Source organism: Rattus norvegicus, chromosome 4, assembly GCF_021556685.1.
Source record: "Rattus norvegicus strain SHRSP/BbbUtx chromosome 4, alternate assembly SHRSP_T2T, whole genome shotgun sequence".
Taxonomy (NCBI): Eukaryota; Metazoa; Chordata; class Mammalia; order Rodentia; family Muridae; genus Rattus; species Rattus norvegicus.
Genome location: NC_141537.1, coordinates 54998738 through 55142916, shown reverse-complemented (window position 1 = coordinate 55142916; position 144179 = coordinate 54998738). Strand labels below are relative to the sequence as shown.

Sequence of the window (144179 nt, the reverse complement as noted above, 5' to 3'; positions counted from 1 at the left end):
TCTATAATATAACAATCATACTGCTGCTTTCTGACTTCAGTTATCAGTCTTAGAATTAGGAAATTATTTCTGAATTCTCTCTAGGACTTATAATGTAAAAGAACATTTGACAGTACCGAGTTACATAAAATAGATGCTCCATGAAAAAAAATACTTTTAAATCTCTTTAAATCATCTATGCTCTCGTAATTAAGTAAAGAGGTCATTGCAAAAACCTGATGCTTAAGTTCAAGTTTGTTCCCTGAGTGTATCAAGAAACAGCAGGTGTTTGTCTCTTCTTAGTTCTATGATCTCTGCTCTGCCATGCTGCAACAGGAGAAAAATATTATCTCAACCTAAGGAGGTTCATCCTTAGAGACATGGTAAGGGCAGCTGCAAAGTGCTTGTCTATAATTGTAAATTGTACAGATGGACCACTAATAAATACCCACAACCTTGCAAAATTTTCTATCAAAAGAATCAGGAATAAACTCAGAGCCCCACTGAAAGCCCCAGAAAAGATGTGCTAGCCCTAGCTTTTGCTCTCTCTCTCTCTCTCTCTCTCTCTCTCTCTCTCTCTCTCTCTCTCTCTCTCTCTCCTCTCTCTCTCTCGCTTTCGCCTATATTCATCTACAGTCCTTTTTCTGGCACTTTTACCAGCCTTGTGCCTAAACACAGACTGCCTACTAGACTATGCTGTAGCCAGATCCTCCCCCTCCTTCTACTCTTCCTCACTTCCTGAAGGATTACATTTTAAAAGACCTTTCCTTAAAAGACTCTCAAAGCAACAGTTAAATAGCAGTTTGGTTTTTTTTTTTTTTTTTGTTTTTCTGTTTTTGTTTGTTTGTTTTTGAGTTACAGATATTTTCAACCAGTTTACAGTTTAATCTAGATTATTTACTTAATTTTATTCTAAATGCATTTGGATTCCCTTGATACTAAGAAAAATATAATACATATGTGATTTTTCTAGAAGATCTAAAATATTTTCTTGGTTTTTTTGTATAATAATTTTACAAGTTAAAGAAAATGTCTGCCACTAAATGAAGACATTCCAGACAGCTGGTTTTCGTAAATTCGAAGTTCCTAGAACATATTGAAGGCAGGTGCTGTTTATATAGTGCATCTTCATGACTGACATATTATTTCCCGAAAAGTGGCATATACAATGAAAAAAATCAACTACAGAAAGCATAATGAAAAATCCCCCAATTAATTGCACATGAATTTAAAAGAGCAGTATGAGAGCAAGCTTTACTGCTGTTACATATTTTATTTGGTACACAGTTATTAAACCACACCAGCTATAGTGGCTAAGATTACTAAGCCCCATCCAATGCCGTGCCAGGTCTGTCACTAAGCACTGCATTTGCAGAAGTTGACTAAAGCCTTACAAAACCATGTGGCACCTTAGCCTCATTTTAAAGACAATGGATTGAGAACTTAATTTGATCAACAACTAACCAAAACCAGAGAGTTAGTAGAGCTAAATCTGGAATTAGAATACATATGGTCACATTCTAAATTCTATGAAGTCCACCCATTATTACAGCCTATCAGTCATAGAAGACGTAGGATACAGAAAAGGCAGAAGTTATAAGGTCTATAAATTGCTTATGGTTTGGTAAAACCTACATGGTATTATATAGTAATGTATCCCTAAATTTAAGATTATCCTAAAGCCAAAAATTAATCATTATGTAGGCTAATATATTAAAGTGAAGGAAACATCATGGTCTATGACTCAAAGTCATTACTGTTAATACTATGCATGTGTGCTATATGCAAGTGTATGCTACATACATGCTAACACCACTAGAAATGTATGTGCATAGATGGAGTTCAGAAGTTGACATTTCATATTGATCTCTATCCCTTACCAACTTATTGTTCGAGATAGCGACTCTCACAGAACTGTGCACTCCCTATACTTTCTGTCCTACTCCCGCCACTGGGGTTACACACATAGAACACCACACCTCGCTGGAATTCCAAAGGCATGGTCTCATGCTTTTACAGCAAGCATTTCACTTACAAGCCAGAGCCTTAGTCCCTGGTAAGCATGATGACGTTAAAGTATACATTTCCTTCTCCTCATCCCCTCTTAGGGGAAGTATTGTTTGCTTCATTTCTACAGCCTATTCAAATGTATTAGTTACATGAAAGTTTCTCTGGTGCCTACAAAATAGAAATGAATAGCATTCATAACTTGCCAACCAATAGAACAAAAGTTACTAGTGAATTGATAACTCTAATTAACTGGGTTCTACTCAAACGAGTAAAGATAAATCAAGCCTTATCTCTCATACCACCGTGTGAATCTTCCTACAAGAAAAAGGACCTTTCACTAAACCCAATCTTTCTTGTTTTGAAACAACTAGTGTCATGGAAGTTGCTTTTTAAGCAATATTCCTAAATAGGATTTATTTTATTTTAAAGCGATTTATATCTCAACTGGTAGCATAACTAGCTAATTTAAATGTACTTTAAATTGTAAATTTCTGGTAAAAATGAATATTATAAAATTATTAGTGGAGAGCTGGTGAGATGGCCCAATAGGTAAGAGTACTGACAACTTCAGTTCTATCCCCAGGGCCCAAATCTTAGAAGAAAAAAGTCAACTCTTAGAAGTTGTCCTTTGACTTTCATGCAATGTTTGCTTCTGAACACACACACACACACACACACACACACACACGCACACACACACGCACGCACTCACACTCACAAAATGCACACAGCATTTATATAATGTCTTCTTTGCGTTTGCTTTTAGTTTCCTCTATGTAAATCCTATAGCAGATATAATACGATGCGTTTTTAGTTACTTCGCAACAGTGACATTGATTTCAGGAAAAAAATGTAAATAGCAGTTATGGACTTTTATTTTCCCATAAATATTTTATATAGTATTTATCTGCTAATATTACATAAGGTTGTTGGCTAACTATTAAATTATTTTGTAAAATATCCATATAGTACATGAACAAGTACTGGGTTCAGATATATGAATAGATCCAGATGAACGCTGAAGTAATAGTAATACATTTGTCTGGTATTAAATACTTCAGACCACATATGAACTCCTCCTGCTCATTGTTAAGACCACAGAGAAGTAGTAATGGGAGGTATATGTCCATGTAGCACGAGTATCATGAGATTAGAAATCTGTTCCGCCATTTTAGCAAAAGAGGACAGAATGAAGTTTCATCATGAATACTGCCCTGTCTGAAGAGGAAAGGGAGAGGACAGGACTGTGAGGATTCTCATGAAAGGAAGATTGTATGGGTTCTAGCAAAATCGAAATGTATATAAGAAATACTCAAGTTAATAAAAAAAACTCACAGCAGATACAACTTTCATTCAACTGTTCTGCTTAAAATGGTTTGTTTAAAGAAAAAAACCAAGGTATATCATTTTATTTCAAATCACTCCACAAAAGGCTATGTTTATATGTAATTAGATCACCAGGTGTGCCAGAAACCCCCAGAGAAAAGAATTTTCTAAGAAGCAGATCTACATGCAATCCATGTTGGGCAAAAAAAAAAGGCTTATTACAATTTCATTTTGTAGACTTGCTATGATGAAGCTGAACTGTACATAATTAATCAAATTATACAAGAAGCATCCAAGTGTCTTCTGTGTAGGGAGAGGAGACAGACCGTGGCAATCAAAGCCATGGAGTTTTAATGATGAGTCTTAATTAAGACACACATCATCTTCTGATTCCTTAATTTTTAAAAATTCTCTGCCAAACTTAGCTCAGCTGTGCTAATTAGCAACAACTTGGAATTCAGAAAAACGGGCTGTTAGAAAAGACTGTGTTACAATCTTTACAAGAGGACCTCACCAGGAAATGCATCATTGTCTCTTATGCCAGGATAGAGATGGTGACTGATACAAGGATCTAAATGGTAAAGGCTTGCTCCTACTTCTGTAAGCACAAAGTTCTGAAAAGACCTGGGTCCCTGCGAAGTCCAAGAACTCTGGGAGCCAGCAAAGGCCTTATGTTCTACCGATCTGGGGAGAAATCATTTTAATTGGAAATTCTCTCTTAAATTAGACTAAGATTTTCTTTTATTATGTTGATCTTGCACTGTAAACTGATTCAAATTAAGTCTAATGCACTTTGCCATACTTATTTATATTCTTTAAAACCTGTTAAGAAAAGGTTATGGTTGCCTGTACTGGTCCTAGGTTATCTGTTTTATTCCATATCCGACTTAATACGCAGGTCAGTCTCCTGATATAAATCCAGTTGATATGTTTTTTGGATTATGATGCCTCCAGGTGTGACCCACTCAGCTTACTAAGGAAATGTGTTTCTCTTTGGCCTATTACTCTGGATGTTTCTATTGCTGTCTACCTTTGTATTATTGTTTTGGCTGTGACAGAATGCTTTGAGCTGGTTTTGAATTTTCCTCTCATTATTTGTTTTTAATTTATTTTCTTTATATCCTGATGAAGCCCTCCCTCCTTCTGTTCCCGGACCACACAGCCCTCCCTGATCTTCTCTCCCATTCTCCTCTGGAAATGGGGAGGCCCCCACTATATATCACCCTAACTTAGCATGTCAAGTCCCTGGAGGACTAGATGCATCTTCTCCCACTGAGACCAGACACAGTGGCTCAGTTAGGGGAACAGAATCCCCAGGAGATGACAGATTTTGCTCCGGTTGTTGGGAGACCAGAATGAAAACCAAGTTGCACATCTATTCTATATGTGCAGGGCGGGAAGGTGGGGTTGGAGTGGGCTGGCTAGGTGAAGTTCATGCATGCTGGTGGTCCAGTCTCTGGGAGATCTCCAGAGTCCAGATTAGTTGACTTTTCTGGTGGCATCCCTATCTGCTTCAGCTGGAGAGGATAAGGACACTGGCTACTCTTCCAAGATCCTGAGTTCAATTCCCAATAACCACTTCATGGTTCATGGCCATCTATAATGGTTTTGATTTTTTAATCAACTAAAACACTTATTTTTTTCTAATGAAGACCTATTATTGGCCCAGGCATCTCTATATCTTCTCAAACTACCAGTTCCTTTTCAGTTTAGGCCATTTGTAGAAAGATTAGAAAATATGTGAGATGAGGAAGAATGACATATGAAAGGTCACAAAGGAAACAAAAGTACACTGGGTCTACTGTACCAACTGACACCTGTCAGATGCTCAGATTAGATATTTTGTTGAAGTTTGTTCTATGTTATTAAATATTAAACATTGTTATTAAACATTGATGTAATAAATCAAGCATTACTTTCATTATGCAAAGACTCTTCATAAACACACCAGACCAGAGTTTTTAAGACTGTTTAAATGCTATAGAATGTATCTCTTCATCTTTAAAGTTTACCATTGCAATTTAAATAAACACAAAGGAATGAAATATTGACAACAAAACAAATATTCTGTTAGAAATTTGTTTTATGTGAGCTAACATTCCAAGGACCTTGCAATATTTTTGATAATTCAGAAAAAAATGGTGGCAAAGCCATCATGTGACTAGTTAAGTGAATTTTCAAAGAATTAGACTTCTTTGTTGTAAATAAGCTTTGTGGTTGTATGGTATCTTTAGGCCTCTTCAGTCATCTTTCTTCCCAAATACCTTCCTATTTTCAAAGGTTGTATGTTTGTTGACTACGGTTATTATATTTTAAGACAAACTTTCCAATTCCTCTTATTCTTATTTTACCTCCTGTTCCTTTAATCCAAATAACAATATTTTATAGTTATGTTGGGGAAATATTTACAAGAGTTAAAAAAAACCCAAACAAAACAAATCAAACAAGCTAGCAAACAAAATCTTTTCTTTTGGTTTTAGGAGGGTTATTTTTTTTTTAAGGTGAATGGTCTGCTTCTTGCAGGAATTACATGTGGCTGTTTTACAGGACAAAGATTTTTTAAAAGGATCAAATGATTTAAAATTTTTCTTTGTCCTGAATTTCATAAAATCTTTTTCCATGTATCCAAAATAAATCATAGACATTACAGAAAGCGACTGCTACGTCTTTGTGATAAGGTTTCTGTGAAAACAGGACAGTATGGTTGAAGATGGGAAGAACAAGGAGACAGGATATTTCACATCTCTAAAGTTGCTTCTGGTTTTTGAAACACAGTTCATGGACTCTCCCATACAGAATTTTATTATGACAATAATTTAATTTACCATTTATCCCTCAGACTTTTGATCAGTATAAATTATCATAAATGACAAATAGTCATGAACTAATAGTTCTACATGAGGCAAGTATTCACACGTGTCACTGAGGATTCGAAGTTAATTAAGGCACTCGCATGAGCATTGAACATTTTTTCAGTCTTGTTCAGGGCATGCATTGCAAATCTGCAAATATGTAAACATGGACACCTTTACCTGTGGTGAGGTTAATGAATATTTCATGCATTCTTGAGAGACATAAGCTTCCAATGACAGCACAGGGACTCCGGTTTTAATGTTTGCATACAGAATATGCTAGTAATTAAGTTTTTACTTTAATTAATGGAAGATAAAAAGAAATTCCTTAAAAGAGTGAGGTTGACAATCCTACTGAAGTTAACAGTAGTACAACACTACAAATGTAAAGTTTTAAAATCTCAGCGATCACTCTGTTTATTTCAAAATTGTATTTATAGAAATATTTTAGCTAAGTGGAAGTTTTATGACAACCCAGACAATTTTCTATTTGTAGACATGATAGATAAGAAACAGAAAATAGAAGAAAAATAAATGCCTAAAACATTCATTCTAAAGTATGTCCATGAATTCATGCATCTGGTGCTACATAGTGCATTATTCACAGACACTGGTATCTATTTGACATGTAGCCTTAGAAACAATGGACAATAATTCTGTACTAGGAGATACTAATTCTCACTTGGATTGCTCTGCTGTGTGAGTTGGGCCAATTCATTCCTTCAACAGAAACCTTTTGCCATATATAATGAACACCGTTAGGTGAAGAGATTATTGTCAGGAAACAGTGTTCTTGGTTAAACAAAATTTACACATTCTAGTCAGTTAATCACTCTATACAAGTCATTTAACAATAAGGACACATAATTTCTTCAGTCTCAAGTGCTCCAATTCCTAAACCCAAACAAAAAGATTGGATTTTACCCAATCCTCAGCCATGATATTTTCAGAGACATAATCATGAAGATCTAGTAATTGCTTGCTAGATAAAATTCTAATATTCTGTCAAATTTTCCTAAGACTTTGTCTATAAAACATGTACATTCTAGTCATGTTCTCAGCTGTGTTTCAATGGAGCTAAAGGTATGTTTTAATCTTCCTTACTAAAATTGGCTTTATTTGAGGACACAGAATATTGCATCTTGTATGTTCTCAAACCAAGTCATAGCATATGTTAGGTGGAGTAAAAGTTATTTATCGAATCAAAGGACAATATTTCATATAAGATAATGTTATAATTTTCTGCAAAGCTCTATAAATCAAAGTACAGGTGAGGATCCTTGTTACACTACATGGTATAAACCTAGCAAAAATATTTTCAAAATTTTACTAAATTAATGATATATCTGCTCTGTGAAATGAAGGAAAAGTTTGTAGTTATCATTCTTGGATGTCAGGTATATAATACACTCAGAGGCACAATATTGAAATAAAACCTGATTTTTCCCTTTGCCAGTTAGTATCAGTTACAAATATCTTCTTGTTTAGGAATAGAAGGCTGTGTTCTTCCTTTCCATGTGGGGACCCCATCTGATTTGAACCTGTACAAGGTCTCTGTGTGCTACTACTGTTGTAAAACTATAAAAAATAAAAAAATGTATCATTGCCATTTATTCCACTAGGTCTGGCACAGCAGTGCCCCAAGATATCTGCTAGATATCTTGCTAGAAGCACACATTCCAATTCCATGGTGGCCCAGAGAGTTGCTCCACATTCCATTATACTTAAATCTACACATGAAAGAATACACAACACACTAACCTTAGATCCAATTGATAAGATATAATTCCCCACCTAAACATACAAATCCCAGTATCATTCATCCCTTAAGAACATTAATAACAGACCCCATGGGAAAGAGACCTCACCGCCTGGTCAGGTGGGCACTCCTGAGGCTGCAGAGCAGAAGAGACCACCAACACTGCCCACCCCTGCCCACATCCCTGGCCCAAGAGGAAACTGTATAAGGCCTCTGGGCTCCTGTGGGGCAGGGCCCAGGAGCGGCAGGACCCCTGCCTGAGACACCTCGGGAACCTGAAGGAAACAGACAGGATAAACAGTTCTCTGCACCCAAATCCCGTGAGAGGGAGAGCTAAACCTTCAGAGAGGCAGACAAGCCTGGGAAAACAGAAGAGACTGCTCTCTGCACACAAATCTCGGACGCCAGAGGAAAACACCAAAGGCCATCTGGAACCCTGGTGCTCTGAAGCTCTCGGAAGGGGCAGCACAGGTCTTCCTGGTTGCTGCCGCTGCAGAGAGCCCGTGGGCAGCACCCCACGAGCGAACTTGAGCCTCGGGACCACAGGTAAGACCAACTTTTCTGTTGCAAGAAAGCTGCCTGTTGAACTCAAGACACAAGCCCACAGGAACAGCTGAAGACCTGTAGAGAGGAAAAACTACACGCCCGAAAGCAAAATACACTGTCCCCATAACTGACTGAAAGAGAGGAAAACAGGTCTACAGCACTCCTGACACACAGGCTTATAGGACAGTCTAGCCACTGTCAGAAATAGCAGAACAAAGTAACCCTAGAGATAATCTGATGGCGAGAGGCAAGCGCAGGAACCCAAGCAACAGAAACCAAGACTACATGGCATCATCGGAGCCCAATTATCCCACCAAAACAAACATGGAATGTCCAAACACACCAGAAAAGCAAGATCTAGTTTCAAAATCATATTTGATCATGATGCTGGAGGACTTCAAGAAAGACATGAAGAACTCCCTTAGAGAAACACAGGAAAACATTAATAAACAAGTAGAAGCCTACAGAGAGGAATCGCAAAAATGCCTGAAAGATTCCAGGAAAACATAAACAAGTAGAAGCCCATAGAGAGGAGACACAAAAATCCCTGAAAGAATATCAGGAAATCATAAATAAACAAGTAGAAGCCCATAGAGAGGAGTCACAAAAGTCCCTGAAAGAATTCCAGGAAAACACAATCAAACAGTTGAAGGAATTAAAAATGGAAATAGAAGCAATCAAGAAAGAACACATGGAAACAACCCTGGATATAGAAAACCAAAAGAAGAGACAAGGAGCTGTAGATACAAGCTTCACCAACAGAATACAAGAGATGGAAGAGAGAATCTCAGGAGCAGAAGATTCCATAGAAATCATTGACTCAACTGTCAAAGATAATGTAAAGCGGAAAAAGCTACTGGTCCAAAACATACAGGAAATCCAGGACTCAATGAGAAGATCAAACCTAAGGATAATAGGTATAGAAGAGAGTGAAGACTCCCAGCTCAAAGGACCAGTAAATATCTTCAACAAAATCATAGAAGAAAACTTCCCTAATCTAAAAAAAGAGATACCCATAGGCATACAAGAAGCCTACAGAACTCCAAATAGATTGGACCAGAAAAGAAACACCTCCCGTCACATAATAGTCAAAACACCAAACGCACAAAATAAAGAAAGAATATTAAAAGCAGTAAGGGAAAAAGGTCAAGTAACATATAAAGGCAGACCTATCAGAATCACACCAGACTTCTCGCCAGAAACTATGAAGGCCAGAAGATCCTGGACTGATGTCATACAGACCCTAAGAGAACACAAATGCCAGCCCAGGTTACTGTATCCTGCAAAACTCTCAATTAACATTGATGGAGAAACCAAGATATTCCATGACAAAACCAAATTTACACAATATCTTTCTACAAATACAGCACTACAAAGGTTAATAAATGGTAAAGCCCAACATAAGGAGGCAAGCTATACCCTAGAAGAAGCAAGAAACTAATCGTCTTGTCAACAAAACAAAGAGAATGAAAGCACACAAACATAACCTCACATCCAAATATGAATATAACGGGAAGCAATAATCACTATTCCTTAATATCTCTCAACATCAATGGCCTCAACTCCTCAATAAAAAGACATAGATTAACAAACTGGATATGCAACGAGGACCCTGCATTCTGCTGCCTACAGGAAACACACCTCAGAGACAAAGACAGATATTACCTCAGAGTGAAAGGCTGGAAAACAATTTTCCAAGCAAATGGTCAGAAGAAGCAAGCTGGAGTAGCCATTCTAATATCAAATAAAATCAATTTTCAACTAAAAGTCATCAAAAAAGATAAGGAAGGACACTTCATATTCATCAAAGGAAAAATCCACCAAGATGAACTCTCAATCCTAAATATCTATGCCCCAAATACAAAGGCACCTACATATGTAAAAGAAACCTTACTAAAGCTCAAAACACACATTGCACCTCATACAATAATAGTGGGAGATTTCAACACCCCACTCTCATCAATGGACAGATCATGGAAACAGAAATTAAACAGAGATGTAGACAGACTAAGAGAAGTCATGAGCCAAATGGACTTAACGGATAATTATAGAACAATCTATCCTAAAGCAAAAGGATATACCTTCTTCTCAGCTCCTCATGGTACTTTCTCCAAAATTGACCATATAATTGGTCAAAAAACGGGCCTCAACAGGTACAGAAAGATAGAAATAATCCCATGCGTGCTATCGGACCACCACGGCCTAAAACTGGTCTTCAACAACAATCAAGGAAGAATGCCCACATATACTTGGAAATTGAACAATGCTCTACTCAATGATAACCTGGTCAAGGAAGAAATAAAGAAAGAAATTAAAAACTTTTTAGAATTTAATGGAAATAAAGGTACAACATACCCAAACTTATGGGACACAATGAAAGCTGTGCTAAGAGGAAAACTCATAGCGCTGAGTGCCTGCAGAAAGAAACAGGAAAGAGCATATGTCAGCAGCTTGACAGCACACCTAAAAGCTCTAGAACAAACAGAAGCAAATACACCCAGCAGGAGTAGAAGGCAGGAAATCATCAAACTCAGAGCAGAAATCAACCAAGTAGAAACAAAAAGGACCATAGAAAGAAGCAACAGAACCAAAAGTTGGTTCTTTGAGAAAATCAACAAGATAGATAAACCCTTAGCCAGACTAACGAGAGGACACAGAGAGTGCGTCCAAATTAACAAAATCAGAAATGAAAAGGGAGACATAACAACAGATTCAGAGGAAATTCAAAAAATCATCAGATCTTACTATAAAAACCTATATTCAACAAAACTTGAAAATCTTCAGGAAATGGACAATTTCCTAGACAGATACCAGGTACCGAAGTTAAATCAGGAACAGATAAACCAGTTAAACAACCCCATAACTCCTAAGGAAATAGAAGCAGTCATTAAAGGTCTCCCAACCAAAAAGAGCCCAGGTCCAGACGGGTTTAGTGCAGAATTCTATCAAACCTTCATAGAAGACCTCATACCAATATTATCCAAACTATTCCACAAAATTGAAACAGATGGATCACTACCGAATACCTTCTACGAAGCCAAAATTACTCTTATACCTAAACCACACAAAGACACAACACAGAAAGAGAACTCAGACCAATTTCCCTTATGAATATCGACGCAAAAATACTCAACAAAATTCTGGCAAACCGAATCCAAGAGCACATCAAAACAATCATCCACCATGACCAAGTAGGCTTCATCCCAGGCATGCAGGGATGGTTTAATATATGGAAAACCATCAACGTGATCCATTATATAAACAAAATGAAAGAACAAAACCACATGATCATTTCATTAGACGCTGAGAAAGCATTTGAAAAAATTCAACACCCCTTCATGATAAAAGTCCTGGAAAGAATAGGAATTCAAGGCCCATACCTGAACATAGTAAAAGCCATATATAGCAAACCAGTTGCTAACATTAAACTAAATGGAGAGAAACTTGAAGCAATCCCACTAAAATCAGGGACTAGACAAGGCTGCCCACTCTCTCCCTACTTATTCAATATAGTTCTTGAAGTTCTATCCAGAGCAATCAGACAACAAAAGGAGGTCAAGGGGATACAGATCGGAAAAGAAGAAGTCAAAATATCACTAATTGCAGATAATATGATAGTATATTTAAGTGATCCCAAAAGTTCCACCAGAGAACTACTAAAGCTGATAAACAACTTCAGCAAAGTGGCTGGGTATAAAATTAACTCAAATAAATCAGTTGCCTTCCTCTATACAAAAGAGAAACAAGCCGAGAAAGAAATTAGGGAAACGACACCCTTCATAATAGACCCAAATAATATAAAGTGCCTCGGTGTGACTTTAACAAAGCAAGTAAAAGATCTGTACAATAAGAACTTCAAGACACTGAAGAAGGAAATTGAGGAAGACCTCAGAAGATGGAAAGATCTCCCATGCTCATGGATTGGCAGGATTAATATAGTAAAAATGGCCATTTTACTAAAAGCAATCTACAGATTCAATGAAATCCCCATCAAAATACCAATCCAATTCTTCAAAGAGTTAGACAGAACAATTTGCAAATTCATCTGGAATAACAAAAAACCCAGGATAGCTAAAGCTATCCTCAACAATAAAAGGACTTCAGGAGGAATCACTATCCCTGAACTCAAGCAGTATTACAGAGCAATAGTGATAAAAACTGCATGGTATTGGTACAGAGACAGACAGATAGACCAATGGAATAGAATTGAAGACCCAGAAATGAAGCCACACACCTATGGTCACTTGATTTTTGACAAAGGAGCCAAAACCATCCAATGGAAAAAAGATAGCATTTTCAGCAAATGGTGGTGGTTCAACTGGAGGTCAACATGTAGAAGAATGCAGATCGATCCATGCTTATCACCCTGTACAAAGCTTAAGTCCAAGTGGATCAAGGACCTCCACATCAAACCAGACACACTCAAACTAATAGAAGAAAAACTAGGGAAGCATCTGGAACACATGGGCACTGGAAAAAAATTCCTAAACAAAACACCAATGGCTTACGCTTTAAGATCAAGAATCGACAAATGGGATCTCATAAAACTGCAAAGCTTCTGTAAGGCAAAGGACACTGTGGTTAGGACAAAACGGCAACCAACAGATTGGGAAAAGATCTTTACCAATCCTACAACAGATAGAGGCCTTATATCCAAAATATACAAAGAACTCAAGAAGTTAGACCGCAGGGAAACAAATAACCCTATTAAAAAATGGGGTTCAGAGCTAAACAAAGAATTCACAGCTGAGGAATGCCGAATGGCTGAGAAACACCTCAAGAAATGTTCAACATCTTTAGTCATAAGGGAAATGTAAATCAAAACAACCCTGAGATTTCACCTCACACCAGTGAAAATGGCTAAGATCAAAAACTCAGGGGACAACAGATGCTGGCTAGGATGTGGAGGAAGAGGAACACTCCTCCATTGTTGGTGGGATTGCAGACTGGTACAACCATTCTGGAAATCAGTCTGGAGGATCCTCAGAAAATTGGACATTGAACTGCCTGAGGATCCAGCTATACCTCTCTTGGGCATATACCCAAAAGATGCCCCAACATATAAAAAAGTCACGTGCTCCACTATGTTCATTGCAGCCTTATTTATAATAGCCAGAAGCAGGAAAGAACCCAGATGCCCTTCAACAGAGGAATGGATACAGAAAATGTGGTACATCTACACAATGGAATATTACTCAGGTATCAAAAACAATGACTTTATGAAATTCGTAGGCAAATGGTTGGAACTGGAAAACATCATCCTGAGTGAGCTAACCCAATCACAGAGAGACATACATGGTATGCACTCATTGATAAGTGGCTATTAGCCCAAATGCTTGAATTACCCTAGATCCCTAGAACAAATGAAACTCAAGACGGATGATCAAAATGTGAATGCTTCACTCCTTCTTTAAAAGGGGAACAAGAATACCCTTGGCAGGGAAGAGAGAGGCAAAGATTAAAACAGAGACTGAAGGAACACCCATTCAGAGTCTGCCCCACATGTGGCCCATACATATACAGCCACCCAATTAGACAAGATGGATGAAGCAAAGAAGTGCAGACCGACAGGAGCCTGATGTAGATCGCTCCTGAGAGACACAGCCAGAATACAGCAAATACAGAGGCGAATGCCAGCAGCAAACCACTGAACTGAGAATAGGACCCCCGTTGAAGGAATCAGAGAAAGAACTGGAAGAGCTTGAAGGGGCTCGAGACCCCATATGTACAACAATGCCAAGCAACCAGAGCTTCCAGGGACTAAGCCACTACCCAAAGACTATACATGGACTGACCCTGGACTCTGACCTCATAGGTAGCAATGAATATCCTAGTAAGAGCACCAGTGGAAGGGGAAGCCCTGGGTCCTGCTAAGACTGAACCCCCAGTGATCTAGACTGGTGGGGGGAGGGCGGCAATGGGGGGAGGGTTGGGAGGGGAACACCCATAAGGAAGGGGAGGGGGGAGGGGGATGTTTGCCCGGATACCGGGAAAGGGAATAACACTCGAAATGTATATAAGAAATACTCAAGTTAATAAAAAAAAAAGAACATTAATAACAACCTGTAAAAACACAGAGCGGAATATTAATGTCACCTGCCATGGCTTCTCTCCCTCTCCCTCCTGTCTCTTCTCCTTTATGTTCCGTTTCTTCCTCTGCCTTCAAACTTCTCTCTCACCCATCCTTCTGTTCCTCCAAAGACAGGCCTCCTTCTATCCTGTACCTGCCCTTCACCTGTATTTTACAAAAATCAATGGGGAGAAGGTTCTGGTGAAGTCACCTGAGTCCTGAGTATGTGACTAGGCAGCTGTCCTTTGGGCGGTGGAATTAGTATCAAAATACAGATAACTCCTAGGCAAATCACAACATACTGCCATCTCCATGAGTTCATATGAGCACCAATCCTGTTGTGTCTGGAAGATTTTGTCTCTTTGTACTCATCCACTTCCTCTGGCTCTTAAAATCTGTCTTTCTCCTCTTCCACATCGCTCCCTGAATCCTGAAGGATGGGTTTTGATGAAAGCATCCCATTTAGTACTCATTGCTCTAAAACTTCTCAGTCTTTGCACATTGTCCAACTGTGGCTCTGCAGGTTTATTCCCAGCTACTGCAAAAAGAAGCTTCCTTATTAAGACTTGCTGTAAAACTGCTCTAAAAAACATAATGGAAATTAAAAGTAATAGGTGAGAAATAAAGGAGATAAAATGGAATGGACTATAGCATGAACCTGTAGTTCCAATACTGAAGAGGTAGAGGCAGGAGGATAAGTAATTCAAAGTCATCCTTGACTACATGTTGAGTTCAAGACCAGCCTATGCTATAAGAAATTCTGCCTTAAACAGAAAAGAAAAATAAATTTTTCCAGTTTATAAATGGTCAAGATGTTTTTAAGATGATATAAACTGATAGCTTAACCCCTCTAGATTGAAAAATGGAAAGTTGTTTAACAATATGAAGGATTTTTCTAAGTTATATAACGGTCTCCACAAGATAGAATTTTAAAATAACTTTATAATATAACATATAATACCATATTTTGATTTAAATATATTATTATCTTTCTGCACCACATTCTTAAGTCTTTGTAGCCAAAAAAAATGTTAAGTTATGTCTTGATAGTTAGCATTTGTCATTTCTGTGACACTAATATTCTCAATACTATAAATGTCTAGGTACTAACTTAAGTAGCAACATATGCAGTGATATTTCTAAGATATCAACACAATAGGTGAAATAACTTAAGACACAATCAAATGTCCATCAGAAGTAATGTCAACTAGAAGTGGTACATTTTAAGCTTTACTTTTGTTCTTAACATCCTGGTGTGTGGGTTAATAAAAGAGCATAATTTATTTACCCCTAATATAATTCTTGTTTTAATAATCAGATCATAAAATTCCTTAAATATAGCTTTTGTACAATAGTACAATTAGTTCATTTACATTATTATGCAGGGGGTTATGGGATATGGTATTTAACATGCTGTTAAGAACATTTACTACTAAATTAAATAGAAAGAATTGCATGTTCCAAGCAATTGACAATAAAAATGGAGGAATTAAGCCCAGAAAAATTTAGTTCATTTCAGAAATTTTGTTTGATCTTTACTCTCTCAACAAGTCAGGAGAATTTAGATTCATGATTTGATGACTATTTGGGAAGGATTATGTTGGAACAAGCTACAAATGTTTGGAACCAAGTATGTTTAAAAATCTCTTCCAGCTTAGATATTCTGTGGCTCTCTGCACCAACCGTAGAGAGTATGAAAATGTAGGACGTACACAGCTGACACTCCATACGATATTCCAAGGACAAATGGTGATCCAAGCCTAGTAGATTTCAGTAAAGAACCTGCTAATCTCAACTTCAATACATTGTTTTACAAGATCCATAATTTTTCTGATAGTGTCATGGATTTTATGAAAAATATAGCAATGTGAAAAAATAAAATGACACCACTGTTTTGCACATGCTAAGCTACATGGATAGCACACATGCCAAAAAGTGATACAAATCTTCTTAATGTAAGGCTAATAAAACATTTCATTGGAAAGAACAGAGGCCCTGATGATATTTATGAAATACTCAAACCATAGCAGTCACTTTTCTAAAAGAGACTGTGAGAGATGAAGTTACTTTCCAATGAGAAGGTAGCCTGACCTAAATGACAATTTTGCTAATCGTCAATAAAAGTGAAAGCAAACCAGAATTAGAAGACATTTCTACACCTGTGATAGTAGTAAAGTGGTTGTTCCCACTGTAGCTCCCAAAATGGTTTGATGAGTGAGAGCCAAAATGCCTTTCGGATGGTGAGGCCAAGTGATAAATTGCTCTGCCAGTGTGTTCTCCCTCTCCAAACCCATAAAAACCTTCCTCTGCACTCTAAGTGACAGTTGGTTGACAAGTCTAGATAATCAAACCAGCACAACTTCTATTGGACCTTCAGAGCACTGTGCAAGTGCTAAAGTAACTTGAGAATACTTTTTGCAATGGAATAATACAATGTGATCAGACATAAACACAAACACAGACACACAGACACACACACACACACACACACACACACACACACACACACACAAACCCAAATGTGATGCCAAGGCATGTTTCGTTTTTGGTATTTCTTATAATTAAGAACTGCTTCTTACAATTATGATTGAAATGTAGTGTTATAGAGAATATATTTTTATAATGAATCAATGTATTAAAAATGTTCTTATTACATCTGTTTTCTTATTCTTTCTTGATTCATCTGAAGAAAAGACAACATAATAGCTATTAATATTCTTACTAAAACATTGTTATCTTTCGACTAGAACAGATATCAAATGTACTGTTCTAATACAAAGAAACGAATACAAACTCTAACTAGAAGTATAAAAGCAAAACCTGAGTAAATTAAAACACCACGTTCTAAGAACTTTTTTTCTATCATTAGCTTAAATGTGCTATACTTCACTTCAAAACATTCTGTGGTTTCATGCCTTCAATATGTTATGCATGGAGCTATAATACCTCTGTATAATACATATATACGAAATAGAGAGCCTAACAAGGTTTTATACATGCTCTAGGCAATAATTAGGTATCACCCACATTCTATTCTACAGTATTTCTTTACTTGATAGTAGAATTCATTAGATCAATTCTCTTTCAACGTCATGGTGCTCAATAGTCAGAGAGAATGACAGTGTATATGGATATTGAGTAAAGAACAAGTCTCTAATGAAATAATTAGCCCTTGTGTGAACAAGCCTTTTGATGAAATAATTGAAAGAAGGCCATTATGGAGAAAATGCTGAATGATAGTGTCTACAGTTTTATTTGAAGGAAATTACTGGTTAGAGTTGTTAACGTGGAGTTAGCATTGGTTTTCGAGACTGTGCTTCTTTTATTGGAGCATACTGATCAACTGAAGCAAACGAGCGACTAATAGTTTGAAGTTATAGCTTACAAAACCTGTTGGAATACAAAATAAAAATACTGATGAGTGCTCACTTCAGCAGCACATATACTAAAACTGGAATGATACAGAGAAGATCAGCACGGCCCCTGCACAAGGATGACTCACAAATTCATGAAGCGTTCCATATTTTTAGGAAATGAAGTGGAGGAATGGAGTTGCCATCCCACAGTCAAAAGCCCTGATCCAGAATTGTTCCTGTCTAAAGGAACTGCAGGGACAAAAATGGAAAGGAGCCTGAGAGAAAGGTAGTCCAGTGACAGGCCCAAATTGGGGTGCCTCAACGGGAGGCACCAGGGCCTGACACTGTTACTGATGCTGTGGTGTGCAAACAGACAGGAGCCTAGCATGGCTGCCCTCTGAGAGGCCCAACAAGCAGCTTTAGATGCAGATACCAATGTCCAACCAATGGAAGGAAGCCAGGGACGACTACGGATGCACTGAGATAAGCTGGAAGAAGCTGAGAAGGAGGGCATTCCCACAGGTAGACCAGCAGTCTCAACTGACCTGGACCCCTGAGATCTCTCAGACTCTGAGCCACCAACCAGGCAGCATATACCAGCTGATATGAGGACTGCATGGTCTGGCCTCTGGGAGAGAGAAGATGCATCTAACCTTTAAGAGACTTGAGGCCCCACTGGAGTGGGGAGGTCAGGTGGGATGTTTTGGGGGAGAAGGAGGTATGGAAAGTGGAGCAGTCAGGGGTAGGCAAAACGGGAGGGGGATGAAGACAGAACTGTAAAAAAGGATTAAAGAATAAAAAGATAAAAATAATGATGAAAGATGGATATTTTAAATACAAGAAACTATTAAAGTCAAAGTTATCTTTTTCTAAATCACTAAATTATGTATAATTGTTAACATCAAGGATTCTTTCTTGCCTGTTAATAAGCAAGGGGATATATTTAATAAGAACTGCATTAAAAATAAAAAAGTTCAAGAGTAGTGACTATAAAGATAAAAGTAGTCAAAATATGTTATGACATATGTCTTTAAAAGTATCATATAAGAACTTCATACTGTCTAACCAAGACATTTTGACATTGTAAAGCTTTTCTTGAAGATAAATATGTACGATGACAAAGTAAATATATAGTTATTTCTTTAAAGTTGATAAAATAAACATATTGTTTGTAATATAAGTATTGGACAAAGGGAGTTATTAAATAACTAATATTTCACTCAAAAATGAATCATTCTGCATCTGTAAAAAGCATTATACATAATACTGTATATCAAAGTACACTTTTCATAGCTAACATTTTCTTTAAATTTTTTTTAATGCATGTGAGCATTCTGCCGCTCTCTTCTGACACATCAGAAGAGGGCATCAGTTCCCATTACAGATGATTGTGAGCCATCATGTGGTTAACGGGAATTGAACTGAGGACTTATGGAAGAGTAGTCAGTGCACTTAACCACTGAGCCATCTCTACGACCCCCTCACAGCAAACTTTTAACAGCAAAAAAAAATTCTCTCTAAGTGATTTAGATGTGTTTTCATATTATTTCATTATTTCATATTATTATTTATAATTCCACTCATGTATAAATTATTCAGACAAACTGTATTTTGTATGCACGAATAAAGAGAGAAAGGGGGAAAGAGGATAAAGCACTCCAGTGGGCAGCTATTTAGGACATATTTATTTTCTACATTTGTTCTATTTTCATCTATCTTCTTGCCTGCATAGGCCTATGTATTATTGTATTTTACTAATAATTGTGTAGTTTATGGAAACTAACATTAATAGAAACAGGAAAGTGATTTATTGAGGTATATTGATATTGAACTTCTAAAGGATTCTGGAATCATAACCTAATGGAAATAGACAGTTCTGGAATGAATAACTTATTCTAACTTTAGGGATCTTTAGAGTCAACTCTAAGTATGTTCTATATGTGTTTTTAACCACAATAGGTCTTCATTCCGTTTAAGAAAAACAAAACAAAAAATAAATAAATAAAACAGCTCACTAAATAAATTAGGGCCTAGGTGGTCTCAAAGGTGATAATGCTTTAAACTCCACCATGGAGAATATGATCTTGACTAACATACAGAGGTTCACAGATGGTATGTACATTGAGGTATTCAACGGACCTTCAGCAAGTTACTCATCTGCATATTTTGAACATAACCCGTCTTCCCTAGGTAACATTTTCTGGATTGAATTCACACTTCCAACAGAAGCTTTTTATTACTTAGTCAAAAGGACAGTGAATATAGAGTCTGAGGTGTCCTTTGTTACTTTTGTCCTCATGCTAAGCGTAGAGCCAGGCCTACATGTGTTCCTTCAACTTTCTGACTGTCTCAAACCCTTCCCCTTTTCTGGTAAAACTGCTCCCAGAGAGAGAACTAAAGAAGGATTGTGCATGGAAGGACTTCAATTTCTCCCTGAGTTACTGTCAATTTAACATTTCAATTTATTGAAAGAATTAGACTAATTAGTGGGCGACAGAGACTGTTTCCCCTGCCATTGAATGCAGTCTAGGCTGAACATACAGCTCAGTTAGAGGGCATGAAAGAAGTAATAAGTTCTGTCCCTGCCCTGTTTATACAGCAGGGTGTGTAGTCTCAGCTCTAGGGAGGTAAAGGCAGGAGAGCAGGCGTATGTAAAGTACTGGTGGTTTGAATAGGTATAGCCCCAGTTGGCTCTTAGAGTCCATTGCTTGGAAATAGGGAGTGGCTTTATTAGGACTTGTGGCTGTGTTAGTGGAGGTGTGGCCTTGGAGGAAGTGTATCACTGGGAATGGGCTTTGAGGTTATAGAAGCTCAAGCCTGGCACAGTGAGTGTTTCCTCTCTTCCTGCTGCTGCCTTTGGATCCAGGTGTAGGACTCTCGGCCTCCTTTCCAGTGCCATGTTTATCTGTCTGTAGTCATGCTTCCTGCTATAACAATAACCTCTGACCTCTAAGCCAGCCCCAATTAAATGTTTGCCTTTGTAAGAGTTGCTGTGATCAAGGTGTCTCTTCACAACAACAGAAACCCTAACTAAGACATAATGCTAATTCTCAGATAAATACTGTGTAGATATATAATTACAGTATATAATTGATATATTTAGTAAATGTGTGCTATTTTTGTTCCATATTAGCTAAATATGATACCCTCTTGCATAAAAAATGTTCCTGAATTATAGAAAGGATAAATGTTTATCATTGTTATCCTTTCAAGTGATGGAAATAATTTCTAACCTGATCTTTATGATATAATTAAGGTTCTGACATGCTAAACTGACTGTGAAGTTGTTAAAGAACTATTTAGAACAGTTGAAAACATGTTTTGTAGAATGTGAGACTTTTTTTTTTTACAAACAGCTCAGCATTATTTTTGTCTAAAATAAACAAGGGATATAACACAGAACGTTTCACTTTGACAGAATTAACAACAAAGGAAAGACGTGACAAAGGTTCTCACCAGCGTGAAGTTGGCTTGATTAGGAACTTTTCCATCGAATCTTTTTAGTTATGACTCTGAGCCATGAATCTTATTAAGACTCTAAACTGAAAAGAGAACAGGAAGGTTGTTTCTCTGATATAGATAGATAGATTGATACATAGGTAAATAAATAGATGATAGAGAGATAGATAGGTAGGTAGGTAGATAGATAGATAGATAGATAGATAGATAGATAGATAGATAGATAGATAGATAGATAGATATCCCCCAAATCTCCATAATGATATGCTCCTTTGCAGACTACCTCATCTACATCAGCATCGCCTTCCTAACCTGAAAAATGTCTCCAGGGAAGTCCAGCAGCTACTTTAGAGAACAGAAATAAAAAATTATGGGGCCTGTTTAAAACTATGGATTAATAAAGGACAAATAGATGTCTCCATTATAAATGTCGCCTCTGTTGCTTTATGTGCTAAAGCATTTTCCTCTCAGGTTATGAGGACTTGACCAATTCTTACTCACAACACTGAAACCAATTGAGGAAAAACTGATTCCATTTCAAGCCTGGATGGGTGTGGACTGATGGGTGGTTTGATGAAGGCAGTCATATGATGACTTTTTATAAGAAAACATTTGACAAGCTGTCAAAACTCTTTTGGAAAAAGAAATGGTGGGTAGAATTGCTCTGAGGAATATGTGTCAATTCAGTTATCTTATTCCTACATCATATTTTGATGCTATTTGAGTGATCTCTGTGAATCTTATGCTAGAAATTAGGGTAAAAAAGGAAGACAGATTGCTTTTTAAGCATTCAATTAATGAAACGGTGGTTACATTAATGCCAGAAATTTGAAAATGTTTTTACTAATTCTCTGAGGAATTAATGCAGTGCATTTTGATCATATTCCCCCCAAATCTTCCCTTTAACTCTTTCCATTAAAATAAGTAAGCTAATTTTTACAATGTCTTAGACAAATTATTGATGATACGCAAGCACAAATGGCTTGGCCAAATAGCTCATTTGTATGTCAAACAAATGACAGACACTGTATGTCAAAGGTTTATATTACAAATATTAAAAGACTCTGAAGGGGAAATCGTTCAAGAAATAGCAAAAGAAAGATAATTCCTGTTTAGCAAACAAAAGTCTTTAATTTTCCATCTGGGTACTGAGACTGAGAAACTGCCCTGTAGAGGAAGGACATGCTAATATATACATGCATACATTCATACATAATATATACATATATATACACATATATTATATAATTATATATAATATATTATAAAATATAAAATGCCTTTTTGAAAAGGTCAAATTTCTGTACATTATGCGTTTTTTGATATTTTAAACAATTAATTGGTGGCAAACTTGACCTTGAGACTCTCACTATTTTGAAAGTCCTTTGCCTTACTGGGACTCCATCAGTGGTACAGCTAGCCATGCTCCAACAGCAGCTGAATGAGAGTGTTCACACTGTGTCTTGAATGGAACACTGTTTCACCTGACAGAAAATGTCTACTTAACTGACACACCACCAGGGCATAGTTCATATAACAGATTAAACTTTCAGACACCTTGTGACTTGATGCTGACAATTGTCAGTCTGTGCCTTTCTGACCATCACTCTAACACACGTGTTCTCCCAGCATCCCAAAAGAGTTACAGCGTGAGGAAGCTTAACTGTATTTGATATCGCTGTCAAAGCGAGATACAGATAGTGTAATTTATTTCTACTATATTCCAGTCACACAGGACCGTATTGTGAGTTCTAAATCTACTATCCAGAAGCCTTTATTTCAACACTGTCTGTCTGATTTCCTCACTACTTCTCATACCTGCCAAAACCCTACCTAATTTGTAAGAGGCATCTCACACACCCGTCTGTCATTTCTTGCACGAGAATTCCCTTATTTCATAATCATGCTTCCATGTGTAACTTGAATTTATCATTGACCTTTCACTTCCGGCCACGTGACCAATGCAGGTCCTCCTATTATCTATGTCCTAGAATGCATATAATATGTTAGTCTTTTTAATCCCACTTATTCATAAAAGGCTTGTGTAATTTAAGTAAATAAAATAATAACCAAACTAGGAAATCATGGATACCATACCATTTAATATATGCTATTAAAAAGACTTTAGAAGATATTTCTATCTTAAGTTAGTTAGGAAAATATCCCTTAAGGTTTTCAGCCATACATCTGCTTTATCATTTCAGCAAGTGACAAACTATTGTCCTGTGGCAAAAACCTGTCTCTGAAATTTTTTCACTCATTCATTTATCTGCTTGTGGTTAGCTACAACATTATGTATTTATTTCTTATAGCACTGCACATTTTTTTCCTCATTTGGGATTACAACAGTCTCCGAGCAAAACATCACACTGACTAAGCTCAGAATGCTGAAAACTCGGAACCATTAAATGTTGAAAATCACCAGCATATTTTTTTTCAGGTATTGCACCAAAATGAGAAATATTTCTTTACTGTTCAAGAACTGCAGGGTATTTCACAATAACCTTCAAAATTTTTCCTCTGTCGTTTAAAGGGAAAGTATCCTTGTGTTTGCTGACTTAAAAGGGAAGCGTTATGTTAGAGTTATAGTCCAGCATGAGCTTAGATCTCACCAGAGGCTCTCAGTGGTTAACATCTTCTAACCAAGACTTGTAATGTTAATATTTTATGAAGATGCTGGCTTAAATGATCAATAGAAGAAATTCTTCTGCCAGAAAACTGTGTTTGTACCCTGCTTGGGAAATCCCATAGTAGTGAGCTATTTGTTTTTAGATTTTAATACCTATAAGCATCCAGGCAAGGGTTGCAACCGGAACTAAAAGAAGCTGAGATACAAGGAAGCCAGCGGCTTCAGCTCCATTAGATCCCTTGCCTCCATGCATTATTCATTATTGCTGTTTTAATGTTACCTGGTCTTGGCCCCTTCAGTCCCAAACATTTGATTCATTAAGGCTTTAAACAACCCACCTCCCTCTGCTGTTTGGATGTTTTCATCTCGCCCAGTGGATGATTATTTACATTAAAACTTAAGCCCTCCTGCTTTGCTCTGTCTCTGTTATCTACCAACCTATCCTGGATATGTGGTTTTGAGTCCCTTGTCCCTTTATATAGATCTTCAGGATATTCCTCTACCCATATCAGAAAAGGAAATCACCTTTTCCATTCTCCTCTAAAACCAGTTGCCGCACAAATTTTTAAAAGCAGTCTTTTTTATTTTTGTTTTGTTTTTCCCTGTAGGAAATGGGTAATGGAGAAGAATGGTATGTTGGTTGAATAAATTATCACTAACCAGAGGATCCCCAAGTTTAAATTTCATCTCTGGAGGGTAAATGTCTCAAGCCCAAGTATTGGATATTTGACTCATACTGAAGACTTTGAAAGAGAGAATCTGTCCTGTGCTTCTGTCTTGTTTCTGTGGTTACTTCACTATAGGCATATCACTGCAGTCTGCCATTATCATTACAGGTCTCTGCTTCTGTGTCCCCTCCACTCTCCTCCACTCCCCTCCCCTCTCTTTCCTTCTCTTCCTCTCTCTTTTCATACAGGGATGGCTTATATTAGATTAGGAAGTCTCTCAGTTCTTAAAACCATTCTGTATAAAATGAGTATATCTTCACAGGATCAAAGGACTCTCCTCCCATTGATACTAGGCAAGGCCATCATATGCAGCTGGAGCTATGGACTCCTCCATGTGTACTCGTTGGTTGGTGGTCTAGTCCCTGGGGAACTGGGGGTCTGGTTGGTTGATATTGTTGTTCTTCCTATGGGGTTTCAAATCCCTTCAGATCCTTCAGTCCTTCCCCTAACTCCTCCATTGGAGTCCCCATGCTCAGTCCAATGTTTGGCTGCAAGCATCCACATCTATATTTGTCAGGCTCTGGAAAAGCCTCTCAGGAGACAGCTATATCAGGCTCCTGTCACCAAGCACTTCTTGGGATCTGCAATAGTGTCTGGGTTCGGGGAATGCCAGGGTGGTGAGGTGGTAGTAGGTAGGTAGGTGGGGGAGCACCCTCAAAGAAGCAGGGGATGAGATAGGGAATTTGTGGAGGGGAAACAAGGAAAAGGGATAACATTTGAAATGTAAATAAATAAAATATCCAATAAAAATGAGTTTATCTATGAATTACTAGTGGAAGTCAGAATTCTATATGTACCTTTGAAGAACTGAACATAGCTATTAGAGATTAAAATATATGAATTCTCTACAGAAGACTTCATGTCTTAAGAATCTTTTTAAAAATATTAATGAGTCTGTGCATGAGGAAGTATACATATATATATATATATATATCATAATGTTATTATTATAAAGGAAAAAAGAAAAAGGGCAAGGAGGAGAAGGAAAATAAAGCAAGTTAAATAGTTAAATATCACCTTCAATAGTGGCATGACAAAACTCAATCGACATTGATAGAATTTATTTAACAAGCCACTGGTTCAGGCTATTTTCCTTTCTGTAAACAAAATCCTGAATAAAAAAAATAAGATTACTTTAATATTTTAGGGTTTCAAGATTATGGTCCTGGATTTTCTAAGGTGCGAGAGGTCTTCTCTCATCATGGTAACTGGAATAAGTATACACGAGACTATACACATGGCACTATTTGGGGGTTAGAGTTTGTCATTTGTAGCAACTCATTGCCCCAGGAACTCAACCCACAAGATCTAGCATCTTTGGATTTTGGGGTGATTCCCCAGTGACTTACTTAGTCATCTCCTACGGGTATTCAACTTTTAAAGGAACCACCTCATCTTAACACTGCCACAATAAAAGCCAGGTCACCAGGAAAGGAACATTTAGAAGGAAAGTCACATTCTCACCACAATGGGTACACATTAACTTCAAAAATAAACATCTAAAGCAGATGTGAAATTCTCTTGGAACCATGAAACTTCCTTCCAGAAATGGGGACAACTTACCTCCCATATGTCCATCATGTCTGTCCCACACTCTTGGGCTTAGCTTTTCTTTTTATTGAGATGTGATGGACTATTACTGCTGCATGTGTCTTTAAGTCTATACCAAAGATAGCAACTTATGACATTAAAGGCAGTAGGAAAATTTTCTATAAGCCAATCCCCTATGCACACTTATATCAACAGCAACAAAAGAAAACAGTTAAGAATTGGTCAAAAATAGAGACAAAATTAGATTATTAAACCGTTCTTACTATATGAGTGCTGTGGTCATCTTAGTAGCCATTTATGTGCATGTTCTTGGCTAATTCCTTTATCCCAGATGTACTTAGAAACAAAGCACAAGCTTTAGAACAAACACATACCAAAATAGTGAAAATTTGAGAGTATATTCAAATATAACTTTATTTTTACCCAGATACATGCAGTTTTTCAAACACTGGGACATAAAGGCTCACTTAAAAGAATGAGTTTAAGTATCCTTAAATAAATTTAATTGCTCAGTACAGAATACTTTTTTTGTCTACCTCAGAAAGAGCACCATATTTCTACATTTAATTGGCAATTAAATTTCTATGTCTAGTAAAAATATTAATGAACATATGTTTAGGTTTGTTTGTGAAAATTTTCATGTATTTGAATTGTTCTTTTTTAAAAATGTAAAATGTCTCCAAAGAAATATTAAAGTCAAACAAAATAAGTTTACTTATTAAATAGATCATTACTAAAATGAGTAAACTTTTTGCTAGAATTTTTCAGGAAATTAGTATTTAATGCCTAGATATGTGGAGTGAGTTTTGCATTGTTCAAGGTGAACAGTTCTATACATGAAAATAGAATCATAACTATGGGAAGTTATTGATAAAACTTCCTAGCAAACTGTCGTGGAAGTCTCCTCGGTAGAGATGAATTAATTGAATTAACCATTATAGGATTGTAAAAGTATCTTATTCACCTGATATAATTGTCATTTCTAAGGTTCACCGCCTCAGTCTGCTAACCCAGGCCTAATCCTGAAAGCTTCCAGCCTCCATATAATCTGTCCTAGGCTTAGAATGTTTATAGCTTCCAAGACTTGCTGCTGAATAAGCTCACCCTTCCTAGCACTTTCTGATCCCTGGCTGGCTGGTTCAACTTCGATGTTCTGGCTTAAAACTGATTCAATCTGGCTTCTCTCTGTCAACCTCTTCTGAATTGTTCTGCTGGCATCATACTAACTTTGGAAATATGTTCTAATCTTTTGGCTCCTTCTCATTCTCTGACTAATTCTGTCTTCACCTGTGTTTATCTTGTTCTTTCTCTGCAAGGACATGGCTACTACTAAAATGTGGAGATTCTTATTGCTGATATTGGGAAAAGGCAGGTAGAGGGAAGAGTCCAGGGTGAACAAGGCCAGCCCAAAATACTATCTTTAAAACTCTCTTTAAAACTATCTCTGTAAAACTAGCCCTTTGAAACTGCCTTTCTGCCTCTTTTTCTCCCCTCTCTCTTTCCCTTGTTCCTTAAGTAGCTTCTCTTTCCTCTATCTTCTTGTGAGAGTTGGGCATAACATGTCAAATCTTTCTCTGATTCCTCACATTGTCTGCCATTCAATTAGACACCACCTTTAAACATGAGTGATTCCTTCAACAAACTAACTATACCTTCATTGTTAGGACTAAAGGTGTGTACTTTTAGGGTGTGTCTATATTCCAGTCAGAAGGATGAAAGGAAGGTGTGTGGTAAGGGCTGAGCCACATTATAATTTGAAACAGGGCTTTTCAATAAACAACACAATCTCAGGATTCACAGTGTGATCAAATATCCTGCAACACATGATAGTTCACAGTCCTAAACTAACTCATTTGGCTGAAGAAAAAAAATGATAATTGGGCAGTGAACCAAAAGATCACATTTAATCAGAAAATGTGCAAGATTTTAAGTAAAGCGCATGGCAACTTAATTGCTCACTTGACTCATAAATTAAGCTATCAACCATAAGGCCTGAAAAGTAGAACAAGAGAAAAGAAATAAAGGGAGGACAAGGAGGTCATGGCTACTCCTAAAATGCGGGGATTTTTATTGTTGATTCTGGGAGAAGGCAGGTAGAGGGAAGAGTCCAAGGTGAACAAGGCCAGCCAGTGAAACTGGACTTAGAAGAGAGAAGAATAGAGAAAGAAACAGGAGCAGCTAACCAAGAAAAGCAGCCCAGGCCAAGAGACTGGAGTAGCCAAAATGTCTACATTATATAGCTAAGAGTCTGGGGGTTGGGGGAAGCTGAGGCCCAGTCCCTGGTAGGGAGAGGTTTAGTGTAAGGAGCACGGTGAGAAATGCTGGAAGAAGATACTGAGTGAGGCTTTTCCTGGGTTTCAGACCAACCTTCTTGGCTTTTGTTGATGACAAAGAACAAAGTAATATATAACTACTGCTTTTTGCTGAGATTGGGGTGTTATGATTGGAGCTCAAGAAGGCTGGGAGGATGTTTAAAGGGCAGGAAGAAAGAGACAGACTTGTGTGTGTGGGTTTTGTTGTTGTTTTGGGATTTTTTTGTTTTGCTTTGTTTTGTTGTTGACTGCTATTTTACTCACTCCTCGGGTTCTGTAGAACTGCCTGGGGATAGGGAAGTACAGGCCGCTTGGAGTAGTCTAGGATACACCTAGGGCCAGGGAGTTGTAGGCAGTTTGTTGGAAACCTGTTGGGAAAGAGAAACTAGGGAAAGAAGGTAAAGTTAAGGAGTTTTCAGGGAAATTTGTATCTTGGGTGTGTATTTGAAACTTTTAGGCTCAAGGTATTGGTGGAGGGGAGTCTGAAGACCAGGAGGGGGATACCCATCCTCAGGAAGCATGGAAACTTAGAGATATTTATCTGAGTCTATTTGACCTGTGAGAGGTGGATACAAACCAACGCCCTGAAGCTTACATGATTTTTTTAAAACTCTACAAAAAGAGATAAAAGTTTTAACTGTATTAGCATTACCATTGTTTGTAACTGGTAGTGAAATCCACATTGTAGAGAGACAGAAAAAAAAGAAAAGAAACAAAAACAGAAAAAAAAAAAAGAAAGCCAGAAGACTCCTGCCTTTAACTAATAATAAAGCTTGGGGATCCAAATATGGTATTAGGTAAAAGCATGAACATTTTTCCTCTGTCTGGAGAGTTTATATATAGATTGGACAAAGATGCTTTCAGCTCAATGAGAAGCATATTTTAACTACACGTAGAAGACAAACAAAGAATATAGAAAAATTTTGAGTTTGTGACCAGGGTAATAGCAATCAGTGCTTTACCAAGGGTAGATTAGTAGCTTAATGAACTATTGATTAATGTTAAACCTCTGAACTTCTGGAGTCTTAGTATAGCAATAGCATACATCGGGAAAGAAGTCTGAATGATTTCCCTTTTTATGTACCTTATATCACTTTCCTATCCCTTTTCAACTTGCATTTACACAGCTTAAATCACTTTCTTAGACACACACAGCTTTCAAAAACTTTAAACCCTTCCTTCTATATAATCATTTACCAGGAGACACAGATGGTTGATTATTGAAAGCAGTCATTGCAGAGCAAGTTCCTTTAAACAAAGGAGTAGTAACAAGTTACTTTGAAACCTGTTTTGTGAGTGTATCTTTATCAGCCTGAAGTCAGCCAGTAAGGTAAACTGAGTCTGCCTTTCTCAGTCGACCTAGCAGCTCTAGCAACAATGAACTGAGAAATAGCTGCAGAACTGGGAATGAATTGGTATGTTATTGCTGTTAAACTGATAAACCTACAGGTAGCTTTATCCCCAATGCTGTCAAAGATCTAAGAAGGATAACATAGCAAGGGATATATGCCAATGTGTCATTTATTGGCCTACATAACAATTAAAATGACAGAGACTTACCACTATGTGGGCAGTTACTCTAGGCTCCTGTGGTCTTGGTGGCTTCAATGGCTTCAATGGCTTCAATGGCTTCAATGGCTTCAATGGGGATGGAAGGGTGTCTGGGGGAGGAAGATGGAATAGTGGTAGCTTTTTGGCTACCATGTACTAAATCTTCAGTTGTCATACAGGAAAGCATTAGCCTTCTGCTCCCTGACCCAGAAATGGTGGGAAAACTGACCTAACTAGGCCAAGGAGAATAGGGCAACCAACACAAAGGTGTCTACTTTGGGCAAAACCCTGGAAGCAGTGGAGGTAGGGAGCAGGTGTGCTCAGTTGTTAGTGTTACCACTATCCAGGTGCAGACGTCTGTGCCTATCATGATCTTTGGAGAACTTAGTGTCTACTCTCTGACAGAGCATTTCTTTCTATCATGGAAAGGTTTTGTTATTAAATCTTTTAAATGTCATATTCAACAGCTCTCTAAAGACTGTGAGGACCATTATCCATTAACTATTCTGATTTAAACAAATTATATTTGTTTTTAGTTACTTTCTTTAGGCTTGACCTTGAAAACACGTACTAAAAGGCTAAGTAAAGCTTGTTATTGTGAATGAATTACATTTGAACTTTGCTCAGCTATAAACAGTTCTGAGACCATTAAAGAATTTGAACCATTATGGGATAACTGACCATTAACTTACATGTCTTGTCTTTAACACTTTACAATACATTAGTACCTTTTGTAAGATTAGGACTTTACATCTTTATCTCTGTTAAGTTCGAACCTTAAAAACTTTGAGTTGAAGATTCACTTGAAGATTTTTTGGCATCTAAGTATAGCTGTAAACCATAAATATAGTCCACAGGTAACTGTATCCTTTCATAGTGTACTGTTGTAGAATATTGCAGGTTTTTTTTTATATGACTCAGTTTATCAAATACCTAACGCCTAATAAAGTGACCAAAGACATGAGGCTAGACAAATATCTAAAACTTAATAAAGTTAGCAGAGATCAAGGGACGACATCTTTCTTTTCTTCAGTTACTACTGACCTGAGTACACTTTAGGAATTTGTAAACCCTATTTATCAAATATATATAATTTATCTAACATAAATAATTTCTTATCTAAAATTTCTTGGAGCCTGGTGTTGAAAACAGTTGGCAAAGACACAGTTACACATACAACTCTAAGTCAGTTTTAGTTAATTTGAGTAGACATTTAGATATCTTGAGTAGACCTGTTACTGTCTTCTTAGTATAAAAAGGAGATGCAGAGATAAGCAGAAGGCTTAGCAGAACAAAGAGAATTTATAATTGTGGCTTTATTGCAAATGATCATCGTAACCAAGCTGCTGGTGAAGTTACATGACCTGTATCCCCTAACCTTAGTAAAGATGGCTGCCAGTCACATAGGTTGCTTTCATCCTAATGCTGTCATCAGTCAAGATGGAGGTAAGTTACATGGTTGCTATTTAAAAACATCTATTTTTCTAGTATATCTATTTTTTAAACAGTAGAATCACATATAATATATTGTAGCAAATTAAGATTACCTATGTAATTCTTGCTTCCCTGTTGATATTTTCCTTATTTTAATTAGTTCCTTTTCACCATATATGCTACACTAGAATGTATATTGACTTTGTCCTGGGGATACTTTTCTGTTACTCCCCAGTTTCCTTTATCCTGTATCAGAAAAAGAATAGGAATCAGGATCAAAGAGACAAAGAAAAATGTTGCAGGAGGGAAAACAGTATTAAATAACAAGTCTGATGGGCCAACTAAAAAGAAATGAGGAAAAGAGTATTAGATCAAAGGGATAAAATATAAAAGACTTGGAATATGATGTAAAATTTAGTATTTGCATCTCAAGAAAGTTAACAAGAACAGCACATGCATATCAGTCACTGCTTAAGTACTGGAGATTGTAATGGAAAGAACCAGAAAACTGAAACAGATGTGTCCTTTGGAAAGCATTTGTCCAGCCTTACCCCATGTAAGTAACTTATGTAGCCCTCTGGGCCTCTCAGGGGAAACTCATATCATTCGCCTATTTCTTGGTTAACAACTGCTCTCACTTGTGACAAATACATTTTATGCAGTTGAGCTCCTATTCATTGACTTTATTTTCTAACGCAATGAATGCCATGTCATGTTTGGAGCCTTTATTTGTAGCTCACAGCTCATAGCCAATATTCCATGGTGCCAAGCAGTAAACTGATGCTTCATAATTTTTAGTCAAATGCATTTGCTTCTCATGTATGAAAGGGGGATGATATGGGACATCCATCTTCCCCAGTTTGTCTGTTATTAAGAGTTTTTGGGAACATAAGATTTTCACCATTCAAACAAGGTGGTGATTCAGGAAAATTGTTTACCTTAGATGGAGGCATCACCCTTTGTTTCTCTCTCTTTCTCTTTTTTAACCTAAATATCATACTTCTTGAAAAGTTTCTTCAATTTTATAAGAATGTTCCTCTAAGGTATAGTTAGAAAAGGAAGCTAACTCATTTTTCTTTGAAAGGTTGACATTTTTATGTTTTATTTCATCCCCAATGATGATGATTACTTATTTATAATATTTGTAAGGGTACATGGCACTTATAGACACATAAAAGACAACCCTCCTGTGAGGTTTCCTCTAACTCAATATACAACCACCATACAGCAACAAAGAGGGAGGCAGAAAGGAGTAGAAAAAAATCAACAATGGAAGGCTTAGTCAAAGAAATGTGATCTAAATTTTCAAGGGGAGAGATCAGGGAATAAATAGGAGTTCTTCAGATAAGTCTAATCTGGTGTTAAACCTTTTGAAAATTATATGTGTGTGAATAATAGGCAGTTGATTTCTGTATCTTTCTCTTGTTCTATCTTTCTAGCATTTCTAATGTATCATTCTACAATGACTCTTTTAAACTTTAATAAAGCTTTTAGTCTAAAACTATTTTCCTGAGAATTTTAAACTTATGCACACACACATAATATATATATATACACATATATACATATATATATACATATATACATACATACACTCTGGTATGTAGTCATTGCCATGTCCATCTGTTTTTATTTCAAATATATCATGTCACTATGGTTTACACTTTCAAAATAGCTTATAGTAGTAAACATCTAACATGTCTGTAGACATGGTACAAGAAACAGAACTAAGCCTGCCCTTGCTAACCAAGCACATACCACTGAGCAAATTCTCCAAGTTGTTAAGTTTATTTGATCTTCCTTATTGTGGTTCTAATTGCTCTATTTCTTCCATATATCTTCTACTTGATTTTACTATTCTCTTCATCTCTGCTTTCTTCCCTTAAACCATCTTTTTCCCATTTATCTTCCCTGAGTTGTTGAAGGTGTACATCCTTTTGTCTGTTATCTAGTGACTCACCCTCTACTTCTAAATTGAGGAAGTATGGTTGCATATATGGTCATCATACTATTTTTCCAGGTAAATAACTGATTTACAAGACACATCTTGTTTTTGAATTCCACAAGCTCAGTCACTATTTGTATAGTAGTCTTGGTTTACATTTATAACATATTTTGCATATCCTTTTAGCAAATCCATTTATGACTCCTGCCCTGATTCTGAACACAAACTTCTTCTTCCTGAAGCAAATCATTAGGTAGACATGATGGATGTTCTCTACGCGATCCTTAAACGTATAACCAACAGAGCCAGCTATAGTGATGGGCAGGTTTCATCCCAGCACTGAGGAGGTAGGGGCAGGAAGAACTTTGAGTTCAAGGCTAGCCTGGTCTACAGAGAGAGATCCAGGACAGTCAGAGAAACCTTGTCTCACTAGTAAACCAAAACATAAGAAACAAAACAAACAAAAAAAGATCTGTCTGCCTTAAAAGGTATGTCTATATCAAAGTCTTCCTCCCCTTGCAGAAGAGAGTGGCTGAAAAGACCAGAGGTGGACAACTCCAAGGAAACAGTCTCTTCCAGACACAATAAGGCTCATGTGCATATGAACTCATAGAGGCCGACAGCATCCACAAGATCTGAACAGGTTCAAAGCAGACAGAAATCTCATCATGGAGAAGAGTAAGTGGATACAAACTCCCAACCCTAACCAAGAAGCTATCTGTGGTTGACAGTTGTTGGGAAGGGGAAATGAGTTTCTTCAATAGAGCAGCAAGAGATATGGTAACTCTGGCATACTCAGCAGCAGTTGACAAACACAAAATGGATTCTATGGTCTTTGCTTTTTGTTGTTTGATTTTTGTTTGTGTATGTGTTTGAGGGAGGTAAAGCTTTTTTTATTATGTTTTGTTTGTTTTTAAGTGAGGAGAAGAATTATGAAATTGAGTGAGCAAGCAGTGGTGGTAAAGGGAGGAAAAATATGACCAAAGTATATTGTATAAAAAGTTAAATTGAAACTGTCAACATTTGAAGGTACACCTATTTCCTCTCACTTAGAGGAATTGCTTTTTGTAGGACATCAGACTCCAGATCATTTCTCTACAAGTTTTAAGTATATTGATTATTTTGTGATTTTTCTTGTTGATTAAGTTCAGTTCTGTAAATACTTCACTCTTTGCCCATGAATACTTCATTTTTCATGGTCACATTGTGGAAAGGTGCTTAATTTTGCATATTAACTTATCTAGGCCATAATATTGAGTTAGTCGAGTATTGCTTTGTGTGTTTTAGATGAGATTAGTATTCCAATATTTTGACTTTTGACTCTCTTGAACATTTTCTCAATGGTGTGTGCATTGTCTTACTGTATCAGAATGCTGAGATATGAACCTGATAAGCCTGAGTGTGTATGAATATCTGTTGTGCTCCCAACCTCAGTACCTCTCCTCCCTGTGTAGTTTCTGCAGGGTCTTAAAATTCACTAATGTAGACCAGGATGCATTTGAACTCATAGATAAGCCTCCTGCTCCTAGTAGTTACTTTTGCACTGTTATTTACAGGTATGTGCTTCCTTTACATGTTCAAACTAGACATGAGTGACAGGCAGGCCATGTGTGCACGGCCCCACACACATCATAGTAAGTATGGAACAAAAAGACTTGTCTATTGCATTCACCTGAGAATTTTCTCCAGTTGATCTATCATGTCATGATGAGATGAGGTGACCTTTGTATTATGCCTATAAATAACAAATAAAATTAAGGTTTAAAAGTGAATTTTTAATAAAATATAAAACAACTATATGGAGGATAAAAGGGTGTTTCTTCTTACACGTGATAATATTAAACTGTCCAACTAAAATTTGAGACTTATTTCCTATGTACCATCCAAAGACTCGCAGGGTCTTACACCATTTCCTTGAGGTACTGATATCATAATGTGACTACTAGGCTAATCTCTGGTCACACACAAAAGCATATACTGAAATCACCTCTGCCTATTTCACTGAATCAATTCAATAGATTAAAATTAAAATTAGTGGAATCAAATATCAAGCTATGTTAGAGATTACCCCAAAAGGAGCAAATTTCTCAGAATATCTGACTTAATTTTGTTTTGAGGTAAAAAGAATTATGAACAGTAGTCGACTCTCTCTCTCTCTCTCTCTCTCTCTCTCTCTCTCTCTCACTCTCTCTGTGTATGTATTTGTGTATGTGTGTGGGTATAACACTATAATAATAATAATAATAATAATAATAATAATAATACGTAAAGAACAAGAGGTCAATGTCTTGAGATGGAGTGGGGGAACATTGAAGAGGAAGGGATAGAAACGATATAGGTATAGTGTTCATATAAAAACAGCTTTGACGTTTAATAAGTAGAGTACTCTCTAGAGTTTAAGTAAGCCTCATCTGACTAATCAAAGGCTTTAAGAGAATAGAGAGTGACCTTCAAAACCACAACTGTTCCCTGGGTCTGTAGCTTCCCTGCCTATCCTTCAGAATCTGAACATGGTAAATCTCCCCAGTTATGAATCTCTTTTCTCTAACTTACTGTACTCTCCTGTTTCCTCCCTTCCCCACTCCTTCCCTCAGCTCTGTCCCCTCTGACTCCCCTCCCCTCTTCCATTCTTCCTCCTCTCCTCCTTTCCCTATCTATCATTTCCTACATCATCCTCTTCTCTTCTCTCCCACTTATGCCTCCTTTTCTTCTCCCTCACCTCAGACAGTATACAGCGTATAGCACATAGAGTATTGTCAGTTTCATCTCCTAGGGATTCCTGAATGAGAACTTGTCCTAAATTTAACTGTAATTTAACCTTTACTCCTGCACTTCCGTTTCTGTTCTCATATCTCTATGCCTACACTTAGAGCTATAGGAGTCATATCAACATTAATGCTCACATATAAACAACTCACACATACAAAAAGTTTAAGATTGGACCTGAAGCTCATGCATGACAAATAAAATTTAAAACCCTCGTGAGAATTTCTTTATATGATCAGATAGTCTGTGTTGGGTCACTGGAAGCCTTTTGCAGTTCTTTACCATCAAAGGTTAGAGTAGCTGCTTTTATTGCAAGTCGCATTTCAACTGCCGCAGAACACTAAAAGCTTTTGTCTCTACATAGAAATTAAAAGTCAGGTCTCCCAGCATTGTGGATGAACAGCACCAACTGTGTTCTTGCTGCTTTTCTATTTGACATGAGAAATTTTCATTATTTTTCATAAGTGTGTTGCATGTGTGTGTGTGATTTTAGTTACAGTTTAATTATAGTATCTAAGTGATGAGGATAGTAGGTATTTGGGCACAGTTTTATCTGATCTCTTTTAGGAGCCTGTTTGCTTTTTATATCATCCATTATTTAAGGACTTCCTTTGAATTGTTTGATGGGAAATAGCAACATTATAAAATAAGCGGAAGGGTTTTCATTAAACTTACAAAAGATGCAGTCAGATATTGATAAATAAAAAATATCACTCTTTTCCAAATTAGGGGAAACAGAATCCTACAGCATTCATGTCATAATGATTTTGTCATGGTGAATAGGATAGCCTGGGGTTTCCAATGTAAGAGTTGAAAAATGTAGCAAAAACCTCATTTTTTGTGCCAATTTATACAGATTTTGAAAATAATGATATGATTTTCTAGATATCGATACTTACATGTAATTAAAAATTACCACATAAAATAGAAATTACAATCACAACATCAAGTCCAAGTAGGATGCACAGACATTGTTATATATTTCCCTGGTTACATGCATAGTAGAATTTGCCTTACAGACAATTCTCCTGCAGGTGAGTTTAAAAGAACACGTTGAAGAACAGACTAAGACAGTAGATGCACAGAGAAAATAAGGACTTTTATGATTTTATTTTCCTTTAAACATCACTTCACTTTTCAGACTATTAACTTCAATTTCACTGAGGTCTTGCTGTTCTCACCATTGATTTTTATTTCTTCTCAATCCGAGACCCTGGTTTTCAAGTAGCAGAGCAGCAGTCTCTTGTGTTTCAGAGAGAGCCGTCTTCAATCTACACCAACACCTTAGTCTCTTGTGAACTGCTCTGAAAATAGAAGCCTAGAGCCACCCAACAGCAAAAGCATTGTGTGTTTCCTCTATTTATTTCATACATTGTTGACTCCAAATTATTTAAGTGCTTTCAACTTTATTCTAGAGGAGAAATGCTCTACTTCAGTTACAGCTACCTTATTAAGTCACTTTCATTTCTTGGTGATTCTTATGCACTATTTAGCTTCTATTACAAAGACAGCAAATTCTCCAACAAATGAAAATGAACGAAAAACCAAATTTCTGAACATGAGCAACAAAAGCGTTAAATGACACTGTCAAAGATTTTATCAAAACTAGGAATGACATTGAATTTTTTCATTAATACTATGAAAAACATTTTTTATCAAAGTATATTCTTGAACAGAGTTATAACTGACAGAACAATTAATTACTAAATTTTATTGGAAAGCACTATCTAGACTTACATTTTTGTAAAATCAAATCTCATCTCTGCTATTTATCATCTGAGTCCAATTTGGGGCAAATCTAATGACCAGTTTAGTCGTCTATAAATGAGAATAAGAACAGTACCATCTATGGGGCTTTGATGAATTTTAACTGTGTTTAACATTTCTGCTTGTAACAATGCCTGGCATTTACGGGGTATTCCTTGATATAAAAATGTATTGCCATATTGTGTTGCTTTGAAGGAATGACCTCCTTACATGCTTGAGTTGCTGGTTCATAGGAAGTGGAACTATTAGGAGGTGTAACCTTGCTAGAGTTGGTATGGCTTTGTTGAAGTAGGTGTGTCATAAGGAAAAAAAAAGTTTTGAGGTTTCAGAAGCTCAAGCCGGCTTTCTCCCTGTTTCCTGAGGATCCAGGTGTAGAACTCTCAGCTCTTTCTCCAGCAACATATCTGCCCACAGGCCACCATGCTTCCATCCATGACAACAATGATCTAAACCTCTCAAACTGTAAGCCAGCCCCAATTAAATGTTTTCCTTTATAAAGAGTTGCTGTGACCATGGTGTACCTTAAGAGCAATAGAAATAATAGAAATAGAATGAATATATAGATAGAGATATAGATCTATAGAGACAGACACAGAGAGAGACAGAGACACAGAGAGACAGAGACAGAGAGACAGACACAGAGAGAGACAGACAGACACACACAGAGGAGAGAGAGAGAGAGAGAGAGAGAGAGAGAGAGAGAGAGAGAGAGAGAGAGAGAGAGAGAGAGAGAATTTGTAGACTAATTGTGGTGGTATGACATGCTTTTGATTCCAGCACTGGGGAAGCAGAGACCCAGAGACCCACAAATCTCTGAGTTTGAGACCAAGTTGGTCTACAGAAAGAGTTCAAGGACAGCCAAGAGTATACAGAGAGACCTTGTCTGGAAAAACACAACAATAACAACAACAAGAGAAAAACTTCCATCACCAAGAGTCACTATTGGGAAGCAGTAGAGTAAACCACCAACCAAAGTGTACACATGGAGCAGCCCATGGCTCCAGCAGCATATATAGCAAAGAATGGCCTTGTTGGGCATCAATGGGAGGAGAGGTGCTTGGCCCTGGAAGGCTCAATGCCCCAGTGTAAGGAATGCCAGGGTGGGGAGGCAGTGGGTGGATGGAGAGCACCCTCATAGAAGCAGGGAGAGGGGGATGGGAAAGGGGGTTTCCAGAGGGGAAACTGGGAAGGGGATAACATTTGAAATATAAATAAAGAAAATATCCAGTAAAAGAAAAAAAAAAGAAATTCTGAGAGTTGTGGCCTAAGGCACTGTCCTCAAGTCCATTAAAAATATGCCCTCCAAGGGAATACTGGAATTCTGCAGTTTTTTCTCATTCTTTTATTCTTAACCTAAACTTATTGACTATTTTACCATGTACTAATCACTATCCCACAACTCAGTGCCAATGGAGCTGGTTGGTTATGAACTGACCTCCAAAACCATAAACCAATGTAACCCCTTGTTTTGGTATAAGTCAATTGTCTTGGCTATTTCTCACATTGACAGAATGATGACTCACAGTAAAAGACCAGTCAAGGTACTTGACACCGTGGGAAAACCCCAAACCAAAATTTCCATGTACTCCACACTGCAGTATTTCGATGGTCATCTTTATTTTAAGCTTTTCATATATGTTATTTTTGGCATCATTTCCCCCACCTCCCATGCTTTTCAGCAGGAGAAGTTCTCTCTTGCCCCAGTTTTGTGTTATTTGTTTCATGTTGAGGTCATTTGGTTTGTTTTCTGTGTTGATTTCTTTTAAAGCTTAGTGTGGACAAGATGCAAACAGAGCTTTCAGTAGACACGTACAAGAGAAATGATTAACTTCCCTGTTGCAAAAATGGGAAACATACAACTTTGTTTTCTTCAATTCCAATGATTCTGCAACATCATAAAGACAAAGATCAGGAAGGCTGCCCGTACAGCCTGCACTCTTGATAATGAGGTCAAGGATACCAGTTATTGTAATTTTCACGCACGGCATCCATCCTGTGGAGATCTGCCCCTCTAGCAAATTGCAAGGCTTTCTGTAACTGTGAACAATCTCAGCCTTTGGTCTTAAAGTGTCTCAATGCTTATTTAGTCATTTAGCGGATTTCTGTTTGTTTTTGAATCAAGTGAACCATCTTGGTTGTTGAGCTTACAGCAGCAAGGTTGGGGTGTTACTTACAGAAGCATAGGTAATCAGGGCAGCTGCTTCACTGCAAAGAGCACCCTCCCATGCATAAAGCCTAAAAGAAGCTACATCCAACATCACCTCCCCTTTGATCTCCTGCATATGCTTATTGCTGTTTGATGTCTTTCTTAAAGGGTCTTTAAAGTCTTGGCTCACCAATTTTATCTAGGATAATAATTGTATTTCATATATTTTTGTAAAAGAGAGCATAGACTTCATTTCCATTTCCTTTGCAATTTAAAAACTGATCTTTCTAAGGAACAAATTCTTTTTTAATAGGAATCTTTCACTCTCCTCCACATTACCTACAGTTATTCGTATTTTATGTTGAGTTATATTTGCTGTCAATTTACAATTAAGCAGTAATTATTTCCTTAAGTATTTCCATTTCATTTAGACATTGGAGTGAATTTTTTGTTATTAAGTTATGCTTAATCCTATCTATAATAGGCCCATTACTGCTGCTGCTTCCTCTTCCTCCTCCTCCTCCTCTTTATCTCTTTCTGTCTGTGATTCATTTTTAAGACATTTGTTATATTAGTTTGAAAAATTGCTCTCTAACCTATCAAAATTGGTTTCCTGTTAAACTGGTGACTTCTGCTAGTAAAGCAAAGTAAAAATTGGGTGATGGTTTTGTAGCATCTGATAGTTCATTTGATGATTTCTGCTTGCTGGGATGTGGATACAGATTCTAACATCAGAGCTAGCCTCAGGAGAATTTTGAAGAAAAATGATGAACAACTGTGCCAATTGCTTTTGTCTGATTATGCCTGGCTTCAGTGATCTAAGCACTTGCCCTCTACACCTTGCTCAAGGAAGAAAATGACACTGCTCAACTCTTCTCCATGTACTCTCGAAAATAATCTTTCTCTGCAGGCTCTCCAAGAGCTTGTATGTACTGGCTCCATGTTGAAGGCACCCGTTGGAGCCATTCAATCTACTTTAATGTAGTTAATATTCTAATAGTTGATATGTTTTTCAGTATTTAAGTATAATTCTCAAATTATATGGTTAGTTGATAGAAATGTAATATAGTATCTACATGGATTTAGCTATCTCAGGAGTTGAAAAACTTGTTTTAGTAATTTTTTCTAGGAGAGACTTTTTACTGGAAGAATGCCATGTGTAGGATTTTAATGAATAAAACAGATCTTAAGGCCATGATGGTAAGGATATTTTGCTTATAACTAACATCAAAATGCAATATACATGGTTTAAAAGAAGATAAATTACAAAGTACACTATTACATATTTTGTTATCTTATGAATTTAGATAAAATACCTCTCTCCCCGCCCACTGGTGACTTAATCAAATGCATACCTAAGACCAATGCTTCTCAAATTGTTCCAAAACTATTATTAAGTCAACTAATATTTACTAACTATCTATAAATCCTTCCAAGTGATAAGTAAAAATAAAATCTCTGGCTTAATAGAGCTCACTTCTAGTCAAGAGTTATTAGCTGTCCAATAAACAAAACACCAGTGATAGTCTCCAATTAATTCGATGCACAGCTGAAATACTTTTTGTTTAGATACAGTCTTTGATGTTCTTGTATACAAGTGGTAAATGAAAAAATGTTGATTTTATTAAGGAGAATGTATAAGTGTTCTTTTTCATTTTCTTTTACAATATTATGCGGTTGCCTAGTTGCTTGAAAATAAATTCAAAATACTAAATGGAAAAGAGTAGATGACAGGCAAATGCATTCTGATTAGGTGACTGCAGCAATGACTTTAAGTAGGAGGAAATGAGTTAAAGGGGTATATGAGAAGAGAATTCCAGGTAATGTGTCTACATTATTTCAAAAATAAAACCATAACGAGTACTATTTAGCACAAAGGAATTGAGGAAACTAGTAAGAGGCCATGTTATTTCTTTCCTTAGTGTAAATGGAAAATATTTTTCATATTGCAAGGTAAAGTGACATCTGGTGATTATATTTTAAAAGAATAGCTCTGCTCCTAAGTGGAGAATTAGATGTAAATGGTTAAGCGTGGATATGGGGAAGCTCTTGAGGGATGCTGTGATTTTGGGCCCATGAAGGATAAATGGATTAGTGGATATGGTTCATTCCAAGATGGGAAAATGGATCCCTTCTTAGGACTCAACATAACATTACCTATGGATATGCCAAGTGATGACCAAAGAGGTAAAAGCTCTAAGGTACTTCAGGCTCTATATCCTATCTACCAGTTTAGGCTGATATAATAAATAGCACAAACAGGGTCACTTATACAATGACCATATAATCTTCATAATTCTGGAATCTGAAGAGTGAGAGATCCAAGCAATGGCATATCTGGTGATTGGTGAGGGCTTGGTTCCTGATACACAGGTGACTACTTTTTCTTGTTTCCTCATATGGTACAAAAAGGAATCATACTTTTTGTTTTAACAAGAACTCTGCTCTCAACCTGAAGGCTGTACCTCATGCTTCAGTTATCTTCCCAAAGCTTCCCCTTCAAGTCTATCACACTTGGGCTTTCACATTTGTCTAGGGCATCTCACTCAGTCCAAAGTAGCCTAAATGATGGAATGAAGGTGGTACCATTGACTGAGGTGATGTGATTAACACATGAGCAAAGAAATGTTAAGAGTTTATTAAATCAGTATTATAGCTTACACTATTATCATTGGAGAAAAATCCAAGACATCCAATTAGAAATATCTAATATGCCACTGAAATAGGAGGGCTGAATTAAAAAAAAACAACACAGGTTGAGAATGGAAACATCAAAACTAGAGATATAGGCACAGCAAGCCATGGCTCAAGGATGTATGTGTAGGCTATATTCCCTAGCCACATTATATTTTTTGTATTATTCTACATTCTATATACTAAATGTACATATTAGTAGTGGGTAAATATTTTTTATATTAAGGAAGATTGTGTTTTGCTCCTGTTAATAAAAAACCCCAAACTAAAAGTAAGAAAATATGCTAGTGTGTATCAGTAGGAATGTTGAGGTCAGTGAGCTTTGGTGAAAATTTACTTAAGGGCTGACCATTGCCTTTATTTGCAGAGAACTGGATTTTGCCTTTAATTTTTATCTTGTGCATCACCCACTCAAACACGAAGTGAGTTCTTTGTTAGCATGGCTTCCTTTGATCATGTAATGGCTGCCAGAATGGGTGCACACATTTTCTCATTGTGTGCTAGGAAGAGAAGCGACTGACTTCACATTTATATCTGTTAATAGATGGAAAGGTTGGATATATCTGCCTAGAGATGCCTGAATATAATGCCTTGCATCTCAGCGTGATTTGGATCACAGATTCATTGTTGAATCTAAGTACAGCCAAGAGGATGGAGAGTTTTTGCTGAAGGACACTTGGTTTGATATGAAAGCTTTCTGGCAGAAATGAAAAAGATAGGAGCTCCTCTAATAACAAGAAACCTTCCTATTATTAGATGATTATTTCTAGTATTAGGAAGCTTAATATTAGTAGCAACAGCATAGATGGCCTGACACGAGTGAGAAAGGAAGGAGATGCATTTTATTTTGACAGTCTCCCTTTGGTCTAATGTAAGCACATCTAAAGTCATCCTATTCACACCATTTAAATGGGAAAATAAATAGCAATATCAAATTAGTCATATTTCTCTACATATTCTATACCTTTGTCTGGGCCAAACGGACATATTTTGTGTAGAATATCCTCTAACACGTAATGTGATTACATAGCAATCACCCTATTGTTCTCTAATCACAGGGGAAGACATGTTTAACTGATTTTTGTGTAACAGTTGGTATAAATACGGGGGAAGATCAGTGAGATTTCACTCTGTAATTAATACTGTGCACCCAATCCCGTGATTTTTGCCGACACAGTCTATAATGAACAGGTTGTGGGGGAAAGACTAAGGTTTGTTCTTAGACTCTGATATTGCTGCATGAGAGTAACAACAAACTGCTTTCACTTTCATCAAGAGGATCTCAGTATTTTCCGCACTTCCTGTGAAAATGTATGAGGATAATGAATAGACGTGTATTCAATTTTAACTAATAGAGGGAAGTTTTGACAGTGAAACAACATGCCATTCTGTGTTAAAAAGTACATTTTGAACACAATACAAATGGTTCCCAATTATTCCAAATAATCGCGATAAACCTTTAAGGCATACAAACTCTTAGTAAGCTTTCTATTATCCAAAATTATTCTTTATAAAGTTTATAAAATTATCCCAGATTTTGATCACTCAAAAATTCAGGGAAGAAAGTGAAATTTTTCAAGTTAACAAATTGCTTGCTCCTCCTGAGTGTTTTGACTTTTAGACTACGATCCTCATTCAACACTACGTTTTAAGTCTAAGATTTAAATAGAAAGAGGACTGTATACATGCGGCATTTTCAGGGTGCCATTTAGTGACACAGGATTTAAGACATACCAATTAATGGATTCCCAGATCATGGAGTAAATATTACTCCCATAGTGTTAAGTTGAAAGATCTCTCTGAATACCCTAATATCTATGTCATCATTTTTAGCAATATTTTCCCTAGTTCTTCTTTGTGTACTCATTTCTACAGGTAGTGCTGCATTTGTAAACATATCAAATGTCTACAATGTGTGTCAATGTTTGCCCGTACACTTGCTATTGTTAACTATTTGTTACCTCAATGATGCTAAGACTTCTTTGTTCAATGTATAAATTGAATGCAACATAGGCATCGAAGTATAGAGTCATAAAATCTCTCTGGCCTTTGGCTGATCTCACTTTATTTTCCCTCCTCATTGGATTAGTTCTGCATCTCTAACACAGAAATAGAGACATAATTTTTCCTGTTCAGAAATTTTATTTTAACTTTAAGTCAGTTTACCTGTAGAACAATCAAAAGAGTTAAAACACTCAAAACAATTTTGATAACAATTTGCACATCTGAGTATACATCTTTTGTATAATTTAATCAAAGTTATCTTTATTGAGATGGATTTCCCTAATTTTAGGACCAGAACCCAAGTAAAGGTAGGAGAAAACCAATTCCTGTGACTTCAACACTAATGCCCAGACATCATGTACACAAACACACAAAAAAATAATTAAATGATTTTCTTTGGCCGAGAGAAAATGCCAAGGATTATTGAATATCAATAACATATTCAGCTACATAAGGGATAAGTACATGCATATAGTCTAGTTACTGGGGGGGGGGGTGTCTGCAGCAGGAGCACTGAGGCAAGTTAATTTAGCCTGGGCAATAAAGTAATATCCTGTGAAAACATAGGGCATAAGTATAGAAATATAAATGAAACATATTAATTTATAATTGAAAAAGCCTTGTTCATATTCATTTAAGTTTAAAGAAATTAGATGTCCCTAATTATTATTATTAAAGGTCTCTCTTATTTTTTTATATTCCTCAAAATATGGTCTTGGAATCATTTTTAGACCATACTAGGTTTTCATATAATTCATGAGAAATACACACACACACACACACACACACACACACACACACACAGAGCATAAATATAATATTGGTGTTTATAGAGTAAGATTTTCTATATCTCTATTTCTTGGACATATATGAGAAATTTGTCTGACTTATAGTCACATATAAGCACACTTGTGTTTATACAAAGTCAGTGTCTTCTCATCAGTTCTACTAACAGTTTTAAACAATTGGTAAATAGGAAAAGATGAAATGTTTTGCCAGACTTCTGGACTCATTGTAAATGAAATGACTGGTATATTAGGCATGTCTTAGCTAACCATTTCTCCTTTCACTGTCTTCAGACACACCAGAAGAGGGCATCGGATCCCGTTACAGACGGTTGTGGTTGCTGGGAATTGAACTCAGGACCTCTGGAAGAGCAGCTCTTAACTACTGAACCGTCTCTCCTGCCCCCTTCTTTGTTGCTGTAAAGTTCCTGTAGGTGATGACAGTAGGATCCTCCTATCTGTCCTTGCAGATTTGTATGTAAATGTGACACTCATATCTCATTTTCGTAAAGTCCAATCAACAGTTCCTCATAGACGAGCTGCCTTATGAGGCACGTTTTTATGATGCAGCTAGCTGGGGTCACAGACTTTACTCAGAAATCTCATCGTAGAGGGGGATCATTCTAGGCCCTAATTCTTTAGTCACCTTTGAATCAGCTGACAGACTCAGAAGTTCATAGCTAATGAGAAGTAGAGGTTTTTTGTTTTGAATTCTCTGTTTATTGAAAATAGATTCTCTTCTCATGTAATCTACTCTGGTTACAGTTTCCCCTCCCTCTACTCCTCTCTGTCCCTGCCACCTCTACCTTATCTTTCTTTGGCTTTTTACTGTCTCATGCTCTCTCTGTGCCTCCACTTTCCTTCATCTCTGCTGTCTCTGTCTCTCACATTTCTGCTCCTGTTGGCCTCTAGAACTCTTCAGCTACAATCTTTCCACTATTGCTGATGCCACTGTTGCTGTAGTTACCTATTTGTCCCAACACCTAGGGTCACTTGACCCATGATCTATATCATACACAGGCTAGAAAGAATGTTTGGAAGAAGCATTTTATTTTAGCAAAGGTAGATGTTTCTTAACTGACTTGAAAACAAAGGCTGCAGATGCAATGCTGTATTTTCATGTGTTGTAGCATAGCTTCTAGTTCCACCAATCCCGGGTGTTACCCACAGACCAATCTCCGCTTTCAGTTACCACCACCAAGCTTCCCACTGAGCTATCTAGTGAAATACTCTCTCCTTGGTTTGAAGAAGCAGAATCCTTAGAGATCCTCTGAGGTTTTTCTTAGAGTGCTGCGTCCCGAGGCCAGTGCAGTTAGCCTGGAGTACTGACAACTAGAGCATGGACTCCTGCAGCCTGCATAGTGTGAGCCACCACATGGTTATAATAGTCTGCTGAAGCTACTGCAGGCTGTCAGAGTAACTTAGTGTCCAATACAATCAGGCAGCCATGCACGCTGTTCAATGTTTGGCTAAGGAAACTGCTTCTCCATCTGAGATAATCAGGCAAAATATGTTAGATCTGGTAAGTGTTGCTCACTGGGTCAGAGAATGGGCCCAAACTTAATTACTAAAATCCAAGAAGTATATGCAGCAGAGAAATGACACGAAATCAACTTTCTTTTTTTAATGTATAAAATTATTTATTGTCAATAAATTTTTATTTAAGTGGTTGGTTTGATTTCTTTGCTGTCCATCCAGGCACTCTGAAAACAGCCCTTTCTCAAGGGCATCCAGTTGTGCTTTTTAGCCCTCTTTTATCTGTCTTTTCCAACAGTCATTGGCAACTTCTAAGTTCTTAGCCTGTGGGAGAAAATGTGTTTCAAAGAATTAGAATTTTTACACAAGGTTAAAATCAGGGGTACACGATGCCAGATTCAAAGAATATTCCCACAGTTTAGGGGAGTCAGCAGGTCTGCATACACAGAATCTATCTACCCAACATAGATGTCAACTTTCTTAATAAATGTTCAACACAGATTGGTTTGTTCAAGTGGTCAATCTGGTCCACCTTATAGTTAGTATGAACATAATAAAGCAATGATATTAACATGAGTGCATGGTTAGAGCTCTATGTATGGGGTGAACGGGTGTTATAGATATAGAATATGAGCTTCATAGTATATGAAATGTATATTTGACTATCAGATAATCTTAATGGTAAAGTGAGCTTACATTAGTGAAAACTTCAAAAGTATTCTGGATCAGTTAACATTAGTTACATGGCTAAATAATAAAAACAGTAATTTTGTTAATTAAATAAAACAAATATCAAGTTGTCTGCTCAGCAATAACAAGTTAATATTATCATTTCATGAACATAGTTTCAGAATCTCTATACAAATAAATAGAAGCAAGCAGCTTGATTTGGTGAAGAGAATGAATTTTAAGCTAATATTTTCAATTAAAAGGTATTGACTAAAATTTTGTTTGAATTAATGAAAAGCAACAACAACAAAAACCAAAACAACTGAAATAAAACGGAGGGGACAGATAAACTTCAGATAAATGCTTTTGTCTCTCACACACAAGAAGTACACAGGAAAATTGTGATAAAGGTGAAAGGGGACAAGGGAAATGTAATTGGAAATGAAAGGAATCCATTTTTCCTCTAGTGTTAATATAAGCCTTGGCCTTCCACACATTCTTAGGGAAATAGTCGATTCTGAGTCTTGAGAGAACTATACAGTTTTTTTAGCAGCAGGCCATTAAGTTCCCTGACAGGCCTTGACAACTTCCTCACACTCTGAAAGAGATAGTCAAATACCCAGAGTAATTAGATTAAATGCTCCAGTGAGGTGATTTTTTAAAAAAAAGAACATTTCTGTATTTTCCAAAGAACTAGACATACTGATCAAACAGTTGTGATTTTGAGATTTCTCAGAAAAATGAAGATGACATACCACAAGTAAACAGTTCTAAATATTAGTGATCATAACTTTAGTCTGTATCTGGTCAAAGCAAATCACAGAAAAAAAAAAAAGAAAGATTGGTAGCACACGCAGAAGTACGATTAAGTGCAAAAAAAATCTAGCATCTGTGAAGCAAAAGTTCAGGGGGATGGTGTACTGAACCAGACATAGACAGCTGAGTGTATGCATATGAGGAGTTATGGGGAGTTACAGCAAGCCCCTGTGTCCCAGCATGGTATAGCTCTACAGAGCTGTATTCTCAGCATTCAAGAGGCTGACGCAGGGGAGGATTTAAAGGTCCAGCACAGCCTTGGCTAAATGGCAAATTCCAGACCCAAGTTACATTTCAAGACTAAGTCTCAAAAACTATTACTAGAAAAACCTTAGGTTTCAGTACATGATGGTGTTGTCGTGCTTTAGGAATCTAACCTGTGAGAGTAGATTGCAGAACAGGCGTGCTGCACATAGAACATGCAAAAAAATATCAAAATGTAAAAGTAAAGTCCATGCATTGAATTGTTGAGTGAATGACTTCAATATCAAGATTCTCAAAAGTACTGAAAATCAATTTGAAAAGTACGACGATGTAAGAAATGTCAGCTTTAAATCAATATGTTTCATCTTTCATTTATTACTTATAGTAACTGCATTGAGTCCTTGTATTCATTATTATCTAATAAAGCGCCCATTCCACTTCTGATGCTTATTATTTATTAGTTGGGAATCTCCTTTTCAACATTGCTTTTAAAAAAGCACTTGTACACAACATATTTTATATGGAGACATTTTACTATATTTAAAAATTATAACTTTTAACAGTTATTACATCGATTTTAATAATTTTAATAATTTTAATCGAAGTAGCCATTTTAAGCTGTTTCAATTGGCAAAGGAAACCAGGAACTGATTGTTTAGGTGCTAGTTAAGCCACTGAGTCCTTTTATTATTTTAAATTTATTCTTTTATTATTTATAAATAAAATGTATTATTATTACTATTCATGTTAGTTTTCCCCACTTATACAAACTAATTTTTGATGTGAAGAAATACAACATTGGGTTTGGAGTGAGATGTATCCCGAACTCTGATATAAAATGGGAGATCGTGAAACAAATCAGGATTACAAATTACCTGGTTTGTAGGAAGTACTTACATCCCAGAGACGTTGAGAGTAACCACTAGAACAAGCAACCAACTAATCAGATATGTATACTTCTGGCACACCTCTTCATTAGATCTCATAGTATGTGAATAGGTATATGATAAAGGGAGGGAGAGGGAAGAAGTTAAATGATTGAGTTATAAGGGGTAAAAAGAACATTACTTTTAATCCACTAATGGTCAAAATTTAGAAAATAACTGATCCTGGGATGCTTAGCCCCAGTGGATTTATCTACAGCATAACCCCCATATGGAAGGCTTAGATAACATCTGAGGAGAGACTGGAATGATTTTAAGGGCCAGTGGACCAAGAAGTCAGCCATGAGATTTGTGTCTCCTGGACACTATACCAGTGATACATCAACAATATGGCTGCCTAAACAAGACAGGATCAATTACAATACACAGGCTAATGTGGAAAGAAGGGATCTCAAGGGAACTCAACCCATAATACCTACAGTGACTGCTTCATGTACTATCTGGTAATATTCCCATCCCGATTCTGATGTTCATTATTAACCAGTGGGAATTTCATCTTAAACATTTCTTGATGAGGAACATCTCCCTCCCTCCCTCCCTCTCTCTCTCTCTCTCTCTCTCTCTCTCTCTCTCTCTCTCTCTCGTGTGTGTGTGTGTGTGTGTGTGTGTGTGTGTGTGTGTGTGTGTGATTAAAGAAAGAGAAGTCATGAAATTGAAGAGTGAGGAAAGGAAGGATATGGGGGCAGTTGGAAAGAGGGAAAGAGACTAAATGGTGTAATTGTATTTTTTTATTGCAAAAAAATTTAAAAAAAGAATTTAAATTCACACAACTTGGGCAAATCCTTGGCCAATAAAATGAGTTTAGAAATTTTGACAGGAAAACCACAATGCTTTTAGACTTAGTAAAACAAACAAACAAACAAACAAACAAAAAACAAAAAAACAAAAAACAAAAAAAAAAACCCAACCAAACAAAAAACTTAAGACGAAATATCTCCTTTTGGCTTAGCAACACAGTCTTCCCTGTTTTAGTTAAGGAAAATTTCCATGTAGTTTTCAGCTGAGGGTTTGGGAGGGATAGAAGAGCTGATGTTCAAGGTAAGAAAAGAAACATTTTTTCCCCCAGAGTATTGTTCATCCAATGAATATTTAGATCCTAAAGCTACCAGCCATTGTATAGCAGTCTTGGTTCTAAAACAGAACAGCTAACCCTGCTCCTAGTACACTTCAATGTAGAAAGATGTATTTAAACACTGTGGGAAGGCAATGAGGAAAACATGAATATCTGCTAGGAGGATATACATAATTTTACTGTTGTGGAAGTGAGGGTGTTGTCAACTGGGTAGAGGCTTTGATGTTAGATACAAATTGATGGGAGAATTAGTTCTGAAGCAAATGCAAAGCTTTGCGCAGAGAACAAGTACAGCAGCTTACTCAACAGAGTAGGAATTCATAAAACAACGACAGTACATTTCTCCTTCAGAAAAAGGTTCGCTTTTTCCAGGAAAGGGGGACTTTGTTCACAAGCCACTTAAGCTTCGAAATATATATATATATATATATATATATATATATATATATATATATATATATATACATACATACATATATATGTCCCTCCCACTCCTGAAGAATGTTAACCTGTTATTATAATGAAACCATAACCAGTCATAACTGGTATGTCACCCGTTTGGTTGCTGGTTCTTGTTAATTTTTTCTGATGTCCTGCTTGTCAAAGATGCTGCCTTTAGGCCCTTACCTGGAGTTAGGAGAATCTTCTGGTTCCCTGCTTTCGGCCAAAGTGCACGGACCAAAATCCATACACTGGACTAAACTTAAGAGATAAATAGTATTTCACAACTGGCTGAGGTGACTAACAGTATAGGTCTGAGCCTTATTATGCTCTTCTAATGGACAGCCCTTTAATTCCACTTTAGTTGATATTCCTGGTTCACTTATCTTTTATGAACACAGGGGTGGGGAATGAAAAGGAAGCTTTAGAAAATAATGGCAAGGTTCTTCAGCTTAAATAGCTGAAAACAGCACAAATGTCACCAAACTGCTATAAAACAAATAACATCATTACCACCATGTATTTACAGCCTTGGAAAAGCTGCATTTGAATGTTTAACTTAAAAGGTAAATAAAAGCTTTAGCTTCGAGGGCTTCTAGTCGACAGAATGGAATCCGGATCCAATGTCTGGTTTGGAATAGAGTTCCTACTGGGTATAATATTTAAGAATTATATTTTGGGTTGTAAGACTAGCATTTCCTGGCTAAGCAACATCACCAGTCCACGATTTAGCCATTTTAGGAGCTGGTCTGGCTCCCCCTGCAGGCTAGGGGTTGTCTCCTTTGAGGGACAGGAAATCCGCGTGAAGCTGGGAGAGGAGGGGCCAGCAGCTTGCTGCGGCTCCGCGCTCCTCCTCTTCTAGGTGTTTACCCGGGAGACCTCAGCAAACCGCTGTGCAATTCTAGTGGAGTACGCATGCGTGTGCTCAGCGGCTCGAGCCCGCGCGCGCGCATGACGTCATGGGCGCGTCAATGCAGACCTTAGTTGTCCGCGGGTCTTGCTGGTGAGTGAGCCTGAGGAGGTTTGGATTTCATGGTGGGGACTCGGCGGGCCCGGCCCTGGATAAATATTACGGGGACTCTTTAGTTCATTGCAAAATATGGCCCAGTTTTGCAGGAACTCTATTACGTACTGTTAGTGTTGGCCGAACACTATCGGAGCGAGACGTGAATAGATCCAAGAACGCCCTCATGCTTCGTAGTGACGCTATTGAGTATCCCAGGCAAGAAGTTTGAGAAGAAAGATTCAACCTAGACTTCATAGATTAGCAGCAAATGCAGTTTCTCTTACGTTATTTACGAGTTTTGAGGGAGGAGGCAGCAAATACTGGAATCAGGAAGCTTTTGGTGCAGTGTGCTTACACAGTATTTTAATTGACAAAGGAGTTAAAGAATAAAACCCGTACTTACCCACCTCCCATGTCCAGCATTTTAAAATACCAAGGTGAAATTGGAGAAATTATAACAGATATAAAAGCTAGCTTTTAGAAGCTAGTTTTGAATATAAAAGCTTCCAGCTAAGAAGGTTGTTAACTCAGAAAACATTTTCCTCCTGGAGGAATACCCATATTTTATATACTGAATCTTGGTGAGAGTTTTTTTTTTTTTTTTCTTTTCTTTGTATAGTTACAACTGAGACGGAATATATCAATGTTATAATTTTCCAGCAGGCACTTAACAAACATTTTATGATACAGTGGGATATGTTTCTGAGGTCCAAGATAAATATATCTGACCTAACTAAAGGTGATCTCTAATTCTAATTAATAATGTGCAGCAGTATGTTATGTGAACATGAGATAACTTTTTGGTTTGATATGTTAGATTAAGAAAGTAAAACTGGGACTTTCGGGGTGATGATGTATTTTACTTAACCTTCCTCTTCCTTTTGCGTATGAGTAGTCATGTATGCAGAAGAATTTGTATGTAATAGTAAGATTCAGTTAGTTTCATACTAGGTGTTGGCAGGAGAAAGACATAGCCCCTCTGCCTCCTGTACAAGGAATATATAAGATATAGAAAGCTTAAAGGGAGAAAATCCAGTTAGGCAACGACAGCAATGAACATAAGTGCTGATAGTGATTTGAATTAGTGGTAAAAGGGTTAGGAAAAAATAGTAATTTAAAGCTAATGAACAGTACAACTTAGGTTTTTTTTTTTCTGTGGTGTGGCATTTTGGTGTCTTGTGTATGTTAATTCGTTTCATTATCGCAAAGACTTGTGACATTGATGCTTTATATCTTACCTATGTAGAAAAGGGTGCCGTATTTCAGAAAGGTTAAGTAATTTTCTTGAGATCAGATAGTTAACAGATGGTGGAGATGACATTTGAATCTACACAGTTTGTTTCAGACTTGATGAGATAAAGTCCAGAATAATTAGAACAGAGAAGCAATGAGGTCAGGAAACTAACTTTTAAATTCCCATCTATGCTGAGTAAAAGGAGCAGAGACACAGTCTTGTGCCCAGAGTTTAGGTTTTGATATTAGAGAGGTCTCAGTCTAGAGGCATCTTACCCTGCCCCAAACATTAGATTTTTGACTTACTCTTGTGTGTTCCAAATAGAAATTGAATGGTTTTTGGTTTGTTTGCTTAGTTTGGTTTGTTGTTGGTCCCTGTGCCAGCCACAGTGAATTTCCACCAAGCTCACAGGCTTTTTACTCAACTCCTCATGTTGTTAGGCTCTGATGAAAGGAGAGGGGGAAAGAGTCTCCAAGGTTCCTGCATTTCTGCCTTGCCTTTCTCTGCCTCTTGGACTTAACCTTTTCATGTCTGTAAAGAACTTGTAAATGACCGATTCCCTTGGTGTTCCTAAGTATCCTGTACAATTGCAAAGCCCATTGTTGGCCTTAACAGTCCGTTAAAAATGTCTGATAAATTTTCTCACAAATGTTAGACAGTATCTGTCATTTGCTTTGGACAAGCAAGCGCATGTCTTTCTTCTTTCACTCAGCTCTCTGGAAGTTTATTGTCCTGTATTTCCTTTGATGAGTCAAAGAAGTGTTTGAAACTTGTAGGCTGTCCAACCACTTGCTATCATTCTTTCTAGCATTTTACCTGAGTATGCATTAAGTAACAGTGTCTTCATAGTTTATTCCCATAGTTTTATGATGACTCTTATGAATAAAGTTGGTAGATTTCTGTCTCATCAGAAAGTTGGAGCTTTGTGAGTTATGTTTAAGTCTGGACTATTAATGCGAGGCCTAGGCATTATAGGATCTACTTTTAAACATTTTTCAATAAATAAAATAGATATCTATGGTGTTTACAAAGAGTCATTAGAAATAAGAAACCAAAGAAATTTGAAAACTCATGACGAAACACTTTATTTTGTGTGTGTTTTTGAGTAAATGATGTTTTTAAGTTGACAGAATAGTCAGTTGCTGAACTAGAACAAAACCTAGTTCATCCTAGTTTATCAGCTTGTCATTTCATGTCTATAAGCTGTTTTCTTCATTACGTTGTCATTTAAGCTTTCTAAATCCAAGCTTATTTTTCTGTTAAGAAGAGATAATATTAGAGGATAAAACAAAGCTTTGGAAAATTGATTTACTTCATCATTTTCTATATCTAAATTAAAAGGTTGGTTTAAAAAGCGAGTTATGGATGATTCTCATTTTTAGATCCTCTGATTTTTGTCAAGTAAATATTAATATTTATATGATGACAGTATATTGTCTTCCTGAAAAAATGATCTAAATGAACATGAAGAAAAATTCTCTGATGATTAATTCAGCTTATTTAGGAGTAGCATAGCATTACAACGAAGAAAGCTTTCCGTAGCGAACAGTAGGTGTAGAGCAACGGCTAGGGCACCACAAGGTGTTAAAGGCAAATGAGCATCTCACTGAGGATACTGTGAACCAATAATCCTTGGTCAGAGACATTAGTAGAAATGATTATATCACTCTAGGGTTGCACAGGGGTGTGTGTGGGGGGGTGTGGGTGTGGGTGGGTGTGGGTGTGGGTGTGGGTGGGTGTGGTAAACACAGATCTTTCTGATAGTAACTCTCAGGTGCTCATATGTGGGAACCATTCTCCAAGAGTCTTTATGTGTTTTGCTAATGTTATACAGCTCCATAAACTCTAAGTCTTCAAAATCTATTGTAACATTTGCTTATATATTATTAAAAATGGTCTTCTTTGCTAACTATTTTTCCTTTCCTTTCAGGGAAAACTCAGTTGTTCTTAATGCCTTGCGGAAGTAAAACAGCTGTTTTGAAGATTAGACTTTGAGGTACGTAATGAAACCACGCTTCATTTGTGCTTACCTTTTTACTTATACTCTGGAAGGAGGTAACTATATATTTACATTTCACATGGGGCTGTGGATACACACACACACACACTCAACGATTTTTAATAGGTAATTTGTTTACAGAAAAGTAGACAGCCAATATCTGTATAAGGCAATGCGGTTTCTCCGTTTGCCAAAGGTTTTCTGTAGCATGTCCTCCTAACTCTCCTTTCTTCACCGTTACATGAGATCCCTTTACTCCCACAACCAGACTGTTGCAATGGCTGACTGCTTTGTTTGTACTTTGACTAGCGTGATCTAATTATTTTAGTAACCTTCTTTAAATTTTGCCCTTGACATACTAATTTTTATATTGATGGCCCCCTATATAGGGAGAGTTCTCTCTTTTTAGTAATGCTCAAGTAATCCTGGCAATCTAGGAAGTGTAACTTAGCCATTTAGATACCACCGGTTTGTCACACTTAAAGCCTGTAAATTGTTTGTATAGTCCAGGGCTGTAGTGGGAGTCAGACTATGAACTGCAGGTATTATTACCACCATCAAAAGAGTAGGCACTGTTGTTAGTACTGGGAAGACTGTGGTGACCAAATTTAACCTTTGCTTCCTAGAGTTTACATCATGGAGGGGAGAAGGAATACAATGAATAGTTATAAAATTTACAATACCAAATACAAGTATCATCTTGTTAAAAAACAAATTTGTGGAGTATAAAGAGAATAAATTTTGAGGAAATTCAATGTCTCTTATTATATTCATCATGTAAGATGCATTGGCAGAAGATTTGAAACTTGTCTTTTTTAATTTTGGGTTTTTCTTAGTTGGATTTGGTAGATGATCACTGGGCCAGAGATCAAGTGAGCAGAAGGCTCAGTTGTGGACCTCATCTGTGAGATCTTCTCAGAGAAGCCATTCGTTTATTAAGTAATCAGTGACAAATGAGTGTAGTATGTGGCAGGTCAGACACTGCAGTTTCAGTCCAGATGGGCTTGTTGCTTTAAGCCTTTACGTTTTCTCAGGTGTACGTCCTTGTGTGAAAATGACCAGGTCATACGGGTTTTTACAAGGGAAACACACACTTGTAATTAGTGTCTAATCCAGAACACAGGTTGATGTAGAGCAAGCTCTTTCTGTCACTGCCATCCAAGGATAATGAGTGTCCTTTTGAGCCATACATTAGTTGTCTTTCCTTACTGAAATGTATGGCCTCACGGTGCTCGTCTGTGAACTTTATGTTAATGAGATTTAACATGATTTTTGGCCTATTGTTGCCCTGGACTATTCATTTCTGTGTATATGTGGCCATTTATCTGTTCTGGTCTTGTTGTCCTACTGCTGATAGACAGTTGAAGTTTTATGGTTTTGGCTGTATCAAGTATGATTGCATTTATTCTTAGGAGCATGTGTTTCTGCTGACCATATAGAATAACTTCTAGTGAAGTTTATGGGTTTTATGCCATCTACATATTTATTGTTACTGAGTGTTTCCAGAGCACTAATGCTTGTTTACATTTCCGTCACTATTTTTATGAGAATTTGGGTGACTTGTACACTATTATCAGCATATTATATTTTTCACCTTTTACATGTATGTAGTTTAAATGTGTGTGATTTAATTTTACAGTAGTTTATCATAGACGACTAGGACTGTGAGAAACCTCTTTTGATATGGCCGTAGCTGTCTTCCAAAGTCGCAGCAAATATTATAGTTAATGGTGTGGCACTTTAACCTTTCCCCGAGATCAGGAATAGAACTTGGGTACTCATTCTACTCCTTGTCCAAGTAGTCAGTGTTGTATACCAAAGACAGAAAGATGGTGGACAGACCAGAAGAACCTCTGTAACTGCATTAGAGACAGATGACACTGTATATGTGAAAGCCATCTGTGGAAACGTAGTGTCAGTAAGTCATTTATCCTTTCAAATGATGTTTATCAGTAAGTATATCCCTCAGATTGAGCAAATGTCTTCACACCTTAATTCACTGAGAGTTCTTCTTATTTGAACTTTGGGTTTTGCTAAAGACACTCATTACCTTGTGTGCTGATCACTGGTTCTCTTAATTTATTATGCTAGTTTGTAGTTCCCCTTGATTGTTCATCTCTTTTCCTTTTAAAACTATCTTGTATTTTTAGAAAAAACTATTTTTGATATACTGTTCAGTTGGGTCTCTAATACTTGGCTACAGATTCTGGCTTCTCGACTTTAAAAGCTAGTAATATGGAGCTTTGTTATGATGACGCTCTTGTCTAAGAATGAACTTCTTGTGACAGAGATTGTTAGTGCCCCCCCTCTTCACTTAAGAATAGTTCGGGGAATGATTATTGCTGCCTTAAATGAAAAGTAAGCTACAGTAAAGCTGGTTGTGCCAAGTGACATTTTCATGGGAGAAATATTACAATAAATGTAATTATTCAAGTTGAGGTCAGCCTCCTCTCTCTACTTTTACCTGTTTTGTCTTGAAGGAACTTTTCACAGTTTGTATTTCTATAGGAAATTGCCCCTTTAATTTACATCGACCAATGAACTGTTGGAAAGTTATTCTTTGGTGCATTTTAATGTTGATAAGATTAGTAGTGATGCCTCATTTCTAGCTTTTAACTGCATAATATGCTTTTGCTTGGTTGATTCCAGCTATTTGATATATTGGAAGTGTCAGCTTTTTATGTCAACTTTCTGTATTTTATCTTATTATAGTACCTTCTTCTGTGTTGATCTCTTAACTCCGTTCAGTACATCTTTAGTTTCCAATGTAATTTTTAATTAAATCCTTTCTGCTAGTATTCTTGACTATTTTTTAAAATTTTTGACCTTTTTATTTATTTATTAAAAACTTATTATTATTATTATTATTATTATTATTATTATTATTATTATTTGTATGGATGATTTGCTTTCATGTGTATCTGGCACTGCATGTGTGCCTGGTACTCTTAGAGACTAGAAGAGGGTGTTGGACTCCTAGTCCTGGAGTTAAAGACATTTGTGAACCACAATTTGAGTGCTAGGAACCAACACCAGGTCCTGTGGTAGAGCACCCAGTGGTTTTTAACTCTGAATGGCTGAGCCTTATCTCCAGCCCATGTTTTTTTCCACTTTAAACTTGGGGATTTATTCAGGTTGTGCTTGTGCTTTTGCGCTACCCATCTGTGCTAGTTTCCTGTACAGTTTAGAAAGGATGTGGTACTGTGGTTCCTTGGCTTCAGTCTCTCAAGTGCTAGAATTGTGGGCATGGCACCATGTCTGCTTTCTGTTGATTTTGTTTAACCCATTTTATGAACTTATTTTTCTGGCATGCCTTAAGTACAGACATTTAAATTATTTTCTTCATAATTATATTCAAAACAACTTGCTTGTGAAGATATACTTACCAGCTTTATTAAGAATAAAACAGTTATATTTAATATGTTTATATACAAATGAATGTTTTATCAAGTGACAGAAAAATCTAAAGTCAACAATGTGGTAGTATTTTTGAAAAATTATCAAATGGCTGAAAACATTTACTTTCAAGTTGCAGAATAATTTTATTTTTATTGTTTTAAAATAGATAAAGAGTTACCAATAATATTCACTTACAGATTCATTTTTGAAAAATTATCAAATATATTTTACCAAGAAGAGATGTAAAATATGTAAAATAATAATAATAATAATAATGTCATTGTAATATACTACCTTAATTAAATAAAGGGGAAACATAAAATGATTATATCAGTAGCTGCAGAAAACATATTTGACAAGTCCAGCACTTTTCATGATAGTAGAACTCAGGAGGTTAAGAGGGTACTTGCTTGTTGTGATAAAGACATTTATGAGACATATAGGTAACACTGTGTTCAGGAATATAGAAGTCAAAGGACAACGTGTGGAGTTGGTCCTCTCTCTACCAAGTGGGTCCTGAAGTCAAATCAGGTTGTCAGGTTTGCCATCAGCTTCTTTACCTGATTGAGCCTTTATTATGCAAAACTTTAAACATATAGCACCAGTGAGACTTATTTAGCTAATAGTCATATACTTGCCACCTAATTTGAACAGCATATTAGAGTTTTCTAGTGGACTGATAGAAAGTATATATTATTTGTTTATACTGTAGAGGCTGTAGGCCTAACGATGACCGTCTGCGTGTTGGAGAGACTAAGAACCTCGGTCCTGTTCAGCCAATCTGTTTGATGCTTCAGCAGTCCCTACCTGGTGCTGAAACCCTACAGTATTTCTGCAGAGCGTTTGGAAGACTCTGAAGCTGCTGTCTGATGTCAGTAAATGACAGCAGCAGCAGCGGCAGCGGGATTGACGCACTCACTAGCAGGAATGAAAGGTGGGCAGTCAAGCTGCACTGCTCTTTCCTTATCACCTCCTGGATATGTGAGTCTTGATATAAGTCTAAGCTGGAATTTACCACCTACTCTGCTGGAAGAGCTTCTTCTTCAAAGACCTCCCCAAAGGCATGTTACTTAGTGGATTCTCTGTCCAATCAAGATCAAGAATTACAGTTATTGGGTACTTTATTTCCTCCTTTGAGTGTTTAACTCATTTAAGTGTGTTGTGTATTATTTTGAAGCAAATTTATAAATTATATAATTTAAACCGTATTGTAGAATGTATATTAGACTTCAAAAATTATACCTGCATGTATACATGTTTATGTCATAGGACCATTAGGCTATCTAAATGTTCACCTCAGTTTTTAAAAGATTTGCTTGTTTATGTCTGGGTCAGCATGTGCATGGTGGTACCAGAAGGTGAAGAGGCCACTAGAGGACATTGCATCCCTCGGGAACTGGAATTTTAGGTGACTGCAAGCTACATGCTATGGGTGCTGGGAACTGAACTGGAGTCCTCTGTAAGAGCAGAAAGCTGAACCATCTCTCTACATCTCTCTCATCTATTTCTAACAAAATATATCCTAATATTTATGTACACATCATTCCATGGTTCTTCCTAATCTTTTTGGTATGTCCACAGACACAGCTCCACTATTAGAATATAAATGATTTAATTGTAGTTTCATTCTATGATCAGAGTTCAAGTGAGACCATTCTCATGACTATTTAATACATTGTTTTTCAATTTGTTCTTTTTTGTTTGTTTGTTTTGTACCAGAGTGGGGTCTCAAATAGAAAACACACTGTAGAAGTTTTGTGCTAATTAAAGGACTGTCCTTCATGGTGGACACTAAAGATAGCATTGCTGACACTGGCAGAGGATGGGTGATTATCCTGGTGTTTGTGTGTTGGAGTCGGTGAAGAACTTGGTTTTCACTGTTTTTTCAGTCAACAAAGATGCCTGAAATAATATCTGCTTCCTGTATTCTGAATTTGAATTTTCTAAAATGCTAAATATCAAATTTTCCTCCTTTTCTAGCTTAAGAAAATTTTGATTAAAAACCAGCTGTTCTTTGATATTATGTGTTCCCTATACATTTGATTTTTTTGTATTTTTTTCTATATAATGTTTATATTTGAAAATGTTCTTCGTGAAATAGTAAATGTGAACTGCCAGGGATTTGTATGTGTGTGTGACTATAGGTTCAGTCTGTATGTGTGTCTGTGTGCCTGACTTTTGTGTGAGTGTACATTAGAATTTAGAATTAACAGACATGTTAGATTACATACTTGTAAATCTTTGACTAAAATTGTATTTTCATTTCTTTGTAATGTAGTGCTCTGAGACTCTGAGGTCAATTGAAAGCAAGTGTATTTTACTTTTTGTGAAAATTATGTGAGACTGTACTTACTTTGTTCTAGCATATGCTAGAGAGAAGTAGAAGCTTCAGACGGAAACTTCATGGATTTACTATAAAGAGCTCTGGTTACTTGGCGTTCTCTACTCTTGTTGTGGTTTTAGGACAAAGTAATTGGATAGAATCATATTTAAGTCTGTGAGTGAAATACTACGTCTGAATTTTTTTAGTTTGGTGTGGAGGCTGAAACATTCTCATTGAGTTGTGTTTCCCAAAACAAAATGGCATTAGACAGGTTAAAGGGGAGCAAAGATGCTCACGGTGCACATGAGCCATAAACACGCCACACAATGGCCAAATTTTGAGCCTTCAATATCCTCCGCCCCTTTTAAAGTCATTAGCTACTCTGATGAAATTATGTGTTGCAAAAGAAAAAAGAAACAAAACTGTGTCTGAGGACTCTGTAACAGGAAGTTCCCTGCACCGTTACTGCAGTGTTGGATTGTTAGTCCCTTCTGTGTGCGGAGTCTGAATCGGCTAATGAAGTTGCTGTAAGGAGATTTGAGAGCACTTCCGTTTCCTTATCTTATTTTGATCTTACAGCTTGAACCTTGTTTTTAAATTATGGGAGTGTGTGTGTGTGTGTGTGTGTGTGTGTGTGTGTGTGTGTGAACGTGAATGCAGGTGCCTGTTGAGTCCAGAGCAGCATGTTGGGCCCCCTGGAACTACAGGTACAGGTGGTTTTATGTGCCTGACATGAGTCATGGAACCAAACTATACCATGCTGGAGAGCATGAGTGTTGTTAAATGTACAGCTAACCACATTTGAATGGAAGTGACATGCAAGTAAGTCCTCTTATTTTGTTTCCAGGTTTGTGATAAATCTATGAGAGGATTTCCCATCAAACAATGTCTTTGGTAAGGTAATATTTAATATACAGGGATACATAAACATTTGTGCATCTGTTCCATATTTTGATCTACTTTATAGTTTGATTTTAAATTACCCTATTTTATAGTCAGCTTTTACATTGGTGCTAATCCAATGGAAACCAGCATCTTTACTTTTTTATGTGAGGGTGTTACATTATAGTTCTGTATGTACCTATTGATACTTGATTTTTTTTTACCTGTATCATCTACTAACATTTCTGCATATGCTGTACACATGTAAGAAAATTGGAAGAAAACCAGTTCTTTATGAAGATATAGTTTTTATTAGTTTAAACCATGGCAAATTCATCTCCTTTGTTAGCCTGTATTAAAGCAGATTGTTGGGTACAGAGTTGTGATTTAACAAATTGTATAAATAAAAAACAATTTTTGTACTTATACATTTTTAACCAATTTTCCTTTATTTTATAAAATTGTGATATGTGATATCAGGAAGTAATTTTTATTTTTACAGGTTGGATACTTACAGCTGAATGAAATTAGAAAGAAGGCAATACATTGATATAGTTTAATATAATGTGTGTTCTACCTGTATACATTCATTTATTATTCCTTTCTCTTTCTGTGTTTCTTTATATGTTTGTTTGAGTTTATATACTGCATGGAGGTGCCCACCCAGGCCAGAAGGCATTGGATCCCTTGGAACTGGAGTTATATAAATTTGTAGGCCACTCAATGCGGCTGCTAGAATCCAAACTTTAGTCTTTTCCAAAAGCAGTAAGAGATCATTAACCACTGTTTGTGTACATGGGAAGTACATGTTTCTGCTAGGAGTTGATGGTCATTTGTCTTCTTTTTATCAATATCTACTATATAATCTGAAGCAGAATATATCACTAAAACATTGAGTTTGCTAACTCTAGATAGCTAGCCTGGTTCCTCTGTCTGCTGTGATTACAGGTGGACCACCAAACTCACCAAGTGTTTACCTAGGTGCTCCAATGTGTGTGTGTGTGTGTGTGTGTGTGTGTAATATATATATATATATGGAGAGAGAGAGAGAGAGAGAGAGAGAGAGAGAGAGAGAGAGAGAGAGAGAACGAACTTCTACTGAACCATCTCCCCAGTCCAGATAGATACATTTTAGTCTTCCAAGCATAATTGTCTTGGTTTTTATCCACTGCTGTAAATTATATTTCATTTAACCCATTTTTTTAGGGATGGGGTTTGTTCTTGATTGAGGAGAGGTTGTGTTGCCATTTGTTTCTTTGGGGTTTTTGGTTGATTGGTGGGTACATGGCTGTGTCTGAGGTACATTCTCAGTCCCTACTATTTCTCACATTCTCTTGCCTCATTGCTTCACTTGCCCCATCATGTGATGAGCTTTGTCTTAAGCTATCAAGACATAATAGAAGTCTTTCATGTCTTGGCTATAGATAGGTGACCTATGTGCTAAAGGTTTTTTTGAAGATGTCATCAAATTATCCTTAGGATATTACATCCTGTAACTTTCTCATGAATATGTTTAGTATCTTAGGATAAGTGACTTCTAGATCTATACTGTGTAATGCTATAGCAGGTAGACATGAATATATATATATATATATATATATATATATACATACATACATACATACATACATATATATACACATACATACATATATATATATACACATACATACATACATACATACATATATATATATATATATGTATAGTAGCTAAGTGTTGGCATGTGCTGTAGTCTCAGCATGATAGAACTCAGTGAGTCCTGATTTTACCAGGTAGCTGGAACCAGAGAGTTCCTGGCTAGTAGATAGCCGCCAGGAGAGACACTAACCAGAGATAAATTATGGCTAGTTCCATAGGGCCCTCTGGCATCTGGACTAACTCTAGGGACCAGCGTGGAAAGGAGCCACACTGGAATGGCTCACTGACTGCCTGGGTCTGAGAGTACTTGGGGGCAGCATGGAGCCCCTGAGATAAAAATATCCCACAGTACTATGTGGCCCAACAGTGCGGGTACTAGTGCAGAATAAAAGGTTAAGCCTTTTGATATTTACCACAACCCATGATAGGATGCTTTAAATACTATATTCCTATTATCATCGATATTAGACACTTAGCACCAGCTTGTCAGATTATTTTCAGATCCGTGATATAATTTTATGTCCGAGTGTTTGTAAGTGGTGTTTGCTTTGTGCATTTTGTTCATGTTTTCTTGTTACCAGTTGCCAAGGACCAGCCTCAGCTAGGGATAAGGTTCTGGGAAAGGGGAGTTTGAGAGCAGTAGAAGAAATTATTCAAAGTCAGTGATGGATGCAAGTTAACAGCTCTGCTGCCTGCTCAAGATAGCTTTCTACACAGCTTTCTAGGTAGTTCATGGATTTTCCAACCAAAGTCAGAAAACCTGACAGAAAAATTCTAAAAGAGCTATAATATATCTCTAGATATCTTTTGGATTTTCTAATCAAACTCAGAAAACCTTCTGAAAAATTCTACAAGAGCTCTGATAGCTCTCTGGGTAGCTTTTAGGTATCTTTGGTTAGAAAACCTGGTAGACAAAATTCTAAAAGAGCTCTTTATGTTAGCTGTCTAAATAGCTGAGCTCTTTCAAACCAAAGCCCAGTCTTTTATTTGCCTATCAATTCAATCATGACTCCCTGCTTCCTTTAGATTATCCCACAAATAACCTTTTATGACCTTAGCCCCTTGATTCTTAGAAAAGACAGCAGGTATATTTTTTAATATAGCAAGTCCTATGCAGTTTGTTGGGCATAGCACTTGTGGTGCTAAATCTAGATATAGAGCTATTTTTATGTGACAAGTTAGCTTTCTGTTTTCCAACTCCTTCACTGCCTAAGCTGTACTATCCTGGAACTTGCTCTGTAGACATCCTTGAGCTCAGAGATCTGCTTGTCTTTCTAAAAACTGTTTATATATTTTGAACTCATGTTTTCAGAGTTCTTTCCCACAGCCGTAAGGGCTGTCCTAAAGATCACAGATTTACCATTTTGCTGAGGGACATTAGGCACATTCTTGCTTCCCAGACTTATGCTGTTTCTAATTATCATGGAGTCATTAACCTTGGGAAGGAGAGCATTCCCTGCAACATGAAAAACCCCAACCCTACTAGCTCTGCTCCAGGGGTAGAAACTGTATCATGTCCCTTTTACAGTCACGATGAATCTAGCAAACACCTAATCAGCGCTGGCCATTTATTTATCATTCCTCCTATCTATTGCTATTAACTGTCCCCTAACAACTTTATCTCAAGTTCAAAGTGACTTAGATGTCCCCTTCCCCTGCAGTCTTGCTTTAGGGCATCATCCTTCACTGTTAGCAATAGAAACAAATTGCTACTCAGGTTGGTATTATTTGGAAGTATTATATAAATTTATGATATTCACAGATAATACCCATTGAAGACTTCATTAACCCAACTTATAAGAGAATGACTACGTAGACAAATCAGTTGATACAAGAATTGCAGCAATACAAATGGGTATATGAATGTATAGTGACTAATTTCATGGGAAGGTAATTTAATAAATTTTGTTTTGCCTGTTTTTTTCTGTTTTGAACTGTAAGAAGTTACGCAGGTACTGTTCAGTCTCACGAAGCTGTGCTGCCTTTCCCATTCTTCTCCTATTAGGGACATACTGGGTAAGGCAGAATGCCCATCTAGTTATTTTGTGGGCATACTGTGACAGCTCAGATCTTCTCTTTTCTGTTCCTTTTGCCGAGCATTATTCTGACATAATTAATGAGCCACACTTGTCTTGTACATTAAAAACTGATTAAATTGCAAAGCCCTTCTCTATCTGCATCAAGAAAAGAAAGAGAAAAAAGAATTAATCTCTGGGTTTTTAATAGTCATCTTGAGAGAGATGTGCTAAGTTTGTTTCTCAATGGGGCAGGAGTAAATGGGCTACCGAAATTTTACATGTTAATTTAGTGATCGTGTTAACATGCAGATACAACCTCATGCAACACTTTCTTTGTTCTTTCTTTTTCCTTGTTATTGTTGTGAATTGTTCTATTCAGTTGATTTCTCAATCTAGTCTCAGATTTTTCAAGTATAGCTTTGTGTGTAGGGGGATGATTTTGATTGGCTCCCAAGTTTTGAACTGATAATATATTTTTAAAAACTGGCATTAAAATTTGCATGTTTTGCATTTTCTCTGCCATGTTATAGTATGAATTTCATTTTCCAACTTAATTTTTGCCAGGTAGGAAAGAAGTAACTGAATGCTAGCTGGGATGATTTAATACCAGAGAACTCTTAGAGCCAAATACAAATACAGGACAGAACTCTAGTGGCTCCTCTGGGCCTTCCCAGATGTCTCGCCACACTTAGTCATCTCCCAGTAAGATTCTTGTAGAGCTTTAACACTGATGGTACACATATTTAAAAGTATTTTCTGTTTGACTTCAGGATATACAACTACTTTTGATATTTTAATGGACTTTATACTTTCCTTTTATACAATTACATTTTTAGTTGGTTATACTTTTATAGGTTGGTGTGTTAATTTCTCTACTTCTGAACAAAATTACTTCAAGAAAACTAGTTGGTTTCTCTAGTAACGTTTGAAAGCTACTATGTTGTTTTATAGATGTTTCTTCCCCTTTACATTTTGAAGTCCTCTAAGATACCGTTTGAAAATGAAATGAGGGGTTGGGGATTTAGCTCAGTGGTAGAGCGCTTGCCTAGCAAGCACAAGGCCCTGGGTTCAGTCCCCAGCTCCAAAAAAAAGAAAAGAAAAAAAAAAGAAAATGAAATGAAATATACATGGTAATTTATAGGTATTACCATAATCTTAAATGTAGCTGTCATATAATTGTTGTCTTTTCTTTCTTTAGGTTCCGGTAACTCCCTATACATATACACCCCTGAATCTACTTAAGGAAGGTGCAGTTGCCAATGTCTATGGTGTTGTGAAATTCTTTAAGCCTCCATATCTCAGCAAAGGAACTGGTAGGTATCAATGTGTGTGGTGTTTTCTGATCAAGAACTGCTTTATTGATCTCAGAGTCACAACTTAGATCAAGCTCAATCCTGATTTTTAATTGCCAAACAATAGTGGTGAATATTCTTTGGCCATAATTTGTGATGTGAATGTGGTCTTTAGATTCCAGGGTTTCATTTAACACCACATGGATACAGTTTTTTAAAGGATTCTAAATGGTGTGAAAGCACATGATCAACAGGCACAGAAATTAAAGGCAGACAGAAGAGAAAATCTAGTTGTAATATGTGTTAATGGATTTGCAATATAGAATATACTGAGCATGATCTGATAAATTGTGCTAAGAGGAGATGTAAAAGTAGAGAGTTTTTAAGTAATTGAAGGTAAATATCTGTAAGCTTGGAATAGATTACTGATACTTTAAAGTATACTACATAAGCCCATGGTAACCACAAAGAAAATACCTGTGAGAAATATACATGTAATATAAAAAAAAAATCTAAGTTTGTTATTATAAAAGTTCAGTGTAGAATATGTGGAAGAAATTATCACAGCTTCACTACATATATGGAACTCTCACAGCTAACGTAATGCTAGTCACTGAGGATAAAGCTTGTCCTCAGAAATTAGAAAGTTCCAAGTGTGGCTTGTCTTTGGCACTGTGATCTTTAGTGACTAAATGTTCAGTTTTATGCAAGGTTAAGAGTGCAGGGATAATTGGGCTTGTGTAGTACTTTGTGCTCTACAGTAGAATTTTGTTCAATTGATAGACCTTATGCTTTATCCTCTTGCCCCATCAATCAAAAAAGAATATTTGATGAAATTAGAAGATTTAAATGTAAACTATATCTGTTTTCATCTATACATTTAAAGAAAATTAAGAATGTATAATCCATACATTATATGATAACTCTCTGAAATTTTTTGAAAAAAAAAAAGGTATACCAGAAATCATTTTCAGTGTTTTTCACAAGAAAATAAAATGCACAGACCACACTTTACCTTAGTGTAATTCAGTCATAGTAAATTGATTATTTATTAGTGTATTTCATCTGTTATGAAACATTAATTTATTAGAGTCACTGTATTCAGTATTTTTTATGATGATGATACTAGTTCTTTTTTTAATCTAACATTTATTTATGTTTTGATTTTTTTATAAGATATATTTCTTTACTTACATTTCAAATGTTATTTCCTTTCCCGTTTTCCTGTCCATAAGCCACCCCATACCCTCCCCCTCCCCCATACAGGTATTCCCCCATCCATCTCCCATACTGCCCCCACCTCTATATTCCCCTATACTGGGGTCCAACCTTGGTAGGACCAAGGGCTTCCCCTTCCACTGGTGGGTCCTCAGGTAGTGGAATATCCAATTTTCTGAGGAACCTCCAGACTGATTTCCAGAGTTGTACCAGTTTGCAATCCCAACAACAATGGAGGAGTGTTCCTCTTTCTCCACATCCTCCACAGCATCTGCTGTGACCAGAGTTTTTTTATCTTAGCCATTCTGAATGGTGTGAGGTAGAATCTCAGGGTTGTTTTTATTTGCATTTCCCTGGCGACTAAGGATGTTGAACAATTCTTTAGGTGCTTTTTGGCCATTCGATAACTCAGCTGAGAATATTTTGTTTAGCTCTGTGCCCCATTTTTAATTGGGTTATTTGGCTCTCTGGAGTCTAACTTCTTGAGTTCTTTGTATATTTTGGATATTAGCCCTCTATCAGATGTAAGATTGGTAAAGATCTTTTCCCAGTCTGTTCATTGCTGTTTTGTCCTAATGACAGTGTCTTTTACCTTACAGAAGCTCTGCAGTTTTATGAGATCCCATTTGTCAGTTCTTGATCTTAGAGCATAAGTCATTGGTGTTTTGTTCAGGAAATTTTCCCCAGTGCTCATGTGTTCGAGACTCTTCCCCACTTTTTCTTCTATTAGTTTGAGTGTGTTTGGTTTGATGTGGAGGTCCTTGATCCATTTGGACTTAAGCTTTTTACAGAGTGATAAGAATGGATCGATTTGCATTCTTCTTCTACATGCTGACCTCCAGTTGAACCAGCACCATTTGCTGAAAATGCTGTCTTTCTTCCATTGGATGGTTTTAGCTCCTTTGTCAAAGATCAAGTGGCCATAGATGTGTGGGTTCATTTCTGGGTCTTCAGTTCTGTTCCACTGATCTATCTGCCTGTCTCTGTACCACTACCATACACTTTTTATCACTATTGCTCTGTAATACTGCTTGAAGTCAGAGATGATGATTCCCCCAGAAGTTCTTTTATTGTTGAGGATATTTTTATCTATCCTGAGTTTTTTGTTATTCCAGATGAATTTGCAAATTGCTCTTTATATCTCCATAAAGAGTTGAGTAGGAATTTTGATGGGGATTGCATTGAATCTGTAGATTGCTTTTGGCAAAATGACCATCTTTACTATATTAATCCTGCCAATCAATGAGCATGGAAGATCTTTCCATCTTCTGGGATCTTCCTCAATTTCTTACTTCAGAGACTTGAAGTTCTTGTCATACAGATCTTTCACTTGCTTGCTTAAAAACACAAAGATATTTTATATTATTTGGGACTATTGTGAAGGGTGTCATTTTCCTAATTTCTTTCTCAGCCTGTTTATCTTTTGAGTAGAGGAAGGCTACTGATTTGTTTGAGTTAATTTTATACCCTGACACTTTGCTGAAGTTGCTTATCAGGTTAAGTAGTTCTCTGGTGGAACTTTTGGGTCACTTAAGTACACCATCATATCATCTGCACATAGTGATATTTTGATTTCTTCCCTTCCAGTTTGTATGCCTTTGACCTCCTTTCACTGTCTGATTGCTCTGGCTAGGATTCGAGTACTATATTGAGTAAGTAGGGAAAGAGAGGGCAGCCTTGTCTAGTCCCTGATTTTAGTGGGATTGGTTCAAGTTTCTCTACATTTAGTTTGATGTTAGCTACTGGTTTGCTGTATATTGCTTTTATTATTTTTAGATATGGGCCTTGAATTCCTGATCTTTCCAGACTTTTATCATGAAGGGGTGTTGAATTTTGTCAAATGCTTTCTCAGCATCTAGTGAAATGATCATGTGGTTCTTATCTTTGAGTTTCTTTATATAGTGGATTACATTGATGGATTTTCGAATATTAAACCATCCCTGCATTCCTGGGATGAAGCCTACTTGATCTTGATGGATGATTGCTTTGATATGTTTTTGGATTTGGTTTGGAAGAATTTTATCGAATATTTTTGAGTCAATATTCATAAGGGAAATTGGTCTGAAGTTCTCTTTCTTTGGTCTTTGTGTGGTTTCAGTATAAGAGTAATTGTGGATTCATAGAAGGAATTTGGTAGTGCTCTGTCTGTTTCTATTGTATGGAACAGTTTGGATAGTATTGGTATGAGGTCTTCTATGAAGGTCTGATAGAATTCTGCACTGAACTCATCTGGACCTGGGCTCTTTTTGTTTGGGAGACCTTTAATGACTGCTTCTATTTCGTTAGGAGTTATGGGGTTGTTCAGGTGGCTTATTTGTTCGTAGTTTAGCTTTGATACCTGCTATCTGTCTAGAAAATTGTCCATTTCCTCCATATTTTCCAGTTTTGTTGAATATAGGCTTTTGTAGTAGGATCTGATGATTTTTTGAATTTCCTCTGACTCTCTTGTTATGTCTCCCTTTTCATTTCTGATTTTGTTAATTTGTATACACTCTCTGTGACCTCTGGTTACTCTGGCTAAGGGTTTATCTATCTTGTTGATTTTCTCAAAGAACTAGCTCCTAGTTTTGTTGATTCTTTGTACAGTCCTTTTCGTTTCTACTTGGTTGATTTCAGCCCTGAATTTAGTTATTTCCTGCCTTCTACTCTGTCAATGAGGGTGCTGAGGGTACCTGGGAGAAAATGGGGGAGAAGAGACGCAAAGAAGGATGCCAAGACAATAGTCTGATCAAGGCGACAATTTTATTTTTTTCCCAAGGCTGACTTTATACCATAACAGGGGTAACAGAGAGAGGGGGGAAATATGAAACATTTACGCAGGCCAAGGACACAGTATTCGCGTGGTCAGGGAATTGACTGATGTTGACAGGATGTCAGAAAGGTCACAGGTTTGTCATATCTATTGGTTAGTAGGATGATGGTTTTTCAGAAAGGTTACAGGTCATCACATTGGGTATATTGACGTCAGATGTATTTCTCAGCAAGGTCACAACTTTATCATATCATTATTCATCCTGACCACCAGATTTGTATTAGTTTCTGCAGCTGGCTGGGGGTTTTCCATTAACCTGGTCATAATTAATTCTAACCATAATAATAGCATCAATAATGGAGGGTTTCAAGGGCATCGCTCCCAACACTACTTCTCTTGGGTTTATTTATTTCTTTTTGTTCTAGAGCTTTTAGGTGTGCTGTCAAGCTGCTAACATATGCTCTTTCCTGTTTCTTTTTGCAGGCACTCAGAGCTATGAGTTTTCCTCTTAGTACCGCTTTCATTGTGTTCCATAAGTTTGGGAATGTTGTATCTTCATTTTCATTAAATTCTAGGAAGTCTTTAATTTCTTTATTTCTTCATTGACCAAGTTGTCATTGAGTAGAGAATTGTTCAACTTCCATGTATATTTGTCTTTCTGTCATTATTGTTGTTATTGTAGGCCAGTCTTATTCTGTGGTGATCTGATAGGATGGATGGGATTAATTCTATCTTCCTGTATCTTTTGAGGCCTGTTTTGTAACCGATTGCATGGTCAGTTTTGGAGAAGGTTCTGTGAGGTGCTGAGAAGAAGGTATATCCTCAGTATTTTTAATTACAAAGAATACTACAAAAGTATTCTTTTTTTATTTTCAATGGGAACATGTTAAAAAACAAAACAGTAGGTCTTACTGATAAAAAATATCATTTAAATATTTCATCCTAGAAGCTGTGGTCATGTTGGGAGCACAGATATGTCCTCACTGAGTTCATGTTGCATTCATAAACATAAGTATATGCAAATTGTATTATAGAGCAGTTAGCTGAAGGTAAGCTCTTAAGTAGGCTTAATAGGAGAAAAATCTGTCTCATACTTTACTAATATACAGTATTAAGACTAGGATCTAAAGATAATTATGAAGTAGACTGGGCTAGAACTATAAACTAAAGGAATCATTTATGAAAAGTCTTCATAGCATTTTCTGTTTTAAAGGACAGTGAAACAAACTGAAAGAGATAAATCTTGATCTAAGTATGGATTTCTTAAGCATTTTCATTCCAACTTGACCTTTCCTGAGCCTTCATCCCTCCTCCTTCAGCATGCCCTTAATTGCCTTCAGATTGATGGTGATGACCTCTCCTCTTCTGTGCCTGAATATCAGGTCATAATGAGCACCTGTGACCCTCTTACTTCCTACCAGTCTCAGTGTCTGAGCCTGAACTGTCAACCTTAGTCATCTAACTTGACAGAGGATACAGTTTTACAACTTTGCATTTGACATGTCAATTCATACCATTGAAAGTTTTTAAATCACATGATCAGAAAATACATCATTCTCAGAAGCAATTATGAATGGCAATATAAAATTAAAATGTTATTTAAAAACACTGATGGCAGTATATATTTAGTTACTAGGTAGCATAATCATTCTTTGTTCTGATCATATTATTAAATAATGAAAAAAATGCCATGGGGAGCTATAATTACTTAGTATGTATGCTTATGCTTCATATTTCTATCAGAAATGTTTAGATGAATCCAGTGCATTAGTAAAAAATTCATGACTAGTAATGAAACATCTGTTATTATGGGGATAATGTATTTCTGTGTTTCTTCTGAGATACCAAATTAAAATGAATGCTATCAATTTTATCTTAACAGTCATTGAGACTTTAAAATGCATCTTTCAGACATAGCATGATGTCTGCACTCTAGCAAGATAGGCAGTGAAATCTAAAACTATCCATCCTATAGTTTTAGTTACAGTTGCATTTTTATTTCTGTTGACAGAACTCATCCTTCAATAGGATTAAGTGCAGCAACAGAAGTCAGGCAAATCACACTGATGTTTGTGTTCAGCGACGTCTCAACTTAGTGAATATCAGCACAGAGAAGTACTAGAATAAGTGTGTTCTAATGGACCCAGTCGATGGCTGGGTCTCTTACATAAAGTAGTGTGATGTCACAGTTTGGTTGCATAGTGTCAGTAATGTCTATGTATACCTAACTATGTAGGTAGGGGAATCACCTTTATGGGGCTCATGTTTTGAATTTTCTTAATGTTATAATGTATATATCTATATATATCACCAAGTAAAACCTTTCATTAAACTTATTTTATAAATGCTAAATTTACTTTAGAGATGGCAGGTGCAATTTGGCTTCTTTACTACTTGATTTAAAAAAGCTTTTCCTTGCATCCTGAATATCGAAGATTATATATGGTCTGTAGTGTACTATTATTTCTGATCACAATCTTTGTGTGGTAGGAAATGCTCTATTTCCCAAAGCTTATATTATGTCATGGAAGAAGAATAATGCTTATTCTTTTTACAAGTCGATCAGTCTTGTTATGAAAAGAACATACAATATTCAAAATACTGACTTCATAACTATGACACTTTTAGAATCCTTGGATATGTGTATGTTGTTCATGTGTGTTCCCTTTCATCCCTGTGAGTGCAAGCATGCACGCTGAGTAACAACCTCTGGTAGTGTTCCACTGGACCTGTCTACCCACTCATTTTTGTTTTGTTTGAATTTGAGACAAGGTCTCTCAGGCCTGGACTGTTCAGATTCAGGAGCCCTGTCACTGAGCCCCGGGGATCAGTCTCATCAGTGCAGGATTACAAATGCCACTCACTGCACCTGTGTTGTTGTTTGTTTTTAAAACTGGGTTCTGGAAACCAAAGGACTCCTCATGCTTACTCAGCAAGGACTTTAGTGACAGAGCTATCTCCCTAGCCCTCCATGTGATTCTTTAAGATGTCATTCTGTTATTAAACACTGGTCTCTGTAGGATTTGGGAGTTTTAATGTTGCAGTTTCTAAGTGAAAACAGGCACTGGCTTTCCCTTTTTCAGCGCCTACAATGAATTGCCATGGTATTTCTCAGTGATGGTGCCTCTCTGAGACACTTCACTGACTTACTTTCAGTAATAGAAGCCATCAAAGCTGTAGCTGTTCATCACTTCCCTGGAGGTGGGGCATGAAACTGTTGGCTGTTCGTATTTGCTGATTTTCATATACATGAAAGATTTTGATTGGAGTTTGAGGATTATATCTAGATTTTGGTGCATAATATGACATTTGCCTTTTATAATTTCCTGTAGCTAATTATTAACTGTATAATTCTGTCTAAAAACCTGTTACATCGGGGTTGGGGATTTGGCTCAGTGGTAGAGCGCTTGCCTAGCAAGCACAAGGCCCTGGGTTCGGTCCTCAGCTCCAAAAAAAAAAAAAAAACAAAAACAAAAAAAAAAAAACCTGTTACGTTTTTACTCATTTGTATTCATTGAAAGAATTAAATAGCAATAAAAAAGAGACAGTATTATAGATAAAAAGGAAATGAAAAAAAATCTGCAGAGGCATCTCTCATGGATTATGTATTTTATGTATGCATGCTTCTTTGATTAAAGACCTCTTTAGGTAAGCTACATTTCTTTTCCCTTACAATAAAACACCAAGGCAATTTACACTTAGTCATGCTGGGGAAATTGGGTGAATTGCTCAAGATTGCAATAAAGAGCTTAATTTATCATCTGTTATGCTTTCAGATTTATGTCAAGTTATGCAAATGTTACCAAAGAGTAAAACTAGTTAAATACCTTCTCTTCAGTTTGAATCTAAAATATTCCTGAAGTATTTAAGCATATACATGTGTATTTATATACATGCATACTTGTAGGATGCACTGTTGGGATAAAGGATATGATATGATATGATATGATATGATATGATATGATATGATATTCTTAGTTATTCTTTCTGCTCTCTCCATCTTCACTATTTACGTCAGGTATCAAGGCAACAGACTATTGAATTATCTTTAATTTTGTGTTTTCATTTGGGAAAGATTGAAAGTTTACATTAGGGTAAAAATATGTGTAATCTATCTAATAACTTTGTTGGATCACTTCCTTGGAGCAATTATCAAAGCCTCTTGAGACAGGCTCATTGCCGTTCTTACCTGGTACACTTAGTCTTGAGTTAGAATTGAGACATTATGTATTTCTCATCCTTGATTATCCTTGGTTCTACTGGGATTGCCTCATTGTGTGTCTTTGACTGTAATGGCTATTCCTGGTTGTCAACTTGACTGCATCTGGAATGAACTACCATCCAGAATTGGAAGGCTCACCTGTGATCTAGATCTTGAGGTTGGGAGATACAAGTTTCTGACCTGGATCTTGGCATGGAGATCTTGTGGTATAGTGACTATGAATCCCAGGAGACTAAGGCAAGGAGATCTCTGAGTTCAAGGTCACCTGGGACAAAGTAAGTCCCAGATCCAGGCATGGTGGTACACACCTTTAATCAGGGATACAACTTCTGCTGGAGACCTACATAAGGACATTGGACGAAGGAAGATTTGCTCTTCTTCACTTGTTCACATTTACTTGCCAGCACATCTCTTTGGAATCTACTAGCCTTGTGGGACTGGGAAACTACTAGATCCTTGGACTTCCCACTCACAGCTGATCATTGTGTGGAGTTGGACTATAGACTATATGTCATCATAACATTCCCTTTCTATGTAGAGACTACCCATAAGTTCTGTGACTCTAGAGAACCCTGACTAATACATTGACATTTTTATTTACTTTTTGAATAAGGAGAGACAGTATAAATGGTTATGTTCTATGCTCAGTTCTTCTAGAAACTTCCTTTATATCCACAATGAATTTCCTTTTCCAGGAGGTTAGCAGCTAAATAAAAGCAGCTAATTGAGACACCAGGTCTGTACTTTCAGAGTTGTATGCCAGTTCTGACCAGGTTGGCACTGTGTTTTGGTAGAATATTTTTACGCAGTAGATTTATCTTATTAAGACAGTATCTTATAATGACAAAGCCACGTGGGGAGGAAAGCCTCCTGGGGAGAAAAGGGTTCATTTGGCTTACACTTCCACACCTCTATTCATCATCAAAGGAAGTCAGGACTGGAATTCAAATAGGGAAGGAACCTGGAGGCAGGAGGGATGCAGGGAACATGGAGAACATGCTGCTTACTCCACATGGCTTAGTCATGTGTATGAATCATAGCTATTGCAGTTTAGTAGCAGTTTTATTAGACTGAATAAATAGTCTCATAATGATCTTGGATTCTAAATTTATAGGTGAAACGTTCCATTCTTCTGTAGTGAACTTACTTTTTGCTATTTCCTGTTATCTTCATGAAATTGTAACTACCATAACATCATTGAGATGCAGCATAATTTACCTCACTAGAAAGCTTTGATGCTCCCTTACTGGTTTAAGCTTATCTTTCTTTGGGGTTATACTATCTTTAACAGTGTGCACAGTAGGGACATTAATTAGATAGGCTAAGTGTGCTCTCTCACACTTGGTGTGCTCTCTCACCTCCAGGGTGCTTTGGTTCAGACACCTTACCTAACTTGCCTGAGAACTTGGATTTCCTTTTTTAAAGTTAGAAGCAATTTTCTCTGCTGCATTCAGGTTTATAAGAATTCAGGCGAGTTTTGGGATTACATATATATCTGTAATTACTTAGCTCCTTTCCTTAGACACAATGAGGCCTTGTTAATTGTTAACCACTAAGTGGGAGCAGGTTTCCCTTTTAGAGCCATGGTTGCAAGATATATTGATTAACATAAATAATTTGTTTTCATATTTGAAAAGTAGTAATTACTCAACTTCTATATTTGAAATATTGTCAACTAAGGTATTTTATATTTTACTAGTTTTTATTTGGCTTCCTAAATTAACAGTATCTAGTTTGTCTTGATTAGTTTAACTCTGGGCAGATCAGTGTTGAAATCTAATGGAGTTCCTTTCCTGCAGTCTGATATTTCAAACTTTGACCAGTTTCAAATTGCAACTTTGTTTTTGTTACTTCTCTAAAACTTTGCATGCTTAATTCCTTTTTTTAAGTTTCTATCCATGTGTGCCAAACTCAAATGTCAGTTCCCGTTTACTTAGGAAAATGTCACACACATCATTAGTTCTGTTCTTATCATTATGAATCATTAACAATGCAGAGAGTATAAACTCTGCCAGTAGCAAGTACTGAGGAATGAACCCTGACTCCCAAGAAAACCTGTCAGCATGTGGAAAATTTAAACTTTGAGGATGAGGAACAATTTATTTAGTGTCTTTATTAAGTGACAAATGAAAGTATTAGGTTCACTTAGACTATTTCTAGAAATATAACTGGAATTTGTGAAGCATATCTATGCAATTATCATTATTAAAATATTAAATACTGGCCACCACAATGGAGTTTTTGGCATTGGAGGAAATTTAAATTTCAGATAGGCTTATGTAAACTATGCAAGGACATAAATATTTAAGGTTCATAGAATGCATTGTATTCTGGCCATCATTTTCAGAATTATGGAACTATCATATGCCTGTGAATTGTTACTTACCTATATGGATGTACAGAGATAGAAGTAGGTTTTTGTGTTTTGTTTCAAGGGAGCTCTTGATTTATGCAAAGAATGTTTCTTTTTTTCTGGCCTCCCTATATTTAATAACAAAATCATATCTAAAGTATTTAAGAACATGAAAGACACAGAAGGTCTTTTTTTTTTTCTTCCTACACTGGCTAAAAGGGATAGGTAGATGTAGTTACAAAAGAGAAACTGAAAATTATGTGAAAGTTGGGAACCAGAATGCATGTTGTGCTCTGTCCAGATATGGACTTTAGGTGAAACACACACATTTTGAGATTTCAGGCCTCTTTGCCAAGTCAGATGCTGCTAGAGTGTTTCTCTCTGATATAAATCCATCCCATTTCATAGGCTTCTGTTTATAAAACTCAGGGCATACAGATAGTCTCTATGACTTAGACATTCCCTAATGCGTCCCCAGTCTTATAGCAGACTGCTTATAGCAACTTGTTTTCCCTTTTTTCCACTATTTCCTGAGAATTCCACAGACTCTCTTTCCAGATCCAGTTATCTTTCCTCCTGTGAACCCCCACAGCACCCTCTTCTATCCCATCTTTATTCTTAAGTGTCAGCTTCCAAAACTTAGAAACTCTGTCTTGGACCAACAGCTACCACACTTTGGAAGGACTTAGCACTCCATACCATGGAGCCCATGTCCAATACATTTTTAAGATGCAGAGAGGGCAACAGAAACCAAGGAATGGAAAATCCACTCAAGAGAAACAAGGTCTGGTAATCAGTACCTTGAATTATAAGCATCCCAGACCTAGATGCTTAGACACCAACATAAAACAGGACAAGATATATCCCTAGATCCCAGCAGCTCCAGTCCAGTAACCCTGAGCATTTCAACAGAGGTGGAGACAAGGACTTCAAAATAGCCTCTATGAAAATGTTCAAGGACCTTAAAGAATATAGGAATGAAGCCATTTAATGAAAATACAAACAAACATTGGAATGAAATTAAGAAAAATGTTCAAAACCTGAAAGTGAAGATTAAACTGTTAAAGAAAGCTTCAAATGAAGTAAAACTAGAAATGAGTAATTTAGGGAGCTAAATAAAATCTCAGAGACAATCTTCCACTACAGAATACAAAAGATAAAAGAGAGAATATCGGGTATTGAAGATAGGAGAAATGGATACCTTGGTCAAAGAAAATGTTAAATAAAAAAAAAATCTAAGCACAAAACATCAAGGAAATGAGACATTATTTAAAGACTAAATCTAAGAATAAGGAATCGAGGAAGGAGAAGAAAGCAAAGTAAAATGTACAGAAAATATTTTCAACAAGATTGAAGGTAAAAATTTCCCTAACTTAAAGAAGGAGACCCCTATCAAGGTACAAGAAGCATACAGAATACTTGACTGGACAAGAAAAGAGAGTTACCATAACACAATAATCAAAACTAAATGGAAAGAAAAAATTTAAAAGCTATAGAGGGGTAAAAAAATAACCAAGTAGCATTCGGAACCAGACCTATTAGATTGACAGATAGATGTTCCACAAACTAAAACACTACAGATGCCAGCCCAAATTTTCATACCCAGCAGAAGTTTCAACGTCTAGATGGAGAAAGACATTCCAGGACAACACAAAATTAAGCAGTACCAGTCTACAAATCCAGCTATACAGAAGACACTAGAAGGAAAGCTTCAACCTGAGGAAGTTAACAACATGCAAGAAAACACAAAAGTTATTCCTCTTCCTGGTTTGCCCTCCTTGGTTTTAAAGTAACAAAAGAATTTTTTCCCAGAACAATAATGTACAATATATTTTCATACCTTCTTCTCTCTCTTTGCTAATGTGGGTTCTTGTCTATTGTGTGCCATCTTACTTAGGTTAGGGAAGGCAGGACGGCAGTGCACTGGGTTAGTGTGTCATTTCCCGAACTACAGCAGTATCTGCTACAACTTTAAATAGTAACGATGCTAAAGATGTGTTTCCCTGAAAGCACAAATGTTAATTTTTCCAAATTAAAATATTATTCCTGTTGGCCTGTTTATTGAAATGTAATTTTATATAAATTCTGAATTTTATTATATGCTTACTATGACAAGATGGGTTTGTAAACTTTCTTATCATTCATATCTATATAGTACAGATAAGAATTTTTACATCTTCTCATGTATATTGTTTCTCTCCCCCCCCCCCCCCAATTAATGGTGAGAGTCAAACTCAGGGCCTTGCTCATGTTAGACAAACATTTTTATTCCCATAGCTCTCACTGTCAGTATAATTATATTTATTTTACAAATTTAATTTTGTTTACTTGAATATATTCATCTTTCATGACTTTTATACCTTAACAAAAAAGTTATTTCTTCTCCAGAAAAATAATGTGTGCTATTTATTTTTGTTTTAGTATATATCTTAAGATTAAATTTTGTGGATCACTTTTCAGCTTAATTTTGTAATTGTATTCAAAACTAAAAAGATATCCTTATCTCTTTTTTCTTAGAAGTCTTAATAATAGAAGTGAGTACAATTTGTTGTTTTAAAATAAGCATGTTCTACTTTTATCAGATAGATACATTGAAATACTTTAATTTTTTGTTAAATATTTTTTTGTTTCGCAGATTATTGCTCAGTTGTAACAATTGTGGACCCAACAAATGTGAAGTTAACGTGCATGCTCTTTAGTGGAAACTATGAAGCCCTTCCGATCATTTACAAAGTTGGAGACATTGTTCGCTTCCATAGGCTGAAGGTATAATTCATCCTTTCTGCAACCTACATTATTAGACAAGAAGTCTTCATTGTTCACTAACAGCAGTTAGTACTAATTATATGGCTGCCTTGTTAAAATGTGACCAGATACGAAATGTAAATAGACTCAGGCTTCATTAATAGCTAGACTCCTCTCATTTAAATAAATTGCATGTCCTCTTTCCCTAGACATGTAGTAGCAGCCTTGATTCCGACTGCTTCCAGTTTGTCCTGTTATTTCCAAATACACTTGATGTTCTCAAGTTTCCATGTATAATTTGCAAAGGATAGGATACATCCTTGTAACTTATTTTTGATTAGTTTAAGATGGGGTTCTTACTTTGTTGCTCCGACTGGCTTCAGACTCCGGAAGTACAAGTTGTATAGTTCTGGTAAACTGAGGAAGGGAAGACTAAAACTCTACCCAGCTAAAAGAACTTGACTCTCTCTAGAGAGACAAAGGTATAGAGTTGTATCCAGAAGCCTGCTGGGCTTAGGGGTGTTTTGCCTCTGAATACAACTGAAAACTGTGCTGTACAGGCCAGACAAGATCGCGTGAGGATTGTAAGAACCTCTGTGTTAGCAGAATTAAGGTTGCAATAGAGATGCTTGTGGTCTAGTCTGGGCAAGGATAACTAATGTTCTATTGTCTTGTTCTTCATTATTATTGTGATGAAATGCCAGACAGGTACAGCTTACCAAAAGGCAGTTCATTTGGGCTCATTCTCCCGCAGAGAGACTGACAGCAGCATGTCTTGGGTGACTGCCAGAATAAGATGCACAAGAAAACAGGTCTAGAAGTAGAACTAGAGGGTGTGGGTACCTAATACTAGCACTGAGGCCCTGTGCTCTGTAGTCACCACAACCAGTGTTACCACCGAGCCTGGAGTGAGCCTTTCACACAACCCATAACTAGGCCTTTGTACAAGTCTGGTAAGACCCCCCCACAAAGCTTTACCTTATCTCACGAAGGGCGTCCTTCTAGAAGTCTTCTTGTACTCATTCTGTCAAGAACTACAAGTCCTACTACAGATTGCAGGGTGAGTCCTGCTAAGGTGGGCTTGGGGGACACCCTGTGCTTTCCCTTTAAGAGAGCATAAATTCAGTCTTTTGTCAGTTTTAGGTGCTCAACTAGGAACTTGCCAAAAGGAGCAGACCTCTGTCCATAGGAAGAGGCAACCTTCAAAATCTTTGAGGCCTTGCTCTCCAGTTCCTTACCATCAAGAACAGAAGGCTTGCTGTGAGTCTAGGAGCTCTCTACCAAGAGGTAGAAGAAGAAAGTTTTCAAAAGTAAATGGACTTTCCAAACAAATCCCACGGTGACTCAGGCATTGAGTCTATTAAATAGTTTTATAGTATGCTCAGCAAATTTAAATGTTAAACAAGTAAAAATAAATCAGCAGTCAAAGCAGACAGATAGAAACTGAACAAGAAACAAGAGAGCAGTACAGTACCTAAAAGGAAGAAGAAACGAAAAGTCTACTGTGTGCACTCATAGGGATTACTTACTGAGGGTAGATCCAAAGACTCTACCAAGTATGAAGGCAGAGTGGAGAAAAATAGACCATAATGACCTTTGCAGCATCTAGTAATGTAATGTGTAGCTTAGCGTTTGGGAGGGAAAAAAACAAAAGAGGGGAATATATTTAAGAGAGCAAGGCAAACCTTAAAAAACGTAATGGCTGAGGAAAGCATTGAAAAGCACGGTCAGACCTGTTACCAGCTGGAAGAAAAATAGCATGTCCTTTGTAGGCATCAGTAGCAATGGTCTCTGATAAAAATTGATGAACCTGGAATTTTATATTTAGCCAAACTATTCTTTAGTAGGTCTTTCCAACTAAAATTGGTGGCAAAGTTGCAAAACTCTTTGACTGTAAGTAAATATGAGTGGTTTTTGATTTTTCTTAATAATTTCACTCAGAGGTAAATGACTTCAGCAAAAGCAGTCGTATTGGTCAGTAATAGTAATACAAGGGACAGATAGGTAATTAGGTGGAATTACACCACTGACAAGTTACAGTTAGTTGTATGGTACGGAGGATGTAAAGGTAAGTGGGAAATTTAAAGCAAGGAGGGTCTTGTACAGCATTCGTGATTCTGTACACACCATGATGCAAACAATTCATTTATACCTAAGAAAGTAAATGAAGTGTCAAGACGTCCATGACATGGGGAAAAACGAACAATAGGAAACAGAGTTTTAAAAAACAAGAGTGAGGAACAGTAGTAAAACAGGGAGGTGACAGAGGATACTCACCCATAACCATAATGTTTATAGAGAGCTTGAATACCACTGGAAAATATAAGTTACATAAATATCAAGAGTCAAATATCTGCTGCTTATAAATTTCACTTTAAATATGAAAACAAACACAAATTGATGAGTATAGGAATTTTTTTTTATCAAGCAAGCAGAAAATGAAATAATTACTTTTTTCAGTCATAGAATATTACCACAGCTTCTAAACCACGAGGAAGTATTTCATATGAACAGGTGAGCTCATGAGCTGAGTACTAACACTACATGTTTGGTCGGTGTGCATTTGTAAAGGAGCCCACAGAGTTGCAGAGAGAACGTCCTCACCACAGGACTCAGCGTATTCCGTCATCAAGACGCCTGAGCCTCTGTCGTGTGCATTACTAAACACGTTCGTGCCTTCAGGATCTTGCTATGCCACATAAATAGCTACCACATTATTCCTTCATCTTATCAAAAATTAGGGTTAATTAAAAACTCATAAACATAAAAATGCAAGTTTAATAGGATTTGCATACTATTTTTCTAAAGTATAAATTTTTTCTTAATGGTTTAAATTTTACATGGTTGTGTATTGTGACATATTATCAATTGATTGTATTGTTTTGCGAGCTAATTCAATGGATAAAAAAATAATTGCTCTGTTACTTATACTAGAAAAATATATAACTTCCAGTGTCTTTGTTTCCTGAGTTTTATTTATTTTCTACTTTGTCCCACTTTCTTAGATCCAAGTATATAAAAATGAGCTTCAGGGAATCAACAGCTCTGGGTTCGCGTCTTTGACATTTGAAGGAACATTAGGGACACCTGTCACAGCACGTACTTCAAGCAAAGTTTTTAGCTTCACTTCTCAGGACCAAAAAATGGTAGAAGCTTTGCGAGTTTGGGCATCCAAGCACATTGCAGCTTCTTCAAGTTTAGTGCAGCTGTGTGACGCTCAGCCCCTGCAATATTATGACCTGACCTGTCAGCTTCTGGGTAAAGCAGAAGTGGATGGAACAGCCTTTCTTCTAAAGGTAGACTGTAATATGAAATCGTGCTTTAGTCCCACCTGTCGTTCAGGAGCCTGTAGCATTCTGAGTGTTTGTACACTGCTTTTCAGACTGAATGTAACGGAGTGTATTGTTGTTGACATCCCCCTTCCCCTTTTGGCATAGTTCTACTCCTGCATTTCCCTGTGCTTTTCATTCACAGAAAAAAAACAGTATGGTCAAGTATGAGTTTTAGAAACAGTGTGACCCTCACTCCTTTTAATAAGAATAACTTAGAGAATAATGACACTTCTGTTTGGGGATTTCTGCTACTTCGTAAAAGTGAACTCTATTGTTTTCCATTATCTTCTTTCTTCTGGCCATTGGCTTCTGTTCCCATGTCTTTCACTGCCTGGTTCATGGGAAAAGGCATAAAGAACTTGAAATGTTTGTTGCTATCTTGGGTTTTAATCAGCCAGGAAAAAAAATGAAGTCTTGTAACACTGTAATCTTCATTTACTCCTACACCCCGAAAAACCTAGGGCAGATACTTCTTTTTCCGTGCATGACCATATTATAGAGGGGTTTTTAGCAGCATCTTCTTGGCTGAGAACCTTGTTTATCCTGAGACAACTGTTATCAGTTGTCTGCTTATTTGAAATAATTAGACAAGAAATACAATGTCATAGTCCTTAGACAAGACAGGGCTTAGCATTGCGGTTATGGTTGGGGCATTTTAAAGGAACAGTGAAAAAGTAGAACTCACTGAATAAAATACAAAGATTTTGAAGTTGATAGCTTTATATAAACAGAGCATAGAAATAAATTCTCATTTTAAAGAAAGTTAAGTAAAGTAAATAAAGCTAAACCAAACAAATGTAAAATCATCTACAGTTAGAAGGAATCTTAGATAAATCACTTATGTTCCCCAGTCAATGTGATTTCCTTAACACATGGCCATTTATTAAGCATTGAACGTTACTAAGAACAAAAACACTCTGTCTTTGCACATAGCACCTGTTGACTGTTAATGACTGTTAAAACCCTGTAGCTGATACAGTCATACATGCATATTTCTTTCTAAAGAACTAATATATATATATATATATATATATATATATATATATATATATATACATACATACATACATACACACACACACACACACACACAATGTCTGCTAATATTAGTAGATAATCCATTTCCTGATAGGTGAACCTTGGGTAAAGGCCTTATTATATTGTCTTTTTAGATGTATTCTTTGAGGCCTTCATAAATCTATACAATAAACTGTTAGATCCACCTCCTATTTCTCCTTTTATTTCTTCATTCATCCTCACAAAACATCTCATTCCCACCTTCATGTCCTTTCCTTTTGCTGTTTTTCTTTTTTTTCCGTATTGTTTTATTTTCAATAACTCACTAAGGTCATTTAGTTTTGCCAATATATCCTTGACTGTGAGTCCATTTACTGGAGCATAGTAAACGTAGTAAGCATAGTAAAGTGGTCGCATTTCCCAGAGAAAATGATTCTCCTCCTCCAGAAGCTGTTGACCACAAATGTTAGGGGTGAAACCTGGTCAGCTCCTCCCACTCCTGGTTTGAACATTAGTAGGTCTTAGTAAGTAAGATCAAGGAATTTATTTTAAAATAGAGCATTGAGAAATAAATACATAAAAAAATTAATAAGGCTTTCTTGAGGACAGCTTAATTTGTCTGAAACATCTTTGCAAATCAATATTTTTATGAATTTCTATAATTGAAATCATTTAAAGGATATGAAAAAGTATACTAGAAATAATAGTTTACCTTATATACAGTCAAAACCTGGAAGGGAAAAATGTAGTGATTGACTGCGCAAACTATTTTTGTATTCTAGAATGTTCTATGACTACACAGTAAAATTGTAGCCTTGAGCTTGCTACAATAAATTTTAACGTGTCTTTGTCTGTGTGCTAACTGTGTGCACACATTAGCAAAACTACCCTGGGAAGGATGCACGGCAGTGCCCTGCTGCCAACTACTTTGAGGGAATAGAATTAAAACTGATTTCTCTCTGACGTTGATTTTCTTAGTCATCAAAAATAATTTTAATCAAATATTAAAAACAGGGAAATAGACATTATTCTAAGTTACACTTATTAGTATTATTTTCATTTTCAATTACAGTACAGTAGTAATCTTGGTCCCTTTTTTAGTAATCATGATAAATCTATTTCAGGTTTTCTTAGTAGCTATGAATCTAGTATCATTTCTATTGCTTTGATAAGTAAGACACCTTAGCCAAAATGATTGTAGGGAGGGGAAGAGCTGATGACATGATGCCTACAGAGCACAGCCCAGAGGGCAGTCAGGAGAGACATTCAGAGAACCTAAAGCATCATGTTTCAGTCCGCATTCTACTCATGCACAGCCCAGGAAGTGAAGCAGAAATCATGAAGGGTGTTCCTGTGTGTGGCTTATAGAGTAGCTTACACTCAGTTAGCTTCGGGACAGCATGCCTTGGGATGCTGCTGCTCTCTGGAGTGAGCCTTGCTTGTCAATCAACAGTCAAAAGAGAACCCCACAGACATGTACCCAGGCCAGACTGCTCTAGCCTCTATTTTAATTATCTGTGTATGTGTACATTTATATAGATGCCTGGTAAGGCCAGAGGAGTGTCTTAGGTCCCGTAAAGATGGAGTTACAGTCAGTTGTAAGGTGCTTGACATTGGTACAGGAAACCAAACTAACGTCTTCTCTAACAGTTATATGTCCTCTCTTTCCTGCCCTGAAAAGATTTTAAACACAGCTTCAATGTTTCTCTATTACTCTGTTCATATAATGTACATGCTAAAAAATACTTTTAAGTTTAAATTTCTCTGAACTTATTCTGACTTCTTCATATTCAGTTTGAAACAAGTACAATCTGATTGTTTTAATGATTTTTTTGTCTTAGTTTGCCTCATATCTTTGTTTTTGTAGTAACCAGAAGGCATACGACCAGAGCTGACGGGTATGGTGGAGGAGATACAGAGAGGGAGAGAAGGGTAGGGGAAAGGGGTGAGGTATTTCATAGCTAGTTCATAGTTTGTTTGTATCATCAGCGACTCTTTGGTCTTTGTATCTCCACGGTGGTGTGCTTATCCCCAGTAGTTCATAGTGACTCCTCCTACAGTCACAGATTGATACTCACCATTCTAAAGCACTAGGTACTTAGAGCATGCCTCTGTTCATTTTAGGCTTGCCTCGCTGTGTTTGGATTAAGGTCATTAAGCTTTGCTTTGCTATCCCATGGCAGGTATGGGACGGAACCAGGACTATGTTTCCCTCTTGGAGAGTCTCCATACAAAATCTTACCTTTGAAGGTGACTTGAGTCACATTCAGCGGCTACAGAGTCTGGTGATAGACATTCTAGTCTATGACAATCATGTTCAAGTGGCAAAATCCCTCAAGGTGATGTTAAGTAGACAGATGCATATTATTTTGTTTTTATATCCTTTTTAGTTTTGTATATAATGTTTGCAAGCGATATTTGATGTGTAGAAATTAACTTCAGATTTATTTATCTTCAAAATTTTACTTGAAAAATGAGTATCTAATTTAAATTTAAAAACTTTGAATATGATATATATGTATATATATCATAGAAACAGACATTTTAAAATTAGTTTTATTTGTGGATATAGTTGCATAATTAACTCTTCTTCTTTTCTTCCAACTCCTTTCTTGCATTCCCCATTTCTTGCTGTCTTTAAATTTATTTTCATGGCCTTTTTTGCTTTGTTAGAGTGTGTGTGTTTTCTAAATATATAAACAGTATCTATTCCATCCTTAAATGTTACTTGCATGTATGTTTTCAGAGTTGGCCTTTTGTTGTCTTAGTTAGGGTTTCTATTGCTGCGAAGAGACTCCATGACCACAGCAACTCTTTCATTTAATTGTGACTGGGTTTAAGCTTCAGAGGTTTAGTCCATTATCAATATGGTGGAAAGCATGGGGGCTTCGAAATCAGACATGACTCTTGGAAGGAGCCAAGAGTTCTGTATCTGGATCAGCGGAAGCAAGAAGAGCAAGCCATTGAACCTGGCTTGAGCTTCTGAAACCTCAAAGCCAACAGGGTCACACCTACTCGAACAAGGCTGCATATCCTAATAATACCATGCCCTGTGGGCCTATATGGGCCATTTTCATTCAAAGCACACTATTCCACTTCCTGGCCCCTGTAGGCTTATAGCCATATCATAATGCAGAAATGCACTTAGTCTAACTTCAAAAGTCCCCTTAGTCTGTCACACTTATCTCTTCCTTCATACTCCTGTTTTTGAAATGTTGCCTGAACTTCAGGTTTTATCCATCAGAAAGCTATCACTAAAGCAGTATTTATCTCCAATGTGATAATAATAATAAAAATTATTTTATTTAAATGGCTAGCTTCTAGACAGCATGTATTTGTAAATATGCCAATGCTAGTTTTCATTTGTAATATCCACTTATAAGTAACTTAGAAGGCTAGAAGCAAGAGAAATATATGGATTTTCATCATACATTAATTTGTATGATGCAAAATATTTTGTGTTGGTAGTTTTCAAGTCATTGTAAGAACCAAGATTTTACACTCAATAAGAAAATATCTTCAGGCCACATATTTTCTTTAGAATCTCCTTGGATTCTTTTTCGCTTGTTTGTTCCTTTTCCAAAAATAGATTTTGAGTTATCGTGTGTGCTGGAGCAAAGTCTGATTGTCTGGAAGCAGATTCGTCAGCCTCTGCTCTGGGCCTGACTAGGACTCACGCTGCAGCTCCTGACACCACCAAACAGCCCGGAAGAAGTCTATTCCTGTGTAGCTGTGGGAAAGTACAGACTGAGGTCCCCAGTCGTCACAGGTCACTGTCTGTACAAGGACCATTGGGCGTTGGCCTCACAGGTCTATCCCAGTGAAGTCAGGTGGCTCTGTGATAGACGTGTGACTAAGGTTCTAGTCCCAGTTCCAGTTCTCTAATGTAATTTCCTAAACTTGCTTGATGAATGTATGTGCATCTTACTTAAGTCTTATACCACTTGTAGTGCACACAGTAATTTGAATGTGTTTCTGTATATCTTACTGTCCATGGAAATTTGGCAGTCCTTAGTAAATTTAGACTCATAAATGATAGAGGTACTTTTTGTTAACTTTTACCCATATATTTTGAAGGTTTCCTGTAGCAGATACCACTCTTGTGAGTAACAGCATGCAGAGTGCTTTCGATAGTATCTCAAGAAAGGAGAGCTGCTGGCCTCACTCCACGTGATGAGAAAGTGAGGGCATTCCGAAGACCAAGCTGCAGCGTCCCTTTCCAGGCTTAATAAACACTGAGAGGAAATGATCGTAGCTGTAGATGATTTCAACCTACTTATAGAAGAGAAAACACAGGAATAAAACTGTGTATGTGCAGCTCATTGCTGTTCCCTTTTATGAGAAAAATGTCCTAGAACAGAGCACACTTGCACTCTCATATTGTGTTACAAAAGGTCTTGTCTGACTAAGATCAATAAACCAGGTGCTGGGCAGGGCCAGGGTTGTGACTGCATCTTCTTATCCTTAGACATGTGTATGTGCATACAGGCACCTGCACTTGGCAAAAATGCTTTTGGAGATAGACTTTCGAATTTTCTCTGGAGATTCTGTCTACAGGGATTGACTTTCTTTGGAAACATTAATAACCATAAATTTGAAGGTGTTTTCATATACCCAGGAAGGAGTCTTTATCGAGGAGGAAGGATGTGTACTTTTACTCAGCTCCATTGTCTACTTTGACCTTTGGATCATTTGAATTCTCTTTCCCATGCTACTGTCCTGACTGTACATGCACCTCTGCCTGCCCTGCTTCTCTTCCCTAAATCTCAAACAGCTCATTGCAAAGGCTCTCGGGGCAGTGGGGATTAAAGAACATCTGCTGGTTAAGCAGTCCAAGAATATTGTGAGTGGATTTTTAGCCAAAATGTTGTACCCTGTGCATTGTCCACTAGAGGGTGACGTGAGCACACATAAGTAAGAAAATAGATGGCATGTCATTTCTCTCAAGGACATTATAGCATTATAGCATTTGCAGGGCTGTATCAGGATGCAAACAATTCTCTGTGTGTATGATATCACTACGTAATGTTCCTTGGTATCAATTTTATTCATTTTCTCACAAATCAATAGAAAGTCTTCAGTCACATGTCATTTATACAGGTACCTTATTTGCAGTACTTCAAGACAGCTGTTCATATCAGCATGCATGGATCATTTCATAACTTGTATTGGAGCAGGAAAGTGTTTTTAATAATGACTTTATTATGAAGTGTGATATCAACTTCCCAAAATAATACAGTCTTACCATGCTGTAATTCTTAAAACAGCGTAAGGCATATAGTCATAATCACACTTCGTCGTTTAGTGGCCTACTAATTATAGTTAGCCGTAGGAGGAGGAAATAAAACCATTGCACCGTACCTACTTTTTAAACACAAACTGGAGGATCCTCTTCTGCAGAAGCAGAGGTTTCTTTCTACTTGTATATTGTTAGGCTTAGCTACTGATTAAACCTTTGTAACATTACATTACACATTTATGTTTTTATTGTAACTCTTTAGCTTGTAAATTTGGGGAAAATACTGCATGACTAACAAAATTAAAGAATTTTTTAACATACTAGATCATCAGAAACATTTCATAATCTACTCCATCTTCACAGAAATGCAATGCTGCCATCAGAAGGCATTTCTGATTTTAACAGCTTGTCGTGTTGACTCTCTGCTGGCCTGTACATGCTGTGTACCAGTGCACTGCAGCGAAGGAGACCCGTAGTAAGCAGCACGCACCCACCGTTTGCATTCTCTGCTGAAGATTGTACATCAGTTATTCCAGATAGGCTACACATGGAACCTTCTCAAGCCCCTGCGGATCTCAGTCTGTTACAGCTCGAGTCCCCTCTCTTGCTCTAGTAGCTATACCAGTGTACTCCTTAGAGTGTGCACTGTGCTTCCACCTTGCCCCACGTCCTACTCCTCAGGTGACCCTTCTTTCCTCCATACACATTTTTGAAATAAGTTGTCAAATGTCATGGAAAACCCTGAAGTGTCCAGCTGAAATAGCCTTAAATTTAAATTTTAATGCAAATGAAATTGTACTTGAGATAGTTTAACTAATGTAGGTCATTTCCCTGTGTATCAGCTTTCTTTCTGGTCCTTTGAAGGTTATCAACATCTGTACTATGGAAATGCTGTACTAATATATAATCAAGACATAGTGAACGTTCCCAAATGCTTACAAAACAAACATTTTAGTATTTATTATTCTAGTATCTCACTTTAGCGTCCTCAGTAAAGTACATATTTCTATTGAGTTTTTGCATATTTTCCCCAAGCCTCTGCATTCCCTTTTCTACCTCTGATGTAGAAGCAGGTAAAGGCATGTGAGAGAAAATAGGCTGGATACCTTCTCCTGCCTACCGTCAGAAAATCCACAAGGACCGTGAAGAAATGCGCTTCGAGGCGAAGGAGTAGCTGCGCGTATGGCTGTGTCTTCCTGACTCCTCTCTACTGTCTTTGCTCCACCAGCACTAAAGATTAACAAGGAGTGTTCAGAGTAGAACCTTTGCTTGCTTGCCTTTCTCTCCTTCCCTCCCTCCCTCCCTCCCTCCCTCCCTCCCTTTGCACCCCAACCCCATTTCCACCCCTCCCTTTGATGCTTGTTTTCTAATTTTACCACAGTTACTGAATTTGTAGGGAAAAGGAAAAAGATGGCTTCTCATTTATCACATACTCAGGAATACTGTTTATATGTAAATGAATTAAATTTCCTCTTGCATTCTTTTTCGATCATAAGACTATATAAAAATGCATGCAGTTTATACTATGTAACTTGTCCTGTTGCATAGATGTCAAAGTCTTGATTTTATTTATTTTATTTTATTAAAATGGGGTTGCCGGGGCTAGGTTTGAAGATGTAGGTACAAACTGTTTCCCCTTAGCCGATGCTAGAGGCTGGACAACGAACGGCACTTGGCTCAGGGTTAGCGTCTGTGAACGCCGAGTTTGTTTTCTCATTTGACCTCTTCATTGAGAAAAATCCTAAGTTCTCTAGTTGAAGATGGTTTGACTGAATTTAGAGAAATAGTTGACATCGACTATAGAGTAGTTAATTCAACATTCTGGTTTGATTCCATACTTGAGTTCACATGATGTATTTTACACGGCCATGATAGACGTACCACTGCTGCATTGCAACTTTACTTTCTATAGAATCCGTGCAATGGGGAAAGCATGTGGTGGCCCATACATATAATACCAGCACTCACAGGGCCAAGGAGCGTTTCTATGCCTAGCAAGAAAATTAACCTGTGAAATAAAAAGTCTATTATTTTAATGAAACTACATGATTAATTTTTTTATAATGTGTCATAATGAGGGCATTTTATGTCACATTTTTAATATTTTAGACCAGTTCAAACAAGTTCTTTTCTAAATATTATCAAATAGAATTTCATTTCAATCATAAATACATTCACTATACTTTATTGATGGAAGTCTGAAATGGGCCTGCTTATGTTTTATAATATTTACATTTTTCAAATCCATGCAGCTGATCTTAGTCACAGTACTGTCCTGCTTCCAGTGTCTTCTGTATCGTTGGTTGTTGTGTCCTTGGTTATTATTTCCTATTAATTGTGAAATTTTCAAATATCAGAAACTGTTAAATTTCAAATATCAGAAACTGTTAAATTAATCCCTTTTATTCTAAAATGAGATTTTTTTAAATCATCTTTTTGTAGATTGGAAGCTTTATTCGAATCTATAGCCTCCATACCAAACTTCAGTCTGTTGATTCAGAAACCAGCAAGTCATTGTTAAGGCTGGAGTTTCATCTCCATGGAGGGACCAGTTATGGTCGGGGGATTAGGGTTTTGCCAGATGAAAGCTCGTGTGTGGATCAGCTGAAAAAGTGAGTATTTTATGTCTCTTTTTGAAAAACATAACTGAGATACTTGTTAGGTCACTCTGCAAGCCTGTTTCTATGTCTGTGTAAGGCCTTAGTTTGTTTGTTTGTTTTCCTCATTGTCTTGCTGAAAATCAAAACCAGACTCTTACCTGCTAAGCATATTGTACCACTGAACTATACTCCTATCTTTATCTCTATGTTCTTAAATGCTTTCATTCAATACATTTTGATCATATCCTTTTCCCTAACTACTCCCATATTCGTCCTCACATTTCTGCCTACCCAACTTCATGTTCTTGTTCTCTCTCTCTCTCTCTCTCTCTCTCTCTCTGTCTCTCCTCCCCTTCTCTCTAGAAAAAAAAGGAAAACAAATCAAAACACATAAACTAGACAGAAAGTTAACAACACAAAAACTAACAAAACATACACTGCGTAAAACAAAAACAGCAACAAAACAAAGTCTGTTTTGTGTTGGGCACTGGACAGTGTAGGACCTAGAGCTGTTGATACACCATGAGAAAGCCCACTGCTGAAAACTGATTTTCCTTTCTATCAGGTACAGCTAAAACTAACCTCTCGGTTAGGGGAAGGTCTTTATATCCACTTCCCCTTTTCAGAGCTTGGATTTTTTCCTGGTGTGAGCCTGTATATGTCAAGTTCATGTTGTGACAGTCTCTCTGAGTTCATGTGAGCATCAGTCCTTTTGTGTATGACAGATGATTTTGTCTTCCTGCCTTCTGTCCTGCATCAATCCCTGAGGCTTGAAAGGAACAGTGTGATAAAGAAACCATATTTCAGTACGAGTGCTCCAAAGACTGTCAACCTTGGCATATTGTCCACCTCTGGGTCACTATCAGCTAACATCAAGTACAAGGAGCAGCTTCTCTGACGAGGCTGAGAACTGAGATCCACCCAGCATAATCCACTTCGTGTCAGCTTTACACACGAAGCTTTCCCTTTGTCCAAATGAAAGTAATAACCAGGTCCTAATAATGCCCACCGTGGTATCACTATCCCCTTCTCAACTGCAGACACAGAAATGATAAGCGTGGCTGGGTGGGATTGCTACGCTTGATCAACATGTAGTTCGTGAGAGTGAACCAGAGAACAAAGTCTCTGCCAGGCTTCTGTGAGACTTGCTTTGTTACTGCATCTAATCTGAACCTCTTACCTTATCCTCAGGTAGACTTTTCAGACAAGGGCAAAAAGCACCACGTTCTTTACCAAAAATCACAAAAATGATTTTTAGGCAACAAACTAAAATTATTCTCCTCTGAAACCTCTTGAGCCAGGCCCACAGAGTTCAAATTACCCTCAGCACCAATGTCTTCCCCATTCCTACTTGGGTGGCCCATTAAGCCCCCACTTTCCAAAGTCCCCAAACCCACATTCTTTCACACAAAAACATGTTCAGGCCTACCCAATTCCTGGTACCAACTTCTCTTTTAGTTAGGGTTTCCATTGTTGTGAAGAGACACCATGACCACGGAAACTCTTGAAAAATAAAACTATGAAAAATAAAAACATTTAATTGGGGCTACTTTACAGTTTCAGAGGTTTAGTGGCTGGAAGCATAAAAACATTCAGACAAAGCCAAGAATTCTGCATTTTTATCTCTAGGCATCCAGGAGGAGGCTCCATTTCTACACTGGGCATAGCTTGAACATTAGGAGAACTCAAAGACCACCCCAACAGATAGTGACACACTTCCTCCAATAAGGCCACACCTATTCCTGCAAGGTCACACCTACTAATATTGCCACTTCCCAAGGGCCAAGCATATTTAAACCACCATACAAATTTATCTATTCTATGTTGTCTTCAAAACCTGAAATTCTGTTCTCTGTAGACTTACCTATGAGGTTTTTTTTGTTTAACTTCAGTTTTCATTTTCCTTTTTATTTCTTTTTGGGTTTTCTTTATTGATTTTATTTTTTTGATAAAGTCTACTTATCTTTAGTTGTTTTCATTATTTCATTCAACTGTTCGTATTTTCATTTATTTTTTATGGTCTTTTAGAAATTTATTCATATCTTTTTAAGGTCATTGATCATATTTCCATTTGCTATTTTTGTTCTTGTTTTATACTTTGGCTTAATTGCTTTTCTCAGGGCTTATTGTAATAGGCTTTCAGGATTCTGGAGGAGTCATACTGTCTTGTTCTTCATTCTTGGATCTTTGCCCTGGGACTTGGGCATCTGCAGATTTAAGGTGTATTTTGTTGAAGATAACTGATTTTCTGTTTGTTGGAGGACTTTCTCTTCTTTGACTGCTTTGGCTCAGTATGAGATTCTGGGTAACAAACTGTTCTAGTCCTAGAAAAGGGTGGTGGTTCTGGGGTCTGTGGTAGAGAACTGTTCTGCTGGTTGGTGGGACCCCATGAAGGAATGGAGATAGCCTACAAGGAAAGGCTGGAAGAAGCGATTGGGAAAAACCATAGAGACTTTGCATCTGTACCAAGACGTTGAGTCCCAAGGGTGTGATTGTGAACTGGGAAAGGGAATCAGACAAGTAGGCTGCAGCTGGACTAAGGTTATGTGTGAAGAGGTCAGAATGGGACACAGGAAGAAGACTGAAGGTCTCCTACCTGAACCCCATGCTGGGAGGCAGTCACTGGTCCCTAAAAGACAGATTTTCTGCAGGTCAGTGGAGTCAGAAAGCAGTGGAGATGGACTTCAAGGGAAGGCTGAAAGGGGCTAACCGTACTTTTCTAAGCTTCAGTGATGTCATTGTAACTGATAATGTTAACCATTAAGTTCCCAGATTTTTTGTTTTTAGTATTTCATTGACTCAGTGTTCTACTCCTATCTTTCTAAACTACTGCAGCTTACTGTGAGGGCTTTAGAGGTCTCAGATAATCTGATAAAAGCTATAGAATATTGATTAGAATCATACCAAATGATGTAACTTAACGAACTCCTGGATTTTTAGGGTATAGCTACAAGTTTTTCTATTGCATTTGCTACACAATTTGCTTTTATATTCTTCATATATTTTATATTCTTTTATATTTTAGAGATTTAGAATGTGCAGATTCGGCAGTCACTCAACCCTCAAATGGTATCTGTCAATCAAAAAATGAGGATAGCTTTGTACTTTCAAGTAAGGACAATTTATAACATTGATATTTTACTGCCTCATAATTTTAGAAGCACACTTTCCTTTTCAGTGGTTTCTTGCTTAGGTCTCTTTCCAGTTCACCTGACTGTACAGGGCATATGTGTATGTTCATTAAAGTAACTCTTTAAACATTTGGTTTGTCCTATGCACTAGCATGGTTCACTGTTAAATATATAATCACATTTTCAAATTAAAGTAATAGTGTTTACTTGTTTTTTGATGTATACGTGGTATTTTGTATTCACTAAAAAAAGAAAAATTTCATGAATTCCCTAAGCAGCCATTTTCCTTGTCAGTTTCTTTTTTTTTTTTCCTAAAGGTAACAAAAAAATATTGAGATTCCCTTATATTAACTAGCCCAAGTTGGTTTTCCCCCATACATGGATGTCTAATGCATAAACATGAATCATCCAAATCTCTCAAAGATAGTCTTGTTAATCTTAGTGTGATTGCTTTTGACACACTGTTCTGAGATGCGTCTATGCTGGAACATGTGCCAGTAGCTCATTTCTTAGTGCGAGGGATGTGCTGATGAGTGGCCTTGGAGTAGAAGCACTGCCGTCTCCTTTCATGACTATGTGGCTTCTGTATCCACCAAAACATTCAGTGGCTATTAATACGGTCTTATTGGGGGTTTCCTAGGAATCACTTATTGGTATATTTTGAAACATCTTGTAATAATTCCTAGTAGTTGCAAAACTATTTCTTAAAAAACAAAACAAGCAAAACAAGCAAAAACAAACAAACAAACAAACAAAAAATCCAACCTGTGTTCTCTGAATGACCTTCCTTAGCCAACAATCAAAACACGAGTTGATTTCTAAACATTTCTGGTCTGTCAGTCTTTCTATCAATACCAAAGTTCCTTGATTGATATACTAAGTTGCTATTCAAAATTCTATATTTTTCCTCAAAGAAAGGAGACACTTTGCGTGTCAAATTTTACAACTAAGCCTGATATTTTTGCTAGGAACACCAGAATTTGAGGAAAACAGACATGTCAACATTTATTTAGGCTGTCTTCGTTTTCTTTGAACAGAGTTCCTTATTTTAAATTTTATATTAAGTTTCTAATAGACATGCTAAAGAGCTATGTAATTGTGTGATTTCCCGTCTCCCTTGCTTTAGGCTCTGCATCAGGCTCAGTATCCCTGTATGAGGAAGAACGATGTCAGCAAGTCTCTTCTACAAGTAAGACTGCTCACATTTCAGTAACCAGCATACAGGCACCTGTCTATACTTCCTAACCAATTCCTGTGTACCATCCGTGACCCTGGATTTCCTGGGAGCAGTTAGTGTTTGTGTGTAACTTTGATCCCCCTACCTGCTCCTGTAGTGGTATAAGGTAAAACCCATGCATGTGCATATCTCTATATCGAATATGTAGCTTAAGTTATAGATCAATATGATTTATAAAATTTGTTGCATTGGGTGTGTTATTAGCTTAACAATATAAATTGTACTCTGGCATTAATTTAATAAGATACTATTTTTACACCTAAGAAAATATTTTCACTATGCTCCCAAAGTTTAACAATAATACAGTAATAGTACGTATTTTACTACACACCCAGTTATTTTACCTAACTTGAGAAAAGAAACCTTAATTCAGAAAAAAATGTTAACAGAAGCACATTAAATAATTTGTTCATTGGATGTATAATGCTCTAATAATGGAAGCGTTTCCTCCCGGAGAAAGGAGGTGTAAGTGCGGGATGGAAGAAAGATCAGTTGTGCTGGAGCCGAGGACGGCGTTATGCTCAGGCTCTAGAGGCCTCTGTGAGACTGTTACAGGTAGTGTCAGGCAGAGCAGCAGTCACAGGAAATGCACAGACAAATCCTGATTATAGGGATAGTCTGGGTATCCTTAGAGAAAAGGCAGATTCCAACATTTGGACAAGGAAATTAGAGCTAAACCGAGAACCCTGAACTGCTAGAAAGTAAAGAAAATCTCACTTAGTAGAAAATACCAAATCTGAAACAATGTGGTCAGGAACAAATGATTGAATTCTAAATGTTTGATAAAGAATAATGCGGTTACTCCTTTCTCGTTACTCCCGTACTAATTGCAAAGTTGGAAATTAGTTCAGAGTAAAGTTGAACATCCTTTACTCCCCAAAACCAATTCCCTCCCCTGGAGGGCAAGCTCCTCCCTAACTGACCTCTTCCTAGAATGCATTAAGAACCAGGGTAACAGAGGAGCTTCTGTGCCAACAATGCATGTCGGAATCTGAGCAGGAGAAAATACTAGGAATGCCCAAATGATGCTTACTCAGCAAAGTGAGTTTCTCATCATCAAGCCATTGTCATGATGTGAACGCAGACTGGGGGCCATTTCAAGTTACACTGTGAACACATGAAAGTCAAATATTTCCCACTGTCAAGATTAGAACAGAAAGGTAAAAAAACAGTTGGGAAGATTCACGTATCTGATAATTGTATAATAGTATTAAATCCAAGTTGATTATCTTTGAAACGGTTACTACAGCTATCTCAATGAAACATTCTTTTCATAAAATACTGAAATGTTAGGAAGGACATAATGTCTGGAAGCTGCTCGCAACAATTCACTTACAAATTTGTAAGGAGAGAGACAGAAAGGTGGACACAGAGACAAGTATATTACGGAATCTTTTTGAAGCATATTCAGGACATCTTCATGCTCTTGGAATTTTTATTTCAGTGTGAAAGTAATACGAAGTTCACCTCAAAGGCGAAGTGTGGCATGTATTCATTTTACTTTAAGTTGATCAGGTCTGCACAACATGGGTGTTACCCACAAGCACTTACCCCACAGGAAGGCTTGGCTGCAGTAGAGCTATGTAGAGAAGCCTGACTGGGGTTTGTAGGTCTGGGGCGGTGTTAGCTCCCTGACTTCTGTATTCTAAGAGCTGAGTCAGAGCTTTGCATTAGAGTGTTTAATGTAAACTCATTTTACCTCTCCCAACCTTGCAGTTAGTTTTCTATTCCAGGCATTTCCTCCTACTGGTCTTTCCTTCTACTGTTAACTCTGATGCCTTCCTCTCTCCACATCCTCCTTTTCCTCCTCTCCTATTGCCCCTCTCTGTTTACAAAACGAATCCCTTTTCTTTCACACACCACATGACTGCGATAATTGAATTCTCCTAATCACCATTTCTAGTCTCACATTCTGACTCTTTAATGAAAGAAGGTTCAATGAAGTCTTGAATTTGAGATCCCCAAGACAAGAGCCTGTGTGGCAGATCATTTTTATTTAGCAAGTCCACGTTTTGTTAATGTTTGAAATCCAATTGGCATGTAAGCTGTGGCCTAATGCATTGTCTGAGAGGTTGGCCGTGAACTGATTGACTCTTTATACAGGTAGGTTAATAGTCATTTTCTAGTTAAAATAGTCCATCAAGTTTCCCATAAGTTAGTTCATGGAAATTTCTGTTACTTCTATATTAAAATACATAAGCACATAATATTTAATGGTATAAATATGCATAAGCACAGTGTATATAATTAAATTACCTCTTATCCCAGTTACTCAGCCTCTGTGTTTTAGTCTGGTGAGTTCCTGCTCTGTGCCTGGCACAGGGTCCATCTAGAAACAGTAACTAGCTGCGATTCATTTCAATAAATCTTTGCTTCAGGAGAATCCATGCCAAATGTAGCTAAAACTCCCATGCATTAGTTACTCTGATGTAATGTAGAAATTCTTCACAGTACTCACAGATCACCAGCACTTAGAGAAAACTCCATTGTGTGCCGTTTTGAAGCAAAAGGCTCCGCAGCAATATCGGGTCCGTGCCAAGCTGAGGTCGTATTTGCCCAGGAGACTTCCCCAGTCTGTTAAACTGATCTGTCCGCAGTGCCATTCACTGTAAGTTTTCCCAAAATGAGAACAAACAGAAACCGTTTCCATGTCATATTGTTCATAATTTATAGATATGCATGCCCATATGTTTGTCTGGTTGCCTGTTTGTATATGCGAAGTTTTAAGTCCTAAAAGAAGTTATGATTTGATTAATTTGTAGTAGTTTCAAAGAATGCTGATGGCTTAAAGGGAAAGTACTAAATTGCTCCAAAAACTCTTTCTGTGTATAATAAAATAGAATCTATTTGCATGCTTAAAATTCAAGGTTTCGTAGGTTTGATAGATATAACTGAAAATTTTCTGTCATACTGAATAATGGTAGTGTACTAATACAGTGTCTTCCTTCCAAACCCCAGTTATTATGTGAATATATAAACAGAATTTTTATAATCTTCTTAATATGAGTTCATCATAAAACATGTTTAAATAATGATTTTATTTCCTGTTAGTCTCTTTAATATAATGTGCCATCTTCCCTTGAAATATAAAAAGTGGTATTTGGGAGAATACAGAATACAGAGTGCATGACAATCAGTACCAGGACAGCATCCATGAAGCTAAAGCTCTAGTGTACTTCACATATAATCACACGCATAGCTCTACACATAATTTGTATGTTTGCATGGTCTTCGTTAATATATCTCTAGAATAATGTATGTTTTCCTTCCAAATTCTGAGATTATAGTGTTTTGGAGAGGTTTCATCCTGAAGGTGATTAAAGCATAGAAATAAAGCATGTCAGTGAGTGTGAGAGATTGCCCGAAGTTCCAAACAGCCGGTGACACAATGAGGACAAGCACTTAAACCTTTCAGTTCTCAGCCATGCCATTTGTACCCTGTGAACATTTGTGACTTACATGAATTATTGACTACTAAAGACGACTGAGGTTACTATGTTTTAAAATAGGGACCCTGTAACAGGGAACTCACTGGGGTGAAGGCAGAGCCACTTGTACAGTTGTCTACCAGCAGACTGGTCCTGGGAATAACTGTGGCATGGACCAAGGAGACAGGATGACAGGTGGAAATGCCTGCTGACCTGGGAGCCTACGTGATAGGACGTAGTCCTCTGACTTCCACATGCACCATGGTGGTGTTTGCCAACTGAGTCAAATATATCTCCCCAGTTAGGACATGGTCTTACCTTGCCATGAAATGTTGAATATCTATTGAGTAAAATCCATTAAATCTGAAAAATGAATTATTTCCTTAACTTAAGAAAGCATAGCTGATTTAATCTTCATATGAAATATTTTTAAAAAATTGTTCTATATTCACTTACTTTATGTATATGTGTGTCTTACCTGCATGTGTGCACGTACTCCATGTGTATGCCTGACACCCACAGTGTTCGGGACTGGAGTTATAGGTGGTTTCTCGGCGTCATGTGGTACTGGCAAGTCAAACTGGATTTTATGCAGGAGTGGCAAATTTTAACAAGCCCCCCAGCTTTTTATTCACTTGAATAATTTATTGAATTTGAATTTTTAACAAGATATATATATATACATATATATGTATATATATATACTTTTCTGATTCTTCATTATCAATAATTTTAGACAAGAAGTTCCACATGAGGACAGTTTGGATAAACTTTTGCAAGATGCTGCAACTAAAGCGCCAGACATCAGGCTGCAAGGTACATCTTTGTATGAATCAAAGATCTGGACCACCGAAGGCCAGGGAGGACGGCAGGTCGCTGTTCACTTTGTGAAGAAGGATGGTGTTCTCCCACTTTCAAGTGAATGTCTAATTTTGATAGAAGGTAAGATACTTGTAATTAGATTTTTAGAATATTGTTTTGCAAATGAATTATGTTAACTATGCCTCATGGGCACCTAGTAAAATACTGTTACTTTTAATTGACGAAAATAGTACATCAGCTAGATTCAAGTACGTATGACCAAACACATTTACCTGAATTGTGCATTTTCAAGTTGTAAAAACTTGCATTTATCCACCTTGTTGAATTTCTTTCTGTAGTCTTGTCAGCTTTGAGCAGATCTAGTTGAATAATAATGTAGTAGAAAGGCTGATTGCTTATGGGCGTCTGATGGAGTCTCTGCCTCTGGATGTCACTGTTGTTTCATAAAAATGGGATGAACGCTCTCAGCTAATACCTAAGTCAAGGGAAAGAACCTTGAAAAGCCTGGAGAATGACAACTTTAATAGAATGGAATTATACTATTTTTTTATTTTCTGCGTTTTTTAATCTAATTTTTATGTAAGAGGTTTTTTGTTTTGTTTCATTTTATTTTGTTATTTGTCCTGCTGAGTTTAAGTTTTCTTCTAAATTTACAACTCCCTTTCCTTGTCCTGCTTTGTAGGATTAGTTGTATCTCATGTGTTACTTTTATGTCTCATATTTTGCTCCAATTATATTCGTGTTATTGAAGAATTTGTTTGTTTATTAATTAATTAAATAATTATAATTTAAAGGAGGAAGACTCTGTGAAGTGTCCAAGCTGTCCAGCAAGTTCCACAGTGTGATCCCTGTGAGGTCCGGCCCTGAGGATCTGGAGCTCCTCGACATTTCAGCCCCATTCCTCATACAGGGAAAGCTGCATCACTATGGGTATGTGTCAGCGCAAGATCTGTGGTTACAACTGTGTCTCTGGTTTATCCAGCAGACTGCTGTATTTGCAGTAGGGGCTTACTTGTACCAGTTTGTAGGTAGAAACAGTTCCGGGGCTATAATGATTGTCTTAGAATGTATGGGTACAATGCAAGTCCAGCAAACTCTTCTTTAAATGTTGAGTTGTAATCGTTTCCAGTCGAGTGGTGTGTAGCACGGCATTCATATGCTAGGGAGAGATCACAAATTCAGAATTTGAGTGGACAGAATTGTGCGCTCTGTGCCATTTTCAATAGATTAGATGTATTAATGTAGCCCCATTGTGAGTTCAAGAGCACCCATACCAAACTTTTCTTGAATAGTTCTATTCTAGAGCATATATATATATATATATATATATATATATATATATATATACACACACACACACACATATATACATACTTACTCTGTGTGTACATGGTAAATCACAGTGGGTATAAGACTGAGTATTTTCTTCCTCAGTCATAGCCTAAAGTTTGTTTTATAACAATTAAGATGCTGCCTAAAGGGACAGTTCAGAGGTGCAAATCAAGTAAGTGAATGACATCGCTGCTGAGCTTGCACCTTGCAGAGTCGCTGCCACTGAGAACTGGCAGTACAGGGTCTACAGACCGGAAGGAAGAGGAAGCAAAGCACCCTGTACTCTTATGAAGCAGTCACCCTAGTAACACACCATTTTGAGAAGCCTTGTTCTGCAGCCTACATCTCATCTTCTCTCCCTATCTCTCTGTCCTTCTCCTAAGGTGTAGCATTTGCTAGTCATTATTACTAATCAAACTAAATTTAGATTTTCATCATAAAATTACTTTCTGCCATTATCAAAGCTACCTGATCGTGGTCCTTAGAGTGACTAGTGAGCTTTACCCTTTGTTTTGTTTCACACACAATGGTTGAACACCTTCAGGATTGAAGTAAAATTAGTAACTATTTTTGCTCTAAAATACCCAGTGTCTCCATATCTTTAAACCTTCTGCAAGGCTTATATGTCACTTAGTTGAAATATCAAAACCGATCATAATAAAGTAGAATTATTTGTCCTTAAAATATATTAATATATAGGGAGAGCAAATTGTATGAAACAATGTCCAATATTATATGTTAGGTGGTTAAAATCAGGCATCATAAAGTATATGACTCTGAATATGGGTACTAAAACAGTACTTCACCTAAACTATTACTTGTTCTTACCTTTCATTCAGAGTAATTGTTTCTTGCTGTTTTGGTAATGCTGTGGCCATCAGATATGGCTAACAGAGCCATAAATTCAAAGAGTTTCTGCAACTTCTGGCTCTTTTTGTTTTAACAGGAAAACTCATAACAAATTTATTATTTGATCTAGAGTCCAATTCCTGATTCTCAACATAAAAGTTCTAATCTCAAGGCCATTATCTTAGTTTCTGTCCTGTTACTGTGAATAGACACCATGACCAAGGCAGCCTATGAAAGAAAGCATTGAATTTGGGGCTCGCTTACAGTTTCAGAAGCTGAGCTCCTGACCATCACAGTTCGGGACACAGCAGCAGGCAGGCAGGCATGGTGCTAGAGCAGTAGCTAAGGACTCCCACCTTACCTGCAAGTTGGAATTAGAAGGAGGGTACCCAAAGCCTTCCCCAGCAAGGCACAACATCTCCTAAGATTTCCTTCAAAGTCCACCAACGTGGATCTACACATTCAAAGATAAGAGGCTAGGGGCACTTTCTCATTCCACCACACCCACAGTGTCTTTAATTGCTTTTATGTAGAAAGTTATTCATAATTCTCTTAAAACAAGCATAACCACAGTATAGACAGTGTTATTTTTCTCTTTAATAACTGACTTTCTAAAACTGTCCATACTTGAACGGGATGTGATAATTAGCTGAATTTGATTATATTTAAATATTTACTGTTTTTCACTTACTCATTTCAGATGTAAACAGTGTTCAAGCTTGAAACCTATACAAAACCTAAATTCCCTTCTTAATAAAGGACCATGGATTCCTTCCTCCGTGGCAAAAGGTTAGATAAATTGCTTTGTCATGTAATTTCAATTCTCCCTACCATCTCATTGATTTGTTCTTTAATATTTATTGATATTTTTGGCAGGACTAGCCTAACTTTGCTAAGTTGAAATCTGCTTACAATAATTGTATTGATAATTAGGACTGAATGTTTAAATCGTTTGCAAATATTTCCAAGCATCATAATCATAATCATATTTTAGAACTCGCTCATTTGTTTTCCATTTAATCATTGATCCCAAACACAGGTCCTGAGCAAATCTTTCAGACTCTTATCGTAGCATTGGAAGAGATGTTGAGATGACTGTTAGATTCCTCCTAAGTCTTTAGCCAGGAGAAAGGAGTCTTTATCTCTTACACACATAAGTGATCACCTCGCCCAAGTTTGCAGCTTCCAGGACCGGGGCAATTTTTAGACAGTCCTTGATGTGGAAGCCAAGTCCGCCTATACACAAGTTACATGGATTATGTCCTGTCTACTAGAATTATTTAGTGTGTGTATCCATTAAACTTCTATAAGGTAGACACTCTAGGTTTGACAGTATCTAGTGCGCCTTCATTGAGTCCATATTTTAAAGCCAGTACCCTCCCTCCCTTAATCACTTTTCCTCATTCCTTACTCCTCTGTCTCTCCTCCATACGCATTCCGCTTGGCCAATTCTCTCCTCACATTTTATCTTTCAGAGATGCTGATAGTATCCTTTGGGCAACCCAAACCGACAACCAGATTCTTTTTGTTAGACTGGAATTTTATAAATGTATGTGTGCTTGTTGGGGGGTTGCCTTTTATATCTGGCTTTGTGATATGACTATGTCATATCCTGCTGTCCATGTTACTTTGAACTGCATAATCCCTTTTTGCATTTCTCAGCATAGTTTTTAAGTTCACCATTTTTGTTTCACTATAACCTCGTGGGGCCTTTTGAAGCCCCAAACTCTGTTCCTCTAAAATTCTGTCTGTTGCCAATTTATTCTTCTGACTTGTCTGAGTGCTTAACTGATTCTCCTACTGGAATGTGGGCTGTGGTTGAAGGGAGTGTAGCACTTCAGACATCTATGCTGTTACTTCAGCTTTTCAGTAACAGGGTGTTCCTCATGGCAAAGTCTCGTGTGGTTTGGTGTGTCTCATTTATTCATTCTTCTTCATCCTAGCAAGTTATGGAGTTCAGATACTAACAGTTTTCTTCTTTCAGCCAAATAACATCTCCTTAAAAAAAGTTCTCTCTCCTCGTAATAACTATTTGTTAAACTAAGAAAAAGACTCAACTGCATGTTCCTTTTAGTTTGACTTTTCATAATATTAGAATGCAGTGTGTTACTTTTATTACCACTTTTTATGCTTTCTATCAAGTATTAAGATACAGTTGCTTACATCATGAGACTACCCCTATATAAATACATTGGTCTGCTTCATGAATCTAACAAACTAACCCTGCAGCAGACAGTTCTTAAGTACACATTTTCTTTCTCTCTTAAATGTTCTTAGTAAGCATCCTTCGCAGCTCCATGACGAGTTCATCTTATAAAAGTGTTTGTTTGCCTGGTGTAATGTGCTCTTTCCCCACCAGTCCTGGGCATTGTGCCTCTGCAGTATGTGTTTGTTATGACGTTCACTCTGGATGATGGAACAGGAGTGTTGGACACTTACCTCAAGGATTCTGTGAGTAACTCAGTTGCTAAAGATAGCTCACTAAAATTTTATATTTAAGTCTTTTATATATTCATACGTCTTAGTTTTACTTCAGTGTAAATTATTGAGAACTTTTGAAGAATAAAACTCAGTTTCTCTGTATTTTGTTCTTAGAAGGATTTAAATTAACTTAAAGTAGATAAATAAAATATAACCACATAAATTCAATATTATATCTTTGCCTTTGATTTTATTATAAATCGTATTTTAAAAATACAAAGTTGAGGAATACAAAGTTTGAGGTGTCATTCTCTCTGTCATACAGAAGTGCTGCTACCAGGAAGTAGATAAGAAACAGATAGATAGGCACACTGCCGTCATCTCGCTGTGCTTTGGAACTAAGCCTCAATGAACTCACTTGATACACGTGTAGTGTTGAATAAGCTGTAGAGAAGCAGAGCGAACACTTGCGTTTCTGACACAGTTGCCCGTTGACTAGTCTTTGAGGCTGCCCTTAGCTTTGATCATTTGAAGGTCATCATCCTCTCCATATACTCAGAGCATGTTATTTCCATGTGTTGTGTGGAGTCATGACAATGAGGAAAGATTAACCTAGATCCTGTTGTGACTTGTCCTATATGTTTTCATTCATAACTGACTGCCCATGTAGCTGAGGGCTCTCTTCTTGAGGTAAGGCTAATGATTCATGTCCCAAACTCTTCAACCTCAGATGACATTGTTAGATGTTCCAGAGTAACCCATAGTGACAGTGGACACAGTGGAGAGCCAGTGGCTCTCCAAAGGCATGAAACATTAAAAGCTGAGAGGAAGACCAGCCATTTATTGGGATAAGAGGATTTAATTATTTTGGGGTGTGGGTGTATGGGTTAACTTATACAAATCACAAAACAATCCAAGTTAAGGTTAAGAGATTTTCTTCTTCTGTTTTCCCCAATTCATCCATTCACTTATTAAATGAATATTTACAGGCAGCTGTTGTGTGCCTTGTTTGTTGAACATAGAATAAATAGCAAAGCAAGAAAATGTTATTCTCTGGAACCTAAATTAGAAAAGGAATAAACTAAGTGCTTGCTTTCTTAATGTTAGACTCTTATCATACCTCACAATAGATTTACTTTCCAAGGTACAGAAGAACCATCAGCATGGCTGCATGATTGTATTGTGTGTATGCCAGTGCATTTCAAAGCTGTTTTACCAGTAAAGCAGTGAATCGGGTTTTAACTTAGACAGGTATTCCAGTTTATAGATCCCACAGCCTTAAAACACTGATGAATGTATTAGGTCATCTTAGCAAATCAGATGTTGAAATTCTGTGCATTGAACATTTTTCTCTTTGTATTTATGCTTTTATTTTTATTATTTAAATGTTTTGCCTATATTTATGTAAGTTTGCCATGTGTGTGCTGTGTGTACATGGTCCCTTTGGAGGTCAGAAGAATATATCAGGTTCCCTAAAAGAGGAGTAACAGGCTATGAGCCACTTGTGTGGGTGCTGGGTATCTAACCTGAGTCCTCTGCTAAAGGAGCCAGTGTTCTTAGCCCATGAGGCATCTCTCCATCCCCACATTGAAGGTTTTTTTTAAAAGATTAGTATTTCCCGTGTTTATTATTTTTAGGAAAACTTTTTCAAGATCCCAGCATCTGAAGTCCTCACTGATGACAACCTTCAGAGGAATCTGGAAGCGATCATGGATATGATATGCCCTCCTGGAATAAAAGTTGGTAGGCAGTAATTAAAAGATGACTATCTGTACCTGCCCCACCCACCTCCCAACCCCCTCCCACCCACCCCCACCACATTTTCTTGGAATGTTTCAAATCTGTAGCCTGGAAGTAAGCCAACTGTGAGTTCACCTAAATGACTAACTGTTACCAATGTTTTGATAAGATAGTGGCTGAGACAAATAAAAATAAAAGAAGTTTTAAAATAATTTGAAATACACTTAAAACATAGCAGTTTTGGTCACAGAACATTTGACTCTGACTTTACACATGCAGCATACAGACACTGAAACTATAATTATACAAAGTGGATATAATTTCTACAAGAAACATGTCCTAAAAATAAACTGTGTTTACTTGTTTGACTTATTGATGAGTTTTCTTTTACATATTAATGGACTTCAGAATTTTCAATTTTGATTTTGCAAAATTTATGAACTTTAATTGTTTCTGCACAAACACTGGCTTGTTAACATGCTCCAGCCAAGACGAAGTTGTACCAGTTATAACTGCCACTGTGCCCTTCTGTTTCTCTGCACCAGCCATGCATAGAAGTGTCCTTAAGACTGTGTCAGATGCTGTTCAGAGCATCCTGAGCCTTCTGTTGATGACAGAAATGAGTCTGAACAGTTTTCAGAGTGAAGATGGGATCACTGCTGCCAGTGTGGTGGGCGTTCATAGCTGCTTCCTTCAGGGCAGATCACATGTTTACACTCAGGCTGATCGGATCTGAAGTTCCGGTTCCATTTCATTCCAGCTCATCAAGGAAAAGTCAAGGGAGGCCACTGAAAGGGGAATGTGGTGGAAATGTGACAGCTTTCTCTGTTGTTGGGTGTTCTGTAATCCCAACCACGTTCATCTGTACCTGGGGAAAATAAAATAAAATTAGTTAGCATTTCCAATTCTGTGCTTAGTTTAATGTCTAAATGATGTTTCCTTTGTTCCATAGATGCATACCCGTGGCTTGAGTGCCTCATCAAGTCCTACAATGTCACCATTGGAACAGAACAACGAATTTGCTACCAGATTTTTGACACCACGGTTGCAGAAGATGTCTAGTGCTGCCATTCAGTGCAGTGTGTATGGATTTTACAATTTTAGAAAAGGTCATGACTCTGAGATTCTCAGAAGACACTTGGCTATTGTCAAAAGTATTGTATCCATTTTCACTGTAGTTCTTTTGTACAGAAAACTATTTTGTTATTTATGCCATCTTGTGAACATGTCAGAAATCCCTTGCTGCTCATCATGTCCCAGGGAGTATAAAATGAGACAGCACTGGTTGGGGAGAATGCCCACTCTCATTTTTAAAACACTGGTAGCAACTTCTCCTTCTGTGCTGTTTGATTCTTTTTTTTTTTTTTTTTTGTACAGAAGAATCTGCTTAGCAACTTCTGAAAGAATTCTCCCTCTACTTCCACACATGAGTATCAGGTTAACTGAGTGCTTGTTGAACAGATGCCGTCTCACCAAGCGGGGATATACTAAAAGGAGGGTTTCCTTTCAGAAGACATGGCTTTGTTTGGGTGCTCTTGATGCCCATTTCAGGATAAATGTATCTCTTTGAACCAAATAGTATGCGTGACTTTCTGCTTCTCTCTGGAATACTAGAAGCTATTTAATTTCATACCAACTAATAAAGTGATAGGATTTATATTTTCATGAATCATCTGTATCTTACTTTTTTTCAGTAGTCTTATGTAAAACATTCCTGTATTGCATTATTGAGGTGTTAACATAATAGAATGTTCTGCATTTTTTCAACAGTGTTTATCAATTTACATGGGTTTTTTTTTTTGGAAAAAAAATATTTTGTACAATATAGTTTGATTACATTTTCTCCTCCTTAATGTCTTCCAGAAACTTTCTATACACCCATTTCTGCACATGATCTTTTACTCTTTTTAGAAAACAAACAGGTCTCAATCACAAAAGAACACACATGTTATACATTCACTGATAAGTGGATGTTAGCCCAAAAGCTCAGAATACCCAAGATACAATTCACAGACCACATGAAGCTCAACAAGAAGACCAAAGTGTGGATGCTTCAGTCCTTCTTAGAAGGGGAACAAAAGACTGGAGGGAGGAAATAATAGAGACAAAGTGTGGAGCAGAGACTGAAGGAAAGGCTATCCAGATACATTCTATATACAGCCACCAAACCCAGACACTGTTGCAGATGCCAAGAAGGGCTTGCTGACGGGAGCCTGATATAGCTGTCTCCTGAGAGGCTCTACCAGAGTCTGACAAATAAATATGCGGATGCTCACAGCCAACCATTGGACTGAGCACGGGGTCCTCAATGGAGAAGTTAGAGAAAGGACTGAAGGAGCTAAAGGGGTTTGCAACCCATAGGAAGACCAACAGTATCAACCAACCAAAACCCCTAGGAGCTCCATGGGACTAAACCACCAACGAAAGAATACACATGGAGAGACCCATGGCTCCAGCCACATATGTAGCATATCCTCATCAATGGAAGGAGAGGCCCCTGGTCCTGGGAAGGGTAATGCCAGGGCGGGGAGGCAGGAGCAGGTGGGTGGGTTGGGGAGCACCCTCATAGAAGCAGGGGGAGGGATGATGGGTACAGGTTTCCAGTGGGGAAACCGGGAAAGGGGATAACATTTAAAATGTAAATAAATAAATTATCTAATTAAAAAGTAAAAATGGGATACATTTGAAAAAAACAGGTAAAAATAATAAGCCAGAATATAAAAAACACACATTCAAAAATAATCTCTGAAACAAAATCAGAAACGATAACATACAAGAAAAGGCCCATATGACAAAAAGGGAAAGATAGTCCCATTTAAACTAATATGAAACCAAAATGTTTACAAATTACCATTGAATTTATTTTTTGTTGGCCATTTACTTCTGGGTTAATAATACTAGTGAAACTCCATAGAGAAAGCTAGGTGTTTGTCAGTGGTTGCAAATTGATGATAGTTTCTTGGTTGTGGTTGGGAGCCCATATCCAGTTCCAATGAGCACTGTGACCCTGTCTGGCTTGAATCTGTATAGGCCTTGTACATGCTGGTAGTCTCTTGAGTTCATCTGGGTGTTAGTCCTGTTGTGTCTACAAGACCTTGTTTCCTTAATGTTCTCCATCCTCACTGGCTCTTATAGTCCTTCTGATTCTTCTGTATAATTCCCCAAGCCTTTAGGGGAGAGGTTTGAAGAAAACAACCCATTTAGGAAGCACATGCATGTGGGAGTGGCCAACCAATGTCTTGTGTAATTTGATATACATGCCACAAGACAGAGCCTGGCATATACTGCCTGGATGGTCAGGAGCTGGAGATTGGATAGCCCAAAGATAGGGTAGACCAAAACGTAACAGAGGGGAAAAAAATCAATGAAATGATTGGTAATGATATTCTGCCATACTCATAGATCTGTGCCTTCACTGATTTACTTTAAAAAAAAAAATTCTCTAACATAATACTTCCTAACCACCACTTTCCGGGCCTCCGCTCCTCCCAGCTCTCCCCTACTTCCTCTCTCAGATCCACTCCCCCTCCGTTTTCCTCAGGGAGGCTTCCTCCAGCAGCTGATGGGAGCAGGGACAGAGACCCACAGTCAGACATTTTTATGAAAGAGTCTAAATTGGAGGTCTCCATCAGGATTCCTCCCCTCTGAGCTCAGAGAACCACATGCAGGATGGGGATGAAAGACTGTAGGAGTCAGGGGATGAAGGACAGGAGGAACACATGGCCCACTGAATCACTAAGCAGAATTCACATAGGCTCACAGAGAAAGAAAGCAAAGAAAACATCCGATAGAAAACTAAGTGTTCTAAAATATCCCACACTTCATATACTATCCAGACGCGGAATTTGCCTTGGTTTCCATCTGCTGCAAGATGAATCTCTCATGATGACTGAGTGAGGCGCTGATCTGTGATATGGTGGTTACTCTTGGCAACTTGACTATATCGGAAACTAAAATTCCAAAGATGAAGGACACACCTAGGATTCTTGCTTAATTTGAAAAGGGAAATCTTACTTCTAATCTTTCAGGTAGGAATACGGGCCTTTATTCCAGGTCTTTTGAGCTAGGAAAAGACTCCTTTAATCCAGATCTTGAGTAAAGAAAGACTACACATCCTTAATCAAGATCTGATCTAACCTAATCCAAGCCTGCTGGAAGCCTGTCTAAGGACATGGTAGAAGACTTGTGTTCACTGCCTGCTTAACCATGCCTTTGCTAAGAAGCCCATTCCTGCATTGGCATTAGAGGTCACTTCTTTAGGATACCACCATGAGCTGAAATCCAACCTCGGGGACTGAATACTTACTAATTCTTGTACTTTCTAGTCTCAACCAGCCATTGTTGGATTAGCTGCAGCACACCATGTAAGTCATTCTAATAAATTTGCTTCCTAGAGGGAGAAAGGAAGAATTAACAGATCCATTCTATAAGTTCTGCTACTTTAGGGAACCTTGAGTATATGGGTATAGCAGAATGTTAAGGGTCACTTTACTGCTATGCACCTTTAGCAGAACAGTAGTATTTGGGTTTTCCCTAGGCCCATACCCTTGTGTCACTGAGAGTCCCCGAGGCTGGATATCTCATGAGGACCCATTTATTGTTGATGTTAGTGCCTATCTGTGTTAATGTGTGCTGTTCAGAAACTCTTTCCCCTGCCAATGTGTTCAAGGCTGTTCCTCACTTTCCCTTCTATCAGGTTCAGTGTGTCTGGTTTGATGTTGAAGTCTTTGAGCTTCTGGGAATTGTGTTAGGTGCAGGATGCTAAGTATGGATCTGTTTGGATTCTTCTACATGTTTGGCCAGCACTATGTTTTGAAAATGCTGTCCTTTTCTCAGAATGTATTTCTGGCTTCGTTATGAAAAATCAGGTATCCAAAAGTGTGCGGATTTATGCCTGAGTTCCATTGGTCAAAGTTTCAATTTTATGCCAATATCATACTGGCTTTTTGGTTTTTTTTTTTTGTTTTTTTGTTTTTTTTTTTTTTTTGTTTTTGTTTTTTTTTTTTCTTTTTCAGAGCTGGGGGCTGAACCCAGGGCCTTGCGCTTGCTAGGCAAGTGCTCTACCACTGAGCGGAATCCCCAACCCCATACTGTTTTTATTAGTGAAATTTAGTACTAAAATCTTGGGTGGTGATAAATTCAGCAGTTCTTTTATTATTCAGAATTGTTTTAGCTATTCTTTTCTTTTTTGTGTTGTTTTAGTTCTTTTTTGTGTTTCCATTTGATGGTGAAAATTCTTTTTCAAGTTCTCTGGAGTGAATTTCGATGGAGATTGCCCTGAATCTGTAGATTAGTTTTGGTAGGATGACCATTTTTACTGTCCTGCCAATCCTTGGGCAATGGAGATTTTTCCATCTTCTCATACCTTCTTCAATTTCATTTTTCAATGTCTTAAATTTTTTTATCGTACATGTCTTTCACTTGTTTGGTTAAAGTTATCCCCAAGATATTTTCTCCCTGAGTATATTTTGAAAGGTATTTCTTCTCTGACATCTTTTCAGTCCATCTATTATATGTATCTAGGAAAGTTACTAATTTTTGTGTGTTAATTTTATGTCCTAATACTTTGCTAAACGTGTTTATCAGCTGTAGTTCCCTGGTGGGGAGAATTTTGGATCATACCATTTACAAATAAAAATATTTTGACTTTTTTCCTTTTGTACCCCTTGATCCCCTTCAGCTACCTTATTGAACTAGCTAAGACTACAACTACTATATTGAATAGAATAGCATCTGTGGTCTCTTAGAGTTTGTCAAACCCTGCTGAGGCCATTCTGCTTTTAGAGTTCTACTCCAGTGAGAAGTCAAATATTCTAATGGGTCTGCCTTTATATGTTATTGGTCCCCTTTTTCAGTTTTTCATACTCTTCCTTTGTTCTGTTAGCTTAGTGGTTTGATTATGAAGTATCATAGGGAATTTCTTTTCCGGTTCAGTTAATTCAGCATTTTATACGCTTCTTGTACTTCCATAGATCCTTAAGTCTTTAGACTGGTCAAATTTTCTTCTATTGTTTTGTTGAAAATATTTCCTGTGCCCTTGTCCTGGATTTCTTCTCCTTCCTGTATTCCTATTATTCTTAAATTAATGTTCATAGTGTCCAAGATTTCATGGATCTTTTGTGCCTGAAGTTTTTTAGATTTAGTGTTTTCTTTGACCACGGTGTCAATTTCCTTTACCTTGTTTTGAACACCTGAGAATTTCTTTTCAATGTCTTTCCATCTTTTCGTTAAGATAAAACAACGTCCGTGTTTTCTGTTTCAATTCCCAAATGTATTATTCCAGCTTTATATCATCATTTTGTGTTTTCTTTAGTAATTCCATTTCTTTACCAAATTCTACCATCATGTCAGAAATTGTTTTCATTATTTCATTCAATTGTTTGTACTCTTACAGACTTAATTTTAAATCATTTACTTATATCCCTTTTTAGATTTTTAAAAATATTCATAATTGATGTTTAGAAGGCCTGGTCTTATGCTTCAGCTATATTATATTTCTTAGAGCTCACTGTAGAAGGGTTAGTGGGTTCTGATGGTATTGTCTTGGCTGTAAATCTTTGTGGTTTTGTGCTGGTTTCTGAGCATCTAAAGTTATGCTTTTTGAGATGATTCTAGATCTTGATATATGGTCTTCTCTTTGGTGTACAGGTAAGTGTGCTGACTGTGGGTTCTCTGGTAGAGAGTGCTTCTGCAGTGCAATGGGTGGCAGAGAGAAATAGAGATGGGCTAGGATAAGAGCCTGAGAGGGGTTTTGGAAAGCGCTAAGGAGGTCCTGTCCACAACAAGAAGAGAAATCCCTAGTGAGTTCATGGTACAGTGGGAGTGGCTCCTACAAGTAGGTGCAATTAGATAAAATATTCTGGAGAGACAGGGATGAAAGTCCTAGTGGATCCTGGGTCTGTACCAAGAATTGGAGTCTCCTGTGAATGGAGTTGAGGAGGATGGGCACCTGTAAGCAGGTTGTTTCAGAGATTGGAATGAAAGATAGGATGAATCCCAACCCAGTGTGACCAATGAGGTCACAGATAGAGTTTGTATATAGGTATCAATGGCTGACATGTCCCACTAAGAATGGACTAGAAGGGAAAGCTGGTGGAGTCTACAGGAAGAAACAAAGCTAGGTCAGCACCAAATTTCTAGTCAAGATCCAAGAGAATGGCAGTACAATTGGAGAAGGAGCTCGTGGAACATGTGGCTTCAGGGGTAGAGGTGAGGCAGGCCACAGGACAGGAAGGAGAGTTGTGTTTAACAAGTTTAAAACCAGTAATACTCAGTTTTGAATACATGTGAGTGTATATATGATGTGTGTGTGTGTGTGTGTGTGTGTGTGTGTGTGTGTGTGTGTGTGTACACAAGTAGGTGTCTCGAGATAACAAGCTATTGATTAGTAGATGCTCTTTCCAAGATGACTTTGCCTGGAGTAAAAAATCTATGACCGAGCTCCAATAGCCAAGGCCCAGGAGAAATTCATTTTAGGAAAGGTTCTTCCTATTAATATGATTTTCCTGTTATTATTAAACATATATAACAATCAATAGGTATTAGCCCACTCTTTTGAGTAGATCTCTGCAGAACTACAAAGACATAATGTCTTGTAGTGATGCTATATGGAAAATAGATGACTTCCTAATTATTAATTATGATCCTATAAGAATTCCTAAAATTATATTAGTATTTATTAAGCTCTTTTATACTGCAGCTGCTATTAGGTCCTTTCTGATGGTCAAAACTTCAATGAGAGCTCTGCCAGTCTCCAAGTGTCACCAATTATTTGCTTCTGAAATAGAAAACAGGCATTCTACTCAAACATTCCAAAATGTTGAAAACCCATTAACCAAAGATCATAAAAAAGGAACTAATGATTTACCATAGGTTCTAGGACAAAAGGTAAAAATATTAGCTGGGTTTATCTATACAAAGCTTTACTAATAACTTAATCATTTTTTTCACTCTCCATGAACTTGTGGAGCTGTGACAGATGATGAATGTTTAGCCAGATAATTACTCCAACTGAATATGCATATAAAAAGTCTACATTGTAAGCTTCTTATTCAATTTATGATTTAAATTTATGAGAAAACTTGTGATAAACTTTTTACCATGTGATCATGTAATCTGAAAGACGTGTAGGTGCTGAGGACAAAGAGAAGAGGGCACGCTTATGTCCTTATTCTCCTTGTCCCTGCTTTTCTTAGCATTATTCTTCTTATCTTTCTCTTCTTAGCACTCTTTATCCCACATTTTCTTCCAATCCATTTAGCCCCTTTTTCTTAGATCCCTTATCCCCCTTCTCTTACAATCCCTCTTCCCCTTTTTCTTAAAGATATTTCATAGGAAACTTTTGACAACTTAGAAATAAATGGTAAAATTACTTTTGGGGGGGGGGCAGTTCTGCAACTTTATTTGACGTTCAGCAGTTAGTTCTCGTCCACATTGACCATCTGTAAATTTTTGAATGTGGTGTCCCTTTTTTTTTTCAACTAGCAGGCTGAAAGTTTGAACCCCTCAATTCTGTAGAGACAGAACAAAGGCTACTTAATCATCTCCTGTTTTAGGATGAGGCATTAAACAGTTTCTCACCTCAGAGGAACTCAGGCAGGTCAGCTAATGAAGCAAAGTGACATAGAATTGTGATAGGAAAACATATTATACAGCAATCCTAAATCTCTCATAAGACTAAGTTTTACCACCACTGAAACTAGGAAGAAGACCCACCAGGGCTGGCCCAGGCATTTAGGTATTTGCTAAAAACTAAGATAACAGATCTATGCAGCTTAAAATAAGTGCACACATTTTGAAGGGTTCATTAATTTGCAGTGTGTTGAGTGGTGAAATAACATGAAGTGGAATCATAAATATCCCCAAGGGACCAGGTATTGAAGGCATGTTGAGTAGGCTATGGCATCATTAGTAGGTTGTGGAAACATTAAGGTGTGGGGCTTATAGAAGGAAGTTAGATTGTATGCTCCGTGTCCTAGAAGGGGACTTGGGGGCCTTGACTTCTGCTTTTCTCATTCTTTGCATTACCCTGACGTGAGGTGAATTGCCCTCCTCTACCTTTTGTTTCACTGTAGTGCGATATCCAGCATAGGTCTAAAACAACAGAGGCAAGTGACCATGGACTGAAATGTCTAAGGCCATGAGTCAAAATCAATATTTCCTTATTATAAGTTATCATCACAGCTATTGTGACAGAAATCTAAATCAGCAAAAAAAAAAAAAAAAAAAAAAAAAAAAAAAAGCCTAATTTCAGATATTTGGTACTGGCTGCATACTAAGTATTGTATTCAAATCCAAGTGCATTCAAATCCAAGTGCATATTTGAACCTCACAACTAATTAATCTGACTAGAAGACTGAAAGGCCAACTTGGTCATGCGCTTCTGAATGCTAGTCACATGCTGAGTTCAGGAGATCTGTACCAATAGTCACCACAACCTGGACTCTGAGATGAATATGATCTAAGTCCTACTTTGCGCAGCTGAGGTAAATTTGAAAGCAACCAGTGTGTTTTCCAGCATTGTAGAAGATTTCTAATACCTCGGTGATAACCCATCTCCCCTGTTTATTGTAATCCTAAACTCCAGTTCCTTTGTATGTTGATGCATTTCTACTACAAGTTCCCATCTTCCTCCGTTCCTGACTTACCAGCTTTTGGGGAATAGTGAGAAACTTATGCGTCATTCAGAGGCTATGAACTCTTGGTTCAAAATGTCCATTGAGCAAATACGTTTGAAATTGGTGATGCTCTAGAGATTCAGAGGTGAGATGCACGTTTCTTCTGCCTTCAGGAAGCCACCAGAAGATCAGGTTGCTCACTCCAAATATGTCATGTTGTACTTCCAGATTCACAAAGGGCAACTTTCTGAACCTTGCTCTGCTTTCTCTTGACTTTAAGTAAGCTCACATTGCTGTGATTTCTTTGTTTATTGTGAGTTTTTCTTCTTTTCAGTTTTGAACAAATATTTCATTAGCACATAGTGTTTATCTAATGGTTGAACATGCTATGACCCTTTATCAAGAGGAGACATTGGGAAATTTTCATTTCTAGAGCAATTGGATGGTAATTCATTGGGCCTATGCTGAATATCGATCCTTCATGTGCACATTGTTAGAATCTTTATTTTGATTTAACATTATGCAAATTCAAGTAAACAGTTTATTTACATCTCACTCATTTTTCAGTTTTTGTAACATCTGTTTAGACACCATGAGATTGTTTTTCTTCTCTTGCATTGGTCTATTTCTAAGACAAAAAGAATGTGCCTTAAAGCCTGGAGTTATGCCCTTGCTCCCACTTTATTTGATTGGCCACCCTTGGTGACACTGCTTTGAGAAAACTATGAATGCCCGAATACTGCAATATTTCCATATGCATACCATTTCTTTAATTCTTGATCACCTCATGTTTTCAGCTACAGATTTAAGCCAATAGAAAGTGTGGTGGCAAGCTTACTGGGTGTTTGGTATCATAATGTAGCCCCCAGATCCTTTCTGAAAGAAAATAAACTCCTACACTGACACACTGTTGACAAAGAGCAATTAGCCAGAAACAGAACTTCAGAAGCCAAAATGCAAGGTTAGTACATTCAGAGACTTCCGAAAACTATGAGCTTTGATGGATTAGGTCTTTGTTTTGGCAGGTGGTACTGTCTATGTGCTGAGTTTTATAGCCTGAATAACCCATCCATTATGGAGTCAGTTCTCATCATGCTAAGGTCTAGGGAACTACTAAGGTCTAGGGGCCTGTTACCCTTGCAGAGTGAATGTTATATATACACACACACGTATAAATATAACCTGCTGAATTTGTTTTTGTTGTTCATATGTATATGATATCAGGCCTAAGCACATTGTCTTAGATAACCAATTAGGTGCTTACCCCCTGGGAGAGGCTAATTCTGCTCTCTCAGCAGTCATTAGTTGCCTGTGGTTCTTGATCTAGGGCTAGGACCCCATGGGATTTTCCCCATCTGCATTAGCATATCTATTGATAATTGCTATTGCTCTGGTCTTATTAGTGAAACCATTTCTTGAAGAGACTGTCACCCAGGTTTCCAAGTGCTCTGCCTCTTCTGATCTTTTTGTGTTGCTTTTAAGGCATAAATACAGGAGTCGTGATGTAGGTATATCAGGGGAGCTAGGCTCTCCACAGTCTTTTGATCTCTGTACTGTATCTTTTTGTGGCTTTTTCTCATAGTATAGATTTGCTGTAAAGAAAAGTGTCTTTATTGTGTACTATAATAGCTACTCTTACTACTGGGAATAAAGATGGATAAGATTGTTTTATATTTACCTAAAACTATATATAATGCATATGAGTCAATATATAAATATGTAAATAATGCATGATTTCTAAAAGACATTGTGCCTCTTGAGTAGACAATGCTTTCCACAATAACTATAGACTAATAAAACCCTAGTACCAGGTGTGTAGGAAACCTCTGTTTTTATAGGCTCCAATGGCTGAAGAACCCAACCAAGGGAAGATAAAGAGCTCATGGTATCTGAGCTGAATCTAACCCAAACACCCCTTTCTTACCCAAGTTTCCATGGTATCAGAAAATACTATGTAAGCTGCCAAGGGAGGGAAGAAATAGAAAGATCTATTCAGCTGTGATAACTGTGAGGCAAAGCAGCATAGTAAGATATCTATAGAAGTGCAATAGTGGTATTCCCATGTCACTAGTAACCAACAGTTCCTAATTAGACATAGAGCCTGTCAGCAAGGAAGCGAACCATGCCTGATACTGGAAAGCTAGCCAAATGCCTAGAACTGGTAACATCACGGATCTTAAAGAAGAGTTCACTTCTACTACTTGGCTAAACCAATGTATTGCCTGACTACATTCTAAATCTTGTTCTCTTGACTGAGTTAGGGTTTTATTACTATGAAGAGACACCATGACTACAGCAACTCTTACAAAGGAAAACATGTAACTGGGACTGGTTTACGGTTTCAGAGGTTTATTCTATTATCATCAGGATGAGAAGCATGGTGGCACACAGGCAAACGTGGTGCTGGAATGGGAGCTAAGAGTTCTATAGCTCGATTCACAGACAGCAGAAGGAAGACCGTTAAGTCACACTAGGAATAACGTGAACATAGGAAACCTTAAAGCCTACCTCCAAAATAACACACTTGCTCCAACAAGTCATACCTTCTAATAGTGCCACTCCTTATGGGCCAAGCATTCAATCATGTGAGTCTTTTGGGGGCATTCGTATTCATACCACCACATCTCCTGACCATAGATAGTTATAGTTGATAGAAGTAGTATATACCATTGAGAGCTTTAGACAAGAGAGTATATGTGAAGTTACACAGTGACTTAGCTGTTATGCTTATGCCAGAGGAAGTCATTTTAGTTTGTGCTACAGTTTTCCATGTTCTTTCCCTAAAAACGTATGTGTATGCTTTTGAAAATAGAATTACCTTGTGGGTCCATTAGTATAATTTTCCTTTTGCCACCTTCTGTTTCTCATGTCCATGTTCAGAGAGGAAGAAGCCCATTGCTTATTTCCCAGCCCAAGTATTTTCAGTTGGTAATTCTGTAATTATTTTGTTTTGATACCTGTTGTGGTTTCTCATACATGTCTCCTAATTTTGTTCTTTAATTATTATTATTTTAATCTGTCTTTTATCTTGTTTTTCCTATAAATAATTCTAGACATCCTGGCCTGATTTCACCATATCCTCCACAGTGTTTTAGGTGGTGAGACTTGTCTAACGAAGAACAGAACTACTGTATCGCTGTTGCCTAAAGATACTGTTAATGCATGACAGATTCACAGAGAGAGAAAGTTGATGGAAGGAAGGACATCGTCAGTGTGGTTTTCACTAGGAATTTTGAACTTGATTAAGGCAATGAAGACTCAACCCAAACTCTTGCAATACAATTTTGGGGAAAATAAAATATATGTTCCTCTGCTCCTGCCTTGGGATCTCTAGATGGTTTATAGCCTATCCTTATTTATCAGGGAAATATAAATTTCAACTACTAGTAAAATCTGGATATCTTTGCCTTTGAGTCCTGGGAACTTATGAACACTCATGTGTACTATTATATGTACAATGAGGTCAGGAAATCTTTCAGGAATGGTGTGTATTATTTTTTTCCTTCAATGATGTAATTAGAACCCTAAGAAACTTGAGATGAGTTAACGTTTCAAAGTTGTGATCTTCTTTTATGGAGATAAATGCCCCTTCCTGCCAAGTGTGCATTTGATGGGTTGCAAAGTCTGCAGCTTCCATTATCATTAGAGTGGTAAGGGTAAAGAATCTCAGACTCTCAGCTCTGAGACACTCATAGTTCAGTGACTGTGCTGCTTTTAGACTGTGGCAGCATCTTAATGAACTCTGCCTGTGTTTTGTACTTGAAATGTGGATCACAAAGTCATAGATGGGGAAGAAGAAGAGAGAGAATATGCAAAAGTGTTTGCATAGATAAATTTATTCTATTTTGATTCTTTAGAGACATTGTATTGTCATTTACCTGACAATCACCAGAAAAAAAGTTCTTTTATCTTGTATAGGTTTTCTTTAGTTAATCTGCTTATTAACAGTATTTTTAAAGAGTTAAATAATGTATCTGTTAAAAATCTTAACCTCCCTATCATCTAGTATGAAAATAGTTTTCATATATTGTTGCAGTTTCTACAGGCATCTGATTTTTTTAATAGCCTTTCTTTTCTTTGAAATCAAATGAATTCCCAGAGGAAAAACAATAGGTCTTTACATAAACTCTTATTTTTCAGCTGATTTTTTACTTCTATTTAGAAGGCAGTTTTAAAATTTAGTATTTTGCTAAACTTAGCTGCTTCATAATTAGTTGTCTTTCCCAAGCATCCTTAACAGTTAATACAAGTATGCGTGTGTAGCTGTGTGTAGCTAATAGCAGTTTCTTGTAGTATTATAGGGAAGATAAAACCTTTTTTAGTCTCACAACCCAAACTTTCCTCCCAAGTACTAAGATTATAAGCATTTGTTAACACTTCTACTCCAAGGTAAGATCTTTTAAAATCAAAATGAGTAAGCTGTAGAGTCAGGTGGAAACATACTTTGTAATAGAAAGACATTGTTGTAGGCTTTTTAGAAGAGGACGTTAGATGTGCTCATCCCTTATTAAATAAGGTTCTACTGTTGGATGCAGGGTGGAAGCCAAGAAAACGCACTTCAGATAAGGAAGTTTAAAAATGAAAGCCTTATTTTCCTAGCATTCAAGGAGGGAACCAGTTTGAAATCGGTACTGTGTCACTAAAGGGAGTTTATAAATTTTTTTAAGGATGGGAACACAAAGGAAGAGGGAGGGGACTGCAGTGTTATCCAATTGAATTTTGACATTATAAGTTAAGCAAGAGAGTACTCATTGGAGACTGGACCATATTCAGTGCAACGCTAGCTTTATGGTCCTTAATTCATTCTCCTGGACATAGGTCTGGAGGTCAGAGCGGTAAAGGGCCAGAAGGTCAACTGCATGCAGTAAATTTGAGCATAGCAGGCAATTGGTTATATATTTTTACAACTTATGCACCTTGGTTTAGATAACAGCAATTTCTGTATTATTTGCTGGTTAGCGGACAATTAAGAAAACATTTGAAGAAGTGGGTAAGTGTTCATTCCTAGACATGAACTTGTTTTATCCTGCCAGCAAGATGGAAAAGTTGTCCTTGAGATAGCTGAACTCAGACAACTGTTTACAACAGAAGCTGTTCAGTCATAGGCAAGTGCCCAGCTCTCCTACGGTCTGGGACCTTGAACTTTTTTTCTCCCAATAATTAAATGGAGTCTAAAAATGAAATGGTAGTACTTAGGGTTTCTTTTGCATGTTCCCAAACACTACAAAGATAAGTCTCTCCTCAAATGTTGGAATCACTGATAGATATTTCTACACAATGACCAAAGTATAAATGAAGGTTAAGATAAAGAAGACAGTATGCAAAATGGGTATTTTAAAGGTCGGCTCATCCATTTGTATTCAATTATTACTCATACAGGATGTGCCTGAGAATGACTTGACACAGTTTGTGAGAAAAGACAAGTAGGGGACATACCTTCAGAAAAAAAAAAGGACAAGAATGAGGCCAGGCATGATGCCATATTTCTGTAATCCCAGAATCTGGGAAGTGGGGGCAGAGTCAACAGTTCTGGCCAACTCTGGATGCATGGCAAGTTTGAGGGGGGTCTGCACTGCTGGGTCTGGAAATAACAAAAGTAAAAGAAGAAAAGGAAAGAGGGAAATGTGTGTGTGTGTGTGTGTATGTGTGTGTGTGTGTGTGTGTTTGCGTGTGTATATATATATACACATCATATAAAGAGGACTAGGCAAACAAGGCATAATCTGGTCTAAGGAATGCTAGCAGAATTGAAGAAAATTTGCACATGAGGCCATATCACTCCTATTGAATAATAAATATATATGGCTATAAAAACTTTATATTAGTCTCACTAGTGATAAGATACATCTAAATAGCAGAGTGATGTGTGTTATCAAAAGTAGTGAAAAGTACAGAATTTTAAATTTAATTAAGAATAGTAAGAAATAGTTCTGAGGATAATAGGAGTCCTACATGTTTTAAAACAATCACAAGCAATAATAAGTGACGATGTCAGAATCATGAAATTTTTTAAAAAACTGAAAGAGCTGTTTCCTACTGATAGGAATGACCTCGAGCAGACTGGATCATGTACCTATGGATCCCTGAGCCTAGATGCTGGATGGTTTACACACCATGCTTCATGTCTAGGAAAATGTGTGTTTTCATAAATCCTTGTCATTTGAACTATGCTTTGCAGTTTGTTTTTTTTTTTTACCTCCATGAAGACGTTTCTTTTTTTAGAAGTTAATCAGGTTTCACCAAGTTGAAAGCTTGGCGAGGAATTAATCTATAGCAAATGTATTAAGCTCCAAATTCACAATGAGGTCTAGTCACCTTCTCTTTCTTTTTCCCTATGTATTCCCCACTCAATCCATTAGAAAAATAATGATGCATAATTCTCTAAAATCTAGCCAGAAGTTTGTTCTTACGCTTCCCTATGACTGTGCTGCCTACGCTACAGTAAAGGCTTCCCTTGTCTGGATTGCCATGCGGAGCAGATGTCTATGCCTTCTCATCCCATAGAATGATACTGCAGTGGCCTTCACCAGCCAATGTGCTCCTTTGCCCTTTCTGAGCCTCTGGTCCCTTCTATTGCCATGCTTCTCTTTTCTTATCCAAACACTGGTCTTTGTTTCTTCAGCACATCAGGCAAAGAAAATCTCTCTCCAGGGACTTGGGACTTCATGTTCAAGGGTTCTCTCCCAAATATATGTAGTACTAAAGTAACTGTCACACTATCCAGCCTAGTGATACAAAGTCCACCCTGCCCTGTCACAGACACTTACCTTCTACCTCACATTTCCCCTTTGCACTCATCTTCTGACTTACTGACCTGCTTTTTCTGTTTTCTTTTCCCACCAGAATATGAGTACCTTAGAAGCCAGAACTTAGCTGTGTTCATTCCTCAGAGTCCAGAGTCTAGAAGTTGTTGACATGTTCTGGGTAGTCTCTAATGACCCTAATACGAACAGACTCTGCCATATTAGATATCCCTGTCCTCAAATCAGAGTACTAGCATGTATTACCAACAGCACAGAGTTTAAACCAGTAGTTACCTGAGATCCAGAAACTTGCATTCAATTCTTAACCCTACAGTGTTTCTATGCAGTGTTAACAAGGAGTTGAAGGGGATGATCACCAGGACTTCGTACATTTATTCATGTCCTCCAGTAAAGCACTCAGACCTGCTTTTAGTAGCTGTATGAATACATACCTACACCTATTCAAGACTTTACTGCTTGGCGGCTCAGACAGCATTTGAGTAGAAGCACTCTCCTCTGGAACTGAGAACACAGTGGCTCTCAATGCTGGGTTCATGTTACACGTTCCTTTAAGTATCAGATTAGGAGTTGCCGCCATAAATCCTGCCTCAGATGAACTCGACTTGTGGCTGCATGGCCAAAACAAACTGCTTAGACCTTGTGAAGGCTACAAATTGAAATAATAATAATGCTCACAACAGAATGTCAGGGAGTGCAGAGGACTAAACAAAACAATGCACTAAAAAGCTCAGAATCAAGTACAGAAAAAACCTCTAAGGGCTTCAGTGGTGGGACATTTTTTATTTTAGCTGCTGCTCTCTGAGAAAGACTTCATTTTATTCTAGTTTCATTTTTGTGATGCCACAGCATCCTAAGCCTTTCTGCCGTGGTGAGAAAGGGGAACAGCTGCACACTCCATTAATGTGAGGACCGTCTAGGCAGGATGTTGCACACAGGAGTGAGTGAAATGTAGGAATTGTGAACTAATCGACATTACAAGGATAAGTTTTTATTTCAAATGTTTCTTAATACCTCATTTCGATCACAAAAGAAAGATAAATAGAACAGAATGACAAACTCAGGTGGCAGAAATCACTACACTAGAAAGCCTGATAATTAACAGGGGCTGGTTTGACTATGGTCACCACTGAGGGAGGATCTGTAAATGGTACAGAAGCCCTGAGAATTGATGCTTTTTTTTTTTTTTGGCAATTAAAGATAAACTGTAATAAAGAGGTGGAATGGAAGCTAATTTTCAAATGTAAGGTGTTTGTCCCTGTGTTGTGTGGGTATGAAGGGTCCACACTCCCCAAAAATCTGTTGTTAATTGTAATGATTGTCAGTTGATGAGCTTTGGGAAAGTGATTGCTAAGGAGTCTGACCAAACCAATAAATTAACTTATTGTTGAATTCTTCAACGAATGGATTCTTAGGAGGTGGTGGAAACTGAGTAGTGTGGCCAGATTGGACAAATCTGCTCTCTCGAATCATGGACTTAAAAGGTATTTGTTGCCCCACCTCTTCCACAGACTCTAGGGGTCTTGGACAACAGAGACTGACATCAGCATTCACACTCGGCCATACCCTCTGACATCATTCTTTCAGTGTACCTCAGTGTTGTGTATTCAGCCAACAATGAACAGAAAGCAGACCCTAAGCCAGAAAACCCCTTCCTCCGTGAAGTTGTTTTCTTTAGGATCTCATCATGGTGATCAAAAGCTAATTAACGTTTTTTACATTCCAAAAGCAGACTTCATTGAATCTTTAACTTTGTTCAGCTCTGCTAGAACTGAATAGAAGCAATAAGCCATCGGTGCCTGCCAAATATTACAGGCAGAATGAATCAGGCTGCTGCTGATAGAGATGTTCTTTCCTGGATATGTAAATTAGTGCAATTTCGTAATAATAGGATTCTCACTTAGTGATGGAATGGATGGGAAATCACCACAGCAGAATGTAGGTGCTTCCCTGCCTTTGCTTTCGTGTTATGTTAGTTTAGCTTTGTTTTCTTTTAAGACAGTATCTCACTCTGTAGCCCAGGCTTTTGTGGAACTGGCAGCAACTCTGCCTTAGCCTTTCATTGCTCAGATTACAAGCATGAGCCACTGAACCTAGTTAAATGCTTTTCTCAAGCAACGTTGTGAACATCAGTACCATGATATAACAATTTGATCATCTTCACACCGTGTGGTAGGCTCTAGAATAAGCAGGGGAACAAATAAGAGTCCACTAATTTAAGGCATTTCTGTTCTTTAATGAAAAGAGGTATCATTTAATGCATCCAAAGCAAAAATGGGATAACTGTTTGCTATGGTACTAAAGCCACTGTTATTCACAATTTTGCATAAGCATCTCACGTAACACATACTCAAAACCGTAGAGTACCATGTCCGTCATTGTTTTACCGATACTAGAAATTTTGTCAGAATGTTTCCCTATAATGGTGGAAATGTCCATTTATGATTGTCATTACCAAAACACTGGACTCTACCGATGGCTAGGTAAAACATATAATCAGAAGAGGCCATTTTTTATTTTAAGATAACATATTTTATTTAAGATAACAAGAAAGAAGTTTTCTACATTTTTCATCAGTTTCACACCACATCATCCTTTTTTTTTCGGTGTGTTTTATTTGTTTGTTTGAGATATTTGATACAGGGTTTCTTTTTGTGATACTTCTACTGCTGGGAACTTGATTTGTAGACCAGGCTGGCCTTGAACTCACAGGGATCCACCTGCCTCTGCCTTCCGAGTGATGAGATTAAAGGCATGATCCACCATGCCCAGCTTTCTCATTTGTCTTGACAATTATGTTAGCTTTTTTAAGACTATAAAAAAATAAAAGTTCAGCCTCACACTAAACTTGACAGAAAATTCATACCTTTTTTCGAGACATGAATCAGGCAATGATTTTTAAAGGTCAGATTTGGTTGTGTCTTTAATAGACACAAATGATCTACAGAGAAAATATTATACTTGAAATAACCAAAGGAATTCACATTTCTGGTATGGTCAGTAGGCCATCTGAAAACTCCTAATTACTTGATGTTTGTCATTGCCTCCCTTCAGTGATTTTGGACTGCATGGGAAATAATCCACAGATTTTCTGTGATACTCTATTTTTCTATTTCATTCATTTTGACCAAATGTGATTTGTCTGAACCTGTCTACTCCTCTGTCAAATTCACTTCACATTGTTTTCAAAAGGGAAAGGAGATTAGCTTACAAATGCTAAAGAAATAGGCCATGCATCTTGACAAAGATGTGCTGCCAACTTTAAGAAATTGTTGAAATGTACCAGCAAACCATTGGGTGTACAATCACTGTCTCTATAAAGAGCAACAACTTTTGATCTGAAATAAATATAGATAGTAAGGCCATTAAAGTGAAGTTCTGTAAGATGAATCTTGTAGTAAAGAGAGAAAGAAAGAAAGAAAGAAAGAAAGAAAGAAAGAAAGAACAAAAGAAAGAAAGAAAGAAAGAAAGAAAGAAAGAAAGAAAGAAAGAAAGAAAGGAAGGAAGGAAGGAAGGAAGGAAGAGAGAGAGAAAATGTTCGCCACAAACTTCTTATGGACAAAATAATGATTGGTTGATGTTATGCAGTTTGAAGGAAAAGTGATTGAGGATAAGAAGCACCTATTTAGTGATGTGAGAGCTCATACTAGACTGTTTCACAAAGATGTGGATTCTCAGCTGACAAAGAGGAAGAAAATAGAAAATGACATGTTGAAAATATATGGAATTCCTCAAATTTCTTGACAAACAAACCTATAATTAAAAATATCACTAGGCAAATAACTTTGGCCCATAGAGGCTCACAGAGGCTGAACTACCCACCAGGGAGCTGGTATGGTACAGGCTTAGGCCTTCTGTCTGTTACAGCTGAACAGCTGGGCTTGGAAGCAGAATTCCTGACAGCATAGCAAGAGCTGGTTCTGACTCTGTTACCTGCCTTTGGCACCCTTTCTTCCTACTGGGCTACCTCATCTAGTTTCAGTAGGAGACGATGTGCCTACTCTTACTGCAACTTGATATAGCAGGGCTGGTCTATGGGACTCCTCTTCTTTTCTGAAGAGAAAGGGAGGAGGAGTAGATAGAGGGAAGGAGAGGTGGGGTGGAAGAACTGGGAGGAGAGGAGGGAAGGGAAATGCAGTTGGGATGGAAAGTAAATTAATTTTTAAAAAGAAATTGAATTTATCAAAAGATATTGGAATGTGCAAAACAAAATACCAGTGGAAATGAATACATTGAAAGACATAAATGTAAAGATTATAAAACACTATAACTAAGAAAAAAATGGATGCCAGAGAGTTGTGGGTTTGAGTTGGGGATGAAGGTGACAGAATATTATGTATAGGGAACTGGTGATTCAAAGATGATGGATTTCTCACTAGATTCATGAAAGGCAAGGAGGAGTGCCCCCCAAATAAACTTCTTATGTTGCTAAAAGAAAATTCTTGCCACTGGAATTTTGTCTCCAGAAAGAATATATCTTCACAAAGAAAGACAGTACAGACTTTTCAAATAACAGTTGATGATCTGTGTCTAGCATACCTGCAGCTCAGGAAAATTCAAAAGGATTTTCTGTGTATTGAGAATTCTAAAATATTTGAAACTCAGACCTACAGGAAAGCATTGAGATCAGAAGAAAATATAAATATGTAGGTGAATGTAAAAGAATGTAGTGTGTGTGTGTGTGTGTGTGTGTGTGTGTGTGTGTGTATGACATGAATCATGTATATACGTGTACAGGTGTGGGCTCCCATATGTGTGCACAGAAGCTGGTGAAAATGCTGTGCATCCTGCTCTATATCTCTCCCCTTAAATCCCTGTGACAGCGTCTGGAGCAAAACTGGTAGCTAACAAACCTGGCAATCCTCCTGTCTCCACTCAATACAGTTCTGGGGTTACAGGTGAGCACAATCACATCTAGAGATTTGAATTTGATTCTCGGGCTTTTGTGAGTAGCCACAGCCTGGGTGGGTTTTTGTGATGTGACTTTCTTTCGGTTGTTGTCCACACTCCAGTAAGGCAGCTCAATGAACTCCTTGGTTAACTGTGTTAGACTTGGGCGAATCATCTCTGTACTTGGTGCTCTATTGAAGTAAAGAGACGTGTGATTAAAAGTTAAACAAAAGAGTCAAACAGGTGGGCTGGAGCGATGGCTCAGCGGTTAAGAGCACTGACTGCTGTTCCAGAGGTCATGAGTTCAATTCCCAGCAACCACATGGTGGCTCACAACCATCTGTAATGAGATCTGGTGCCCTCTTCTGGCCTGCAGTCACATATGCAGGCAGAATGCTGTACATAAAATAAAAGAGTCAAACAGTGGTTTATAATCCCGACCCTTGGGTGGCTGAGGAGGGAGGCTTGGGATGCGTATAAAGTCAGCCCGGGCTATGTGTTAAACCTTTGTCTTAAAACAAGAATAAAAAGGGAAGTGAAGAAAAAAACTGCACAGTGGATCAGACTATTGGACGTTGCACACAGCAATTTATATTTGGCACTGTACATTTCTCTAGTTGTTATTATCCCCATGTTTGAAATTACTAGCATAGATATGCCTTCCCTACTCTCCTGTATCTGAAAGCGTAAGGTCGTCGTAAGCCTGCTCCCTCCATAGAGACTTATCTCTTTGCTAGAGCGGCAGGAACTCTGACGCGTCAGCTGCGAGAAGGTGGAGATAGCCTAATGGTCTTCCAGGACTGGTGTATCGAAGTGTCAGCCGTTATGAAAGCCTAGCATTTTTCTTTTATTCTTACATGTCTCTTTCTAACTTTTATGTTCCCTCAATTTGTGTGCATTTTATAGGCATTTTTCTGGAGACAGAATTATCATGATCTGACACTTCCACTTTTATGAGGAGACCAGCAGTGGAATGAATACCAATGTTCTCGGGCAGCTCACACATTTGTGGCACGAGCAAATTTAGCACTGAGATTTTTATGAAGAAAAGTCTGTGGCAAAGGCTGTATATAAAGCCAGTGATGTTGTTAAAGGTAGAGAGTCTGTCAGAAAATGTTAGAAGACCAATTGGACCTAGAGTGACTTGTCAGGCAAGTCGTGGGAGATTTAAGAAAAGCCTGTTTCCTTTCTCAGGAAATCACCTTCCATTGCATTGAACTAAAAGAAGAGGACTCTTCAAAGAAACTGATGTGAAATCAGGAAATTAACTTTCTATGCTGGGTGTGGAGATCACATGCACACGGCTTTTAAAAAGTATATAATTTGCATGTTACAATCATTTAAAGTGTTATACATAAAACTTCTGTATGAATTTTATAATTACTTTTCTGGTAACTCTCCAGGATGGTAAATAAGGCTCCATCAGTAGTAAATACACGAGTCATAATGAATATCCTAATTTGAGGCTATGAATATTTAATTTATGTACATATACCCCTTTTCATTAATTTTAAGCATCTAGTCATTTATTGAAGTGCATATGGTTCAGACCCTGAGCAGATCCTATCCCAGTGTTTGCATATCTGAGTCTGAGATACACAGGGCTACAGTGAGAGTTATAAGACACTGCACCAGCATCTCAGAAGTAACTCAGACCTGGAGGTTAGGGGAAGCTCTCTGAGAGACGTCGTTGCAAAGGCAGTACAAAGACTGGTTAGGATTAAGAAAGTGATGGGGAAAAGCAGAGAACAAAGACTGGTTTGGGGAGGAGGAGTTAGCCGGTGCAGTGCAGAAGTCAGGAGTATGGGAGAGCATGTGCCATACTGGATAAAAGGAAGAGTTCAAGATCCTTACCACAAGGAAGATCAGTGGGATGTAAACTTTGTTGGGGATGTACGAGCATCAAAAGGAGTTCATAGATGTGGACTAGAGATCTAAGATACCCGTGAATGATCATCGTTCAGTGGAAGTCACAAGGTTAGAAAGCTGGAAGTCTGAGGAAGTCTTTGAGACTTTGCTCTCAAAGAATGGAACTTCTGAGCTGAGACTTCAGAGGTGAGGTGCCAGGTGGTAGAAAGTCCAGAATGTGACCTGGGGAGTAGATGACTGAAATTAAGTGTACCAGGGGAGGACTGGACAGAAAGCCATGGGTAACAAGGGAGAGAGTCATGTTGGACTTCTGTGGCTTTCTGTTTTGTGAGTCAGATCCTGAAGACCTCAGTGAATGCTAGGATACTGGGAGGACAGTTACGACAGAGATATAGAGAGGATGTCAGCATAGACTAAATAGCATCATTAGATGAACTTATCCAGGTTGTTCACAAGCAGAGAAGAGAAAAGTATCTTTCATGAGCATTTCCTTGTAGTCTGTCAGACCTGGGGTGGAGACAGATAAGCTCAATGGCTACTCTTCCTTACTAGACTCATCTTTGACGTTTGGTGACTTGTCAGCATAGTATCCCTTAGAATTGCCATTGTAGGATCCCATTGCCTTCCACTCCTGCCATCTGTCAATAATGGTTCCTTCTAATATCATAGTTATTTGAAAATATATGCTAACAGTATGCCCATATGTATTCATGTACCTGTGTGTGCCTATGGATGTGCCTATGCACAGCGAAAGATGCTAAAAGTTATTCTATTTATTTAATATTGGAATTCCAATTTTGGCCAATAAAATGACAATCCCTTGAATCAGCCAAGAAATAAAACAGTATATGCTAAGAGAGCAACCTTACAACCCCAGAGGTGTTTATTGTGTTTCAACTGACGTAAATGAGCCCTTGAAGATTGAGAAACTGAGAAATTGCAAGCCCACAAAGAGAAGCAACACGGGGTGTGGTGATTCATGACTCTGTTTTGGTGTCTGCTGTGTGTGAAATTCTGGATATTTTTTTCTATTTTTCTTTCATTGAAATAGAGTTTTTCATACATTATATTTGTATTAATCTTTCTCCTCCTCCAACATCTCTAATGTTCTCCCTACCTCCTCTCCTCTCCGAGTCTGCCTGTTTCAGTCTCTCACTAAACACATAAAAAAGGGGATATATGAATAATAATGTAATAAATACAAACAAACAGATCAGATGTACAGAGACACATGTTCACTCAGTCCTGGATTTTTCATGATGTCCCTGAAGCCAGAATGAAATCTCTTCTCTGCAGGCATTCCTCTTTTCATTAACAACAACAAAATGGACTTCTGAGAAAAAGTTCATGAAAACCTCCTTATTCCAAAGACCGTGGTGTAGAGGGAAGCAGAAAGTGTTCATTTCCTATCTAAGAATTGTGAAAACTGTGGCTAATCTATTTATTGCCTTCAATCATCCATGTAGATTATTTTTTGTTATACTGTTGTGTATTTCTGTGTGCATATGGAAAGACAGGGGTTGAGGTGGGGGTGATAACATGTCACGGCCGAACTGTGGATTACAGAGGACAATTTTCATTTCAGAACTCTGTTCTCTCCTTCCACCATGTGAGTCTGTATTAGTTGCATTTCTACTGCTATAATAAAACACCAGGAGCAAGGTGGCTTACAGAAGGAAGTTTACATTGGGTTTATATTTCCAGGGTGTTAGAGGCTATAACGCTGGGACAGCCCGTAGCAGACATGGCAGCTGAGGTTGGAAGCTGACAACTAACATCTCAAACCACAAACAGGAAACAGCACACTAACTGGGAAGGGCATGTCATTTTTGAAACCTCAAGGCCAGACTCTAGTAACACAGTTTCTTCATCAAGATCATACCCTCGAAGACCCGTCAAACAACACCCAAAACTCGGACCAAGTATCCACATGTCCCACAGATGTGGAGACATCTCATTCAAATCACCTCAGCATCTCTGGAATCAAACTCAGGACATCAGGTTTGATGGGCGTCTAACCATTGAGCCATCTCACTGCCCCCTCGTCCCTAAAGATTTTATCATGTTTGGAGAAGATTATTATTTATGTGGGGATACATTGGTAACACTGCTGTGCCTTCCAAGTTCTGAAAAATCTTTAGCTGTCATTTCTTTAATGTCTCTGCTATTCTTCCTAGAATTGTGAAGAGCTGGCTTCTATTTTTGCTTTTTCTCAGTCTTATCCATGTTTCCATATTAGTGATAACTTCATTACTCTCTGAAACTACTCAAATGCTTTCAGATATGAACTTCCCTTTATATCCCTTTCATTATACAGTGGGTTTTGCTTTTTTACTTTTAACAATATTTGTCTCACTGCAGCTCTCCCCATGTTCTCTCACCATGCCCGCTCTCAAATTCATGATCTTCTTTAATTTAATTTAATTAAATCTCTCTCTCTCTCTCTCTCTCTCTCTCTCTCTCTCTCTCTCTCTCTCTCTCTCTCTCTCTCATAAAAAGGCCCTGCCTAGTATTGTTGGTTGTCATTGTGCTTTTTTGTTTTTGTTTTTGTTTTTTTTATTTAAGACTGATTACTTAGAATCGGTTAAACTATCAAGGGATTTATCCCTGAGGAAGACCAATTCTCCTTCTCTCAGTGACCCTCAACTCCTTATCTCTCCATCTAGACGCAAGTCCTTGTGAACTTTCCCCAATGCATGTTGCATATCAAACTGGCTTTTATTAACTTTAATATTCAGTCTTTCAATTCCTTGATGTTCCTTCCTTTTAACGAAAGCCAAAACTACTTTAATTTAAAATTACTGTACACATTTCAGTCACACAACAACAATAGTGATAATTTGAAGGAAATATCCATAGCAAAGCATGCTAATGGTCATGAGTGTCCCAGAGAACACCACTTTCCAGATAGAAAACTTTCTTTGAAATCGTCATCTAGCTTTAGTGAGAGGATTTCTCTCTCACTCACCTCGGTTCTGAGGTTTTGACACTCTGTTTTCCATGCTGCAATCAGGCATTAGCAATTTTAATCATTATCTTAATCATAGCTAATTTAGTCACTTACCTTCTTGGGTTCTTAATTTTACTTTACTTTTAGATTTCATATCCCTGTCTTTCATGCTAGATAGGCTATGTCTTTCAGAAAGGTTTTGGCAGTAAACTAGAATCGTTCTTGTTTCAAGAGGAGACTCGCTCAAGATTTCTATCTTGAAAGATGTTGTGTTCATCACACAAGTCAGCTTTCTATGTGACCTGGTATAAAAGTTTCCAGAAGCAGTAGGAGTGAAGAGCGTTATTAGGATACTGAATACTGAAGTCCTACAGGATGAGGCAAAATAATCATCACTACCACCATCATCACCTTCACCACCATCACCATCTAGTCTAAAAATCTTCAAAGTATGACCAGAAACTAAAGCAACAGTGATAAAAGGTAAGGCTGCCCTGTTGTTAGAGAGTTTTTATTACTCTGATAAAAACTATAAACTAAGCTGGATGGAGAGGAAAGGATTTATTTTGCTTACACTTTCAGATCATAGATCCATCATCTAAGGACATCAGGGCAGGAACTCAAGGCAGAAACCTGGAGGCAGGAACAGATATAGAGGCCATAGAAGAGTGCTGCCTACTAGCTTGCTTGCTCAATCTGCTTTGCTATACCACCTAGAACCATTTGTACAAGGGTAGCACCACAGTAAACTGAGTTATCCCACCTCAATTTTAGATTAAGAAGATACCTTAGAGAATTATCTACCACTCACTCCTATGAAAGCATTGTCTAAATTAAGACCCCATCTTCCAAGGTGACTCTGCCTTGTGTCCAGTTGGCATAAAAAACCAGCCAGTATGTCCTGTGCTTAAGAAGCATGGTATGTGCCTCTGGGTGAGACTATGCTTTAAACTTTAATGAAGAGAGAGTTGCTATCATTGGCAATAGATTAGTTGCTCTATTTCTCAATGAAGACGGAAGAGAATGAGTTCAGCGGGAAGTTGGGTAGCACCTACCCAGGTGTCTGTCACGGGAAGTAAGTTCTGATGTTTCACATTATAGTATGGTGATGATAGTATATATGTGTCATGTACTTTATGAAGAAGTAAAATAGAGAGGTCCAAAGGCTCCAAACATGGAAAAATAGTAAGCATCTGCAACAGCTAATTATCTTGATTTGATCATTACATATTGCAGAAGCAAACTAATTTATTACAGTGTATAATATAGACATGCATGATTATTACGTGTCAGTCACAACGAGTCAAAATAAAATTGAAAGTGGCATGGCAGAAAATATTAGAAAGGAAAAATTGTAAGTGTCAGATAATATAACTAGAAAGAGACATCCAGAGGACAATAAACAAGGGAGATGCTTAAAACACTGAGAAATCCCAAGATGATCTAGGCACAGAGAACAGAAAATTAGGAGGGAATTAAGCTCACAGGATCAATGAGAGATGAGGTCAAAACACAAGAAAGGAAAGAAGCACACAAGGTACAATCAGGTATGTCTTTGTCTCTTGTATGGTGAGGAGGCTGGAGATTCAGGACTCTGAGGAAATGTTTTACAGTCCTTGGGCACATGCTAATTGCTGTCCATAGGGAGCCTTCAAGATTATCTCTTACTAATGTAGAACAATACGCAGAGATAGCTGCGTACACAATGTTCCCATGATCAGGAGAATCATCCTTTGTTACTAATGTTTGCATGTAATTTTTTAGATTTTGTGGGATTCTACTTTCTCCTGAAGAGAAAATTTTAAGAGAATTTAAAGAACATCATCTGGGATGTAATTTGAATAAACAGCCAGAGACCAGGTTCCCTATTCTTTAGTTTCAGTCAGCAGACATTAGGAACCCACTATGCTGAACAAGCAGTTAAGAGGAATTTCCGTTAGAACAGAGGCAGAAGGAACACCCATTCAGAGCCTGCCCCACATGTGGCCCGTACATACACAGCCACCAAACTAGATAAGATGGATGAAGCAAAGAAGTGCAGGCTGACAGGAACCATATATAGATCTCTCCTGAGAGACACAGCCAGAATATGGCAAATACATAGGCGAATGCCAGCAGCAAACCACTGAACTGAGAATAGGACCCCCGTTGAAGGAATCAGAGAAAGAACCGGAAGAGCTTGAAGGGGCTCGAGACCCCATATGTACAACAATGCCAAGCAACCAGAGCTTCCAGGGACTAAGCCACTACCTAAAGACTATACATGGACTGACCCTGGACTCTGACCTCATAGGTAGCAGTGCATATCCTAGTAAGAGCACCAGTGGAAGGGGAAGCCCTGGGTCCTGCTAAGACTGAACCCCCAGTGAACTAGACTGTTGGGAGGAGTGCGGTAATGGGGGGAATGGGGAGGGGAACACCAATAGAGAAGGGGAGGGGGAGAGGTTAGGGGGATGTTGGCCCAGAAACCGGGAAAGGGAATAACACTCGAAATGTAAATAAGAAATAGCCAAGTTAATAAAGATGAAAAAAATTAAAAAAAATAGGAATTTCGGTTCAATTTATAATGTAAGAAGTCAGAAATTTCAGAGCACATGAAGATCCACAGTGAAGTTCCCTGTGCACAGTCCAATTCTAGCACTGACAAAGCACACACTCAAGTATATATATATATATATATATATATATATAGTATATATTGTATATTGTGTATACATTCTATGTTTGTGAATATATAAAAGATATTAGAGATAATTTTTAGATTCATGTGGGTAACATCAACAGTTGACTGATTTCTTTCATGCAGAGTTCTAGTGAATTAGTCAACATCCATTCTGCCAAAGTCAAGTGCAAAGAAGTGTCTACCCTTCCCCAGTACAGTTGAATGAGTTCTAGTGAAACACTGAGATTCCTACTGCATCTTGAGCAAAGGGAAGAAAAATGAAGGAAGGATACACAAAACCTGCCACCTTATACCAAGTGTGTCTGGAAAGAAGTGTTCTTATTGTAGTTTGCACCTTCAATGTTATCGAAATGCCAATGTATTAAAGATGTGATCCCATGAAGCTATTGAAAGACTGTTATAATGCTGGGCCTCACGGGACATTTAGGTCATGGAGGCTTGACTATGAAGGACATTGACTTTTTCTTGCTCTCTTCTGTTCCCTAACCAATTTCTACTCTGCCAAGTACTCCCACAGGCTCAAAGCAACAAAATAAGTTAGTTATGGATTGAATCCCAACAACTGGAAGGCCAAATAAGCCTTTTCATTTAAGTATCTAAGGTTTTAAGTATTGAAATACCTACACTTAAAGAAATCCTTGGTGCTGTGTGCCTGGATAAGCTAGGGCCTTATCTAGAACCAAAGCCTTAGCAGGTATTGTGCATATGCCATACTTAATTATGTAGGACGTAACTGCTAGTCATACAGAAACATTATAATCACTTACCTGAAGGAACATGAAGTTCCTGATTTACAATTACATTCTTACATTAACACAATACTACAAACATAATAATAGACAAAAATATATTCACATTTGATTGTATATACATACATATGTATACATGTGTGTACATGTGCACTAACAATTTCTTTCTAATTTGTTTCTTGCTATGATCCGAGCAAAGAAAAATTCACTTCCAAAGAAACAACGTTAACTTTCCCATTTTCTTGAGTTGTCTTAGCTCTCAGCTGGTTAAACAAATGTACAAACTAAGTTACTCCGTTCCTCTTTTTATGGATCAAAACAATTCAGACACGGACATTACAATGTCTAGTAGGCCCTATTAATAAGGCTTCCTTATATGGTGAAATAAACATAAACAAAAGAGGTTATCATCAAACACACAAAATTATCTTCCAATTTGCAAATAAAAGCAAATATTAGCCTATAAAATGAATGTACCAAACAGTAGAAATTTTTAGAAGATTATTTTCTGTTTAGTTAAAAAAATATGTAACATACTATAAGTAGAAGCGTCCCAGAGAACGTTTCAAATTAGGCACTCTAGTGCATCTCTTCATAATAATCTAAATATGTATTTTTATTTGCTCCCTCACATTTAAGTTTACATGAATGGCATCCAGCAATTACAAGATGTTACTTCTACTTGTGGTTCTTCACCGTTGATCAGTTAAGTATTATCTAAAATTTGCTTGTACTTTCATTTATAAAAAAGAGAGAAAGTATTCCACAAAACGTTTGAATTGATTAATATGAAGTTTACAGATTGTCATATATGAAAATGTCTACACAGTAGATGAGTCTGTACATGTTTTATCTTCTTTCCCTTCATTTCCCTCTCTGTTTTCCTTCTTTTCTCTGCCTGTTTTCATTTCTCCTACTTCATGGCTACATTTCTGTAACAAGCATGATGTATTTCTCATTGCAATTCCTGTCTTTATTTCACACAGCACTGGCTCATTAAGGCCCCATTTGTTTAATTCTCTACCCATATCAATTTTTCTTTCCTCCTTCTCCTTCATTTTCTTTTTTTGTTTTGTTTTCTGAGCCAGGATCTTCCTGATAGCTATGGTTGGCCTTGAAATTGTAGAGATGAAGCCAAGAAGTGCATCCTGACAGGAGCCTGATATAGCTGTCTCCTGAGAGGCTCATCCAGCACATGACAAATACAGAGGCAAATGCTGGCAATAAACCATTGAACTGAGAATGGGGTCCCCATTGGAGGAGTTAGAGAAAGGATTGAAGGAGCTGAAGGGGTTTGTAACCCCATAAGAACAATACCAACCAACCAGAGCTCTGACCCATGGCTCCAGCTGCACATGTAGCAAAGGATGGCCTTGCTGGGCACCAATGGGAGGAGAAGCCCTTGGTCCTGCCAAGGCTGGAACCCCCATTGTAGGGGAATTTCAGGGCAGGGAGGCAGGAAGGGAGGGTGGTTGGGGAGGGGGAACACCCTCATAGAGGAAGGGGAAAGCGGATGGGATAGGGGACTTATGGACGACAAACCGGGAAAGGGTTTGAAATGCAAATAAAAATTATCCAATAAAAAAGTAAGAAATTGCAGAGATCTATGTACATTCTTTCAGCTCACTCTGTTGTGGGTTGGCCTGATGTTGCTTGTATTCTAATGCTGATATTGGGCCCCCAAGATGGTTGCCCCAGCGATGAGAGAGTACCCATATAAACCCACAACACAGCCCCCAAGTTATTGCTAATTGTCAAGTAAAGATATCCACAGCTAATAGCTGTGAAAAAGGGAAATAGTTGGGGCTTAAGTTTTCTGGCCTTGGGGTCATGGGAGAACCACCAAGAGAGGAAGAAGGTGCTGGCAGATAAGGAAAAGCCATGATTTGTTAGGTGAGCCATAAAAACCTGGCCCTAAGGGCTGGACAGGTGGAGTTAAGAGCAGCCCAGATAAAACATAGTAAGCAATAATTTGGGGTTATGATGGGAAAGTAAATTCTAATAGCATAGCAGGTAGGTATCTGCCCACCTCTTGTGCTATTTAAGGCTTATTGTAAATATAAAGGCTGTGTGTGTCTTTTATCTGGGAACTAATGGGTTAAAGGCAGGGTAGAAACCCAGGTTGAGGTTAAATAATTTCTACAGTATACATTCTTTTGATGTAATGTTAGTTCCTATGTCAGCAAAACAAAACAAAACAGTAGTTATTAGGGAGTCTTTATTGTGGAAAGGGAATGATTGTGGGTACTTCTTGGGAAAGTTTATGTCATCATAAACCAATAATCGACCAAGGAAATGAAAGAGAAGTGTGAAGAAAGAAGTAAATGAACCTGTCTGTCCTGTGTATCTTATTACAGTGTTTCTTTTCATGGGGTCTGGAGCCACACCTGGTTTACAAACACTGATCTCTATGTTCAGAAATTCTGAGCTTGGTCAAGTTCATGACTTAACCTCGGTTTGTCATGCTTTCTGGATATACTGAGATTTGGAGAATGTAATGAATGGATGTGGTCAGTTAGCCTGATGTCTAGTTGGGCTGGTGAGACGATGTTAATTTACTTTGCCTTAAGGCTCTCCTAAGGGAGTGCTGAGAATGAGAGCTCAGAGCTGAAGGACTTAACTGCAAGCTCCTTCAGTTCCTTCTGCACCTACCTACCTTCTTATGTCAGGATCCTCCAACTCCTTCCCTCATTAGGAACCTTGTGAAGTTCCTAACAAAGGAGATATGAACTTCCCTTTTGACATTCAGAAACTGTAGTGCATTTTAGAATATTGATGAAGAGAGCATAATTCAGGGTGGCCATTTAAGTAGACACACTTTAATTTTGAGTACAAGTCTAAAAGCTTTAGGTACAGAACTGAATAACACCCCAGCATCTCCTGAAGAGAGTTGGAGTCTGGAAGTGAGCACTGAGAGCGTGCTGCACCTGTGATCAACAGGGGGAAATGCTAATCTGGTAACTATTAATTACGGTTTTTATTTCAGCGTTTCTGTGAGCCAGGCAGATCTTTCTATAGTTAGTGTTTTCTGTTGCAAGACTAATGCATTAAATTTTTATATTTGGTATGACAAAATGCATCCTAAATCATACACAAACATGTCATTTGCATGATGATTAACTGTCACGATTTTCTTTTAATGAGCTCATGGCTGAAAGTATACGTAAATCACAACTGCACAGATTTCTACTCATTCTCCATGCTAATGTAAAATAATCATGTTTTATTTTTCTGAAGAAAATGTGTAGCCAATTCACACATTGTGTTTAATTTATACTAGCTATTATATTGTGAATTTATTTATACACAGCGCTTGAATTTTCAGATCAAGATGGCAACTACTGAAAGGTCCAACCAATCTGAAGTGCAAACTTAGTAAAATCAAAACAGTTTGGAAGCCTGAGGCTGGGAACTGCACTGTGGCAGCCGGGCAAATGAGGGAGCTATTCCTCGGAGAATTCTGGACTGATCTAGAAATGAATCCAGTCTGAGACTGTAGAGGTCACAACAAGCAATAGCTCTTGAACTCTCCCAGTGTCTCTGTAAATGTGTGTCTAGAAACCTCCAGAAATTTTTGTTTGTTTTTGTTCGTTTATTTATTTTTTATCATTTTATTCGTCTACATTTCAAATACTATCCCCCTTCCCAGTTACCCGTCTACAAACCCACTCACCCCATCCTCCCTTTCCCCCTCCCCTTTGCTTCCATGAGGGTGCTCCTCCACCCATTCACTCACTTCTGCCTCAACCGTCTAGCATCCTCCTACACTGGGGCATCAAACCTCCACAGGACCAAGGGCCGCCTCCCATTGACATCAGATAATGTCATCCTCTGCTACATATGCAGCTGTAGAAATGGGTTCCTCTACGGGTACTCTTTGGTTGGTGCTTTCGTCCCTGGGAGCTCTGGGTGGTCCAATTATATTGCTGCTCTTGAGGGGTTACAATCATCTCTAGCTCCTTCAGTCCTTCCCCTAGCTCTTCCATTGAGGCCCCCAAGATCAGTCCGATGGTTGGCTGTGAGTAGTATCATCTGTATTGGTCAGGTGCTGATAGAGCCTCTCAGCGAACAGCCATATCAGGCTCCTGTCAGCAAGCACTTCTAGGCATCAGCAATAGTGTGGGGGTTTGGTGTCTACAGATGGCATAGATCCCTAGATGGGTTGGTCTCTGGATAGCCTTTCCTTCAATCTCTGCTCCATTTTTTGTCTGTGTCTTTCCTTTGGCCAGTAACATTTCTAGGTTAAAAGCTTTGAAATGGGTGGGTGGCCCTATTCCTCAACTGGGGGCCATGTCTATCTGGAGTCTGGGACTTCATAGTGGCTACCCCCTTTTTATCCCCCACTGCTACATTTCTATTCAAGTTTCTGACCCTCTGTACTTCTCTCCTGTCCCTTTCAATACCTGTTCCTTCGTCTCCTTTTCCCTCCCAGGTTCCTCCCTGTGATTATTTTGTTCTCCCTTTTATGTAGGATTGAAGCATCTTCACTTTGGTCTTCCTTCTTCTTAAGCAGTATATGGTTTGTGGGTTGTATCTTGGGTATTCTGAGCTTAAGGGCTAAAATCCACTTATCAATGATAACATACTATATGTATCCTTTTGTGTCTGGGTTACCTAAGAGGATGATATTTTCTAGTCCCATCCATTTGCAGGCAAATTTCTTGAAATCATTGTTTTTTAATAGCTGAGTAGTACTCCACTGTGTAATGAAATAATTTCTGTATCCATGCTTCTGTTGAGGGACATAATGGTTGTTTCAAGGTTCTTAGTATTAAAGAGCAAGTCTCAAATTCATCTGCTATAATCACTGAGTTTATTCACATACATGCTGAATAGATATGCATAATACCACACTGATACCCTCGTGTATAACATAGAAAGACTCCCCTTCCAGTCTTTGCACTCGGGGCCACAATTACACATATATGGGTATAACATTCTTTTCTTAATCAGGCTTCATTCTCCCTTTAAAGGTTAGACTTTGTCAGGCACAGAGGTATTTATTGGAATCTCTTTAGTTTGGATGAGTACTTGTAATGTCCAGAGTCACAGTTTCTTCATTTCTGAATCTAATATAATAGCTTTGACCATGTCACAATGGGATGGAGATGCGATGGCAGGATAAATGAAGCTTCAAAGTGACAAAACCCAGAGATGGAGAAAGAGAAGAGTTACACAGAGCAGGAAACAATTCAGTGACTTTCAGAGGCAGCTATGGTTTTGCACACTCTGCAGCCTCCCAGTGGAATAACAAAACCTGAATAGAGTAAAGACATAATCAGATGCTGGAAGTTTGCTCTACTATCTTCAAAGTACACTCACACACACGCACACACAAATGCACAAATGCACACACACGCGCGCGCGCGTGCGCACGCGCACACACACACACACACACACACACACACACACACACACACAAATACATTCTACTAGCTTGACTAGACTGAAGACTATGGCTTCCTGCCAGACTCCTCACTAGGTATAAATAGCTAGGACAAAATAAAATTAACAGTCCTTAGTATTTACATGGAGTGGGCTGAAGTGAGGTTCTTTCATACAGAATCAGACTTCAGCAGGGCCCAGGCTTCAAGTTCAGTGAGAATGTCTCCTACAAGCAATGTTCGTGAAAATCTGATATGAAAATACTTTGAATACAACTGACATTGTTCATATTTCTATAGCTATATTACTTAATTGCCTCTTTGGAATAGTCTATGAAAATGATTCTTATTACTGATATAACAGTACACCATTGTTATCTTGCATATCATTAATATTATTCAGTGTACTCTGCACAGCATATATTTAGAATTCTCATACTTCCAATCTTTTGCACCTTCCCTATATGCAACATTTCTAAAAGGAACACTGTTCACTTTTGCATGTAACTAATGTTGGCAGTTACAGAATATTTTACTCATTATAAACCCAGAAGCCATACTAACAGCCTTGAAGTTGTTGTTCTGCATACTTGATTTGGTTTTAGAACCAGATTTCTGTTTGTCCTTTTCCTATTAAGAATACTAAATTATACTATTTCTGAACACAAATCCTGCAGGTCAAGCAGCATTTTTGACAAACAGGGAAAGATGCAGAACTTCCAGCTCTATCCTTACACATACATGTCTTTAATGCTTTCTAACATATGATACCATAACTGTTCTTTCTACACTTTATATGTAAAACAGCTTTATACCTGTTCTTGCCAACAAGAACCCCACACAGAGCCCACCACTGTGTGATATAAAGCTGATACATAGTTTTAAAGTGGATGAAAATTGAATAGGAGCCACATATAAAATCATATAGTGTCAACCATGCATTTGTGTCACTGGATCATCAGAAGAAATATAGGCAATTTCTTTTAGTTACCTGTATGGAATATTTAAATCGAAAGATTCCAGTTTCTGTTCCTTTCCATGTTTTTGATTTCTTCGAATACTTACTAATTCGCCAAATGCTTTCAATGGAAATGTTTGCATGCTTTTTGACACTGTGGTTTCTTTTTTTTTTTCTTACTGCCCTTAGGGAGAAGAATGCCAGCCTAACTCTCTCTGACAGATCTACCATGGCATGTCTACTCTGATAGAAAATTCTCTTCCCCAAAGGCTTTGCCTCTCCTGCAGAGAAGGCTCCTGAGTCTGAGCTGTCATGGGCAGCCAGGCATTGGGAAAGACAGTCACGAGGAGAGTATCCCAGGCTTTGTTTCAATGGATAGATTTGAGAAGAAATCCAAAGAAGACTTCAGAGAAGCAGATATCAATGAAACAATAACGTTTCCTCTATATCTTGAGGCTTCCCCTTGTCGTTGTGATTTTATTTTTTTCTTAGCTCTCTATTGGAAAAAATAGATTTTGCTCTTGTACTTTCAAGTATGCTTTCAAGAGATAGAGATTTTTAAAGCTATGTTATGGGACTTCGCTTCTCTTTTTACACAGCCTGTTTCATGCCACTTGGTATAAAATGATCAAAAGGAACTTTTCCTGTAACTAGGACAAGAGGTCCATCAGGCTTCCCTGTATAACCATTGATTTGCTTTTTTATATACACAGGAGCAGTACTGTATAAAAATATTTAATATTTTTAATGAATCAATCCAATAGTGCTGTTTATAACAAGCTATATGAGAGTCAG

The 144179-nt window shown here is 37.5% G+C and overlaps 1 protein-coding gene, 1 long non-coding RNA gene and 3 other non-coding genes across 21 annotated transcripts; 2 read left to right on the top strand and 3 right to left on the bottom strand.

The window, feature by feature from the left end:
* Positions 1-17963: 17963 nt before the first annotated feature.
* Rnu6-321 (RNA, U6 small nuclear 321) lies at positions 17964-18070 on the top strand. The gene has a single exon (XR_015687412.1). It is a non-coding gene; the product is annotated as a U6 spliceosomal RNA (small nuclear RNA).
* Positions 18071-47283: 29213 nt separating this feature from the next.
* On the bottom strand, positions 47284-52042 carry LOC120102246 (uncharacterized). The gene is made up of 2 exons (XR_015685966.1): positions 51478-52042; positions 47284-47469 (listed from the first exon to the last, which is right to left on the bottom strand). It is a non-coding gene; the product is annotated as an uncharacterized LOC120102246 (long non-coding RNA).
* A 208-nt stretch (positions 52043-52250) lies between these two features.
* On the top strand, positions 52251-109192 carry Pot1 (protection of telomeres 1). Of its 17 annotated transcripts, none has more exons than XM_087658627.1 (19): positions 52251-52294; positions 55462-55527; positions 59642-59863; positions 62100-62146; positions 66992-67106; positions 80266-80396; positions 81513-81685; positions 83381-83671; positions 86908-87063; positions 92406-92575; positions 95589-95674; positions 96821-96883; positions 99383-99539; positions 101096-101301; positions 101976-102111; positions 104063-104151; positions 105722-105813; positions 107421-107526; positions 108476-109192. In XM_087658627.1, exons 8-19 carry the CDS (start codon positions 83519-83521, stop codon positions 108583-108585), a joined length of 1524 nt encoding a protein of 507 aa, XP_087514753.1. In that variant the 5' UTR covers positions 52251-52294; positions 55462-55527; positions 59642-59863; positions 62100-62146; positions 66992-67106; positions 80266-80396; positions 81513-81685; positions 83381-83518; the 3' UTR covers positions 108586-109192.
* Positions 64508-64569, bottom strand: LOC120102612 (U7 small nuclear RNA). Its single transcript, XR_015687314.1, has one exon. It is a non-coding gene; the product is annotated as a U7 small nuclear RNA (small nuclear RNA).
* On the bottom strand, positions 64583-64643 carry LOC120102621 (U7 small nuclear RNA). The gene has a single exon (XR_015687323.1). It is a non-coding gene; the product is annotated as a U7 small nuclear RNA (small nuclear RNA).
* Positions 109193-144179: the final 34987 nt, after the last annotated feature.

Coding starts and splice junctions, on each gene's coding strand:
- Pot1 (XM_087658622.1), top strand. Junction 80,397..83,380: donor TTCGCTTCCATAGGCTGAAG/GTATAATTCATC, acceptor CCACTTTCTTAG/ATCCAAGTATATAAAAATGA. Junction 83,672..86,907: donor GAACAGCCTTTCTTCTAAAG/GTAGACTGTAAT, acceptor ATCCCATGGCAG/GTATGGGACGGAACCAGGAC.